The sequence below is a fragment of the Enhydra lutris genome, unplaced genomic scaffold (assembly GCF_002288905.1).
Source record: "Enhydra lutris kenyoni isolate GAN:26980312 unplaced genomic scaffold, ASM228890v2 scaffoldscaffold8, whole genome shotgun sequence".
Lineage (NCBI taxonomy): Eukaryota > Metazoa > Chordata > Mammalia > Carnivora > Mustelidae > Enhydra > Enhydra lutris.
Genome location: NW_019154092.1, coordinates 2,849,843 through 2,971,738, shown reverse-complemented (window position 1 = coordinate 2,971,738; position 121,896 = coordinate 2,849,843). Strand labels below are relative to the sequence as shown.

The 121,896-nt window shown below is 44.0% G+C and overlaps 2 protein-coding genes across 2 annotated transcripts; both read left to right on the top strand.

Annotated features, from left to right (window-relative positions):
• The first annotated feature begins 316 nt into the window (after positions 1-316).
• LOC111142671 (clathrin heavy chain like 1) lies at positions 317-114,841 on the top strand. The gene is made up of 34 exons (XM_022495975.1): positions 317-595; positions 11,383-11,590; positions 20,965-21,233; positions 30,581-30,788; positions 40,163-40,431; positions 57,308-57,469; positions 59,896-60,009; positions 62,695-62,868; positions 63,583-63,780; positions 64,956-65,156; positions 65,253-65,405; positions 66,234-66,356; positions 68,669-68,806; positions 71,762-71,926; positions 72,515-72,695; positions 74,036-74,199; positions 75,299-75,424; positions 75,953-76,095; positions 76,474-76,708; positions 78,934-79,056; positions 81,498-81,643; positions 92,663-92,846; positions 94,026-94,218; positions 94,830-94,987; positions 96,861-97,025; positions 98,859-98,966; positions 101,376-101,543; positions 101,626-101,775; positions 105,601-105,732; positions 106,536-106,646; positions 106,933-107,103; positions 110,337-110,558; positions 113,483-113,558; positions 114,323-114,841. Exons 1-34 carry the CDS (start codon positions 317-319, stop codon positions 114,439-114,441), a joined length of 5,736 nt encoding a protein of 1,911 aa, XP_022351683.1. The 3' UTR covers positions 114,442-114,841.
• Positions 114,842-115,435: 594 nt separating this feature from the next.
• LOC111142496 (solute carrier family 25 member 1) lies at positions 115,436-118,843 on the top strand. The gene is made up of 9 exons (XM_022495705.1): positions 115,436-115,613; positions 115,955-116,062; positions 116,227-116,326; positions 116,409-116,547; positions 117,062-117,146; positions 117,315-117,419; positions 117,616-117,731; positions 117,813-117,886; positions 118,112-118,843. Exons 1-9 carry the CDS (start codon positions 115,529-115,531, stop codon positions 118,224-118,226), a joined length of 927 nt encoding a protein of 308 aa, XP_022351413.1. The 5' UTR covers positions 115,436-115,528; the 3' UTR covers positions 118,227-118,843.
• Positions 118,844-121,896: the final 3,053 nt, after the last annotated feature.

Sequence of the window (121,896 nt, the reverse complement as noted above, 5' to 3'; positions counted from 1 at the left end):
CCTGCCCGGGGTATGTCCCCCGGACAGCGCAGACTGGTTCTCGCTCCCGGGTGCCGGAAGTGCGGCTACGCGCGGGACTACTTTTCGCGGACCCTCAAGCGGAGGGGCGGAGGGGCGGAGGGATCCCGCGCAGGATTGGTGCAGCGAGCGAGAACGCGTGCGGGACGCGGACTGGAGCAGTGCGCCTGCGCGGCCGCCGCCGCCGCCGCCGCCGCCGCCGCCGCTGCTGCCGCCGCCCGTCTGCCCGCGTGAGGGGAGCTGCCGCCACGGCCACCACCGCCTCCGTCTCCGCTGCCGCCTCGGCCCCGCGCCCACCATGGCGCAGATCCTCCCCATCCGTTTCCAGGAGCACTTCCAGGTGAGATCAGGGCTCCGTCGCCGAGACCCGGCCGGCTACAGGGCGGGTCGCGCGCTCCGTCCTGTCAGCCGCGCCCCCCGCCGCCCCGCCTCCCGGGGGACCGGGCGGGAGCCGCTGACTGGCCGGCCGGCCAGACCTCCGGCCCCTGGCCCTGGACCCCGACTCCAGTGGACGCGGCGGGGCGCACATACCCGGGCCGGTCGGGGTGAGCGGGCTGGTGTCTGGGCGCGCCGGCCGGTGTAGTGGGAGGGCGCGGTGGCCCGCACGTGCCGCCCCGCCAGGTGTGCTGGTCGCTGAAACCCGTTATCCGCTAGCGACGGTAAACCTTCTCGGACGGCTCAGATCTCGGTGGCATGCTAAGAGCGCCGGGTGAGGGAAACTGAAGATGTCCCGAAATGTCTTTCAGTGCTTTTGGGAGCTGGAACCAGACTGACAGCGGTGCGCTCAGATTCCACTCGCAAGCTTTACAACTCTGAAATCTGAATCTGAGCCTCATTTCCCTTTTGCGTCTCTAGATTCTTACATCTGAGTTTGTGTCTGTTGGCTACCGAAGCCACTGGAGTGGTTTCGTGGGAGGAAGGATCGTTAAATCCTTGACCAAAGAGCGAGAGGGATCATGGTGTGTTTTAATAAGACCCTTTCAATGCAGTAACACCCACCCCCAAAGTTTAGCTTTTTAATGAGGTCCCTGTTTGTTCTTTCTCCCAACTCTCCTAATAGAGTTGTGCTTCAGGGAAATAAAGATTGGCTGTTTGTGTTTGACTGGGGGTTGTGTCCTGTCACGATGTACAGTGAGTGCTTCACTCACATCACACGCATGTGTCACATCTGTGAAGGGTGATAACGATTCTCATTTTACAAGTGAGGAGGTGGGGTAGGTATATAGTTGCCATTGGCTCTGTGCTTTATGTTAAATCGTCACAGTTCTGGGGCGCCTGGGTGCCTAAGTCCGTTAAGCCTCTGACTCTTGATCTCAGCTCAGGTCTGGATCTCACAGTTTTGAGTTGGAGCTCCCCGGTGGTCACCATGCTGGGCATGGAGCCTCCTTTAAAAAAAAAATCATCACAATCCCATAAGATCCATATGATTTTCCCTGTTTTCTGGGTGATGAAACCGGGGCACAGAGACATTAAATAAGTTGTTCAGCAAGTAAGAGCAGGAATCAGACTCAGGTCATTGTGACTATACTGTGGGATTGCAAGGAATGTTGTGGATTGGAATATCTTTTTTTTTCCCCACAGCACAGAGCACTTCTAACTCTGTATCCAGATGGGAGAGGCCCTGGGAGTATAGTGACGGGTCAGATCCTCTTATTATGCAGATTGGAAACTCGATCCCTGGAGTATTCCTCTGTGGTCACTTAGTGATAGAGCTGTGGTTGGTGGAGGTAGCAGTCTCCTGAACACCCATCTCTTGACAGTAATGTGAAATAGGAAAATACTACTGCTGCTGCTAACTAGAACAATACAATAATGTGAGCCATTTTATTGAGCCCTTTTTCTTGCTAATCACTATACAATGTATTTTATAAATCTAATTTAGTCTTTATCGTAACTGAGGCACAGAGTTACAGATAACTAAGGCACAGAGAGAGTGAGCAATAAAGGTAAAATTACACAACTAGTAAGTGACAGCTTGGGTTCTAACTCTGATCACTAACTCCAAAGCCTGTGCTTTAGCCACTAAATATGTTCTCTTCAGAAGGCAAGGAAACAGTAAGACATTTTAAAAAATTCCTATGGAAGTTCATAATGTCTTGAAAAACTATATTCTATTACCTGGAAAATACTTATGACTTATTAACATATAGGCCATGTAGATGTGGTTTGTGGTCTCCAACATTAACCAGCTGTTGAGATTTCTCCGTACTCGTTTTTCTAGTCTGTACACTCTCCCTTAGCTACAGACATTTCAAAATATCCGCTTGTTTCTTAAATCCCTAATCCTGCCACTCCTCGTTGTTGGCAACAGATGATTGGAGAAACAGAAGCCATAAACTGGGATATTCCTCACCTTCATGCCTGCAGCCTTACAAACTTGTCTGCAGTTGCCCTTTTCTGCCTTCCTGTTATCTCAAAAGTAGGTTTTTGGTTTTTTTTTTCCCTTGTTTGTGTTCCGGATCCCACCTCCTTCCCTCTTTTAACAAGGCCTTCTCTTTCCTGTGTTTTCATCCATTCCCTCTTGGTGTCTTCTTCCATGTTTGTGTTTAACCATGCTCATATCTTTTCTGTCTTTACACAAACTTCTCCCTCTCCCTGTCCCCTTGAAGCTCTTATTTTACAGCTAGACATCATGAAAGAATTACCTTATCCCTCCATCACTTCTCTTATATTCTTTAATAACCTGCAGTCTGGTTTTTGCCCCCACCGTTCCTGTGCATCTATTCTTGCCAAGGTCACAAGTTGTCAAGTTGTCATACAGACTTTTTTGTAAAGACCAGTTAGTATATAGGTTAGGCCTTTGAGAGCCATGTATTGTCTCTTGAAACATAGTCTCCCACTCCCTCTTTTTTAAATTTTGTAAAAAGTATAAAACTCACTTTTAGTTGGGCTATACAGAGTCTGTAATTTGCTGGCCCCTGCTCCAAAAAAAAAAAAAAAAAAAAAAAGAAAGAAAGAAAGAAAAAGAATTCAAACTCCAAAACATCTTCTATAGTTGACACCGTACTTTACTGCCTCTTCATGACCCTTTCTCTGTTGCTTTTGGTCATACCACAGTTTCCCAGGGTTTCTCCTATCTCTCTGCTCACATCCCAGTTTCCTTTGTGGGCTCCTCTTGGGAATAAGCCTGGGGTCTGTCTTGAGCTCTTCTGTCTTTTCATTTTGTATGCTCTACTGGGTGATTTGTACGTATTCCCATGTGCTCAGTGTTCCCAGGCAGGCTGCATATTTTTGCTGAGCCTCATAGATATATGTAGGAGAGACAATAGTAGTCCCTGGTTAAGAGCACAGACTGAGTACAAATGGAAGGGTTTGACTCTGGGCTCGGGCACTTACTGGCCAAGTGAATTTGGGCAATTTTTGTAACGTTTTTGTGTGTCCATCTCTACATGTATAATACAGAGATAAAGGGTATAGTTTTTACTTCATAGAGCTATTGTGACGTTTTGAGTTAATAAATATGATAAATGTAAGATGTGGGACAGTGTCTAGTACATAACAAAATGCTCTATTCTTGTCAGTTGTTACTGCCACTAGGACAGCTGGCCCCTGCAGAAGGCCATTGGATGATCCATACGTTCTTCAAACAACACATCATGTTCCAAAATAGGGTTCTTCTTTCTTTCCAAATGTGTATCTTCTCCAGTTTCCAGCCAGGAACCTAGGAGACAGCCATGACTTCTCCCTAACCTGTTGGTTCTTTCTCCTATGTATTTTGGGCATTGTTCTGCTACTCTTAGCTTGGACATGACCCTGGACTATGACCCTGGACTATGACGACATTGCTCACCTAAATGGCTGCACTAACTTTGTCTCTGGTCATCTACCTCTAGTCTTGCCTTCCCTTCTCTAGCACATAGGCAAAGAGATTTTCTCAAAGGCTTAAAGTTCATCAGTGAATGCTTCCCTTTTGCTTCTAGGATGAAAATGCCAGACTCCCCAATGCCTTATAAAGCCCTGTCTAATCCAGCACCTGCTCAGCTTTCTTGCTTATCACCGTCTGGTCCTTTAGGACCTTCTCTGGAGCCCAACACTCTTACCTGTGGGCTTATTGCCTCTTTCCAGAACACTCTCCCCCCCCTTTTTTAAAATTTCATTTACTTTTATTTATTTGAGAGCAAGAATGAGAGGAAGAGTGCACAGAAGCAGGGGGTAGGGGCAAAGGGAGAAGCAGACTTCCCTCAGAGCAGGGAGCCCGATGTGGGACTTGATTCCAGAACCCTGGGCTCATGACCTGAGCTGAAGGCAGATGCTTAACTGACTGAGCCACCCAGGCGCCCTCTTCTTCTCACTCTTATTACCCAGCCAAGGCCTACTTAGCCTTCTGCTTAAGTGACAGGAAGCTATCCCTGACATGTCAGAATTAGGAGCCCTTCCTGTGTGCCCCCATAGTTTTAGGGCTTCTCTCATGATGGCCCTAACCATATGGTGTATAGGTGGTCACTTCCCCTACTGGACTGCAATCTCAGGATCTCCTATCTGCAGTTGTATTACCACTACCTAGTACATAACAGGCCCTGATATCTTTGAAGGAATGAAACCAGTTCCATATTGAAATGTTTGTATAATCAATGACTGACTAGTTGTAATGTAGATTGTCTAATAACAGTTTATAGGCTTTTCTAGGCCCTCCATATAGCTCACCTGTGACCAGTTTACTGTAAGTCTACTTTATTAAGAATACTCCTACTTATCTCACATTTTGTTTCTGCCACACAACCCCCGCCTGCTTTGTCTACCATATCACTTTATATTTTGTGAATCTAGTTATCTTTTTCCTGTTTTTAATTTTGGTTGGTTTCATATGAAAAATCTTGGGCCAGATTTTCCCCAGAGGTTAAAACAATCGTTTTATAATGGTCAGTGGGAAAATAGAAATCAGCATATGGGGATTGGCACCTGGGTGGTTCAGTTGGTTGGGCCTCCAACTCTTGATTTTGGGTGGGGTCATGATCTGGGGTCATGGGATTGAGCCCCATGGTTGGGGGGAGGAATTCGTGCACAGCAGGAGGTTCTGCTTGGGATCCTCCTTCTCCCCCTTCCTCTGCCCCTCCCCGAGATAAATAAATCTTTAAAAAAAAAAAAAACAAATTAGTGTATAGGAACTTTTATTCTACAATCAACTTTTCAGGAATGTACCCAGAGCAGAAGCTGTGCTCCTATATCTAATGCATTATAATAAAGCATTCTTCCACTTTAGCTTGAGATTGTATCAATTTATTTAATTTTACTTATCCTGCCACCCTCCTGTTGAGTGGAGGACTAGTTCTGCAGAAATATTTTTCTTCTGTGTACTGTTTGAACTTTATTATATTCAGATATATAAGTTTGAAGGTTGTTGCTTTTTAAGCTGAGAATGGAAAAAAGCTAAAGGGCTAAGAACCAGTGACACCTTGATTCAGAAGAGGAATAGTTTGTAAGAGTTTTGAAATGTGACACAGCTCAGAACACAGAGAACATACAAATGCATTCCCTCAAGGTTTTGATATGTAGCATATCTCTGAGGTGATGTTTTTAACAGATACAGAGTCTGCAAAGAGGATCTGTGTAAATTATAGGAGTGAGGGGGTCAGTAGTCTTAATCAGTGCTTCCCAACCTAGGCTGGGAAACACCTCTCTGGGCGCCACCTTAAACATTAAATTAGAATCTCTGAGAGATGAGGACTTTGGCCTTTCTTTCCAGATGAGTTTCACATGCAGTTGGATTGAATCAATCTTCTAGTCATTATTCATAATTAAAGAAAGCCTTTTACACATGAGTGGGTAAGGCAGGGCTCTAAGGAGTAGATTGAGCTTGAATTGAAAACAGTCATGTGGGTGTGCCTGAGTGGCTCAGTGGTTAAGCATCTGCCTTTGGCTCAGGTCATGATCCCAGAGTCCTGGGATCGAGCCTTGCATCTGGCTCCCTGCTCCGTGGGGAGCCTGCTTCTCCCTCTTCCACTCCCCCTGCTTGTCCAACCAACTGAGCCACCCAGGCGTCCCCACTCCCCCTGCTTGTGTTCCCTCTCTTGCTTTGTCTCTCTTTGTCAAATGAATGAATAAAATCTTAAAAAAAAAAAAAAAAAGAAAACAGTCATGGGCACCTGTGTCTGCTGGAGAGGCCCCAGGGAATCACTCTGAAAAGAGATGCTGTACGCGGGGCACCTGGGTGGCTCAGTGGGTTAAAGCCTCTGCCTTCGGCTCAGGTCATGATCCTGGGGTCCTGGGATCGAGCCCCGCATCGGGCTCTCTGCTCAGCCTGCCCCCTCTCTCTCTGCCAGCCTCTCTGCCTACTCGTGATCTCTGTCAAATAAATAAAGAAAATCTTTTAAAAAAAAAAAAGATGCTGTACTCACAGCCTAGAACATGTTTGGTTTATGTTACTATTACATTGCCATCGTATTTTGTGAAATGGTTTTTGGTATACTAAGACAAACAACACTAGGCTCCTTCTGCCCTGAAATTGTTGTGCACCCATGTAAAATGTTTTTAAGGTCTTGTGTAAACTATTAAATTTTACCCTGGGTGGACTTATTTTGGAAGTAGATAGTGGGCCAGCCATTTACCTTCTGCTTTTCTTATTTATGAAGTGAAGAAAGTAACCACCCAGTCACCCAGGGTGTGTGGAAGGGTCAGCCTTTGCGAGAGAATCCACAACAGTGACATGGTAATTGAGCAAATATTAAGTGAATTTGGACAGGTCCTCCTTAGAAGAATCAGTTATCACCATAGAACATATTTAAATGTCCAAAATCCCCAAACTACACAAGTACTTTTTGAGTTTATTGGGTTAAAATAGTTACCATGTGCTAGGAGGATCTTAGTCAAGGTCCCTTTCCACCAGGTTCTTGAGCAAAGTCTGTAGCTAGGGCAAAGTGTGTGTGAAACAAGCTTTGAAGTCATACATATACATGGGAAGAATAACCCCAGATAGAACATATAAATGAAAATTAAACTTTTCTGGATGCCTAGGTGGCTCAGTCAGTTAAGCGTCTGCCTTCAGCTCAGTTCATGATCCCAGGGTCCTGGGATGGAGTCCCACATCAGGCTCCTTGCTCGGTGGGGAATCTGCTTCTCCCTCAGCCTACTGCTCCACCTGCTTATGCACTTGCTCTCTCTCTTTCTCTCTGATAAATATATAAAATCTTTAAAAAAAAAGAAAAGAAAATTAAACCTTTCTGTTCAAACACTAGGTCTCTTTTCCCAGATGAAACTACTATTAAGAAAACCATTATATCTTTCAAAAAATGATTAAAAGAATTCTGTTATAAAATTCCCCTCCTTTTGGGGCGCCTGGGTGGCTCAGTGGGTTAAGCCGCTGCCTTCGGCTCGGGTCATGATCTCAGGGTCCTGGGATCGAGTCCCACATCGGGCTCTCTGCTCAGCAAGAAGCCTGCTTCCTCCTCTCTCTCTCTCTCTCTGCCTGCCTCTCCGTCTACTTGTGATCTCTCTCTGTCAAATAAATAAATAAAATCTTTAAAAAAAAATTCCCCTCCTTTTGCTTTTGTAACTTAACAGAGTTTAAAGATCTTTCTCTGAAGATTACATATAGATTGCAGCATGTATTCGACAGTGTTGCTTACTAATATCCTTCTGGGGCAGTAGTTTTTGACACCAGTCACCCCATCCTATAAATATTTCTTTGCTTTCCCTTGCTGTTTCCCCAAATCTATTCCTTTCAGTCTGTTCTATATTTTCTTCTTTTGCGTCTCTTGCCTGAGGTCTGCTGGTGGCCTCCATGCCAGGGGGAGATTACGATCTCTTTCGGCTGGCTAAAGAAGGATGCCGCAGAGCTGGGCTGGCAAAGTTCAATGACAAAATTAGAATCCAAGCAGATCTTAACAGGCTGGAATCCAACTAGTTGACATTTAACAGGTATAAATATAGGGTCTTATGCATTGGTTTTAAAATACAGAAAACGTACGTTGATGTAATTTGAGAGAAGTTCTGTAAAGCATGATAAAAATGTAATTTTTAAAGTACCCTGAACTAACCTAGTCCTAGAATTTTAGGTTAGTTCTAGAAAAGACCTTCATAGGTCCTCATTTACAGAGCTCCCTCTTTAAGCTAGGAAAAGACTTGCTGATAAGTTTAACATATAAAATCTATATTTTTAAGTTACTTTAAAGATTTTTTTTTTAATTTATTTGACAGAGATCACAAGTAGGCAGAGAGGCAGGCAGAGAGATGGGGAAGTAGGCTCCCCGCTGAGCAGAGAGCCTGATGTGGGGCTCTATCCCAAAACCCTGGGATCATGACCTGAGCTGAAGGCAGAGGCTTTAACCCACTGAGCCACCCAGGCGCCCCATGTTACTTTAAATTATTTTCTTAACTGCCTAAAACTTGTAACTTCTTTACTAATTAATTATTGAACATCCATGTGCTGGGCACAGTGATAAGGCAGTGAATGAGTCTGAGGAGACATATACAGAGGGAGAAAGGACTAGCATCTTCAAAGACAAGAGGCATGAAAACCTGGGATGTTCAGTGCAACTGGAACGTTTTGGCTCTTTGATACAGGCAATTGGTGTTTTCACCAACGGCCCTGTGTAAACACAGCTGCAACCCTCCCCATTCAGACTACTGTCCCTAAACCCCTTAAATATAGAAACCACTGGACTGTTGGATGAGTAATTTCTTTTTATGTTTTCCCCAGTGTCAGATTTGAATTTGGATTCATTTAATTGCAGGTCTTGAGAACAGAAAAGGATTATTAGATAGTGTCTTGTGTACTTTTGCTTAACTCGTGTATGGACTGTTTTAAATGTGTATCTAGGTTACCTTTCAGAGTAATTATTATAGGAATCAGGAATCCTTAGCTACAGCTTCTAACTAATGAGAAAAAATCGCTTTGAGCACACCACTTCTCTGGAATTCTGTTTCTGCATATGGAGTAAAGCTTAGCGGTATTTGATATTTTATTTCTTTACTTTTTTATTTATGACTTATTTATGTATATACAGAGAGAGAGAGAGGCATGCACGCACAGTGGGGAGAGCAAGAGGGAGAATCCAAAACAGAACCCTTCCCTTGTTGAGCGTGGAGCCCACCGCAGGGCTTGATCCCACGACCTGAGATCATGACCTGAGGTGAAATCAGGAGTTGGAGGCTCAGCTGACTGATCAGCCAGGCGCCCGGGTATTTGATATTTTGGATGTAAAAGTTATTTTGGTGGGATTGTCCTGTGTTTGGCTGGACTCAGTCACTAATATTTAAGAACGTACTGTGCTCAGGAGATTGGGTATAGGTGTTTCTTGATATTTGGAGTTGAAATCAGAATGTTGCCATATTAATTCAAAATGATCCCCAAACTAAGAATAAAGTGAAAATTTAGAAAATCTGGGCCCACTTAAGTGTATGACTCTGATATGTAAAGATTTGATAGTGTTGGGTGTTGGGTGCTTGAATGTTAGGGTGCTCTCTAAATTTACTATATGCTTATATAGTATAATGTTTACAATAATTCATAATAAAAAATAAAGGAGACCGTGTAGGTCTCTTGGGAACTTACTTCACCCTGTTTACTTCCCCCTCCTCCCCCCTCCCCACCTCTGCTCCCAATGGAACTTTTCATTGCCCTCTTATCAGCAACTTCATATAGTTTAACCTAATAGTAATGGTTAGTCTCCAAAAGTCTGTGGGCTCTGAATAGTGTGACTGTATCTTATGTATCTTACTGTTTTTGGAGTCTAGTTAGTGGCTAGTAGGTAGTATGTTTTCAGTACTTATTTATGGAATGAATGTGTGAAAATTACTTGCTATGAAAAAGTCTCAACTTTCATTCACTACATTTACTGCATTAAGCTGCTACTTCAGATGTGTGAAAATAAAACGTGAATTTCAAACAACTCAGTATTGTGGTTCAGAGCACGAGCTTTATTCACAACTGTCCCCCTCATTAATCAGCATTGTGATTCTGGGAAGATGTCTTAATCTAAAAACCGTGTGTTGCATTAGTGTAAATTGTGTGTGGCATAACTTGCCTCCTGAGTTAGCAGAAAGGTCAGATGAGGTGACCTGTTGTCCTCCAGCCTGTTCTGCTCAGCAGCTGGAATACTTAGTATGTGCTAGACAGACTCTGTATCACAAGAAACAAGTAAGATATAGTCCCTGCTTTTGAGGAGTTCATGGGGAAAAAAAAAATGATAGGATAAAAAATTATACTAGCAGCATGAACAGCCTCATTTGTGCTTCTTCCAAAGGCTGGTAGTTATTTTTAACAAGTCGTCCCTAATCTTTGTTGCTAGCATAAACTTTTATACAAATTCACACAGGGTAACAGTTACTAAAGGGTTAAGTCAGGAGCAGTAGGGTTTGAGTTGAGCAGAACAATATTTAGAAACAAAGATGCTGGGTGCCTGGGTGGCTCAGTGGGTTAAAGCCTCTGCATTCGGCTCAGGTCATGGTCCCAGGGTCCTGGGATCGAGGCCCGCATCGGGCTCTCTGCTCAGTGGGGAGCCTGCTTCCTCCTCTCTCTCTCTGACTGCCTCTCTGCCTACTTGTGATCTCTCTCTCTGTCAAATAAATAAATAAAATCTTTAAAAAAAAAAAAAAGAAACAAAGATGCTTGTAGGTAGATGGGGGCAAGAGAATTTTATAGAAATAAGTATGGTTCTTCATAGGCATGATAGAAATTTCCTGAGTGTGTGTTTTCCCAGGGTTTTTCATTGAAGCTTACCTCATTAATAGGTTTTTATTTAAACCAGGCACTATCTATAAAGTGGTCTTTGGAGAAAGGTGCCTGATTTAAGTTTTACGTAAGTTCAAGCAATCTGTCTACCTCCAAAATGTACTAGATCTTTTGGCTTTTTATTAACCTTAGACTCACCAAGAAATATTTAAACTGACTGAGAAATCAGACTTTATGATTTGTGGGGTTGCTTTAAGGAAAAACTCTTGGTAGTTCTTTTTTATTGCTTGCTTTGGAGAAACCAGTTTTTGTGTTTTCTTCCTTTCTGCTCTCTTTACCTGCCTTCACCTCTCCAAGACCCTCTTCCTGCTGAGGCTGTCCTTATTTGTGAGGTATTCTTTGTGGGCTCCTCCACCCCCTCCTAGCTGATATCTTCCTGTCTCTGGCACTGATGGCATCTTTCCCTCTTCCTGGTTTTATTCTTTTTCTTGTGTGTTCTCATCAGCCTGTGGGATTGTAGGCTCCTTGAGAGTTGATTCATGGCCTGCTGTTGATGGCATTGCCCGTACTTACTAAAGGTATAGAAAAACAAGTCAGTGTTTGCCTTGAATAATCACTTGATGTTAAGTTTTTTCTAAATTCTTATTTAACTTTTCCTCTTCCTTCTGTTAAACTTCCCTAAATAATGGGCTAGATTTTATCTGTTTCAGAGAGGAAAGACTTACTTTTAAATCAAATGTTTCTTTTCTCTTTAGCTCCAAAACCTGGGAATTAATCCAGCCAACATTGGATTCAGTACACTGACCATGGAATCTGATAAGTTTGTATGTGTCCGAGAGAAGGTTGGTGAACAGGCTCAGGTAGTGATTATTGACATGAACGATCCAATGGCGCCGATCAGGCGGCCCATCTCTGCTGAAAGTGCCATCATGAATCCAGCCTCTAAGGTGATAGCTCTGAAAGGTAAGCCTGATGGGATTTTCAGAAAGGAATTTTACCTCTCTTTACCTGCTTTGTTACCTTAAATAGCAGACAACTGTCAATAAACTCACAGGAAAATGTCATCAATAATATTAAACTTAATTCCAAAAGTTTTAGCCAAAGCTGTGTTTTACATACCTTATTTAATGAGAAGTTCCTGAGCACCTGAGTTTTTTGTGACGTCATGCGTATAGGCAAATACAGGAGGGAGCAAATGCCCAGGGCCTCATCCTTATGACTGCTACATCTGGAAGGGCCAACACCACACTGCACATGTTCACCAGGAGGACTGTGTGGTGCCCTGGACCTCATGATGGGCTGCTTTACACTGGTGCTCCAGACATCCTAGAGTATGAGCCAAGGTACTACTTCTCTTGTGAAACACATCGATAACAGTATAGCTGTTGTTTAATAGAATTTTGCTTCCTTGAACTCAGGGGATATTGGGTACTTGAAATCTTGTAGTTATTTGAGAATATAGAATCTTTTCATATTGCCATGATTTGGGAAACTGAAAGGATTATGTATATACTGGACTTGTTAATATTTTATGCAAGGTGTATTATCACTTACCTTGAAAAGTGAAAGTTCTTCCTGGAGCTAAAATTAGTAAATGCCAAATATTAGCTTTGCCTGTGCTCCTGTTTTGTTACAGAAATAGGGTCTACTTTGTCCTTTCAGTAGATAAATGGACATCTGGAAGTTATGACCTTTCTATTTAAGAGAAAGTTGATTTTTTAAAAAGTTTTAAATGATCTTTTCTTCTATCAACTCTATTTCTTGTCAGAATTTTTTTGGGGGCGCCTGGGTGGCTTAGTGGATTAAGCCTCTGCCTTTGTCTTGGGTCATGATCTCCGGGTCCTGGGATTGAGCCCCACATCCGGCTCTCTGCGGCTGCCTCTCTGCCTACTTGTGATCTCTCTCTCTCTCTGTGAAATAAATAAATAAATATTTTTTAAAAATATTTTTTTGAACATGTAGTGTAAATGGTATAAACTAATTTTAGTTGAAAAAATTGCTAACCTTTATGGATTCTTCATGATTCTTTTGGCTTTTCTGTATTTTCTATTTTGCAATATTTTTGAGAGACCTTATCTATCATGTTGTTTGGTGTTTGGTATATTCTCTGTGGGTCTCAGAGATGGCCAGCATTTTAGTCTTCCTGGTCCTCTGATACAGTTCTCTTTACCGGTGTGCACCGTGCATCTCCTGGAGGTGGTTTTTGAAGTGTGGTAGGGGAATGGAGAGAACTCACGATTTAATACTGCCAGTCCCCCCCACCAAAGGCTACTGGCCACACATCTGAAGTTGAACAAGTTGGGTTTATTACTTGTTTCAGAAAGGGCGAAACCACACCATGGGGAGCTTGGACATATCACACTATTATTAGAAGGTGTTAGAAGGAAACTTTTGTAGGATTTGGGATTTCATTGGGTGTTTGGGGATGGTCTAAGGAAACACGAGTTTGCTGTAGATTGGGTACTGTTAGAAAGTGGGACTAATTTTATAATTAGGTTATCTCAGTGAATCTTAGCTATAAGGAAGGGCATAGAGTGAAGATAAAGTTGGCATTGGTTAAAGAAGTAGCAGCCATGAGAGGGGCTGTTTGGTATTTTGTGCATTGCACATTTACCTTGTTTTTGTCTGTACTTAGTAAAATTCTGAAGCGACATTTACCTTGTTTTTGTCTGTAGTTAGTAAAATTGTTTTGTCTCACTTTATCATGGTCTTAGAGGGACTTGTCTGAAGTTGGTGTTCTCTGAGATGGTTATGTCCACTAGGAGAGCAACATGGCCTGGATGTGAGGACCAGGGGCTGCTCCTTTTTTTTTTTTTTTTTTTTTCCCATTCTCGGTGTTCATATGAATTTTTTTCAGCTATAGTAATTGAGTGCTGTTTTCTTTTGCATGAGGGAGTGTGAGCTGTGGAACCAAATTGATAAAATTTTAAGTATCCTATTTTTACTGCAATCTTGTGGCCATTAGGATGATCTTGGACCCTTATAGTACAAATTGTGAGCAAGGGTAGCACTGTGTTTCAAAGACCCTAGACCAAAATGAGGAAAACTGTTTTTTTTTTTAAAGGTATTTGTACAGTGGCTGAATTACAGAGGTAATTTAATTATACTTTTATTGTTTCATATGACTTAGCTGCTGCATAGGTCCCAGTGTGAAAGCATGACAGTGAAGTCAAGGGTACTGGTCTTGAATCTCACAGACCTCATTTTGACTGGTGATGTCTTGTGATTGGAAAGGGGCTCGTGATGAGAAGGACCTCTTTTTTAAAAAGGTCTGCCTTCACAGTTTGTCCTTTTATTTGGCTGAGAGCTCCTGAGATGCTCAGCCCCTATCACTGCCCATCCTTCTGGAGATACTTAGAGCAGATTCACTCACCCCAGTCTCTCTTCAGACTGTCTCTACTGGTGCTTTTGTGGTGAACATTTTAAAACCAGAGATACAATTTTACCCTTGACTAAAGATCAGGAGGCAGTAAGGGGTGGGGGTTAGAATTCGTCAGCAGTTGCTCATCATCCTAATGGAACATTAATACTCTAAGTGAGGGACCAGTAAACTGTTCGGTTTTGTACAGTCCCAAATAAGAATGGTTTTTATATTTTTATTTGTTTATTTTTAGAAGATTTTATATATTTATTTGCTTGACAGAGAGAGACAGTGGGAGAGGGAACACAAGCAGGGGGTGTGGGAGAGGGAGAAGGAGACTCTCTGCTGAGAGCCTGATGCGGGGCTTTGTCCCAGGACCTCGGGATCATGACCCAAGCCAAAAGCAGATGCTTAATGACTGAGCCAGCCAGGCGCCCCAGGTTTTATATTTTTAAAGAGTTGTAAAAACAGATACGTGACAAAGATCCTATATATCCCTAAATAGAAAAAGTTGACTGACTACTTGCGTTACTGGTCCAAGTATATTTTTTACTTTTATCATGAATCGTAGCACTTTGAGTAGTCATACGTGTTTCTTTTGCGAACTCTACCTTTTTCCCTTAATTTTTAGCGGTAGGTTGCGTAAAGGCTTATAATAATAGTGCCAGCCTAGCACTTAGCTCTTGGCCCAGATAGGGAGGGGAGAGGTGGTGAGATGGAGCCCCCTTGTGGTAGCACATTCTTTACGCTGGCAACTGGAATCTGACAGCAGATTGATTCCCAAAGGAGATTGGTAGGGTTTTCTTGTTTTGTTTTATTCTTTGTGATGCTAAATATTTGGCACATCATGTAAAACAAGTTCTTTTTAACCAGTCTAAGGAGAACTTCACAAGTTTTCGAAGTAGAGGAAATTTCCTCTGTGATCCCAGGCTATTTGAAACTAAAAGGTACCCCCATCCTACAGTTGAACTTCTAGTCTAGTCTTTTTTCTTTCTTAACCATTTTATTCAGGTATAATTTAAATGCCATAAAATTCACTTACTCTAAGCGTAGAGTTCAGTGTTTTTAGTAAATTTATTGAGCTATGGAACCACCACCATGCTCTGGTTTTAGAACATTTCTACTACCCCCAAAAGTTCCTTTATTCCTGTTTGCAGTCATTTTCCACTTCCTCCCTCAGCCCTAGGCAGCTACTGATCTGTTTTCTGGCTTTATAGATTTGCCATTTCTGGACATTTCAAATAAATCATACAACATACAGTCTTTTATACCTGGCTTCTTTCAGTTAGCATAGTATGTTTGAGGTTCATCCACACTGTAGCTTAAATCAGTAGTTAGTTCTTTTTTATGGGTGAGTAAGATTCCAATACTCCACTATTCCATGGATATATCACATTTTGTTTCTCTGTTTACCAGTTTAATGGACATTTGGATTGGTACCAGTTTTTGGCCATTAAGGATATTGCTGCTGTCCACACTTGCCTTCAAGTCTTTGTGTAGATGTATATTTCCATTTTTCTTGGGTAAATGCCTAGGAGTGGAATTGTTGGATCATATGATAATTTTTTTTTTTAGCTTTTTTAAGATACCACCAAACTGTTTTCCAGAATGACTACCATTTTACATTCTTGCCAACAAGGTATGAGCATTCTAGTTTTTGTAACATATATGCAAACTTGATACTGATATTATCTTTTTTTATTATAGCAGTTCCATTTGTATATCTTTTTTACTTTGCTTTTTTAACCACTAATGTATCTTGTTAGAGAAATGTCTCTTTAAATCTTTTGTCCATTTCTTAGCTGGCTTATTTGTCTTATTGAATGTTGAGGGTTCTTTATATATTCTGGGTATAAACACTTACCAACTATGTGAGCTACATATTTTCTCCCAATTTGTAGCTTATTTTTTTATTTTCCTAGTGTATCTTTTAAAGAAAAAAGTTTAAATTTGATAAACTGCAGTTTACCAGTTTTTTTTCTTTAATGGATCATGATTTTGGAGTCCTACCTGTGAGTGTTTAGCCTAACCCAAGATCATGATTTTCTATTTTTTCTTCTAATGGTTTTTTAGTTTTAATTCTTGCATTTAGGTCCATAGTCTGTTTTGAGTTCATTTTTGTGTATGGTGTGTGGTAAGCTGCTGCTGCTACTGCTGCTTCTTCCTCTTCTTCCTCTTCTCCTTCCTCTTTGACTTCTTCTTCCTTGTCACCTCTGCCGCTGCCTCCTCCCTTTTCCCCTCCTCCTCCCTTCTTTTTTGGTGGAATAAGGGCATTCAGTTGTCCCACCCAGAACCATTTGTTGAAAACACTGTTCTTCCCAAATGAATTATCTAGACACCTTTGGTAGAAGTCAATTGACCATGAATAGAAAGATCTATTTCTGGGCTCTCATTTCTATTTCATTGATCCATATGCCCAGCCTTGTGCCAATTACTTGATGACCGTGGCTTTATGGTAAGTTTGAAACCAGATAGTATTGGTAATTCAACTTCGTATTTTTCAAAATAGTTTTTTTTTAAAAGATTTTATTTATTTATTTATTTTAAAAGATTTTATTTATTCATTTGACAGAGAGAGAGATCACAACTAGGCAGAGAGGCAGGCAAAGAGAGAGGGAGAAGCAGGCTTCCTGCTGAGCAGAGAGCCCAACGGCTCTATTCCAGGACCCTGAGATTGTGACCTGAGCCGAAAGCAGAGGCTTAACCCACTGAGCCACCCAGGCTTCCCTATTTATTTATTTTTAGAGAGTGCACAAGGAGAGGGGCAAGCAGTGGGGGAGGGAGAGGAAGAAGGAGAGAATCGCCAGCGGACTCTGCACTGAGCTCAGAGCCCTACACGGGGCTCAGCTGGATTTCACAACCTTGAGATCATGACCTGAGCCGAAACCCAGAGTCACAGGCTTAACCGACTGAGCTATCCAGGTGTGCCCCATGATTGTTTTTGTTTGTAGCTGGATTTGGTTTATTCATATTTTAAGGGCTTTTCTGTGCATTTTTGTGATGATTAGTCTGTGGTTTCTTTTCTTGTAATGTTTCTGACTTTGGAATTAGGTTAGTATTGGCCTTACAGGATGAGGTAGGAAGGGGTCCCTTTTCTGCTTTCTGAGTTTGTGAAAGACTTGTTTCTTCTATCATCTTTGAGTATTTGAATTCAATAGTGAAAGCCTTCTGAGGTTGGGTTTTTCTTTTAGATGGTTTTAAACTAAGAATTCTTTTACTTGCTGTAAATCTGTTCAGATTTTCTTTCTTGTGTCAGTTTTGGTAATTGATCTTTCTAGGAATATATATCTGGGTCCTCTAAGTCCTCTAATGTGTTGACATAAAATTGTTTATACCATTCACTCATAATCCTCTTAATTTCTTCAAGATCATCTATGAGGTCCTATCTTTTTTTTAATGTATTTTTTTAATTTTAGAATTATTTATTTATTTGACAGAGAAATCACAAGTAGGCAGAGAGGCAGGAAGAGAGAGATGGGGAAGCAGGCTCCCTGTTGACCAGAGAGCCCGATCAGGACCTTGAGACCGTGACCTGAGCTGAACGCAGAAGCTTAACCCACTGAGCCACCCAGGCACCCAGAGGTCCTCTCTTTATTTCTGATTTTGGTAATTTGGGTCTTATCTGTTTTCTTGATCAGTCTAAGGCTTGTCAGTTTTCTTTTTCTTTTTTTTTTTTTTTAAGATTTTATTTGTTTATTTGACAGAGAGATCACAAGTAGGCTGAGCAGCAGGCAGAGAGAGAGGGGGAAGCAGGTTCCCCACTGAGCAGAGAGCCCAATGTGGGACTCTATCCCAGGACCCTGAGATCATGACCTGAGCTGAAGGCAGAGGCTTTAACCCACTGAGCCACCCAGACACCCTTTTATTTATTTTTTTTAAGATTTTATTTATTTGTCAGAGAGAGCACAAGCAGGGGAAGCAGTAGGCAGAGGGAGAAGCAGGCTCCCCACTGAGTAAGGAGACCAGGGCAGGACTCAATCCCAGGGTGCTGGGATCATGACCTGACCTAAAGGCAGACACTTAACTGAGCCTCCCAGGCATCCCATTTTCTTGATTGTTGTGAAAAGCCAACTTTTTGTTTTATTGATTTTCTTTTATTATTTTTCTGTTTTCTTTCCTTGATTTTTGTTCCAAATTTTTATTTTTTGTTGCTTTGGGTTTAGTTTGTTCTTTTTGTAGTTTATTAAGGTGGAAACTTACTTTATTGATTTGAGATACTATTTTCTGATCTTGACGTTTAAGATTATGTATTTTTCTTTATGTACTGCCTTAGCTGCAACCCCAAAATTTATATGTTGTGCTTTTTATTTCATTCATTTCAACATATTTTCTAATTTTCTTTGTAATTTATTCTTTGACCCTTGGGTTATTTAGAAGTGTGTTGTTGATGGGGCGCCCAGGTGGCTCAGTGGGTTAAAGCCTCTGCCTTGGGCTCAGGTCATGATCTCAGGGTCTTGGGATGGAGCCCTGCATTGGGCTCTCTGCTCAGCAGGGAGCCTGCTTTCTCCTCTCTCTCTGCCTGCCTCTCTGCCTGCTTGTGATCTCTCGCTCTCTGTCAAATAAATAAATAAAATCTTAAAAAAAGAAGTTGTGGCTAAATATAATGAAATTTATTATCTTAACGATTTTTTAGTGTATAGTTCAGTGTTATTAAATACATTCATATTGTTGTACACCCATTAAGGTCAGAACTATTTTCCTTTTGCAAAACTGAAACACTGTACTCATTAAACAGTATCTGCTCATTCCTTCCTCTCCCAGTCCCTAGAACCACCATTCTGCTTTCTGTCTCTATGATTTTGGCTAGTCTACCTACATAATATATGTAGAATCATACAGTATTGGTTTTTTATGATTGGATTATTTCACTTAGCATGATGTATTTCTTTGTTGCTTGCAATCTTCTTTGATTCAAAGTTTATTTTGTCTGAAATTAACCATCCCTGCTCTCTTTTGATTACAATTTACATGGAATATCTTTTTTCATCCTTTCATTTTGACCTCTTTGTGTCTTTAGATCTAAAGTGAGTCTTCGTAGACAGCATATAGTTGGATCATGTTTTTATATCTGTTCTGCCAGTCTGTGTCTTTTGATCCATTTACAGTTAATGTATTAATGATGAGGAAGGACTTCTATCATTTCACTATTTGTTTTTCATATACTTTATGCTTTTTTGTCCTTCATTTCCTGTATTACTATCTTTGCTTATGTTTAGTTGATTTTTTTCAGTGAAAACATTTAAATTTCTTCTTTTTTTTTGTGTACATTCTATAGCTGTTTTTTGTTTGTTTGTTTGTTTGTTTGCTGTGGGGACTGTGTTTAACATCCTGAAGTTGTAACAGTTTAATTTGAAATTTTGCCAGTTTAACATCAATAACATACAAAAAGTCTGGCTTTTACATCTCCATTCCCACCTCTTTTATTGTTACTGTCACAGAATTACATCTTTATACATAATTTGTCCAAAAGCATAAATTTATTCTTTCTAATGCATTCATTTCTTGAGTTATATAGAAAACAAAAAGTGTAGTTACAAACCAGTTATAATACTAGATTTTAGACTACTCATTGATTTTTGTAATGTTTTAGTCTATTAAATCATGTTGAAAACAAAAAGTAGAGTTGTAAGCCAAAGTTACAAAAGTACAAGCTTTTATAATCACCCACGTATTTACCTTTATTGGGATCTTTATTTCTTCATATGGCTTTAAATTATTTTATAATGTCCTTTCATTTCAATCTGCAGGACTTCCTTTAGTGCTGTGGTAACAAACTCCCTTAGCTTCTGTTTATCTTAGAATGTCTTGATTTCTCCCTCATATTTGAAAGACAGATTTGCTGGATATAGGATTCTTGGTTGGCAGGGACTTTGTTTTCCTTTTAATGATATTACAGTTCTTTTAAAAATTTTATTTCCAAAGTGTTTGCTACTGGCATCTGGGAATTCAATTGATATTTTTGTATATTGACCTCATACCCTGCAGTATTGTTAATAGTTGCCTATTCTGATAATGGCTTTATAGATTTGTAAATTCCTTAGGATTTTCTTTGTAAAAGTTGTTTGTGAATAAAGGCAGTTTTATTTCCTCCTTCATCTTTATGCCTTTCATTTTTCTCATGTTATTACAGTAGCTAGGATATCCAACACAGTGCCAGGTAGAAGTGGCCAGAGAAATAATCCTTGTGTTGGTCCTGATTTGGGAGGAAGCAGTATTTCATGCTAGCTCTGAGTTTTGCATAGATACAAAGATCAGAACTTAGCTTTTTATCAGAGGTGGAAACGACAGGAGTCTCTTGCCAGAGGATGGATGCTAAAGTCTTTTTCTAGAACCTAGCTATCCCATTGGATGCTAGCCATGTGAAGCTGTTTCAATTTAAATTAATTAAACTTAAAGTAAAAGTTCAGTTTCCTTAAATGTGTCTTAGCAGACACGTTTCAAGTACCTAATAGCCATATGTAGCTAGGGTCTTCCATACTGGAAGTGCAAGTACAAAACATTTCCAACGTTGTAGAAAATTCTGTTTGACATCACTAGTCTAAAATTTAAGATAAAACGACCCTGTTTTCTGGAGAAGTTGTTTAATTTGAAGGGATGATGGTATTCTTTCCTGAAAGTTGGAGGCACCAGACAAAGAAAGAATGTCTTGTTTTTGCTAACTTACCCAGGAAAGTATTTTAAAACTAGAAGATACCAATTTAAAATTGATTCTCTTGATAGTTGCTTCAAAAAGAACTAATTTCTGATTGTTATTCATACACTTTTACATTCCTCTGAGGAAGAAGGCTTTTCTCAATATTAAGACATCAAAGTGTGGTTAATTGCACTCAGGCAGCTCTTTTCCCTTCTTAATCAGATTACTTGTAAGTAGTACAACTTAAAGTAATATTAAAAGGATTCAGAATTAAGAGTGTAAGAATTTGTCTTTCAGATTTTTAATTTATCTTTCTCTAATCTTCATCACATCAAATACTAGCTGGGAAGACACTTCAAATCTTTAATATTGAAATGAAGAGTAAAATGAAGTCTCATACAATGGCAGAAGAGGTGATATTCTGGAAATGGGTCTCTGTAAACACTGTTGCCTTGGTGACTGAGACCACAGTCTACCACTGGAGCATGGAAGGCGACTCTCAACCTGTGAAGATGTTTGATAGACATGCCAGTCTGGCAGGGTGCCAGATGATCCACTACCGGACTGATGAGTACCAGAAGTGGCTGCTCCTCATTGGCATCTCAGCTCAGGTAAGGTTTTGGCTACCTTCAAGAAGGTCTGATACAATGTAGAGGTGTAATACTGAAGTTGGTACAGGTGTGAGGCAGAAGAAATAGGCCCAGGCCTAAAAGAAATAGAGGTAACAAGAAATCCAAACTTTGGATCACATAAAAATTTTAGGTTAACTTTGGCCCATTGACTACACTGCATTCCATCAGATTACTGATATTCATCCTGAAAACTTTCTGGCACAGTTTTGAGAAGTGAATTGCTGAGGAATTTTGTAGAGCGACTTGGAACCTATAGGTTTATGGGAGGTAGTTTTAGGGCTCTATTTTAAGGGCTTTAATGGAATATTACTAATTCATACACTTTTTTTTAAAGATTTATTGAAGAGAAAGCAAGTGATCACAGGAGGGAGAGGCAGCGGGAGGAGAGGGAGAGAAAGTCTTAAGCAGACTCCTCGCTGAGCACAGAGCCTGATGTGGGGCTTGATCTCACATCCTTGAGATCATGACCTGAGCCAAAACCAAGAGTTAGACACTTAAAACTGACTGTACCACCCAGGGGTTCCTACTAATTCATAAACTTTTATGATGAAAGGGGTAACTTTCTGCTGTGCTTCCTTTTTTCGTTCTTGGTGGCTAATCTAGTCACCAGATACTTCACTACAGGATGTATGACTTTAGATCTTTATTAGCTAATGCTGGCCATTAAATCATCTTCCATAGCCTAGTGGGAAAAGTATAAATGTGGGATTCTAGCACCTAGAAAACTGTCAGACATTTGAAGAGAGTGCTGTGTGAGAATACCTTAAGTTAGAGAGGCCCCATGACAGAGGGGGCCTCTAAGCTGTGTTTTGCCACCTTTAAGAGTGCACTTGGAAAGGAAACTGTGTGAATGGCTCTTTCTGGGAGTCTGGGGTCATCACTTTGGCTAATACCTATCAGATGCTTAAGAGGCAGCTAGAGGGGCAAGGGTAAGAGATGGGTGGAGACAAGACTGAGGTGCATGCTGCTGGCAGTTGGAATTCTGCAGTAGATTTTAAAGTGAGAGTGATAGGATTTATTTTCCTTCTCCGCAGCATAATGGGGTCAAAATAATGCTATCAGTGATGTTGAAGAGGGCCCACCATGAAGACTGGAGGCTGGGAAGCTAGTTGACAGGCAGATACAGGAAGAAAGCCATATAGTGTGTTCTGAAGTAAAGACATATATGAGAAAGATGAAGAGTGAGCGAAGATGGAACAGATACCTCTCTCCACTTTGGGAGTCTCCTCTACTCTGTAACTCCCAGGAGAAGTGAGCCATGAGTGATTGATTGATTGATTGATTGATTGATTGATTGATTTTTTAGAGATTTTATTTATTCATTTGACAGAGATCACAAGTAGACAGAGAGGCAGGCAGAGAGAGAGAGAGAGGGAAGCAGGCTCCCCGCTGAGCAGAGAGCCGGACGCGGGACTCGATCCCAGGACCCTGAGATCATGACCCGAGCCGAAGGCAGCGGCCCAACCCACCGAGCCACCCAGGCGCCCCGAGCCATGAGTGATTTAGATGGAAGCACTGGCATTGGAGATGAACAGGAGAGGCAAGGCTTGAGATTTTATATCTCAACACTCAATGTGGGGCTCAGACTCACAACCCTAAGATCAAGAGTCACATGCTCGGGGTGCCTGGGTGGCTCAGTGGGTTAAAGCCTCTGCCTTCAGCTCAGGTCATGATGCCAGGGTCCTGGGATTGAGTCCCATGTCGGGCTCCCTGCTTGGCGGGAAGCCTGCTTCTCCCTCTCCCACTCCCCCTGCTTGTGTTCCCTCTCTCTTGTTGTGTCTTCCTCTGTCAAATAAATAAATAAAATCTTAAAAAAAAAAAAAAGAGTCATATGCTATACCGACTCAGCCAGCCAAGTGCCACAAGGCAAGGCTTGAGATTTTAGAGGTGAAGTGACTAGAACTTGGTGATGCATGGGATGCCTCTCGGGGAGAGGAGAGTTCGAAGATGGCCTAACATTTGTCTCAGAATTCTGAGGCATAGATGAGGTCAGAGTTGAAGTACCTCTGCTCTAACCCTTCATCTTTATATTACACTGACGAGTTTGTCTCCTCAGGTGACCTAGTAGTTGTTTGGTGTAACTTAAGGGACTTGCTTAATCACAGAGCCTTTTAGTGATAGACCCATGGCTTCCTTTCAGCCCCAGTTACTTCTTATTGTCAGGTTAAGCTGGAATGAGAATATATTTGTAGGAAACCTCATATCATATCTGGAATAATGGGCATTCCCATTGCTCCTGCACATGATAATAACATTATAATGATTCACCCACGACAGCTTGTTTGGGCCTGATTGCCCAGGCTTTCATAAAAGGAATAATTTTACACCTAGGACATTTTCTGTGATGTAGCATTTGTTATCTGGAATAATTTCCTCTTGGGGAGTTACTAACCCTAGATAGATGCTGTGTATGGAGTGTTTCTCATGTGGAAACTCGACCTTTGGTTTTCTATTGAAAGGAATTAGATGTTGCTGGCTCTTACGGTAGGCAGAGATTGCACCCAGTTCTGGTGTTGCTAATGGAAATGACGTTAGTGAAGTGTTTGTGATGTGAGGGGTGAGGAGTGTACCTTACATGGAGCCTGCAGATGCTGGGATGAATCACGAGAGAGTCACAAACAGGTAAAATCTGTATGACATATGCTGTCATGGTGAATTTTCAAGGTGGTATGGGTACGAAAAGAAAAATTGATTCACTCTACCTTTGAGAAGCCAGGAGGGGAGCTGGAAGATCCCTCTTCCCTAGCCCTTCATGCTATTCAAGAGTCAACGAGAAAGCTGTGCTTTTTGAGCCATTATGTTGCTTTCAGAAAGAAGGCCCTCGATATATAGGACCCTCAACCAAGGAACAAAATTAGTCACAGTTTAGCGTTTATCACTCTTCCCAAATACTTGCCCAAAATACTTTTTGTTTTTGAATTTCCTCTTTACTTCATGAAGCTCAGTCTTTGTACTGAATCTGGTCTGGAAATAAATTTGTTCCCCCAGAAATGATGAGGTCTGAGGGGTTGGAATGAAGCTTTAAGCTGATACTTAACAAAACTAGATCATAGTTAATTCATTCCACTTTTTAACTGCCTCTAATACTTTCTCAAAAGCCCTTTGCTCCAGTTTGACCTGAGTACTTCAAGTATATTATTCTTCTTAGCCAGAGGTCAGCATATTTTTTCTATAAAGGCTTAGATAGTAAATGTTTTTTGCTTTGTGGGCCAAAAATATTTGGTCTCTGTCACAACTACTCAGCTGTGAAGTTTTAATACAGGCAGACTTAGACAATATGTAAGTGAATAGCCATGGCTTCATGCCAGTACAACTTTATTTACCGAAACAGTTGGGACAAACCATATTGAAATAAAAAGGATTAGTAGAGACTACAAGAATATTGTATACCAGTAAATTAAATAACTTAGATGAAAGGACTAATTCCCGGAAAGACATAGATTACTGAAAATAGCTCAAGAAGAAGTAGAAATTCTGAATAGGCCTATACAATAAATTAAGACACTCAATTAGTAATGGAAAAACTACCCACAAAGAAAAACTCTGACCCAGATGGTTTCACTGGTTAATTCTACCAAATATTCAAAGAAAAATTAGTACTAATCCTTCACAAACTTTTCCAAAACATAGAAGAGAAGGGATTACCTCTCAGTTCATTCTATGAGGCCCATCAGTACCCAGATACCAAAAACAAAGACATCACAAGAAAATTGCAGGCCACTCTCTCCTCTGATTGTAGATGCAGAAATCTTCAACAATATACTAGTGAGCTGTATCCAGCAACATATAAAAAGAATTGTGTATCATGACCAAGTGGGACTTATCTGGGAATACCAGGTAGGTTTAATATCCAAAAAACAATTCAAATAATGAACAATATTAATAGAATAAAAGACAAAAACCTTTTGGTCATCTCAGCAGATGCAGAAAAAAGCATATGATAAAACCCAACACATTTCATGATAAAAATGCTCAACAAACTAGGAATAGAACGGAACTTCCTTAACATGATAAAGGGCTTCAGAGAAAAACAACTAGCATCTTACTTAATAGTGAAAGACTGAAATTTTTCCCAAGATCAGAACAAGACAGAGATACCTACTTTTGCCACTTCTGTTCAACATCAGACTAGAGATCTAGTTAGAGCAATCAGAAAAGAATACAAGGCATCCTGGTTTGAAAGGAAGAATTATAGCTATCTCTGTTTGCAGATGACATGATTTTATATATTGAAAATATTAAGGTATCTAATAAAAAATTCTAGAACTAACAAGTACTAGGTTGTAGAGTACAGGATCAGTATACAGAAATCAGTTGTGTTCCTACACACTTGCAATGAACAATTCAGAAATGAAATTTCATTCACAGTAGCATCAAAAAGAATAAAATACTTAGGGATAAATTTAATGAAAGAAGTATTTAACTTATATCCTTAAAACTATGAAACACTGTTGAAAGTAATTAAAGAAGATCTAAATAGATGGGAAAACATCTCGTGCTCATGGATCATAATAGTTAATATTTTTAAGATGTTAGTACTCCCCAGCCTGATCTGCAAATTCACTGTAATCCCTATCAGAATATCAGCTAAGTTCTTCTTAGAAATTGATAAGCTAACCCTAAAATCATGTGGAATTGCAGGAAACTCAAAATAGCCAAAATAGTCTTGATGAAAACAACAAAATAAGAGTACTCATACTTCCCAATTTCAAAGCTTGCTACAAACCTACAATGATCAAGACAGTTGGGGCACCTGGGTAGCTCAGTGGGTTGGGCCTCTGCCTTCGGTGGAGGTCGTGGTCTCAGGGTTCTGGGATTGAGCCCCACATTGGGCTCTCTGCTCAGTGGGGAGCCTGCTTCCCCCTCTCCCTCTGCCTGCCTCTCTGCCTACTTGTGATCTCTCTCTCTCTGTCAAATAAATAAATAAAATATTTTAAAAAATCAAGACATTATGGTACTAAAATAGAAATAGACACATAGATCAATAAGGTAGAATTGAGAGTCCATAGATAATACTCTTACATTTATGGTCTGTTGGGTTTTTTAATAAGGATGCCAAGACAGTTCAACAGAGGAAAGAATAGTCTGTTCAACAAATGGTTTGGGATTACTGGCTATCCATATATACAAAAGCATAAAGCTAAACCCCTACCTCTCATCATACTAAAAATTAACTCAAAATGGATCAGACTCAAATGTAAAAGCTGAAGCTGTAAACCTCTTAGAAGATAACATAGGAGCAAATCTTAGTGACCTTGAGTTAAGCAGAACCTTTGTAAATGCAGCATCAAAAGCATGAGCAACAAAAGAAAAACATATAAAAGCACAAGAAGCCTGCTTCCTCCTCTCTCTCTCTCTCTCTGCCTGCCTCTCCGTCTACTTGTGATCTCTCTCTGTCAAATAAATAAATAAAATCTTTAAAAAAAAATTCCCCTCCTTTTGCTTTTGTAACTTAACAGAGTTTAAAGATCTTTCTCTGAAGATTACATATAGATTGCAGCATGTATTCGACAGTGTTGCTTACTAATATCCTTCTGGGGCAGTAGTTTTTGACACCAGTCACCCCATCCTATAAATATTTCTTTGCTTTCCCTTGCTGTTTCCCCAAATCTATTCCTTTCAGTCTGTTCTATATTTTCTTCTTTTGCGTCTCTTGCCTGAGGTCTGCTGGTGGCCTCCATGCCAGGGGGAGATTACGATCTCTTTCGGCTGGCTAAAGAAGGATGCCGCAGAGCTGGGCTGGCAAAGTTCAATGACAAAATTAGAATCCAAGCAGATCTTAACAGGCTGGAATCCAACTAGTTGACATTTAACAGGTATAAATATAGGGTCTTATGCATTGGTTTTAAAATACAGAAAACGTACGTTGATGTAATTTGAGAGAAGTTCTGTAAAGCATGATAAAAATGTAATTTTTAAAGTACCCTGAACTAACCTAGTCCTAGAATTTTAGGTTAGTTCTAGAAAAGACCTTCATAGGTCCTCATTTACAGAGCTCCCTCTTTAAGCTAGGAAAAGACTTGCTGATAAGTTTAACATATAAAATCTATATTTTTAAGTTACTTTAAAGATTTTTTTTTTAATTTATTTGACAGAGATCACAAGTAGGCAGAGAGGCAGGCAGAGAGATGGGGAAGTAGGCTCCCCGCTGAGCAGAGAGCCTGATGTGGGGCTCTATCCCAAAACCCTGGGATCATGACCTGAGCTGAAGGCAGAGGCTTTAACCCACTGAGCCACCCAGGCGCCCCATGTTACTTTAAATTATTTTCTTAACTGCCTAAAACTTGTAACTTCTTTACTAATTAATTATTGAACATCCATGTGCTGGGCACAGTGATAAGGCAGTGAATGAGTCTGAGGAGACATATACAGAGGGAGAAAGGACTAGCATCTTCAAAGACAAGAGGCATGAAAACCTGGGATGTTCAGTGCAACTGGAACGTTTTGGCTCTTTGATACAGGCAATTGGTGTTTTCACCAACGGCCCTGTGTAAACACAGCTGCAACCCTCCCCATTCAGACTACTGTCCCTAAACCCCTTAAATATAGAAACCACTGGACTGTTGGATGAGTAATTTCTTTTTATGTTTTCCCCAGTGTCAGATTTGAATTTGGATTCATTTAATTGCAGGTCTTGAGAACAGAAAAGGATTATTAGATAGTGTCTTGTGTACTTTTGCTTAACTCGTGTATGGACTGTTTTAAATGTGTATCTAGGTTACCTTTCAGAGTAATTATTATAGGAATCAGGAATCCTTAGCTACAGCTTCTAACTAATGAGAAAAAATCGCTTTGAGCACACCACTTCTCTGGAATTCTGTTTCTGCATATGGAGTAAAGCTTAGCGGTATTTGATATTTTATTTCTTTACTTTTTTATTTATGACTTATTTATGTATATACAGAGAGAGAGAGAGGCATGCACGCACAGTGGGGAGAGCAAGAGGGAGAATCCAAAACAGAACCCTTCCCTTGTTGAGCGTGGAGCCCACCGCAGGGCTTGATCCCACGACCTGAGATCATGACCTGAGGTGAAATCAGGAGTTGGAGGCTCAGCTGACTGATCAGCCAGGCGCCCGGGTATTTGATATTTTGGATGTAAAAGTTATTTTGGTGGGATTGTCCTGTGTTTGGCTGGACTCAGTCACTAATATTTAAGAACGTACTGTGCTCAGGAGATTGGGTATAGGTGTTTCTTGATATTTGGAGTTGAAATCAGAATGTTGCCATATTAATTCAAAATGATCCCCAAACTAAGAATAAAGTGAAAATTTAGAAAATCTGGGCCCACTTAAGTGTATGACTCTGATATGTAAAGATTTGATAGTGTTGGGTGTTGGGTGCTTGAATGTTAGGGTGCTCTCTAAATTTACTATATGCTTATATAGTATAATGTTTACAATAATTCATAATAAAAAATAAAGGAGACCGTGTAGGTCTCTTGGGAACTTACTTCACCCTGTTTACTTCCCCCTCCTCCCCCCTCCCCACCTCTGCTCCCAATGGAACTTTTCATTGCCCTCTTATCAGCAACTTCATATAGTTTAACCTAATAGTAATGGTTAGTCTCCAAAAGTCTGTGGGCTCTGAATAGTGTGACTGTATCTTATGTATCTTACTGTTTTTGGAGTCTAGTTAGTGGCTAGTAGGTAGTATGTTTTCAGTACTTATTTATGGAATGAATGTGTGAAAATTACTTGCTATGAAAAAGTCTCAACTTTCATTCACTACATTTACTGCATTAAGCTGCTACTTCAGATGTGTGAAAATAAAACGTGAATTTCAAACAACTCAGTATTGTGGTTCAGAGCACGAGCTTTATTCACAACTGTCCCCCTCATTAATCAGCATTGTGATTCTGGGAAGATGTCTTAATCTAAAAACCGTGTGTTGCATTAGTGTAAATTGTGTGTGGCATAACTTGCCTCCTGAGTTAGCAGAAAGGTCAGATGAGGTGACCTGTTGTCCTCCAGCCTGTTCTGCTCAGCAGCTGGAATACTTAGTATGTGCTAGACAGACTCTGTATCACAAGAAACAAGTAAGATATAGTCCCTGCTTTTGAGGAGTTCATGGGGAAAAAAAAAATGATAGGATAAAAAATTATACTAGCAGCATGAACAGCCTCATTTGTGCTTCTTCCAAAGGCTGGTAGTTATTTTTAACAAGTCGTCCCTAATCTTTGTTGCTAGCATAAACTTTTATACAAATTCACACAGGGTAACAGTTACTAAAGGGTTAAGTCAGGAGCAGTAGGGTTTGAGTTGAGCAGAACAATATTTAGAAACAAAGATGCTGGGTGCCTGGGTGGCTCAGTGGGTTAAAGCCTCTGCATTCGGCTCAGGTCATGGTCCCAGGGTCCTGGGATCGAGGCCCGCATCGGGCTCTCTGCTCAGTGGGGAGCCTGCTTCCTCCTCTCTCTCTCTGACTGCCTCTCTGCCTACTTGTGATCTCTCTCTCTGTCAAATAAATAAATAAAATCTTTAAAAAAAAAAAAAAGAAACAAAGATGCTTGTAGGTAGATGGGGGCAAGAGAATTTTATAGAAATAAGTATGGTTCTTCATAGGCATGATAGAAATTTCCTGAGTGTGTGTTTTCCCAGGGTTTTTCATTGAAGCTTACCTCATTAATAGGTTTTTATTTAAACCAGGCACTATCTATAAAGTGGTCTTTGGAGAAAGGTGCCTGATTTAAGTTTTACGTAAGTTCAAGCAATCTGTCTACCTCCAAAATGTACTAGATCTTTTGGCTTTTTATTAACCTTAGACTCACCAAGAAATATTTAAACTGACTGAGAAATCAGACTTTATGATTTGTGGGGTTGCTTTAAGGAAAAACTCTTGGTAGTTCTTTTTTATTGCTTGCTTTGGAGAAACCAGTTTTTGTGTTTTCTTCCTTTCTGCTCTCTTTACCTGCCTTCACCTCTCCAAGACCCTCTTCCTGCTGAGGCTGTCCTTATTTGTGAGGTATTCTTTGTGGGCTCCTCCACCCCCTCCTAGCTGATATCTTCCTGTCTCTGGCACTGATGGCATCTTTCCCTCTTCCTGGTTTTATTCTTTTTCTTGTGTGTTCTCATCAGCCTGTGGGATTGTAGGCTCCTTGAGAGTTGATTCATGGCCTGCTGTTGATGGCATTGCCCGTACTTACTAAAGGTATAGAAAAACAAGTCAGTGTTTGCCTTGAATAATCACTTGATGTTAAGTTTTTTCTAAATTCTTATTTAACTTTTCCTCTTCCTTCTGTTAAACTTCCCTAAATAATGGGCTAGATTTTATCTGTTTCAGAGAGGAAAGACTTACTTTTAAATCAAATGTTTCTTTTCTCTTTAGCTCCAAAACCTGGGAATTAATCCAGCCAACATTGGATTCAGTACACTGACCATGGAATCTGATAAGTTTGTATGTGTCCGAGAGAAGGTTGGTGAACAGGCTCAGGTAGTGATTATTGACATGAACGATCCAATGGCGCCGATCAGGCGGCCCATCTCTGCTGAAAGTGCCATCATGAATCCAGCCTCTAAGGTGATAGCTCTGAAAGGTAAGCCTGATGGGATTTTCAGAAAGGAATTTTACCTCTCTTTACCTGCTTTGTTACCTTAAATAGCAGACAACTGTCAATAAACTCACAGGAAAATGTCATCAATAATATTAAACTTAATTCCAAAAGTTTTAGCCAAAGCTGTGTTTTACATACCTTATTTAATGAGAAGTTCCTGAGCACCTGAGTTTTTTGTGACGTCATGCGTATAGGCAAATACAGGAGGGAGCAAATGCCCAGGGCCTCATCCTTATGACTGCTACATCTGGAAGGGCCAACACCACACTGCACATGTTCACCAGGAGGACTGTGTGGTGCCCTGGACCTCATGATGGGCTGCTTTACACTGGTGCTCCAGACATCCTAGAGTATGAGCCAAGGTACTACTTCTCTTGTGAAACACATCGATAACAGTATAGCTGTTGTTTAATAGAATTTTGCTTCCTTGAACTCAGGGGATATTGGGTACTTGAAATCTTGTAGTTATTTGAGAATATAGAATCTTTTCATATTGCCATGATTTGGGAAACTGAAAGGATTATGTATATACTGGACTTGTTAATATTTTATGCAAGGTGTATTATCACTTACCTTGAAAAGTGAAAGTTCTTCCTGGAGCTAAAATTAGTAAATGCCAAATATTAGCTTTGCCTGTGCTCCTGTTTTGTTACAGAAATAGGGTCTACTTTGTCCTTTCAGTAGATAAATGGACATCTGGAAGTTATGACCTTTCTATTTAAGAGAAAGTTGATTTTTTAAAAAGTTTTAAATGATCTTTTCTTCTATCAACTCTATTTCTTGTCAGAATTTTTTTGGGGGCGCCTGGGTGGCTTAGTGGATTAAGCCTCTGCCTTTGTCTTGGGTCATGATCTCCGGGTCCTGGGATTGAGCCCCACATCCGGCTCTCTGCGGCTGCCTCTCTGCCTACTTGTGATCTCTCTCTCTCTCTGTGAAATAAATAAATAAATATTTTTTAAAAATATTTTTTTGAACATGTAGTGTAAATGGTATAAACTAATTTTAGTTGAAAAAATTGCTAACCTTTATGGATTCTTCATGATTCTTTTGGCTTTTCTGTATTTTCTATTTTGCAATATTTTTGAGAGACCTTATCTATCATGTTGTTTGGTGTTTGGTATATTCTCTGTGGGTCTCAGAGATGGCCAGCATTTTAGTCTTCCTGGTCCTCTGATACAGTTCTCTTTACCGGTGTGCACCGTGCATCTCCTGGAGGTGGTTTTTGAAGTGTGGTAGGGGAATGGAGAGAACTCACGATTTAATACTGCCAGTCCCCCCCACCAAAGGCTACTGGCCACACATCTGAAGTTGAACAAGTTGGGTTTATTACTTGTTTCAGAAAGGGCGAAACCACACCATGGGGAGCTTGGACATATCACACTATTATTAGAAGGTGTTAGAAGGAAACTTTTGTAGGATTTGGGATTTCATTGGGTGTTTGGGGATGGTCTAAGGAAACACGAGTTTGCTGTAGATTGGGTACTGTTAGAAAGTGGGACTAATTTTATAATTAGGTTATCTCAGTGAATCTTAGCTATAAGGAAGGGCATAGAGTGAAGATAAAGTTGGCATTGGTTAAAGAAGTAGCAGCCATGAGAGGGGCTGTTTGGTATTTTGTGCATTGCACATTTACCTTGTTTTTGTCTGTACTTAGTAAAATTCTGAAGCGACATTTACCTTGTTTTTGTCTGTAGTTAGTAAAATTGTTTTGTCTCACTTTATCATGGTCTTAGAGGGACTTGTCTGAAGTTGGTGTTCTCTGAGATGGTTATGTCCACTAGGAGAGCAACATGGCCTGGATGTGAGGACCAGGGGCTGCTCCTTTTTTTTTTTTTTTTTTTTTCCCATTCTCGGTGTTCATATGAATTTTTTTCAGCTATAGTAATTGAGTGCTGTTTTCTTTTGCATGAGGGAGTGTGAGCTGTGGAACCAAATTGATAAAATTTTAAGTATCCTATTTTTACTGCAATCTTGTGGCCATTAGGATGATCTTGGACCCTTATAGTACAAATTGTGAGCAAGGGTAGCACTGTGTTTCAAAGACCCTAGACCAAAATGAGGAAAACTGTTTTTTTTTTTAAAGGTATTTGTACAGTGGCTGAATTACAGAGGTAATTTAATTATACTTTTATTGTTTCATATGACTTAGCTGCTGCATAGGTCCCAGTGTGAAAGCATGACAGTGAAGTCAAGGGTACTGGTCTTGAATCTCACAGACCTCATTTTGACTGGTGATGTCTTGTGATTGGAAAGGGGCTCGTGATGAGAAGGACCTCTTTTTTAAAAAGGTCTGCCTTCACAGTTTGTCCTTTTATTTGGCTGAGAGCTCCTGAGATGCTCAGCCCCTATCACTGCCCATCCTTCTGGAGATACTTAGAGCAGATTCACTCACCCCAGTCTCTCTTCAGACTGTCTCTACTGGTGCTTTTGTGGTGAACATTTTAAAACCAGAGATACAATTTTACCCTTGACTAAAGATCAGGAGGCAGTAAGGGGTGGGGGTTAGAATTCGTCAGCAGTTGCTCATCATCCTAATGGAACATTAATACTCTAAGTGAGGGACCAGTAAACTGTTCGGTTTTGTACAGTCCCAAATAAGAATGGTTTTTATATTTTTATTTGTTTATTTTTAGAAGATTTTATATATTTATTTGCTTGACAGAGAGAGACAGTGGGAGAGGGAACACAAGCAGGGGGTGTGGGAGAGGGAGAAGGAGACTCTCTGCTGAGAGCCTGATGCGGGGCTTTGTCCCAGGACCTCGGGATCATGACCCAAGCCAAAAGCAGATGCTTAATGACTGAGCCAGCCAGGCGCCCCAGGTTTTATATTTTTAAAGAGTTGTAAAAACAGATACGTGACAAAGATCCTATATATCCCTAAATAGAAAAAGTTGACTGACTACTTGCGTTACTGGTCCAAGTATATTTTTTACTTTTATCATGAATCGTAGCACTTTGAGTAGTCATACGTGTTTCTTTTGCGAACTCTACCTTTTTCCCTTAATTTTTAGCGGTAGGTTGCGTAAAGGCTTATAATAATAGTGCCAGCCTAGCACTTAGCTCTTGGCCCAGATAGGGAGGGGAGAGGTGGTGAGATGGAGCCCCCTTGTGGTAGCACATTCTTTACGCTGGCAACTGGAATCTGACAGCAGATTGATTCCCAAAGGAGATTGGTAGGGTTTTCTTGTTTTGTTTTATTCTTTGTGATGCTAAATATTTGGCACATCATGTAAAACAAGTTCTTTTTAACCAGTCTAAGGAGAACTTCACAAGTTTTCGAAGTAGAGGAAATTTCCTCTGTGATCCCAGGCTATTTGAAACTAAAAGGTACCCCCATCCTACAGTTGAACTTCTAGTCTAGTCTTTTTTCTTTCTTAACCATTTTATTCAGGTATAATTTAAATGCCATAAAATTCACTTACTCTAAGCGTAGAGTTCAGTGTTTTTAGTAAATTTATTGAGCTATGGAACCACCACCATGCTCTGGTTTTAGAACATTTCTACTACCCCCAAAAGTTCCTTTATTCCTGTTTGCAGTCATTTTCCACTTCCTCCCTCAGCCCTAGGCAGCTACTGATCTGTTTTCTGGCTTTATAGATTTGCCATTTCTGGACATTTCAAATAAATCATACAACATACAGTCTTTTATACCTGGCTTCTTTCAGTTAGCATAGTATGTTTGAGGTTCATCCACACTGTAGCTTAAATCAGTAGTTAGTTCTTTTTTATGGGTGAGTAAGATTCCAATACTCCACTATTCCATGGATATATCACATTTTGTTTCTCTGTTTACCAGTTTAATGGACATTTGGATTGGTACCAGTTTTTGGCCATTAAGGATATTGCTGCTGTCCACACTTGCCTTCAAGTCTTTGTGTAGATGTATATTTCCATTTTTCTTGGGTAAATGCCTAGGAGTGGAATTGTTGGATCATATGATAATTTTTTTTTTTAGCTTTTTTAAGATACCACCAAACTGTTTTCCAGAATGACTACCATTTTACATTCTTGCCAACAAGGTATGAGCATTCTAGTTTTTGTAACATATATGCAAACTTGATACTGATATTATCTTTTTTTATTATAGCAGTTCCATTTGTATATCTTTTTTACTTTGCTTTTTTAACCACTAATGTATCTTGTTAGAGAAATGTCTCTTTAAATCTTTTGTCCATTTCTTAGCTGGCTTATTTGTCTTATTGAATGTTGAGGGTTCTTTATATATTCTGGGTATAAACACTTACCAACTATGTGAGCTACATATTTTCTCCCAATTTGTAGCTTATTTTTTTATTTTCCTAGTGTATCTTTTAAAGAAAAAAGTTTAAATTTGATAAACTGCAGTTTACCAGTTTTTTTTCTTTAATGGATCATGATTTTGGAGTCCTACCTGTGAGTGTTTAGCCTAACCCAAGATCATGATTTTCTATTTTTTCTTCTAATGGTTTTTTAGTTTTAATTCTTGCATTTAGGTCCATAGTCTGTTTTGAGTTCATTTTTGTGTATGGTGTGTGGTAAGCTGCTGCTGCTACTGCTGCTTCTTCCTCTTCTTCCTCTTCTCCTTCCTCTTTGACTTCTTCTTCCTTGTCACCTCTGCCGCTGCCTCCTCCCTTTTCCCCTCCTCCTCCCTTCTTTTTTGGTGGAATAAGGGCATTCAGTTGTCCCACCCAGAACCATTTGTTGAAAACACTGTTCTTCCCAAATGAATTATCTAGACACCTTTGGTAGAAGTCAATTGACCATGAATAGAAAGATCTATTTCTGGGCTCTCATTTCTATTTCATTGATCCATATGCCCAGCCTTGTGCCAATTACTTGATGACCGTGGCTTTATGGTAAGTTTGAAACCAGATAGTATTGGTAATTCAACTTCGTATTTTTCAAAATAGTTTTTTTTTAAAAGATTTTATTTATTTATTTATTTTAAAAGATTTTATTTATTCATTTGACAGAGAGAGAGATCACAACTAGGCAGAGAGGCAGGCAAAGAGAGAGGGAGAAGCAGGCTTCCTGCTGAGCAGAGAGCCCAACGGCTCTATTCCAGGACCCTGAGATTGTGACCTGAGCCGAAAGCAGAGGCTTAACCCACTGAGCCACCCAGGCTTCCCTATTTATTTATTTTTAGAGAGTGCACAAGGAGAGGGGCAAGCAGTGGGGGAGGGAGAGGAAGAAGGAGAGAATCGCCAGCGGACTCTGCACTGAGCTCAGAGCCCTACACGGGGCTCAGCTGGATTTCACAACCTTGAGATCATGACCTGAGCCGAAACCCAGAGTCACAGGCTTAACCGACTGAGCTATCCAGGTGTGCCCCATGATTGTTTTTGTTTGTAGCTGGATTTGGTTTATTCATATTTTAAGGGCTTTTCTGTGCATTTTTGTGATGATTAGTCTGTGGTTTCTTTTCTTGTAATGTTTCTGACTTTGGAATTAGGTTAGTATTGGCCTTACAGGATGAGGTAGGAAGGGGTCCCTTTTCTGCTTTCTGAGTTTGTGAAAGACTTGTTTCTTCTATCATCTTTGAGTATTTGAATTCAATAGTGAAAGCCTTCTGAGGTTGGGTTTTTCTTTTAGATGGTTTTAAACTAAGAATTCTTTTACTTGCTGTAAATCTGTTCAGATTTTCTTTCTTGTGTCAGTTTTGGTAATTGATCTTTCTAGGAATATATATCTGGGTCCTCTAAGTCCTCTAATGTGTTGACATAAAATTGTTTATACCATTCACTCATAATCCTCTTAATTTCTTCAAGATCATCTATGAGGTCCTATCTTTTTTTTAATGTATTTTTTTAATTTTAGAATTATTTATTTATTTGACAGAGAAATCACAAGTAGGCAGAGAGGCAGGAAGAGAGAGATGGGGAAGCAGGCTCCCTGTTGACCAGAGAGCCCGATCAGGACCTTGAGACCGTGACCTGAGCTGAACGCAGAAGCTTAACCCACTGAGCCACCCAGGCACCCAGAGGTCCTCTCTTTATTTCTGATTTTGGTAATTTGGGTCTTATCTGTTTTCTTGATCAGTCTAAGGCTTGTCAGTTTTCTTTTTCTTTTTTTTTTTTTTTAAGATTTTATTTGTTTATTTGACAGAGAGATCACAAGTAGGCTGAGCAGCAGGCAGAGAGAGAGGGGGAAGCAGGTTCCCCACTGAGCAGAGAGCCCAATGTGGGACTCTATCCCAGGACCCTGAGATCATGACCTGAGCTGAAGGCAGAGGCTTTAACCCACTGAGCCACCCAGACACCCTTTTATTTATTTTTTTTAAGATTTTATTTATTTGTCAGAGAGAGCACAAGCAGGGGAAGCAGTAGGCAGAGGGAGAAGCAGGCTCCCCACTGAGTAAGGAGACCAGGGCAGGACTCAATCCCAGGGTGCTGGGATCATGACCTGACCTAAAGGCAGACACTTAACTGAGCCTCCCAGGCATCCCATTTTCTTGATTGTTGTGAAAAGCCAACTTTTTGTTTTATTGATTTTCTTTTATTATTTTTCTGTTTTCTTTCCTTGATTTTTGTTCCAAATTTTTATTTTTTGTTGCTTTGGGTTTAGTTTGTTCTTTTTGTAGTTTATTAAGGTGGAAACTTACTTTATTGATTTGAGATACTATTTTCTGATCTTGACGTTTAAGATTATGTATTTTTCTTTATGTACTGCCTTAGCTGCAACCCCAAAATTTATATGTTGTGCTTTTTATTTCATTCATTTCAACATATTTTCTAATTTTCTTTGTAATTTATTCTTTGACCCTTGGGTTATTTAGAAGTGTGTTGTTGATGGGGCGCCCAGGTGGCTCAGTGGGTTAAAGCCTCTGCCTTGGGCTCAGGTCATGATCTCAGGGTCTTGGGATGGAGCCCTGCATTGGGCTCTCTGCTCAGCAGGGAGCCTGCTTTCTCCTCTCTCTCTGCCTGCCTCTCTGCCTGCTTGTGATCTCTCGCTCTCTGTCAAATAAATAAATAAAATCTTAAAAAAAGAAGTTGTGGCTAAATATAATGAAATTTATTATCTTAACGATTTTTTAGTGTATAGTTCAGTGTTATTAAATACATTCATATTGTTGTACACCCATTAAGGTCAGAACTATTTTCCTTTTGCAAAACTGAAACACTGTACTCATTAAACAGTATCTGCTCATTCCTTCCTCTCCCAGTCCCTAGAACCACCATTCTGCTTTCTGTCTCTATGATTTTGGCTAGTCTACCTACATAATATATGTAGAATCATACAGTATTGGTTTTTTATGATTGGATTATTTCACTTAGCATGATGTATTTCTTTGTTGCTTGCAATCTTCTTTGATTCAAAGTTTATTTTGTCTGAAATTAACCATCCCTGCTCTCTTTTGATTACAATTTACATGGAATATCTTTTTTCATCCTTTCATTTTGACCTCTTTGTGTCTTTAGATCTAAAGTGAGTCTTCGTAGACAGCATATAGTTGGATCATGTTTTTATATCTGTTCTGCCAGTCTGTGTCTTTTGATCCATTTACAGTTAATGTATTAATGATGAGGAAGGACTTCTATCATTTCACTATTTGTTTTTCATATACTTTATGCTTTTTTGTCCTTCATTTCCTGTATTACTATCTTTGCTTATGTTTAGTTGATTTTTTTCAGTGAAAACATTTAAATTTCTTCTTTTTTTTTGTGTACATTCTATAGCTGTTTTTTGTTTGTTTGTTTGTTTGTTTGCTGTGGGGACTGTGTTTAACATCCTGAAGTTGTAACAGTTTAATTTGAAATTTTGCCAGTTTAACATCAATAACATACAAAAAGTCTGGCTTTTACATCTCCATTCCCACCTCTTTTATTGTTACTGTCACAGAATTACATCTTTATACATAATTTGTCCAAAAGCATAAATTTATTCTTTCTAATGCATTCATTTCTTGAGTTATATAGAAAACAAAAAGTGTAGTTACAAACCAGTTATAATACTAGATTTTAGACTACTCATTGATTTTTGTAATGTTTTAGTCTATTAAATCATGTTGAAAACAAAAAGTAGAGTTGTAAGCCAAAGTTACAAAAGTACAAGCTTTTATAATCACCCACGTATTTACCTTTATTGGGATCTTTATTTCTTCATATGGCTTTAAATTATTTTATAATGTCCTTTCATTTCAATCTGCAGGACTTCCTTTAGTGCTGTGGTAACAAACTCCCTTAGCTTCTGTTTATCTTAGAATGTCTTGATTTCTCCCTCATATTTGAAAGACAGATTTGCTGGATATAGGATTCTTGGTTGGCAGGGACTTTGTTTTCCTTTTAATGATATTACAGTTCTTTTAAAAATTTTATTTCCAAAGTGTTTGCTACTGGCATCTGGGAATTCAATTGATATTTTTGTATATTGACCTCATACCCTGCAGTATTGTTAATAGTTGCCTATTCTGATAATGGCTTTATAGATTTGTAAATTCCTTAGGATTTTCTTTGTAAAAGTTGTTTGTGAATAAAGGCAGTTTTATTTCCTCCTTCATCTTTATGCCTTTCATTTTTCTCATGTTATTACAGTAGCTAGGATATCCAACACAGTGCCAGGTAGAAGTGGCCAGAGAAATAATCCTTGTGTTGGTCCTGATTTGGGAGGAAGCAGTATTTCATGCTAGCTCTGAGTTTTGCATAGATACAAAGATCAGAACTTAGCTTTTTATCAGAGGTGGAAACGACAGGAGTCTCTTGCCAGAGGATGGATGCTAAAGTCTTTTTCTAGAACCTAGCTATCCCATTGGATGCTAGCCATGTGAAGCTGTTTCAATTTAAATTAATTAAACTTAAAGTAAAAGTTCAGTTTCCTTAAATGTGTCTTAGCAGACACGTTTCAAGTACCTAATAGCCATATGTAGCTAGGGTCTTCCATACTGGAAGTGCAAGTACAAAACATTTCCAACGTTGTAGAAAATTCTGTTTGACATCACTAGTCTAAAATTTAAGATAAAACGACCCTGTTTTCTGGAGAAGTTGTTTAATTTGAAGGGATGATGGTATTCTTTCCTGAAAGTTGGAGGCACCAGACAAAGAAAGAATGTCTTGTTTTTGCTAACTTACCCAGGAAAGTATTTTAAAACTAGAAGATACCAATTTAAAATTGATTCTCTTGATAGTTGCTTCAAAAAGAACTAATTTCTGATTGTTATTCATACACTTTTACATTCCTCTGAGGAAGAAGGCTTTTCTCAATATTAAGACATCAAAGTGTGGTTAATTGCACTCAGGCAGCTCTTTTCCCTTCTTAATCAGATTACTTGTAAGTAGTACAACTTAAAGTAATATTAAAAGGATTCAGAATTAAGAGTGTAAGAATTTGTCTTTCAGATTTTTAATTTATCTTTCTCTAATCTTCATCACATCAAATACTAGCTGGGAAGACACTTCAAATCTTTAATATTGAAATGAAGAGTAAAATGAAGTCTCATACAATGGCAGAAGAGGTGATATTCTGGAAATGGGTCTCTGTAAACACTGTTGCCTTGGTGACTGAGACCACAGTCTACCACTGGAGCATGGAAGGCGACTCTCAACCTGTGAAGATGTTTGATAGACATGCCAGTCTGGCAGGGTGCCAGATGATCCACTACCGGACTGATGAGTACCAGAAGTGGCTGCTCCTCATTGGCATCTCAGCTCAGGTAAGGTTTTGGCTACCTTCAAGAAGGTCTGATACAATGTAGAGGTGTAATACTGAAGTTGGTACAGGTGTGAGGCAGAAGAAATAGGCCCAGGCCTAAAAGAAATAGAGGTAACAAGAAATCCAAACTTTGGATCACATAAAAATTTTAGGTTAACTTTGGCCCATTGACTACACTGCATTCCATCAGATTACTGATATTCATCCTGAAAACTTTCTGGCACAGTTTTGAGAAGTGAATTGCTGAGGAATTTTGTAGAGCGACTTGGAACCTATAGGTTTATGGGAGGTAGTTTTAGGGCTCTATTTTAAGGGCTTTAATGGAATATTACTAATTCATACACTTTTTTTTAAAGATTTATTGAAGAGAAAGCAAGTGATCACAGGAGGGAGAGGCAGCGGGAGGAGAGGGAGAGAAAGTCTTAAGCAGACTCCTCGCTGAGCACAGAGCCTGATGTGGGGCTTGATCTCACATCCTTGAGATCATGACCTGAGCCAAAACCAAGAGTTAGACACTTAAAACTGACTGTACCACCCAGGGGTTCCTACTAATTCATAAACTTTTATGATGAAAGGGGTAACTTTCTGCTGTGCTTCCTTTTTTCGTTCTTGGTGGCTAATCTAGTCACCAGATACTTCACTACAGGATGTATGACTTTAGATCTTTATTAGCTAATGCTGGCCATTAAATCATCTTCCATAGCCTAGTGGGAAAAGTATAAATGTGGGATTCTAGCACCTAGAAAACTGTCAGACATTTGAAGAGAGTGCTGTGTGAGAATACCTTAAGTTAGAGAGGCCCCATGACAGAGGGGGCCTCTAAGCTGTGTTTTGCCACCTTTAAGAGTGCACTTGGAAAGGAAACTGTGTGAATGGCTCTTTCTGGGAGTCTGGGGTCATCACTTTGGCTAATACCTATCAGATGCTTAAGAGGCAGCTAGAGGGGCAAGGGTAAGAGATGGGTGGAGACAAGACTGAGGTGCATGCTGCTGGCAGTTGGAATTCTGCAGTAGATTTTAAAGTGAGAGTGATAGGATTTATTTTCCTTCTCCGCAGCATAATGGGGTCAAAATAATGCTATCAGTGATGTTGAAGAGGGCCCACCATGAAGACTGGAGGCTGGGAAGCTAGTTGACAGGCAGATACAGGAAGAAAGCCATATAGTGTGTTCTGAAGTAAAGACATATATGAGAAAGATGAAGAGTGAGCGAAGATGGAACAGATACCTCTCTCCACTTTGGGAGTCTCCTCTACTCTGTAACTCCCAGGAGAAGTGAGCCATGAGTGATTGATTGATTGATTGATTGATTGATTGATTTTTTAGAGATTTTATTTATTCATTTGACAGAGATCACAAGTAGACAGAGAGGCAGGCAGAGAGAGAGAGAGAGGGAAGCAGGCTCCCCGCTGAGCAGAGAGCCGGACGCGGGACTCGATCCCAGGACCCTGAGATCATGACCCGAGCCGAAGGCAGCGGCCCAACCCACCGAGCCACCCAGGCGCCCCGAGCCATGAGTGATTTAGATGGAAGCACTGGCATTGGAGATGAACAGGAGAGGCAAGGCTTGAGATTTTATATCTCAACACTCAATGTGGGGCTCAGACTCACAACCCTAAGATCAAGAGTCACATGCTCGGGGTGCCTGGGTGGCTCAGTGGGTTAAAGCCTCTGCCTTCAGCTCAGGTCATGATGCCAGGGTCCTGGGATTGAGTCCCATGTCGGGCTCCCTGCTTGGCGGGAAGCCTGCTTCTCCCTCTCCCACTCCCCCTGCTTGTGTTCCCTCTCTCTTGTTGTGTCTTCCTCTGTCAAATAAATAAATAAAATCTTAAAAAAAAAAAAAAGAGTCATATGCTATACCGACTCAGCCAGCCAAGTGCCACAAGGCAAGGCTTGAGATTTTAGAGGTGAAGTGACTAGAACTTGGTGATGCATGGGATGCCTCTCGGGGAGAGGAGAGTTCGAAGATGGCCTAACATTTGTCTCAGAATTCTGAGGCATAGATGAGGTCAGAGTTGAAGTACCTCTGCTCTAACCCTTCATCTTTATATTACACTGACGAGTTTGTCTCCTCAGGTGACCTAGTAGTTGTTTGGTGTAACTTAAGGGACTTGCTTAATCACAGAGCCTTTTAGTGATAGACCCATGGCTTCCTTTCAGCCCCAGTTACTTCTTATTGTCAGGTTAAGCTGGAATGAGAATATATTTGTAGGAAACCTCATATCATATCTGGAATAATGGGCATTCCCATTGCTCCTGCACATGATAATAACATTATAATGATTCACCCACGACAGCTTGTTTGGGCCTGATTGCCCAGGCTTTCATAAAAGGAATAATTTTACACCTAGGACATTTTCTGTGATGTAGCATTTGTTATCTGGAATAATTTCCTCTTGGGGAGTTACTAACCCTAGATAGATGCTGTGTATGGAGTGTTTCTCATGTGGAAACTCGACCTTTGGTTTTCTATTGAAAGGAATTAGATGTTGCTGGCTCTTACGGTAGGCAGAGATTGCACCCAGTTCTGGTGTTGCTAATGGAAATGACGTTAGTGAAGTGTTTGTGATGTGAGGGGTGAGGAGTGTACCTTACATGGAGCCTGCAGATGCTGGGATGAATCACGAGAGAGTCACAAACAGGTAAAATCTGTATGACATATGCTGTCATGGTGAATTTTCAAGGTGGTATGGGTACGAAAAGAAAAATTGATTCACTCTACCTTTGAGAAGCCAGGAGGGGAGCTGGAAGATCCCTCTTCCCTAGCCCTTCATGCTATTCAAGAGTCAACGAGAAAGCTGTGCTTTTTGAGCCATTATGTTGCTTTCAGAAAGAAGGCCCTCGATATATAGGACCCTCAACCAAGGAACAAAATTAGTCACAGTTTAGCGTTTATCACTCTTCCCAAATACTTGCCCAAAATACTTTTTGTTTTTGAATTTCCTCTTTACTTCATGAAGCTCAGTCTTTGTACTGAATCTGGTCTGGAAATAAATTTGTTCCCCCAGAAATGATGAGGTCTGAGGGGTTGGAATGAAGCTTTAAGCTGATACTTAACAAAACTAGATCATAGTTAATTCATTCCACTTTTTAACTGCCTCTAATACTTTCTCAAAAGCCCTTTGCTCCAGTTTGACCTGAGTACTTCAAGTATATTATTCTTCTTAGCCAGAGGTCAGCATATTTTTTCTATAAAGGCTTAGATAGTAAATGTTTTTTGCTTTGTGGGCCAAAAATATTTGGTCTCTGTCACAACTACTCAGCTGTGAAGTTTTAATACAGGCAGACTTAGACAATATGTAAGTGAATAGCCATGGCTTCATGCCAGTACAACTTTATTTACCGAAACAGTTGGGACAAACCATATTGAAATAAAAAGGATTAGTAGAGACTACAAGAATATTGTATACCAGTAAATTAAATAACTTAGATGAAAGGACTAATTCCCGGAAAGACATAGATTACTGAAAATAGCTCAAGAAGAAGTAGAAATTCTGAATAGGCCTATACAATAAATTAAGACACTCAATTAGTAATGGAAAAACTACCCACAAAGAAAAACTCTGACCCAGATGGTTTCACTGGTTAATTCTACCAAATATTCAAAGAAAAATTAGTACTAATCCTTCACAAACTTTTCCAAAACATAGAAGAGAAGGGATTACCTCTCAGTTCATTCTATGAGGCCCATCAGTACCCAGATACCAAAAACAAAGACATCACAAGAAAATTGCAGGCCACTCTCTCCTCTGATTGTAGATGCAGAAATCTTCAACAATATACTAGTGAGCTGTATCCAGCAACATATAAAAAGAATTGTGTATCATGACCAAGTGGGACTTATCTGGGAATACCAGGTAGGTTTAATATCCAAAAAACAATTCAAATAATGAACAATATTAATAGAATAAAAGACAAAAACCTTTTGGTCATCTCAGCAGATGCAGAAAAAAGCATATGATAAAACCCAACACATTTCATGATAAAAATGCTCAACAAACTAGGAATAGAACGGAACTTCCTTAACATGATAAAGGGCTTCAGAGAAAAACAACTAGCATCTTACTTAATAGTGAAAGACTGAAATTTTTCCCAAGATCAGAACAAGACAGAGATACCTACTTTTGCCACTTCTGTTCAACATCAGACTAGAGATCTAGTTAGAGCAATCAGAAAAGAATACAAGGCATCCTGGTTTGAAAGGAAGAATTATAGCTATCTCTGTTTGCAGATGACATGATTTTATATATTGAAAATATTAAGGTATCTAATAAAAAATTCTAGAACTAACAAGTACTAGGTTGTAGAGTACAGGATCAGTATACAGAAATCAGTTGTGTTCCTACACACTTGCAATGAACAATTCAGAAATGAAATTTCATTCACAGTAGCATCAAAAAGAATAAAATACTTAGGGATAAATTTAATGAAAGAAGTATTTAACTTATATCCTTAAAACTATGAAACACTGTTGAAAGTAATTAAAGAAGATCTAAATAGATGGGAAAACATCTCGTGCTCATGGATCATAATAGTTAATATTTTTAAGATGTTAGTACTCCCCAGCCTGATCTGCAAATTCACTGTAATCCCTATCAGAATATCAGCTAAGTTCTTCTTAGAAATTGATAAGCTAACCCTAAAATCATGTGGAATTGCAGGAAACTCAAAATAGCCAAAATAGTCTTGATGAAAACAACAAAATAAGAGTACTCATACTTCCCAATTTCAAAGCTTGCTACAAACCTACAATGATCAAGACAGTTGGGGCACCTGGGTAGCTCAGTGGGTTGGGCCTCTGCCTTCGGTGGAGGTCGTGGTCTCAGGGTTCTGGGATTGAGCCCCACATTGGGCTCTCTGCTCAGTGGGGAGCCTGCTTCCCCCTCTCCCTCTGCCTGCCTCTCTGCCTACTTGTGATCTCTCTCTCTCTGTCAAATAAATAAATAAAATATTTTAAAAAATCAAGACATTATGGTACTAAAATAGAAATAGACACATAGATCAATAAGGTAGAATTGAGAGTCCATAGATAATACTCTTACATTTATGGTCTGTTGGGTTTTTTAATAAGGATGCCAAGACAGTTCAACAGAGGAAAGAATAGTCTGTTCAACAAATGGTTTGGGATTACTGGCTATCCATATATACAAAAGCATAAAGCTAAACCCCTACCTCTCATCATACTAAAAATTAACTCAAAATGGATCAGACTCAAATGTAAAAGCTGAAGCTGTAAACCTCTTAGAAGATAACATAGGAGCAAATCTTAGTGACCTTGAGTTAAGCAGAACCTTTGTAAATGCAGCATCAAAAGCATGAGCAACAAAAGAAAAACATATAAAAGCAAAATTAAAATCTTTTGTGCTACAAATGATACCATCAAGAAAGTGAAAAAAATAACCTGCCATTTGGAGAAAATATTTCAAGATCATATATCTGATAAGGGACTTGTATCCAGAATATTTAAAGAATCTTACAACTCAGTAATTAAAAAGGCAAAATAAAATACACAAATTTTTTTGTAAAATATGATTTGAGGAGCTCCTGGGTGGCTCAGTGGGTTAAGCCTCTGCCTTCGGCTCAGGTCATGATCTTGGTGTCCTGGGATCAAGCCCCTCATCGGGCTCTCTGCTCAGCAGGGAGCCTGCTTCCACCTCTCTCTCTGCCTGCCTCTCTGGCTACTTGTGATCTCTCTCTGTCAAATAAATAAATAAAATCTTTAAAAATATATATAAATTAAAATCTTTTGTGCTACAAATGATACCATCAAGAAAGTGAAAAAATAACCTGCCATTTGGAAAAAATATTTCAAGATCGTGTATCTGATAAGGGACTTGTACCCAGAATATTTAAAGAATCTTACAACTTAGTAATAAAAAAGGCAAAATAAAATATACACTTTTTTTTTAAATAAAATATGATTTGAGGGGTGCCTGGGTGGCTCAGTGTGTTAAAGACTCTGCCTTCGGCTCAGGGATCGAGCCCTGCATCAGGCTCTCTGCTCAGCAGGGAGCCTGCTTCCCTTCCTCTCTCTGCTTGCCTCTCTGCCTACTTGTAATCTGTCTGTCAAATAAATAAATAAAATCTTTAAAAATAAAAGATTTGAACAGATATTTCTCCAAAAAGGTATCTACATGCCCAATAACACATGAAAAGATGTTCAACATCATTAGTCCTTGTGGAAATATAAATTGAAAACATAGTGTGAGGGGCGGCTGGCTGCCTCAGTCAGTAGAGCATGCCACTCTTGATCTCAGATCATGAGTTCAAATCCCATTGTGGGTGAAGAGCTTACTTAACAAAACAGAAACCCTCCCACAAAATATGGTGTCACTTCACTGAACCTACTAGGATGGCTATAATCAAAAGGATCAGCAGTTACAAATGTTGCCAAGGGTGTAGAGAAATTGGAACCCTCATACATTGCTGGTGGGAATGTAAAACACATAGCTATGAGGGAAAATAGTTTAGCAGTTCCTCCAAAAGTTAAATGTAGAGTTACCATGTGATCTAGAAATTCCACTTATATACCCTAGAGAAATGTAAAATATGTAAAACATAAAATATTACACACAGGGTATCAGCAGGAATGGTGAGTAAGGACCTTTGAAAATCTCCATAAAAGTAGTCCTGGCAAAAATTCTCAAAATCAGCTTTCTCAGGGGCATCCAGGTGGCCCAGTCAGTTAAGCAGCTGCCTTCGGCTCTGGTCATGATCCCAGGGTCCTGGGATTGAGCCCCACATTGGGCTCCCTGCTCAGTGGAGAGCCTGCTTCTCCCTTTCCTTCTGTCTACTACTCTGCCTACTTGTGCTCTCTCTCTCTCTGTCAAATAAGTAAATAAAATTTTTTTTTAAGAAAAAAACAGTTTTTTCAGATGTCTGGAAATTAATCATAGGTTTACAAAAATCCAAAGACTTTTATTTAAGAAAATTTGCTACATCTCAGAATAACAAGCTTGGTGACATTTTAACTTGTGCTGTTCCCATCCCTCTTTGTATAGTTTTCTGATGGCCTTGATAGCCAACAGTTCCACTGTTGTTGGATTGTTGTATTGTAAAATACAGCAACCTTACAGCCTCTGAAGGAGGCTAGGAATGTTTAGAGCTCCCCCAAAAGCACCTTTCCTAGAGAAATGTCGTCATTTGAACTACCTAGTAGTTCCTTGGAAATCTCCATTCACAAACCTTGCCTTTTTTTTTTTTTTAAGATTTTATTTATTTATTTGACAGAGAGAGATCACAAGTAGATGGAGAGGCAGGCAGAGAGAGAGAGAGGGAGGGAGGGAGGGAAGCAGGCTCCCTGCTGAGCAGAGAGCCCGATGCAGAACTCGATCCCAGGACCCTGAGATCATGACCTGAGCCTAAGGCAGCAGCTTAACCCACTGAGCCACCCAGGCGCCCACAAACCTTGCCTTTTATTTGACTTGACTCACTCTTGCTTGTTGCAAATGGCCTTATCTCTTGGGACACTTGTGATACACCATCAGCAGCAATTGTTTAACATCACAGCTGCCTGTGGGGATCTTAGTAGTTGAGAAAAATAAGCCGGCTTTAAAAAAAAATTTTTTTAAAGATTTTATTTATTTATTTGACAGAGATCACAAGTAGGCAGAGAGGCAGGTGGAGTGGGGGGGCGGGGGGAGCAGGCTCCCTGCTGAGCAGAGAGCCCGATGCGGGCTCCATCCCAGGACCCTGGGATCATGACCTGAGCTGAAGGAAGAGACTTTAACCCACTGAGCCACCCAGGCACCCCCGGCTTTAAAAATTTTAAAATGAAAAGCTGTGGAATGAGATATTCACAGGGGCTTTCAAAAGTTTCAGCATATTCTTGGGAAACTAGATGACTATGTACATGCACAGAGCTCTACCCTGCCCAAGAAAAAATTGACAGGGCCTTAAGCCCTGACTGATCTTGAGGCTCTGTATAAGCAGGATGTGACGGCCGAAGGCCAATGCAGTATTGTAAGCTGCCTGCCAGAGTACTGAAGGCATGTCTCAACATACATACACTCTCTCAGCAAAGGCTGTGATTCAAGGCATTTAAGGAATCTCTTTCAAATTATTAACTGACCACTAGCTCAGAAGAGACCTCAGTGAACAAATATGACAAATAATACAGACTTTACAGAATTAGTTCAGGAAATTTGTTAAACAACTACAATAAACAAACTATAATAAACCCAGTATCTGATTTCCAGAGTTGTCACTTTATGTTATTTAAAGTTTCCAGCTTTCAACAATAGCAGCAAAAATTAATCATAGCCCGTACTCAAAGGGGGAAAAAGTAGTCAGTAGGGACTGTTGTTTTTTTTTTTTTTTAATTTATATGATAGAGACCACAAGTAGACAGAGAGGCAGACAGAGAGAGTGGAAGGGAAGCAGGCTCCCTGCTGAGCAGAGAGCCCGATGTGGGGCTCCATCCCAGGGCCCTGGGATCATGACCTGAGCCGAAGGCAGAGGCTTTAACCCACTGAGCCACCCAGGCACCCCAGTAGGGACTGTTTTGAGGAAGCCCAGACATTGGAGTAGCTTTCAAAAAGACTGTAAGTCAGCTATTTTAAATATTTTCAAAGAACTGATGGAAAGCATGCCCAAAAAACTCAAGAAAGTATAAGAACACTGTCTTTCCATATAAACCATAACAGTAAAGAACTAGGAGGTATTTAAAACAACAACAACCACCTATGGGATGCCTGGCTGGCTCAGTTGGTTGTGCCTTGGCCTCAGGGTTGAGCCTAGGCCCCATGCTGGGCACAGAGCCTACTTTAAAAAAACAAAAAAAACCCCTCATAGATTTGTAGAATACCATTCAAGTGGGCCAGTACACATACTGAAAGTCACACAAGAAGGAGAGAAAGAAAGGGGAAGAAAGAATATTTGAAGAAATAATGGCCCTGAACATAGCAAATTTGATGAAAACCATTAATCTGCATAACCAGGAACCTCAAAGAGATCCACACCCAGATATATCATAATTAAACCATCAAAAGACAAAGAATCTTGACAACAGTAAGAGAGAAGCAAACTAATCTTGTACAGTGGACTCTCAATAAGATTAACAACTGATTTCTTATGAGAAACCAGGCCAGAAGGCAGTGGTATGATATAATCAAAGTGCTTTAAAAAAATTAGAAGATTGTCAATAAGAATTCTATATCCCGCAAAATTCTTCAACTAATGAAGGGGAGATTAAGGCATTACCAGGTAACAAAAGCTGAGAGAATTTGTCTCTAATAGATCTGCCCTATAAGAAATACTGAAGAAAGGATGAATACCCAACATTTGCTTCAACATGGATGGGACTGGAGGAGATTATGCTAAGTGAAATAAGTCAAACAGAGAAAGACGATTATCATATGGTCTCACATATTTGTGGAACATAAGGAATAGCATGGAGGACATTAGGAGAAGGAAGGGAAAATGAAGGGAGGGAAGTCAGAGGGGAAACCAACCATGAGTGACTATGGACTCTGGGAATCAAACTGAGGGTTTTAGAGGGGAGGGAGGTGATGGGGGGTGGTGAGCCTGGTGATGGGTATTAAGGAGGGCACATATTGCATGGAAACCTGGGTGTTACACGCAAACAATGAGTCATGGAATACTACGTCAAAAACTAATGATGCACTGTATGGTGACTAGCATAATAAAATTAATTAGTTAATTTAGAAAAAATAAGATATACTCAAGAGAATCTTTCAGGTGGAAATGAAGGGACCCAAGTCAGTAACCCAAACCCACATGAAGAAATAAAGAACACTGGTATGAGCAACTGTATAGGTAAATATAAAAGACTATATAAAGGTAGTTTTGTTTATGACTCTTTTCTTGTGAGTTAAAAGATGACTATTGAAGCAATAATTATAAATCTGTGTTAATAGGTATATTAAATAGATAAATATGCACTTTTATGACAATAGAACAAAGGCAAGGAAGGAATGGAGCTACAAAGGAGCAAAGTTTTTGTATAGTATAGAAATTATATTGATATAAATCCAAATTAGATTGTTAAAAGTGAGGACATTAATTGTAATCCTGAGGCAACCACAAAGATAATGACTTTTTTAAAAAATCACAAAAGGAATAACAAGATAATCAAAATGACACACTAGAAAATATCTAACACAAAACAAGGTGGTAAGGAAATAATAGAGGAGCAAAGAAGACATAAGACATATAGGGAAAAAATAGTTAACTGGCAGAAGTAAATCTTACCCTATCGTAGTTGTATCAAGTGGATTGAACACTTAAAAGGCAGAGATTGGCAGAATATTTAAAAAAAAAAAACCCATAATCCAACTATATATGCTGTCTACTGGAGAGACACTTTAAATTCAAAGATAGAGTGGGTTGAAAAAAGGATGGGAAAGATATACCAGGCAAATTGTATCCAAAAGAGAGCCGGATTGGCTATCTTAATATCAAATAAAATGGACTTTAAGATAAAAATTGTTACTGAGGTGGCTAGGTGGCTCAGTTATGTGTTTGCCTTCTTCAGTTCAGGTCATGGTCTCAGGATCCTGGGATTGAGCCTTGCATCAGGCTCTCTGCTCAGCAGTGAGTCTGCTTCTCCCTCTCCCTCTATGATTCATCTGGCTCTCATTCTCTCTCAAATAAATAAAATCTTTAAAAAATATATAAAAAAACGTTACTGAAAACTTAAATAAAATGTTCGTAGCAGTATTATGTATATATTTTTTTAAACATTTTATTTATTTATTTGAGAGAGAGAGAGAGAGAGTGAGAGAGAGCATGAGCGAGGAAAAGGTCAGAGGGAGAAGCAGACTCCCCGTGGAGCTGGGAGCCCGATTCGGGACTCAATCCCGGGACTCCAGGATCATGACCTGAGCTGAAGGCAGTCGCTTAACCAACTGAGCCACCCAGGCGCCCTTATGTATATTTTTTTAAGTTTTATTTTTTTTTTAGAGAAGGAGTGGGGAGGAGCAAAGGGAGAGAGAGAATGTTAAGTAGACTCCATGCCCAGTGCAGAGCCCAGTGCTGGTCTAGATCTGGCAACCCTGAGATCATGACCTGAGCCAAAATCAAGAGTTGGATGCTTAACCGACTGAGCCATCTAATGATCCCTTAAGTTTTTAATTTTTTTAAGATTTATTTATTTATATTAGAGCACGAGTGGGAGAGGGGCAGAAGGAGAGGGAAACAATCTTAAGCAGTTCTGCACTGAGCCCAACACAGTCCTTGGTCCCACGACCCTGAGATAATGATGTGAGCCAAAATCAAGAGTGGAACATGTAACTGAAACTGAGGTACACCCAGGTACACCACCCCCCCTTGAGTTTTTATTTAAATTACAGTTAGTTAACATACAGTGTAATATTGGTTTCAGGTGTACAATATAGTGATTCAGCACTTTCAGTAAAACACCTGGTGCTCATCACAAGTGTGCTCCTTAATTTGCACCACTTATTTAACCCCCGTCCCCCTGCCCATCTCCTCTCTGGTAACCATCAGTTACAACGTTATTTATTGCATCCAAAAGGTAGGAAACATTCCAAATGTCCATCAGCTGATAAATGCATAAATAAAATGTATATCCATACAGTGGAATATTTATTTGACAATAAGAAGTGGTACAGTTGACCCTTGAACAATGTGGGTTTGAACTGCATGGGTTTACTTAGACACAAGTTTTTTTTCAGTAAATACAGTATAGTACTGTAAATCTATTTTCTCAACATTTCCTTTTCTATAGCTTTATTGTTAAGAATGCAGTATATAATACATATAAGATATAAAATACATGTTATTTGACTGTATGTTATTGGTAAGGTTTCTGGTCAACAGTAAGCTATTAGTAGTTAAGTTTTTGGAGAATCAGAAGTTATACATGGATTTGCCCATGTCAGGGGTCCATGACCCTAAATTCTGCATTGCTCAAGAGTCATCTGTACTGATATATGCTATATACCATGACCATTCTTAATCTTGGAAATATTAAGTAAGTGAAACATGTAAGCACAAAAACCCACATATTGCATGATTCCATTTTTATGAGACATTCAGAATAGTTATCCACAGAGATAGAAAATGGGTAAGTAGTTGTTTGACTGGGGGTGGAATGTGGGAGGTGGGAATGGGGATTGGCTGCTAATGAGGTTTCTCTTAAGGGATGAAAGTGTTTTAAAAAGTACATTGTGATGGTTGTACAATCCTGTGAATAAACTAAAAAACATTGGATTGTATATTTCAAATGAATTATATGGTAAATGAATTATAGATCAATAAAGTTGTTAAAAATACCTTTAAGAATCATGCTCATTTATAAGGAAATCATCATGTTTGAAAAATAATTTAAAAGAAAACATTATAAATCACAGTGTTACTTATTTGTGGTTTACTGACAAAAAGAAAACCAACAAAAAAAAAAATCCAAGCTAAAAGCTTTTTACTCACTATACTTTTGACACCAAAGCTGTTGGCTTTTCTACACCAAACAGTTCTCTGATTCTCTGTGGACACTAACTGGATGTCCAAGAATTAGTGTAGACTCCACAAGTTAAGGGTTCAATCCCACGAGACTGCCCCCATGCCTTCAGATGCCAGTCTCAAGTCCCAGGCTCCTAGCAGCTCTGACCAACAAGCTATAAAATAGGGGTTCCCATGACCCCCTTCTCTGGTTTGATAATTTGCTAGAGTGGTTCCTATAACCCAGGAAGGCACTTTACTTACTGTTACTGGTTCATTAAAAAGGATACAACTTAGGAACAGCTAAATGGAAGAGATGCATAAGGCAAGGCATGGAGGAAGGGGGTATGCATGGAGCTTCCATGCCCTGTACAGGCCTTCCACCCTCCCAGCAACTTGATGCTAGGAGCTGTCTGAATTCTGTAATTCAGGGGTTTCTATATATATTTTCTTTTCTTTTTTTTTTTCCTATATATATTTTCATTGTCATTGGTGATTAACTCTGTCTCCAGTCCCTGTTCCCTTCCCTAGAGGCCAGGATGTGGTGGGACTTAAAGTTCCAAACCAGAAGCTATCTAAGGCCCCCCATAAGCTTTTGTGTCATGAAGATGCACCTCTCACTCATATCACTTAGGAAATTGCAAGGGTTTTAGGAGTTCTATGCCAGGAACAAGGGACAAAGACTGGATATGTATTTCTTATTTTTATCATACTATCACACAAGTATTTAGCAACAACAAAAACCCATGGGCATAAGGATAGACATGTAGACCAATGGAATAGAACTGAAAGTTCAGGAATAAAGCATACATCTGTGGCCAATTGATTTTTTTTTTAATTTCATTTATTTATTTAGAAAGAGAGAGACAGCATGAGGGAGAGGGACAGAGAGAGAGAACCTAAAGCAGACTCCTCACCAGTGTGGGGCTCAGTTCCAGGACTCTGAGATCACGACCTGAACTAAAACCGAGAGTCAAACACGTAACCAGCTGCACCACACAGCTGATCTTGGCCAGTAGATTTTTGACAATGGTGGTAAGACCAATCAATGGGAAAAGACTGTTCTCTTCAATAGGTAGTGCTGGCACACCACGGTTATCAAACGCAGAATAATGGAGTGGATTCCTACCTTGTACCATCTATAAAAATTAACTCAGGGCTCTTGGGTAGTTCAGTTGGTTGAGCGTCCCACTCTTGATTTCGGCTCAGGTCATTATCTCAGGGTTGTTAGGTTGAGCTGGGCCTGGATCCTGCTTAAGATTCTCTCCTTCTCTCCCCCTCTGCCCCTCCTCCAGCTGACACTCACTCTCTCTTTCTCAAAATAAATAAATCTTTAAAAATTAACTCAAAATGGATCAAATACCTAAATATAAGAGGCAAAACTGATGACATGAAGAATATTCATGACTTTGTATTTGGCTATGGATTTTTAGACATAATACCCAAAGCATGAGCAACAAAAGAAAAAATAGGTAAATTGGACTTCATCAAAATTAAAAACATTTGTGAATCAAAAGACATGGTCAAGAAAGTGAAAAGACAACCTAAAGAATGGAAGTGTGTACATCATTTATCTGAGAAGAGTCTAGTATCTAGAATATTTAGAGAACACTTACAACTCAACAACAAAAAGATATCTCAACTAGAAAATGGGCCAAAAAACTTGAACAGACATTTGTCCAGAGATATACAAATAGCCAACAAGCACATTAAAAGGTGTTCAACATCCTTAGTAACTGGGGAATTGCAAATCAAAACCACAATACCACCCATTGGGATGGTTGTAATTTTTAAAAAATTTTTTAAAAGATTTTATTTATTTATTTGACAGAGATCACAAGTAGGCAGAGAGAGGAAGAGAAGCAGGCTCCCCGCTGAGTAGAGAGCCCGAAGCAGGGCTTGATCCCAGGACCCTGGGATCATGACCTGAGCCGGAGGCAGAGGCTTTAACCCACTGAGTCACCCAGGCACCCCTAATTTTTTAATTGAGCTGTAAATCGAGCTCAATTTTAAATTAAGCTGTAATTTTTTGGCAAGGATGCAGAGTTACTGGAATCCTTATATGTCAGTAGTGGGAATGTTAAATGGTTCAGCTCCAGTGGAAAACAGATTGATGATTCCTCAAAAAATTTAACATAAAGTTCCTATTTGACCTAGCAATTCCACTCCTAGGTAGCTATCCAAGAAAAATGAGGAAAACACTCCCTTACAAAAACTGTACACAAATATTCATAGCAGCATTATTTATAATAGCTAAAAGATGAAGACAACCCAAATGTTTACCGCTGGATGAATGGATAAACAAAATGTGATTTATACATAAAATGGAGTATCACTTAGCCCTAAAAAGGAATAAAGTACTGATACAGGCTACAACATAGATAAACCTAGAAAACCTCACTGAGTGAAACAAGTCAGACACAAAAGGGCACATATTTTGATTCCATTTATATGAAATCTTTAGGTAAATCTGTAGAGACAAAAATTTGTGGTTTCCAGGGGTTGGGGAGCAGGGAGATGGGGACTTTTAATAGGCACAAGGATTTTTTTAGATGATGAAAATGTTTTGGAATTACACAGAGGTGATAGAGACACAACATTGTGAATGTTCTAAATGCCACCGAATTGAATCCTTTAAAATGGGTAGTTATAGGTTATTTAGTGAATGTCATCTCAACAAAAAGGAGGCAGGAGGAGAATGTGGAGGGTAGATTTTGGCCTTCAGGCCGCAGTTTGCAACCTCCTGTCTAAGCATTTGCAAACGTTTCCCCTTTGTTAGAAACAGCTTTTGCTTTTCACCTTGTGACCTCTTACTCCAGCTTACTTGTCACCAAGGAATCCTTTCCTGACCCACCAGACTGAGTGAGCGGAGTCACAGCATCTCACTCTATCCTGGGCCATAGCAGTTAGCACCCTGTGTTGCTGTTGCTTGCTTCCTTGCCAGAAACCCTTATCATGTGTCCTTAAGGGAAGGGTCTGGGTTACATTCACTTTCCTTATCCTTAGCTCCTTGCATGGTGCCTGGCGCAAAAGGAAGCATTTTTGCATTGAATCTTTGTCAGCTGCAGTCCTCAATATGCACTTTCCCGGAGCGCACAACACGCAACACCCCTGCAAGGTGGACTTTACTAAGCAGGAGACTTAAGGCTCACAAGCAGGTCATTGGCTCAGGGCCACATGTGTAGCCTCTGGGTGGGTCCATGAAGACAGCCAGTGCAGGAGTCCAGGTCTCAGTCTTGATCTCAGGTATTCTCTCTGCTCCACCTCTTTTTGGCTTTAGACTTTTCTAGCATTGGGGCCTCAAAAATACTGTCTCCATATTGTCTCCAATTTTCCCATCCTCACTTGGGAGGGTGAGTCTTGTCCTGTCCTTACTGTTACTTCAGAATTCTCTTGCTCATTCTTCTGCTAGAGCGCACACACTAGTTTACCAGTTGCTCCCCTGTTCTTCCCTCCTTCCAGCCCTTGGCAGCCATTCGTCTGCTCTATCTCTCTGGATTTCCCTATTTTGGATGTTTCATATGGGGTCTCTGTGAATGGCTTCTTTCACTTTGCCTGTTTTCAAGGTTCATCATGTAGCATGAATTGGTACTTTGCATAGTACTTCAGCATAAGTGTCTTCAGTAGAAAAGTACAAAGGAAAGGTTCTTTAAAAAGAAAAATGTTGAAGCCTTTGCCTTTTTATGGAGTGAGGGTAGGTGGCAGATACACTGGGGATCTGAATTTATGCACAGACTGCAGAGGGGCTCATTGGACTGTGATAGCTATTCGAATGTTGGATTCTAGGGGCTTGAGCTGTGATGCTGTCATGTCTCATTTACTTACATCTCTTTACTTTGCTTCTTGAGCATTTGACATTGGATATAAATATATAGAAATTCTTTTCTAGAAAATGGAAGTTCTAAGTTTTATAAAAGATATTAGCCTAATTAATTTTTTAAAAAGATATTAGCCTTATTGGGGTTTACTAAATACAGTTTTTGCTATTTATAAATTTCAGAAAACCCAATTTTCAAAATTAGCCCATAATCTCCTCCTCCTGATTAAACTACTCTTTAAACATTTTAGTTTTTCTTCCCAAGACTTACGTTATATGAGTATTTATGTGTATGCATAGAATGTACGTATATATAGATTTACATGTACAAACATTGAATGTACACTTACACACATCCACAAACATGTATAAATGCATACCTACGTGTATACACACATTTTACGTTTAACAAATTGGGACCACTGTCTTACTGTTTTGTAGTCTTACTTTCTCCCTGGTGTTTGTGGCCATCTTTCCACATCAAATGTAGAGTTGTATCATGTCTTTAATATCTAATAGGCTTGATTTTTATTAGAGAAACTATTATCAACATATGAGACTTTCATTTTAGGAACATTTGTTTTAACAATTTATATCCTCTCTTTTCTCTCCCTTTCATTGCAAAATGTCTTGTCTTAGCAAAACCGTGTCGTTGGGGCAATGCAGCTCTACTCTGTGGATAGGAAGGTTTCACAACCCATAGAAGGCCATGCTGCTGCTTTTGCAGAGTTCAAGAGTGAGGGGAATGCCAAGCCTGCCACCCTTTTCTGCTTTGCTGTACGGAGTCCTGCAGGGGGCAAGGTAAGCTCTCCACTTTGTCTTCACCCTCAGAAAGGTGTCCTGAGTGAGTGTTGGGAGTCTCTGTCCAAGTGTAAACATTTAGCCAACGTTTCAAAACCAGTTTATAGTTGGGAGTGGGGAACAGCCTGCAGGTGCTTCATGGAAATGAAAGTTCTTAGAGTATTTAGAGCAACTCCCTGTTGTATGTGTTGATGGTTTCACAGCCAGTCTTTGTAAAGTCAGTAATGTGAGGTCAGCTCTACCAATTAATTGGTCCCTTTGCCCTAAAAAAGTCCTCTTTGACAGAGTCTCTTGAGCATGGGCTATGCACATGTGGTTTCTGTTCTCACACAGCAGGCTCGTGGAGGTAACAGCTGTGAAAGAACCAATGCACACTATCCCAACGTAAGGCATGGGTCCTGTGTGCTTCTGGCCAGGTGGTGGGAGCTGCAGAGTGGAGGCCATGCTCTGGGAGCAGGTTGAGTTTTATTAGGCTCAAGCACATGGCTAGCATCTGTTCACCGGAGTTGCTGTGGGCAGAGATAGGAGGTATAAGAATTTAGGATGTTGGATAGACCTGTGGTTCCATAGTTGTGTGGTTCCATAGTTGCGTCACTCACCTCGAGAGTGGCCTTAAAACAGTGTCCTTATCTCAGTATACTCTTGTCAGAAATACTCCCTGAAGTCATTATTTTGAGTTGGTCACTAGCCCTCAAGTGTTCCCCAAAGAAGACTGCTAAATCAGTATGTGGTCCCAAACTTCATCATCTTAAATATTCTTCATTGGATACTTTGGTCTCCTGTGTAATATACATTATGCCCTCCTTAGCTGAGAACCAGTAGAAAAATAGGAGTCAGGCAAAAATGTCTTATACTGAGGCTTTCCACCTTGCCACAGACAGAGCTAGGCAGCCACAGGCACCCTTGCAAAGGCAGAACTTGTCCCGCCAAGCTCCCGGTGAAGAAGAACACACCAGAACAAGCCCCCTGTAAGACAGGTGTGCCCATTTATCTCCTGGACTCAGCTGTGAAGCAGGCAGTTCCCCTCAGGACAAAGCTGCGGCTAGGAACAGTCTTCCATGGTGGGGACCCCCCCACAGCAGCCATCCCCAGAACCACCTCATTTTGTGGTTGAATCTCACTTCCCCTACCACAGTGGCAAGTGTGGGTCCCTTCAGAGACCTCTCAGCCTTTGCCCCCTGTGCACACCCCTTCTAGTCCAGCCCAGCTGCACTTATGGGAATGGCTCGGTGGTCTACTCATATGGATCTGAGTTTTGTCTGGACTCCAGTTCCTTGTTCCTTTCTTTTTTTAATTTTTTTTATTTATTTCCTTGTTCCTTTCTTATAGGACAGTACCACTTGCCGATAATTGTGCCCTTCTCCTGCCACCTCCCAAAGAAGCCTGGCTTTCTTAGTCATGCCCCTGCTTCTGTTGACAGTGTCCCCATCCTTCCCAACTCCCAAGCAAGAAACACGGCCCTCGAGCTACATTCTATTCCTGTTACCACTGTCCATCCTCTAGCAAGTCTCACTTCTTTGGCAGATGAAGCCCTTGTTACCCATATTTGGGTTAGAGAATAGTGATTTATTAGGTCCCCAGACCCATCCCACCCCTCAAAAAGAATTTTCCCAAGCTACCATTTCTTTTAAGTGCCTGTATGCTAAGAGTTTAGTCTCCCTGCATCTTAACTTGCAGTGGCCCCTGCTCAACTTGCTACATTAGCCCTCCCCTTCTAGCCCATCTCGCTGCTTACCTCAAGCCTCTTTGGTGTTTCCCCCTCCTCTCTGCCAGGCCAAATCCACACTATTTACATTCATCAGTTTGTTCTGCTGGGCACCCCCTCCAACCCCTGTCGCTTTGTCTTTGACCACCCTTACTTGTGATTTTTTCCAGACTTGTTTTAGCTTTGGTACCTTTCCATTAGATGAGAGGAACTTGAAGCTGTTCTGATAAAAGCAGGGATGGAGCCCCTTATCCACTCTCATTCTTCCTGATTCTCCAAAGATTCTTATGAACCCCCCTCCCCAAGCAAAACCTTGAGAAGCTCTCAGGCCTTTGGCACAATCGACTGTATTGTGAGTTTGGCATTCAGTTACAAGATCTTGTCTACTAACTGATTTGTCTTAGTCTAAGCCATGTCCAGCAGAGCCCCTTGTTTCATGGGCTTCTACACTAAAGCCCAGAGAGGGGAGAAGCAATTCGGCCAACATGCTGGAACTAAATGTTGCTCAGGTTTCCAGTGTTGTTTTTTCCTGTATCCTTGATGATGGGCAGCAGGTTAGTGAATAGCATGAGCACTCCAACCGAGAGACTGTCATTTTCTTTGTAAGTTTTATCATTAGCCCTACAAAGTGTGGGCTGTGGCTCTACTTACCAGTGGGCATTGGTTAGCATCAGTCTGCCACCAATATGTTTACTTGGATTGACTTAAATTTCTTCTCTAGTTGCACATAATTGAAGTCGGACAGCCTGCAGCAGGAAACCAGCCTTTCGTAAAGAAAGCTGTGGATGTGTTTTTTCCTCCAGAGGCTCAGACTGATTTCCCAGTGGCTATGCAGGTATGAATGTGCTGCCCACTACATGAGTTAGAACAAATATGGATCTGGGGGGGGGGGGGGGAACAGCAGGTAGCAGGTTCCTGTGCTTCAGAAGATGCCTGAATAGATATATTAGAACATGAAGAGGATAACGTTGATGCCCATGTTCTAGCTCATGCTGTGTTAACATTCTCCGGAAAGGAGCACTCTTTTTCTGCATACAGGGACTTTGTCCAACTCACATACCAAAGTCCCAGGCCTTTTCCTTTTTACTACAAAAGATTAGATGTTCTCTGTAATACAGAAATATAAAGAAGAAAACAATCTTTATAGCTGAACCAATTGGATGTTTACCACTGGATGAATGATCAGAGATCTCACTATTTGTCATATTTAAAAAGTTAGATACACTATCTCAACAAAATTGGGATCATATTTATATACGTAAGATCGTACAATCTACTCTCCCTTTTTATTTTTTTGCTCACTACATCATAGGCATTTGGTATGACATTCTTTGTTAATATTTTGAGAAGTAAACATTTATTTTTAGGCACGTACCATAATTGTAGGATGGTTTAGCTGTTGGCTTTTTTTCTGTTCTCACATATTTGACAATACTTAATGATGATTTCTTTTTAAAATTTTTTTAAATGATAATTTTTTAAGCTTGATTTCTGGAAATAGATATGTAATCAAATACATTTTTTTCCCCACAAAGAGAAATTGACCTTTTTTCTGTTTTAGAGAAACATATATTGTCCATTAATATCCAACAGTATCAATAAACATAACATAGAATTAAATAGCAATTGAAATCCTACCCCACTGCTAACTGTGACTGCCCCTTTGGAAATTTTTTCATATGCATGCATTTGTGAAGATATTTACAAATAGAGTCTTTTTTTTTTTTTAAGATTTTATTTATTTGTCGGAGAGAAAGAGAAAAAGCAGGGGAAGCAGCTGGCAGAGGGAGGAACAGGCTCCCTGCTAAGCAGGAGCCCGATGTAGGACTCAATCCCAGGACCCTAGAACCATGATCTGAGCCAAAAGCAGACTCTTAACCAACTGAGCCACCGACATGTCCCTGCAAATAGAGTCTTGTGAAAAATGGCTTGGCACTGGCCTTCAGCTTTATGACCTTCTCTGTGTCATAGACCATCCCACACCAACTAAATATATATAATATTTTAATGTCTGTATCTTCTGTTCTGTGGATATCTCTAACTCATTTAGACAGTCCCCCATTGGGTATTTATGTTTACAGTAAACACTTCTAGCAGTATTATTAATCCAATGCTCAGTCCTAGGATAAACTACAGATGAAACTACTGGGTTAGAGACATGTGCACGACCATGCTGGACAAAGTCTAGTGATGTTCACGCCCTCCCTGTGATTATTGTCAAGATGGGGTGGGTTTACCACTCATATGCATCTTGTTAATTGTCACTTCCTGATCTTGGCACTTTTTCTCTTGGGGTCTTTATCTTGTAAGAACTCTGTGTAGTTTTCGGATACTAAGTGCCTGGTGTGTTTCAAATAAATATTTCTCTCTAGTCATAGCAAAAGTTTATTTGTGGTGTGTTCCAGCTTGTGGAAGATTTGCATTTTTGTGTGGCTTGGGTATCATGTTTTGAAAAGAATTCTACACCCCAAAGTGATGAAAGTATTCACCCATATTTGCTTCTTTTACTTTCTTAGTTTTATTTACTTTTTATGTAAAAATCTTTGACCCACCTGGAATTTATTTTGATCTAAAAAATAAGATGAAGAGCCAGTTCTTTTTTTTTTTTTTAAGATGTTATTTATTTATTTGACAGAGAGTGAGCACAGCAGGGGGAGCAGTATGCAGAGAGAGAGGGAGAAGCAGGTTTCCCTGCTGAGCAGGGAGCCCAATGAGGGGCTTGATCCCAGGACTCTGGGATCATGATCTGTGCCGAAAGCAGACGCTTAATGACTGAGCCACCCAGGCGCCCAGAGAACCAGTTCTTTACACTCATCTCCCATCCCCATATAGCCAGTTGGTTATATCAGTATTGTATACTGGTTAAAGTCTGTTTTCTACTATTATGAAATACTACTCATTCATGTTAAATTCTTATATATGTTTGATTCTATTTCAGGGTTCTCAGTTAAGTTTTGTTTGTTTTTGTTTCTTCCTATTCTGGTACTCTGTTTTTTGCTACCATACTTTCAAAATTACGATAGGTTTGGGGTGCCTGGCTAAGTTGGAGGAGTATGTGACTCTTGATCTTGGGGTCATGAGTTTGAGCCCCACTTGGGGTGTTGAGATGATGTAAATAAATAAACTTGTTAAAAAATAAATAAAGTGCTGTAGGTTTTATAATTTTTTTAAGTTTATCCAGAACTTTCTCCTCATTTTATGAACTCACAGCTTTTTCTGAAGGGATTTGGTAAGAAAGTCAGGGAGAGGATAGTTAGATCTAAAAGACAAATGGAATAGCCTGACTTACTGGACCTTTATTAGAGAGGAGTCAGGGAAAGTATTGGCTTTAAAACTAGTTCTCAAGTGGGCATGACTAGAATCAACTTGGGATCCATGTCTCAGTAGCACACTGCTCCTGCCAGTGATAAATGACCTATTGGGCTAAGGAACTCAAGATACTCTTTCATCATTTGTGAACCCTTTTGCCCTATTTGGCTTCTCCTTACTTTTCTACTTGTTGTTCTCTGTCTTTCTATAGATTGGAGCTAAACATGGTGTTATTTACTTGATCACAAAGTATGGCTATCTTCATCTGTATGATCTAGAGTCTGGAGTGTGCATCTACATGAACCGTATTAGTGCTGACACGATCTTTGTCACTGCTCCACATGAACCTACTTCTGGAATTATCGGTGTCAACAAAAAGGGACAAGTATGGAACTTTGAGGGTTCATCTCCCATCTTTTCCATTCACTGGGGACTGCAGCTTAACTTTTCCTTCTCCTTCAGGAAAGTGATCAAATATAGTTAGCTCCTGTTATTGAACTTACACCCGTGTCTCCCTTTTCCTTCCTACCGTTGCTTTGCCTCTCAGATAGCACCATTCTTAACATAGGATTGATTCTGAGAAGAGTAGCTCCCTGCACAAAGCTTCTGCCAATGGAGCAGTGGTTCTGATACATACCACTAACATGTTCAGGCCAGGCACATGTTAATTGGGGAGGGCTGAAAAGCAGGTACTATTCTACCTAAATTACCTTTCTCAACTAAAGTTAAAAAGACAGTTAAAAGAAGGAAATCTGTGCTATAAAAAAAAAAAAGAACATTGAGATGAAAAACTGTCACTTCCACCTACCCAAATAGGTCATTTTGCAGAGTCATCTTGGATGCATCAATAGTCAATGTCCATGCAACTTGATGTTTTTCTCATTTGACCGTGCTGTTGCCCTACCATGGTATTCTTTGCTTCCATTAGGTGTTTGCCTCCTGTGCATCTTGTCACTATTGGAGCCAATGTTCTAGACATACCCAGCCTGAGCCTTAGAACTTTGCTGATACTGCAGTGCCTGCGAGTGGGATGTTGGCAGTGTGTGTATATGGAGCACTGTCCTGGGTTAGGCCAGTTTCACTTGTTGGTTCTTTACAGGTGCTGTCCATTTGTGTTGAGGAAGATAACATTGTGAATTATGCAACCAATGTGCTTCAGAATCCAGACCTTGGTCTGCGTTTGGCCATTCGTAGCAACCTGGCTGGGGCGGAGGAGTTATTTGTGAGAAAATTCAGTACTCTCTTTGCACAGGGGAGCTATGCTGAAGCCGCCAAAGTAGCAGCATCTGCACCAAAGGTAATGGCCCTCGAATGCTGTGTGCCAGCCTGAGAGTAAAATAAATTATAAAAACATTCACTACTGATGTTGGAATTTCTTAACTGTATTTTTAGTTGTTTTAGCTTTAAAATTTTGCACCAGTGGCCTGACGACAACGAGACAAATCAATGAAAAGCATATTCCTGCTGCAACATTTTTTAAAAAATTCTTCCAGTTCTTATTTATGTGCATACGTATTTCACACCCAGGTTCTTAGCATAGAAAATGCAGAGCTATATTATACATCAAGTGGTTGTACCACATTTTATTTACTCACATTCTACTCTTGACTTTCTTCACTCATCGTTAGTGTAACAGTACTGCCTAGGGCATTTTCTTTTATTTATTTCATTAGGATAAATTGTCCTGGCCCTAGTTCTGCTTCTGAGCAGATAAAAGGTTTTGAGTTGCTTCTCCTTGAAAGGGATTTTTCTGTCTTTCAAGTGATGCTTATGAACAAACCATTTCTAATCTTCACCCAGGACTTTGAGTATTTTGAATTAGAATGTAATGGTGGTAGTACTTCGCTACTGCAAGGCTGATTTAGAAGCCTAATTCTCACCCTTGTTAGAAGTCACTTGTGGGACTGACATCCATTGTGTTTCTGGTCTTTTTTTTTTTTTAAGATTTTATTTATTTATTTGTCAGAATGAGAGAAAGAGCGCACAAGCAAGGGGAGCTGCAAACAGAGGGAGAAGCAGGCTCCTCACTGAGCAGAGAGCCCAATGTGGGACTCGATCCCAGGACCCTGGGATCATGACCTGAGCCAAAGGCAGATGCTCAACTGACTGAGCCACTCAAGCATCCCTATGTTTGTGATTTTTGCTGAAAGTGGAAGCCATTGCTGTGGTACAGGACTTCCTGTCCCTGACAATTAATTCAGGGTAGAATTTCCATTGGCAGATATTTTATTTATTTGAGAAAGAGAAATAGTGAGAGAGAGCACAAGCAGGGAGTTGAGAGAGAAACGGGTTCACTGTGAACAGGGAGCCCAATGTGGGGCTCAATCCTAGATCATCATCTCACCTGAAGGCAGACACTTAATGGCCTGAGCCACCCAGGTGTCCCGGATTTTTTTTTTAAATACAGGCCAGTTAAGTAAAAGGACAGCTTGTGATTATAACGTAACAATGTACATTTCCATTTGTCGTCAGGGAGTCCTACGTACCAGTGACACTGTTCGAAAGTTCCAGAGTATTCCTGCCCAGCCTGGGCAGGCTTCTCCTTTGCTCCAGTACTTTGGAATCCTGCTTGATCAGGGTCAGCTCAATAAACTTGAATCCTTAGAACTTTGCCGTCCAGTGCTTCAGCAGGGACGCAAGCAACTCTTAGAAAAGTGGCTGAAAGAAGATAAGGTACAAACACGAAATCACAACCCTCAGCACCATTTGAAAATGAAGTCACAGGTTCCTCTGGTCCTAATCTTGCCCTGTCTCTTTGGCACAACACAGCTGGAGTGTTCAGAAGAACTTGGAGATTTGGTCAAAACTGCTGACCCTACACTTGCTCTGAGTGTGTATCTTCGAGCGAATGTGCCGAGCAAAGTTATCCAGTGTTTTGCAGAAACAGGCCAATTCCAAAAAATTGTCCTTTATGCCAAAAAGGTAATGCATGCCTAACCAGTAGCATTTCACAGATACTTAATTTGTGGTGGGTGATTGCTGATTCTTGGGTTTACAAAATACCCTTCCTTCTATGGCAGTGCTCTAGTGTGAGTTGTCGGTGTTGCTGCTAGCATCGGTCACTCAGTGATAATGATCCTATTTTATTCTCTTCAGTTTTTTGTTTTCCTGTCTTGTGCTTATAGTCCTTCCAGTTCCCTTCCAGTTGGGGATTTTCTGATAATTTTTTAAGGTTTTATTTATTTATTTGAGAATGAGAGAGAGAGAAAGAGCAGAGCAGGAGCAGCAGACAGAGGGAAAAGCAGACTCTCCACTGAGCAGGGAGCCCAAAGTGGGGCTCGATCCTGGGACCCTGGGATCATGACCTGAACCGAAGGCAGACGCTTAACCTACTTAGCCACCCAGGTGCCCCTTCTGTAATTTTATCTTGTTCTTTTTCTCCCTTTTCCCTCATACCCCTCAGCACCAACTGTGTGTTAAACCCATGTTTCAGTGGGGGTCCACTGCAGCTTGTCCATGAGGCAAACTGGCCTGTGTGCTGGGTGTTGGTCAGAGCTGGCACACTTGTCAGGGTGACTTCTTTGTGGTCCAGGCTGTTTGTGTAGTTGATTGATTGTACCTCCACATACATGGCATCATCACATAAGTGGGTGTTGTGTTTGGCACAGGTGCAGCATGTACACATGCTAATATCATTTCTCATTTCTTTGTAAACACAAGTTCCAAAAAAAGGATGGGAGCTTTTTTTTTTTTTCCTTAACCACTCAGAGTATTTTGTTTATTTTTCTGAGGGTGTCCCCTTGCCTCTAGGTTGGCTATGTCCCAGACTGGATCTTTTTGCTGAGGAGTGTGATGAGGATCAGTCCAGACCAGGGCCTGCAATTTTCTCAAATGCTAGTGCGAGAGGAAGAGCCGTTGGCCAACATTGACCAGGTGAGCATCAGTGGTTGTTTGAGACAGCTTTTTGTGGCTTGTATAACTGTCAAGAAGATCTCTTTTGTTTTTCTCTTACCAGTGTCTTGATTCTTTTCTTTGTCTGCTATTCATCTTCCAGTTTTAAAAATCTGATGTACCAGGGAAGCTTGTCTTCTAGTCTTTTATTGTTTGAATGCCTGTCATTTACTTTTGTTTTGAAGTGTTTTAGAGGATTTAGGTGTCCAGTTGTGAGAATCTTATTTCTTTGTGTGGTGGTTGGGGGTGGGGAGTGAGGATGTTATTTGACAGCAGTAGCCCCACCCGAGCCCCACCTCATTATCCTCTGCTGACTGAGGCCACCTGAATTCTGCCTGGGTACCTGGTTATGGTGAGTGCTTTCTAGTCTGCAGACTTTCATCTTGTGGGTGTCTGGCTAACCTGGAGTTAGGTGAACGTGAGACTATTATTTTAGCATAACGTAGTTAGTGTTTAGATATAAACACATGTCTAGTTGCCTTCAGTAAGCTGTGTGCAAAGGGCTCTGGGTAATACAGAGATATGAAACAAAGCTTGAAACCAGCAACCTGTATAAATATAATTATAAGTACAGTTATACTGGGTTTATACATTGTGGAATTTGCAGGATTTTGGAGATCATGATTAAGAGGTTTGAGCCAAATTTATATAGACCTCAAAGGGAAAGAAAACTCCAGATTACATCTGGATTGTATTTCATAGTTCTAAAGTATTTTTTTTTTTATTTATTTGAAAGAGAGTGAGAGAGAGGGAAAGAGCAAGCACAAGCAGAGGGAGCAGCTGGCAGAGGGAGGGAGAAGCAGACTCACCACCGAGCAGAGAGCTTGATGCAGTTCCTCTAACCCAGGACCCTGGGATCATGTCCCACGCTAAAAGCAGACACTTAACCAACTGAGCCACCCAGGTGCCCTCTAGAGTATTTTTTTTATTTTTTTTTAAAGATTTTATTTATTTATTTGACAGAGAGAAATCACAAGTAGGCAGAGAGGCAGGCAGAGAGAGAGGAGGAAGCAGGCTCCCTGCTGAGCAGAAAGCCCGATGTGGGGCTTGAACCAGGACCCTGGGATCATGACCTGAGCCCAAGGCAGATGCTTAACAATTGAGCCACCCAGGCGCCCCCACATTTTGCTCTTAACCCATACTCTGTTGTCTTATCAAGAGGATGCATACTCCATTTGCAAATAAGATTATGAAGTCTTTGAGGACAGGGGCTAAGTATGTAAGTTTTCTGAAATCCCCTTTTTTTTAAAGATTTTATTTATTTATTTGACAGAGAGAAATCACAAGTAGGCAGAGAGGCAGGCAGAGAGAGAGGAGGAAGCAGGCTCCCTGCTGAGCAGAAAGCCCGATGTGGGGCTTGAACCCAGGACCTGGGATCATGACCTGAGCCGAAGGCAGCGGCTTAACCCACTGAGCCACCCAGGCGCCCCTAGAGTATTTTTAATATAAACTTTTTCTTGTACTTAAATATGGAAACACTTACACAATCAGTAAGCTCATTATCTATATTTCACTTCATATTAAGGCTTATTCTTTGATATCTGTTTAACTCTGATGATTGGTATCTAAGTCAATGTTTGCGTTTTCCTAACTTGCCTGAATAATTAGAGTGTAAGGGCTAGACAGCAGGTGTTGACTGCCTCTAGAATTTGATTAAGTAATGGATTGTTAAGATTACTTGAATCAGGGACGCCTGGGTGGCTCAGTTGGTTAAGCAGCTGCCTTCGGCTCAGGTCATGATCCCAGCATCCTGGGATCGAGTCCCACATCGGACTCCTTGTTCTGTGGGGAGCCTGCTTCTCCCTCTGCCTCTGCTTGCCACTCTGTCTGCCTGTGCTCTCTCTCTCTCTCTTTCTGACAAATAAATAAAAATCTTTAAAAAAAAAAAAAAAGATTACTTGAATCACTTCAGAGAATTTGGGGGATTCACACTGATAAAAGTACTTCCTTTGATATACTTGAGTAAAATACCCTGTTGGTGAATATGACATGGGTGATATAATTTCACAAAATTTCCTAAAAATTAAGGCCATGAATTACTTGAATTTTGTAATACAAGAAAATGCAGGGACGCCTTGCTGGCTTATTCAGAAGACCCTTAATCTCAGGGTTGTGAGTTTGAGCCCCATATTGGATGTACAGATTACTAAAAGAAATAAATAAAAACTTTTAAAAAGGCAAAGGAAGGAACTAATTATTGAATTTCTAAATGAGATTTAATTTCAGGAACTATTTGAATAGGAAAATAAAACCCATTTCCTTTGGGTAAAAATGTGGCTTGCTATCTGTTTCAGATTGTAGATGTTTTCATGGAAAACAGTTTAATTCAGCAGTGCACTTCCTTCTTGTTGGATGCCTTGAAGAATAATCGCCCAGCTGAGGGGCATCTCCAGACTCGCCTGTTGGAGATGAATCTGATTCATGCACCCCAGGCAAGTGCCATATCTAGGTTGAAACCAAGGGACAAAGGATCTGTTTCATTTCTGTGTGGGACTTGCACACCTAAACACAGTGCCTTTGGGCTGGGATGTGCTAGTGCCTCAGTGGACATTTTCTAGGACCTTCCTACAAGAGATTTCCAGAATCCGTGGTACAAAACTTTCATAGAAACAGTTACAACTTTCACAGAAACAATTACAAAAACAAAATCTTTTCTTTTCTTTTTTTCTTCTTTTCTTTTCTTTGCTGTGGTAAAGTATCCATAACAGAATTTACTATTTGAACCATTTTTTTAAAATATTTTATTTATTTATTTGACAGAGAGAGACACAGCAAGAGAGGGAACACAGCAGGGGGAGTGGGAGAGGGGGAAGCAGGCTTCCCACCAAGCAGGGAGCCCAATGCATGGCTCCATGCAGGGCTTGATCCCAGGACCCTGGGATCATGATCTGAGCTGAAGGCAAACGCTTAACAACTGAGCCACCCAGGCGCCCCTATTTGAACGATTTTTAAGTGCACATTTAAGTGGCATTAAGTACATTCACATTGTTGTGCAACCGTTAACCACTATATATTTCCAGAACTTCTGTCATCATCACAAATAGAAAATCCATATCCATTAACTCCCCTTTTCCTTCCCCAGCCCATGGTAACACCCTATTCTACTTACCTTTTCAGTGAATTTACTTGTTCTAAATATTTCATGTAAGTAGATTCATATGATATTTGTCCTTTAGTTTGGCTTGTTTCATTTAACATTATTTTCAGGATTCGTCTGTGTTGTAGCATGAATTAGAATTTCATTCCTTTTTGTGTCTGAATAATATTCCATTGTATGTGTATACCACATTTTGTTTATCCATTTATTTGTTGATGGACATTGGGTTGCTCTCACCTTATAGCTGTTGCAAATAGTGCTGCTGTGGATATTGGTATGCAGGTACAAGTTTCAGTTCCTGTTTTCAGCTCTCTGGGGCACACATCAGAAGGGGACTTGCCAGATCGTGTGGTAATTCTGCACGTCACTTGTTAAGGTGCCACCAAACTGTATTCCAAGCAGTTACACGATTTTCTGTTCTTGCCACAATATATGAGGGTTCCAATTTCTTCATATGTTTGCCAGTGCTTGTTATTTTCTGGGTGTGTTTTTAAAAAATAGGGGTGCCTGGGTGGCTCAGTGGGTTAAAGCCTCTCTGCCTTCAGCTCGGGTCATGATCTCGAGGTACTGGGATCGAGCCCCGCATCAGGCTCTGTGCTCAGTGGGGAGCCTGCTTCCTCTTCTCTCTCTGCCTGCCTCTCTGCCTACTTGTGATCTCTGTCTGTCAAATAAATAAATAAAATCTTAAAAAAATAAAAATAATAATAGCTATCCTAAATGGGTGTGAAGTGGTAGCTCATTGTGGTGGAGCATTTCTTGAACTGAAAGTTGGGGGGATGTTAAAATCACATGTATATGCTTTTTTAAATTAATTTTACATATGTATGCATGAAAGGAGTTTGGAGAAATTTACATCAAGCTTTTAGCTTGATGGTTGTCTGAGTGGACAGGATCATAGTTCACTTTGCTCTTTACTTATTTGTCTTCTAGGTTCTTTTTCTTTATAGTCATGTATTATTGTTGTGATTAGGAAACACTGTGTTAATTATACTGTTCTGTGATTTCAGGTTATTGCAATCCACAAGTTAGCTGCTCTTATGTGGGTCATGTCTCACCTCTAGAAAACAAAAGTGCTATTAATTTGGTGTTTGGTGTTCTGTTGAACTCTTATGAGTTGGTGATCATATATGACAGCTTTTGTTAAATGAACTTTGAAGCAGAAACTAGACACCACTCAGGAATTGAGCAGATAGACCCTAAGAAGAGCCCAAACCCGAAACAGGTGCAGCCTGGATGGGTGCACAGCTGGATACAACACCCAGAACATTGGGGCAGTCTTCTCTGGATGTCAGAGGCTGGATGCTATTTTCCTTCTTGGCTCATCTTATATTTTCTGAGTTCTTTAAATGATACTATTGCTATAATAAGGAGGAAACTTTTTTTTCTAAAGAAGATAGTAAGGATAGGTCTGAAGAAAACAAAGGGTGGGGAGCATCAGATAAGTTCCAGATATTACAAAACTGTGCTCTCAGCACTTGGTTGGTATTGTTAGGGAGCCCAGAGTGTGCATTACCCTGGAGCAGCATGATGTTAACTAGGTCTGTGGTCACTGTATGGTTGGTACTCCATACCCAGGAAGGAACAGGAAAGAGTGTGCTGGGTGACACCCAGGAGCATGTCTCATCAAGATTCACTTGTAGTTAGATACTGAGGGTCAGATCACGTAACAAGGCAGCGAGGTTGCTCGTTGACTCATTCTTAGTCCAGAGGTTGCTTATTTAAAGATGGTATTAAGCTTCATCAAAATTCTTTCCAGGACTGTTAGTTGTTTTTCAAACGTAACCCCCTGCACATGCACGTGCTCACACACACCCCTCCTCTCCCCAATTCTGCCTTCAACCAAATTGAGAAGCTTAATGAATACCTGTAGGATTTGTTACTTCCAGGTCTAATTGTAACTGTTGCTAGTCCAAGGATTGAGCTCATTAAAGACTCATGCTCTCATATTGACCTTGACTTGCCATAGAAAACTGTACAAATACGTTGGCTGAAAAGCCGGAACAGTAGCCTGGCCTGATCCCAGTAATATGCTTTAGGGCAGAGCCTCAGCCTTTTATACACACCTGGCCCTGCACCCTAGGAGGACAGCGCCTTGTTCAAAGAGCCTCGGGTCACTTGCAAAGCTGGCTAGGGCTCTGCTTGGAGGTGGGGAAAAACCTGGACCTGGTAAAGCCTCTCTCTCCTATGATTACTTTCTGGAGCTATGCCCTGGGAGGCATGGTTTGAGCAGCTACTGTTAAAAAGTTATTGCCACAATTCAGGCTTTCTTCCTGACCTCACCATTTCATAGGTTGCAGATGCCATTCTTGGAAATCAGATGTTTACTCATTATGATCGGGCCCACATTGCACAGCTCTGTGAGAAGGCGGGCCTCCTGCAGCGTGCACTGGAGCACTACACGGACCTCTACGACATCAAGAGGGCTATGGTCCACACTCACCTCCTCAATCCCGAGGTATTGGTGCACCGTTGGGGCACTTCTGTTGTGGATGACACCCACCTGTCATTAGGGTCACATGCTCCCAAAATTTCCCTATGTCTGTGGTTGTGGGAGTGTGGCATGTGTCTTCCTTGTGCGTGAGCCTTGTCACTGCTATACACAATTCTCATTCAGCCAACACACAAATTCCCCTTGCTCACCCACGCAACTGGGTTCTCATTACCTCTTTCTTCCCATAGTCCACCTCTGACTTAACCCAAAAGAGGAGAACCTATTAACATTGACAGCTCTAGCAGGGTTGTGTAAAACCATTAGCAGAAGCTAATTGGTATTGCATTCCATTTACAGAATAGGTTTTTGTATCAATTGTGGGGCGTTGCAGGTTCTGGACAGCTGGATGAATAGTTGAGGTTAGTGTCTCATCTGAAGTTAACTCCTGGCTTCCACTTTTTGCCACAAGGGATAGTTGCTTTTCAGTCCTTTTAAGTGAAGATTCTTTATATTTTTCACACTCAGTGGGAAAAACTGATCCAGTGATGTTGCCAGTGTTGGCAACATCGAGGATGGTACTTAGCTGTGGACAAACTCTTCCTTGCTTCCCAGTGGCTCGTCAGCTTCTTTGGCTCCTTGTCAGTGGAAGATTCTTTGGCGTGTCTTCATGCTCTGCTGTCTGCCAGCATCAGACAGAACCTTCAGCTGTGTGTGCAGGTGGCCTCCAAGTACCACGAGCAGCTGGGCACACAGTCCTTGGTGGAGCTCTTTGAATCCTTCAAGAGTTACGAAGGTAAATTCCACAGCCTCTAGCCACCTGCACCTCCTTATCAGGTGTCGGTGTCTGCCTGCCCAACCTGAGTCTTCCTTCAGGCCAGGCTGATGTGTTGGTCAGTGGCAGAAGATTTCTGCTGTCTGGTGTGTGTTACCCAGCGTAGGTCGCTTTTTTGGCATTTGCAAATGAAGCAATTGGTTGGCGTTGGGGTGGGGACGCTTAGAATCCCCCTTGTGTTCCTGGAGCCTCTATGGAACTGAGCATCTTTGTGTCACACACTCTGCTGAGTGTTCACCAGAAAACTTGGGCCAGTAGTGCTGGAGTGCATGGCTCTGAGGGGGCGGCCCCTTTGGCTTCCTCTGAGTAAGAGCCCCATGGAGGCTCAGCCCGGTGTGGTTTTTGGGCTGGCAGGCTTGACTGTGGTTGGCTTCCTCTGCCCTGTTGTGGGCATCACACCGAGAATGTGCTGGTTGGGGGATGGCTTTCCCAGGTGAGTGTCTGCTGGGGACAGGCTGAGGCAGGGATAGAAACTGAGCATTTGTCCAGCGAGGTGTTAAGCCACCGTTCTTGGCCTAGAATGTTGCAGGAGTGAAGGCAAGACCTCCCTTTAGGGGGCTGCCCCTCTTGTCAAAAGACGCCATTGCAGGAAAGGCTGCAGCAGCAATTATGTTACATGGGTGGGGAGATGGCAGTAGAGTAGGGTTGGTGGGAGCTGTCTGCCTTCAGGGTTCTGGTTCTTTCCCCCAGGTTACAGCCGAAGACCTCCTCAGGGAAGGTGGTTTTCTCTGAGTATTCTGTCCTGTTCTTGTCACCAGTACCTCCTGGCTGGCTCCTGTGAGAGTCAGGAGGTGGTCAGCCTCTAAGGAGTAACAGTGCTCTGTGACTCACCTTGCACCCCCTTCCTCAGTGGCTCCATGTGTGCCAACAGCTCAGTGTCACAGAACAGACTCTGGAGGCTCCCAGTGAAAGCCTCTGCTTTCCTCTTCCTGGTTTATCTTTTTAGAGTAGCAGCCACACAGCCCTCTTAGGCTACCTCAGTTTGAATTATTCTTGAAGATGACCAACCGTAGGATGTGCCTGAGTCCCCAGAAGGATTCCACATACACACATGAGGTATTTCACATCAGAACATCTCAGGTGTACCTCCCAAGTTTCACGGAAATCTGACTAGCTCCTTGAGGGAGATACCAAAGCAGAATAACTTCACATAGATTTTGTAAGTTGTGAGTGGGCTGTGTGATCTGGGAGAGTGGAGCATTGTTGTTGTGGGCTGGGCCATCAAGGGCAGGCGGACTACGACTGTGGAAAAGGCAGGTAGATAGTATGAGGGCATAAGATGGAACAGTCTCTCTTTATAGGCCTCTTCTACTTCCTGGGCTCAATTGTAAACTTCAGCCAAGATCCAGATGTGCACTTGAAATATATTCAGGCTGCCTGTAAGACGGGGCAGATCAAGGAGGTGGAGAGGATATGCCGGGAGAGTAATTGCTACAACCCAGAGCGGGTGAAGAACTTCCTGAAGGTAAGTGTGACCAGGTTATCACCTCCTTCCTTGAGCAAACCATCAGGCAGAGTTAGAAAGCTGGCTTTTTCCTCCATCAGTGTCCCCTGGGTCCTTAGTGCAGAGCTCTACCTTGTGGCCTAAAGTTCTTGGAGGAGGCTACTGCTCATTTTATAATCCTTGAGGCTGGATTCTTAATTATCTTATGTGTGAGTAGAGGGAGTTAGTTTATTGCTGCATTATGTTTCAGCAACATCCCAGCTGTTCCTCTGTTAATTAGTTTGGGAAAGTCTATGGAGCAAATAAGCTACTCAGTGCTACGGGCAAAAAAGCAAGTGTCTTTCTTCCTCATGCACAGACAGGGGTGGATGTGGAGCTAAGTGGGGTAGCCTTTCCAACCATCTTTCAAGGACCAGGCTGTGTTGCTTTGCCATCTTCAGCATACCACCTCGAATGTTGCCTTCCTGGTCAACTGGAAGAAGGAAAGAGAGGAGGAGCCGCTCCAGTGGGTTTTGTGGGTGAAGTTGCAGGTCTCATGTGGCATTTTGGTTCTCATTCCATTAGAGGAGACTAGGTCACATGGCCACACCCAGAACTGCAAGGGTGCAAGGGCACCTGAGAAGTGTCGTGTAGGTATGTCCAAATGAGGGGAGGGGGAGACATTATTGTGGTGGACTGCAGAGTTGGGGCAGCCCTCTGCACTGATGGCTGATGTTCCATGGAGTATGGTTGCATGTCCAGAAAGGCAGCCCTTATTGGCAGGTGTTCTCGAAAGTAGTCTATACTCTCTGCTGCTGGGTCTCGGTCAGATTTATACATAATGATCTGTTTGTCTTAACCCAGGAGTTACTTGCTTTTAGACCAATTTGCAGTGTTATTGCCAGATTTAGCAGAGTTCTTTTCTTCTTTAACCAAATAGTATTATCTTTCCCAAGGCAAACACTGTATCCCCAAAAGCAAATGCCTTAAACAACAGCATATCTAGAACAGTTTCATCTTGAGTCTCCTTGGAGCCACTCTACAGAAGCAGTACCATCTCTGTATTGATTCATGGTCCCTGCAGTCTGGCTCTTTGGGGTCTTCACTGCCTGCATTGTTTCTGTGCTTTCCCAATACACAGGAGGCCAAGCTCACAGACCAGCTTCCCCTCATCATCGTGTGTGATCGGTTTGACTTTGTCCATGACCTTGTCCTATACTTGTACCGCAACAACCTGCAGAAGTACATCGAGATCTACGTTCAGAAGGTACTACTGGGAGCATCACTGGGACCATCACTCCCAGGTCACACCCAGCTGCTTTTGTGCCTTGCTTGGTGGTAATAGCCTACACCTGAGAGATTACCTCTGATCCTGAATGTGTCTGAGACTGGTGGTATTATAGCTTGGGCTGCCATAGCAGAATACCACAGGCTGCATGACTTAAGCAGTTGACATTTTCTAGAGGCTAGAAGTCCAAGATCAAGGCACTGACCCCACCACCTTGGGTTGGTTCTTTCTGAGGCCACTCTCCTTGGCTTACAGATGGCCACCTTCTCACTGTGCCTTTATATGGCTTTTTCTCTGATTAGTGCCCCATCCTTATGCCCTCAAGGAACCATAATTATGTCCTTCAAGGCCCATCTTCAAATACAGTCACATTAGGGGTTGGAGCTTCAAGTATGCATTCTGTCCACCACAGGAGCCCTTTCAGACAGCCACACTGTTCAGGCCGTGGGGGACTTGTAGCAGTGACCTGTGCCTGCAGCACTGAAGTCACCACCTTGACCATTCTAGGTCAACCCTAGCCGGATCCCTGCTGTGGTTGGAGGGCTGCTTGATGTGGATTGTTCTGAGGAAGTAATTAAAAACTTAATCATGGTGGTGAGAGGACAGTTCTCTACTGATGAGCTGGTGGCTGAAGTAGAAAAAAGAAACAGGTAAGGGGTTCTAGCTTGGTATCTTCTCTTGCCCCTGGGTTCTAGTGTTTGTTGTTAGGTCTATGACTAATTCTCCAAAGTCTCTTTTCAGTCAGCCTCTAGGCCCCAGGACCAACTGTCTCTGTGGCTGGTCTTTAATGCAACAAATCTTAGATCTAATAGTGAGTTGTTTGCTATTGGTAGTATAGATCTTTGGGAAAAACTTAGCAATTGAAATCAGTTTGGAACTCAAGTCTGTTTTGGTCTCTAAAACAACCTGAGGTTAACTGAGTGAGATTTTTGTTTGTTTCTAGAAGCAAGCTTCAGAGTTCAGGGTCTGCCCTAGAGGTTTCGGTTGTTAGTTTTGAGACTTTTACGGTGCTCTTCCTTCTTTCAAAGGCTAAAGCTGCTGCTTCCCTGGCTGGAGTCCCGGAGTCACGAAGGCTGTGAAGAGCCTGCCACTCACAATGCACTTGCTAAGATCTACATCGACAGCAACAATAGCCCCGAGCGCTTCCTGAGAGAGAACATTTACTACGACAGCCGTGTGGTGGGCCGCTACTGTGAGAAGCGGGACCCACATCTGGCCTGTGTTGCCTATGAGCGGGGGCAGTGTGACCTTGAGCTCATCAAGGTGGGCAGCAAATACACTAGGCTGCCAGCTATTGCTCTGGCTTCCTGGGGCAGGGCTTCCTTGGTGGGGGCTCAGGAGGGCTTCCTCTGAGCCCCACAATTGTAGATCATGTGGTTACGTTGTCACCAACTTGGTTTCCTCTTGATTCAGACTCCTTGTTTCCTACCTGCTTATGCCCTGTTTGTATATATTGTACCTATAACCCTGGCTGGCCCAAGTCTGACCTTTCAGCCTTCTGCCTACAGTCGTCAGTGTTACTTCGGGTCCTGAGAGCAAAATTAAACTCCTTGGCCTGACTCAGGAGGTTTTCTGTGAACAACAGCCCTGTCCTCACCAGCCTGACCGCCTCCCCTCTTGCCTCTCTACCCTGGATACTTCTGTCCTGTGTGTGCTTGCACTTCCTGCTCTTTTTTTTTTTTTTTTTTAAGATTATTTATTTATTTATTTGACAGACAGAGATCACAAGTAGGCAGAGAGGCAGGGAAAGAGAGAGAGGGGGAAGCAGACTCCCCGCTGAGCAGAGAGCCCGACACGGGGCTCGATCCCAGGACCCCGGGATCATGACCTGAGCTGAAGACAGAGGCTTTAACCCACTGAGCCCCCCAGGTGCCCCACACTTCCTGCTTTTCTGAGGGCAGCTTCTTTTTTTTTTTTTTTTTTTTAAGATTTTATTTATTTATTTGTTAGAGCAAGAGAGAGAGAGCACACACGCGCACAAGCAGGCAAGAGTGGCAGGCAGAGGCAGAGAGAGAAGCAGGCCCCCTGCCGAGCAAGGAGCCCAATGCAGGACTCGATCCCAGGACCCTGGGATCATGACCTGAGCTGAAGGCAGCAGCTTAACTGACTGAGCCACCTAGGTGTCCCCTGAGGGCAGCTTCTTACGCGTGCCCTATGCCAGCTGTTGCCGACCACAGAGTTCTTACTGGCCCCTTCTTGGGACATCCCCCCTAGGTCTGCTTACTGCTACCCTGGCTTGGATCTACATGTTTTATTACTTAAGTATCAAATAGTTTGAAACTTAATCTTGTGACTTAAAACTTCAGAAATCTCATGTGGGTGCACTTGATGTTTGACTATAGGCAATTGGTCTGTTTGCCCTGGGTGCCTCAGAGTGTCTGACAATATGGTAGAAACTCAGCAGCCAGGGAAGAATCTGTTAGGGTATCAAACGTACAGAGCCAAAGCTCAAGAGCCGGGCACCAGTTTCTCATCCTCCTTTAGCTTTGTACACTGACCATGCATGTGACAGGCCGGGTCTACATAGCACCTTGCCTTGCAGTCTCTAGTGAGCCAGTTTTTGTGAAGTTGGGACTTAAGTTATTTTCATACCATAAGCCACCTTTTGGCTGAACTTACTACTTTTTTATTAAAACTCAGTTCAGTGACCGATTAGGGATCTTTGCACCCATCTGTCCTACCGGGTGATGTATGATTGACATTCCCTTTTAGTGAAGCAGTATTGAGACGAGAAAAAAAAAGAGCTTGTTACAATCGGCTGTGTCAGAAGTTTCGAAGCTACAGTGAGGTTTCAGAGCAGGCCAGACCAAGCCTGCTCCTGGCTTCATGCCATGCACACATGAGCAGCCGTTGGACACATACGCAGCATTTAGTCTTGTACCCGGCATCTGGTACCCAGCCAGTCTGATTCCCACTAGGCCTTCGTGAGTGCCTCACATATTGGAATGTTGCAGTGGACCGTTGGTTTCTTGGAAATGTATTAAAACACTCAAAAAAGGATCTCAAGTTCAATCAATGAAAGCATATTTGAAATGTTGCAGCATATATGTTGTTTTATACTAGTCCTGGGCTATTCTGATAACACTTTAGAGATGGTGACTATTTAAATAAAATTTAAAAATTAGTTCCTCCTACATATACCATATTCCATAGCACAGGTCTAGAACATTTTCTTTGTTTTGAAAATTCTGGGTAGTGCCACTTTAGAAGGCAACAGTTAGGTTCATGTGGAGAGGAGCTACCACACAGCCATACCCATTCGGAGTTGTTATAAACTACGAAACTTGTGTTTTGAGGTAATCTGTCACTCTGAGAAGTACGTTGTCACCCCTTTGGGATGCTGCTCCTCCCATGTCAAAGTACTGTTTCTCATTTGGGCTCTGGCTGAACTAAACAAGTTCAGGGGTCAGAGGGAACTGACTGGGGTGGGTCCCCCAAATAGTTTTCACTGATTGGCTCTGTTATACACACTAGTGTACTCATTTCAGGTTTGCAATGAGAATTCTTTGTTCAAAAGTGAGGCCCGCCACCTAGTGCGCAGGAAGGATCCAGAGCTCTGGGCTCACGTCCTTGAGGAGACCAACCCATCCAGGAGACAGCTGATCGACCAGGTGAGGAATGGAAATGGGAGTATGTGTATGCATGCCTGCTTTTTGCCCACTCACCATCTTGTGCCAGAATGACTAGTTGAATTGTTATGTTTAACATAACATCTTCAGATGCATGATCAGACTATCTTGTGAATTTCTCTGGAGTTGTTTATTGGTTAAAGGCACAGAGTTGGCCCTGATCTCCAAAGCTGGGATGTGCTACCCCAGTAAAAGGAGTGTCTGACGGCCTGCTTGCTTGCTGGATCCATAGTGGTTTTTTTTCAGCTCAGCCCTCAGTGATGCAAGGTAAGTAGCTCTTAAGGTTGTGTCAGCTGAACCTGCCTTTGTTGAGGAACCCCTTGTACCCTTGTGACTATCCAGTGCCTACTCAGAGCTGGGGCACAGTGCCAAGGCCAGGATTCCTCCTATGTGCTGCCTGGCAGATGGTTGTTGACCTCAGCCACTCACTGGGCTTTCTGTACCCTTAGGCAGCAGATGGTACTTTACCATCCCCACTGTCCCCTAGGCTTCTGGGGATACTGTTCAGGGATGGGCTGAGATCCAGGTGGGAGCAAGACCCTGGCCCAACAAGTGGCCTTCAGGCCTGAGCAGATCAACTAAAGTGCCCTCCCCCCACTCCTTTGTGTGCATTAGCAACCACTAGGTGGGCTTGTTGGGTTTTCACCTCTATCTCTTCTGAATTTCACCTTCTTGTTTGCTGTCCACTGTTCCTCACGTCTGTGCCATTATCTTTTTCTTAATAAACTTTACTTTGGAACACTTTTAGATGGCTAGAAGCCTGAGTTATTTTGGACCTCGTTATATCAGCTTTGGAGTTACCCATCTGTAAGATTTGTCCGAAGATTGATCTGAACTTGACAAAGACATTGAGCAACAAAGGGCTTGGGACAGAGTAGATTTAGATTCCGCTAGAGATCTCTCTCCAAATTTGCAGACAACAGATACTTCTCCAGGTGTGGTCCAGCTGCCTGGCACATCTTACGGGTCTCGTTGCATTGGCACTGGGATGAGCAGCTCTAATGCCGCACTGAGCTGAAGCCAGCAGGTGCCGCTTAGTCTTCCTGTGTCTATGTGAAGCTCCTGATCCTGTCATTATGTCTGCTGGGACTGAATATTCATAGCCGCCTCCTGAGGGGCATTCACCTCCCGTGCCTCTCTAATTAGAGGGACTGCATGACGGCAACAGACTGCTTTTAGGTCTGCAGGAGAAGCTCATCATGGAAAGTTTACTTAGAGGAAGCAGCTTCCTGAGGTAACCTTAGATTAGGCATCCTGTTGACTCAAATAGATGGTGGAAATTTATTTTTGCCCTTAAAATAACCAGTGTGTATTTTAAGTGCTCTAAGGTTTTCCAAAAATGGACAGATGTCATGATGGTAGGAAATATACCTCCTACTTTGGATGGATTCTGTGTGCTGTCACAGTTCTCCTTTCCCTTAAGTACACCCTTTTTGTTACTATCTTCTGTGATAGCCCCTTGCCTTACATGCCTTTGTATAACCTTTAGGGTTGTTATAAATGCCTCAGAAGAACTTTTGTATCCCATGGTGCCACTGAGTATACAGTGGCCACTTGCGAGGTGGACTGGGTTGACTTTGATTCCAGGTCCTTTGCAGCCCCTCCTGTTCATAGGGTGAAAGTTCATGGCCAGAGCTCTATATTATCTATGATATACCTCCTCTGAGCTATCTGTTCTTTCTCATTAATGCATTGCCATTGCCCACCCCTGATGAAACTTGGCAAAACTGATAGATCCTGAAGTCACCGAAGGTCTCTGGCAGAAAGTGCAAAGAGAACAATCCTGGTCTTCCAGCCTGATGTTATCTGGGAAGTGTACTCTTTGGAAAAATGTCTTTTTCCCCACTTGTGAGTTCTTTTGTAGTTGAGACACCTGTAACTGAATGAGAGGTGGTGTGGCCAGTTTTTCGTCAGTCTTGCCCTTGCCATGGGTCTGAGACTGTGGAGCTCAGGGTGTATACTCAGTTGCATCCCTGGAAGTGGGTTGGGCCAGAGCAGCTGTGATGCTCTAGGCTAGCAAGAGCTTCCCTGGAGTGGTGTCTTCATTAGAGAAAGGGAGGCCCTATTTGCTATGAACAGTGACATAAAAAAACAAAAGATAAAAGCAAACATGCATTTCAGCCGCCTATTTAAGTGCACTGTGTTACTGGCTTTGGAGTAAATTTGTAGTATGGTTACTGGGGCAGAGATGAGTCTGCAGCCCTTTTGATGTGAGAGAGAAACTAATTGTCAAATAGAGCAGGCTGAAATCTCTGAAATTGACTTCTTTAGACAACCTTCCCTTTTTGCCTTGAGAAATCTTCTGTTTTCTCTGTGTCTATTTCAGACTGCCATAGGGTAATCCTTCCTTTCTGTTTAGCGTCAACGATAGTCTTGAATTGACTTTATCTAACCAAATTCTTTCAAATGATACTTCAAACCAGGTGGTACAGACGGCATTGTCAGAAACACAGGATCCTGAAGAGGTCTCAGTCACTGTCAAGGCCTTCATGACAGCTGATCTGCCTAATGAACTGATTGAACTGTTGGAGAAGATTGTTCTGGATAACTCCGTCTTCAGTGAGCACAGGTGAGAGTATGCTGAGGGTAGCTGCTAAATCAGTCAGATTCAAGCCACCCGCCTCATGCTCACTTTCTGTCAGTTTTGTCTTATCTCACCAGCCCAGCCTCACTGGTTGCTCTCCAGTGTCTTCTCACTGCGTTCTGTATCTTCAGTCCTACCTATCTCTTCTAGCCCAACCTAAATTCTACTTTTTCCAGGAATCTGTCCTTCTTCTTGCTCCTCTGGTCTGCACTGTTCTTCTTTAACCACAGTGTTCAGAAAGGGAGCTAATATTCATTAGTACCTACTATGTCCCAAGCATGTTAAACTCTTGAAATCATGGTGAACAAAGCTTGGAAACAGATGGCAAGAAAACTAAATCTGGGCATATATCAGGCATGACTTGCTGGAGATGTAATGTAGAACCATGATGAGTAGGAGCTTGGATAGGAAGAACATTCTAGGCAGAAACAACAGCATGAGCAGACTCTTTGGAAATAATAATAGAGCATGCTTCAGTGTGGTTGCACCCAGCATTTATTTCCACTTTAAAATTCATTATCAGAAAAAAAAAATTCATTATCAGAGATTCTGCATCAAACAGACCAGTGTATTTGCATCCTGCTATAAAGACTTAATTATAAGGTATATTTTGTAGGTTGTACTATTTTATAGGTTTTTTTTTTCAAAATTAACTGTTTCATAAGGCTTTTTGATCTTCAACTTTGTATTGTTTATTTTGAAATCCAGAAGGGTTTTCAAGGTCTGTGGCATTGTGTTAAAGAGACTTGTGAGGATATGTTTGGACTTTGTTTATTTGTTGTTTTTTAAGTGCTCCATGATTCATTACTTATGAACAACACCCAATGCTCATTATAACACGTGCCCTCCTTAATACCCATCACCAGGCTACTCTATCTCCCCACTCCCTTCTGAAGCCCTCAGATTGTTTCCCAAAGTCCATAGTCTCTCATGATTCGTCTGCCCTTCTGATTTCCCCCCCCTCAGTTTTCCCTCCCTTCCCCTATGGGTCCTCCCTGCTATTCCTTCTGTTCTACATACGAGTGAAACCATATGATAATTGTCTTTCTCTGCTTGACTTATTTCACTCAGCATAATCTCCTCCAGTCCCTCCAACTTTTGTTGATACAAAAGTTGGGTATTCATCCTTTCTGATGGCTGAGTAATATTCCATTGTATATATGAACCTTATCTTCTTTATTCATTCGTTTTTTGAAGGGCATCTTGGCTCCTTTCATAGTTTGGCTATTGTGGACTTTGCTGCTATGAATGTTGGGATAGATGTTCCCCTTCCTTTCACTACATCTGTATCTTTGGGGTAAATACCCAGTAGTGCAATTGCTGGGTCATAAGGTAGCTCATTTTTAACTTTTTGAGGACCCTCCATACTGTTTTCCAAAGTGGTTGTACCAACTTGCATTCCCACCAACACTGTAAGAGGGTTCCCCTTTCTCCACATTCTCTTCAACATTTGTTTCCAGCCTTGTTAATTTTTGCCATTCTCACTGGTATAAGGAGGTATCTCAATGTGGTTTTGATTTGAACTGATGGCTAATGATGTTGAACATTTTTTCATGTGTCTGTCAGCCATTTGTATGTCCTCTTTGAAGAATTGTCTGTTCATGTCTTCTGCCCATTTTTTTGGCTTGATTATTTGTTTTTTGAGTGTTGAGTTTGAGAAGTTCTTTATAGATCTTGGATACCAACCCTTTATCTGTCATGTCATTTGCAAATATCTTCTCCCATTCCATGGGTTGCCTCTTCATTTTGCTGACTGTTTCCTTTGCTGTGCAGAAGCTTTTTATCTTGATGAAGTCCCAAAAGTTCATTTTTGCTTTTGTTTCCTTTACCTTTGGAGACATGTCCTGAAAGAAGTTGCTGTGGCTGATGTCAAACATATTGCCTATGTTCTCCTCTAGAATTTTAATAGATTCTTGTCCCACATTGCGGTCTTTCATCCATTTAGAGTTTATCTTTGTGTATGGCATAAGAGAATGGTCGAATGTCATTATTCTGTATATAGCTGTCCAACTTTCCCAGCAACATTTTTTGAAGAGACTGTCTTTTTTCATTGGATATTTTTTCCTTATTTGTCGAAGATTAGTTGACCGTAGAGTTGAGGGTCTATTTCTGGAAACACTATTCTGTTCCACTGATCTATGTGTTTGTTTTTGTGCCAGTACCATGCTGTCTTGGTGATCACAGCTTTGTAATATAGCATGAAATGAGGCAACATAATGCCCCCAGCTTTGTTCTTCTCTTTCAACATTTCCTTGCCAATTCAGGGTCTTTTCTGGCTCCATACAAATTTTAGGATTGTTTGTTCTAACTCTTTGAAAAATGCCAATGGGATTTTTTTTAAGTAACATATAATGTATTATTTGCTTCAGGGGTACAGGTCTGTGAATCATCAGTCTTATACAGTTCACAACACTCACTATAGCACATACGCTCCCCAATGTCCATCACCCAGCTACGCCATCCCTCCCACCCTGCTCCCCTCCAGCAACCCTCAGTTTATTTCCTGTGGTTAAGAGTCTCTTATGGGGCGCCTGGGTGGCTCAGCGGGTTAAGCCGCTGCCTTCGGCTCAGGTCATGATCTCAGGGTCCTGGGATCGAGCCCCGCATCGGGCTCTCTGCTCAGCAGGGAGCCTGCTTCCTCCTCTCTCTCTGCCTGCCTCTCAGCCTGCTTGTGATCTCTGTCTGTCAAATAAATAAATAAATAAAATCTTTGAAGAAAAAAAAAAAAAGAGTCTCTTATGGTTTGTCTCCCTCCCTGGTCCCACCATGTTTCTTTTTTCCTTCCCTTCCCCCCACGACCCCCTGCCCTGCCTCTCAAATTATTCATATCAGAGAAATCATATGATAATTGTCTTTCTCTGATTGACTTACTTCGCTTAGCATAATACCCTCTAGTTCCATCCATGTCATTGCAAATGGCAAGATTTCGGGGTTTTTGATGGCTGCATAGTATTCCACCAATGGGATTTTGATAGGGTTGGCATGGAAAGTATAGATTGCTCTAGGCAGCATAGTCATTTTAACAATGTTTATTCTTCCAGTATGTGAGTATGGAATGTTTTTCCATCTTTTTGTGTCTTCTTCAGTTTCTTTCATAAGTGTTCTGTAGTTTCTAGAGTACAGATCTTTACCTCTTTGGTTAGGTTTATTCCTAGGTAGCTTATGGTTTTTGATGCTATTGTAAATGGATTCGGTTCCCTAATTTCTCTTTCTCCAGTGACAATTTTAGTGTATAGAAAAGCAACTGATTTCTTTTTTTTTTAAGATTTTATTTATTTATTTGACAGAGAGAGATCACAAGTAGGCAGAGAGGCAGTCAGAGAGAGAGAAAGGGAAGCAGGTTCCCTGCTGAGCAGAGAGCCCGACTCGGGGCTCAATCCCAGGACCCTGAGACCATGTCCTGAGCCGAAGGCAGAGGCTTAACCCACTGAGCCACCCAGGCACCCCGAAAAGCAACTGATTTCTGTGCGTTGATTTTGTATCTTGCCGCATTGCTGAATTACTGTATGAGTTCTAGTAATTTGGAGGTGGAATCTTCTGGGTTTTCCACATAAAGTATCATGTCATCTGCAAAGAGAGAAAGTCTGACTACTTCTTTGCCAATCTGAGTACCTTTTATTTCTTTTTGGTGTCTGATTCCTGATGTTAGGACTTCTAGTACTATGTTGAACGATAGTGGCGAGAGTAGGCGTTCCTGTTGTGTTCCTGATCTTAAGGGAAAAGCTCTCAGCTTTTCCCCATTGAGAATGATACTCACTGTGGGCTTTTCATAGATGGTTTTTACGAAATTGAGGAATGTGCCCTCTATCCCTGCACTCTGAAGAGTTTTAATCAGGATGCTGTATTTTGTCCAACACTTTTTCTGCATCAATTAAGAGATCATATGGTTCTTGTCTTTTCTTTTATTAATGTGTTCTATCACATTGATTTGTGAATGTTGAACCACTCTTTCATCCCAGGATTAAATCCAACCTGGTCATGATGGATAAGCCTTTTAATGTACTGTGGGATCCTATTAGCTAGGATCTTGTTGAGAATCTTGGCATCCATATTCATCAGGGATATTGGTGTGTAATTCTCCTTTTTGATGGGTCTTTGCCTGGTTTGGGGATCAAGGTAATGCTGGCCTCATAGAACGAGTTTGGAAGTTTTCTTTCTGTTTCGATTTTTTGAAACAGCTTCAGAAGAATAGGTATTGTTTCTTCTTTAAATGTTTGGTAGAATTCCCCTGTGAAGCCATCTGGCCCTGGACTCTTGTTTTTTGGGAGGTTGGAGTACTGCTTCAATTTTGTTACTGGTTATTGTTTGTTTTTAAACTGAGAAATGCTAAATGATAAATTATGGAATGTGAAATTGTACAGGCTCCCTGCTGAGCAGAGAGCCCGATGCGGGGCTCGATCCCAGGACCCTGGGATCCCGACCTGAGCCGAAGGCAGTGGCTCTAACCCACTGAGCCACCCAGGCGCCCCGTGAAATTGTATTTTAATGGAATCCTATGCCCTTATTGATTACAGGATTCTAGAGATAAGGTACCTGAGGTGGCTAGGGTATTCTGTCTTGTTGTCAGGCCAACTTCCTTTGCTAGATCTTAGTCTGTTAGTACTTCCCACAGAAAAACACTTAAAGGTGGTTCTGACTCTGTGTGCTGGCTCCTTGGACACTGTTTTCTTCTCTCACATGCAATGGGACCTTCAAGTTCTTGCCCTTCTTTCTGTGACTTGAGTGCCTCACCAGACGTAGTTTTCCATGCAAGTGAAAGTAGCCTGAGTTAGCAGTGTGGCAGACTAGATACTATATACTTACACAGATCCTGTGTAAGTAGAAAAACTGAAGATGTAGGATGAAATACACAAATGATCCTTTAAAATGAGTCCATGAGCTAGTGACTTCTGCCAAACTCTGTTAAATGTGGGCTGTGTGTCCCTATAGGACACAGAGGACAGGAGATAAGACGCAAGGGCCTACAAAAGGTGTGAAGTGTGCAGTGAAGCCCCTCCTCAGTGCAAGGATCAACCACCAGTATCAGCCAGCCCGCTGCTGAGAGACCAGCCAAAACAAAATATAAAAGAGCTCTTTGAAACCGTGGTACTAGACTGTGAGGACAAAACTGGCCCCGAGAAGCTGGCCTTCTAACAGGTTTTAGTACAAATTCTGTAAACTGGCATGGGATTAAAAATCCTCAAGTGAGGAATTTAATTTTAAAACGATTGCCATCAGGTAGTGCCTTCAGATCGCTGCCAAAGACAAACACAAATCCTTTTAAGAGGAGCCTACCCTCTAACAAGGCTTCAGAGAATTCTGATACAACATTCCAAGAAATAATGAGCTTATAGTAAAAATATGGACAAAATGCACGAGGAAACAAGGCTCCATTAGTAAGAGCCAGCAGTAAAACAGAGTAGACTCAGATCTGCTAGAGGGACTGTGGCTATTGGAATTATCAGGCATGGAATGTAAAATTACGTGTAATGTGTTTAAATATCCCAAAAAAGGATCAAGCAGATTATTTTTTAGAGGTTTTAGTTATTTGAGAGAGAGAGAGAGAGACCCAAGAAAGCACAAGCAGGAGTAGAAGGGGAGAGACAAGCAGACTCCCTGTTGAGTGGGGGGGCCCGACATGGGAGTTGATCCCAGGACCCTGAGATCACAACCTGAGCCAAAGTCAGATGCTTAACCAACTGAGTCATCCAGGAGCCCCTCAAGCAGATTTTTAAAAATACCAAATACCTGATAAATAAAAAATGAAGTTCTATAATTGGATTTGAAGTAAACTCCAAATGGGTTTAGGGGCATTAGAGAATAAGAATTGAAAGATGCATGTGAAGAAATTGCAAGAATGTAGCCAAGACAGGTGAAAACTGTGAAAGAGTTTAAGATCTCTACAGGTTGAAGGTAGACTTAATCAGAGCCTCAGAGAGAGCAGGGAATGAGACCTTATTTGGAGGGGAAATGATGGAGATTTTAGCAGAACTGATGGTATTCTAGTTCTGAAATCTAGGAAACCCAGCAAATCCCAAGTAGGATGAATTTTTTAAAACCACCTTTATCCACATTATAGCAAAACTATGGAACATCAAAAAAAGTTTTTTAAATACTCAGAAGATAGATTACTTATAATGAATATAAATTAGACTGACAGCAGACTTTTCAGCAGCCTCAGTAGAAGCCAAAGGATATGGGATGATATGACTTCAGAGTACATTAATGAGAAGTTGGAAATAAAAGAATTTTTAAAAATTAGGTAAATGTAAACCTAAAGATGCTGGTATTATATTGATATTATATGTTAATATAGTATGACATTTTATGTTTTTATATATTTTTTCTGTATTTAAAGCATGCAAAATAGACTTTGATATAAAAACCATTATTGAGGGATACCTAGTTGTCTTAGTCAGTTAAGCTTCTGCCTTCTGCTCAGGTCATGTTTCAAGGGTCTTGGAATTGGGTCCCGCATCGAGCTCCTTGCTCAGTGGGGAGTCTGCTTCTCCATCTGCCTGCCACTCCCCCTGCTTGTGCATGCACACGCTCACACTCTCTCTGACAAATAAGTAAATAAAATCTTAAAAAAAAAATTATTGAAGTAGAAAGGGCCAGTAAGTAATCCCCACTAAAATATAACCACAAATATGTAAAATATTTATTTATGACAGAGTGGCTATGCAGATGGAAATAATAGACCTGAGTAAAATGATGTTGGGACAAATGATTATATGGGTAAAAATTAAAATTGGATCTCTATGACACACAATGTGAAGATTTAAATATAAAGTAAAAACCATCATGTTTTTAGAGTTTATGTTTAAAAGAAAAATATAGGGGCACCTGGGTGGCTCAGTGGGTTAAGCCTCTGCCTTCAGCTCAGGTCATGATCTCAGGGTCCTGGGATCAAGCTCTGCTCAGGCTCCCTGCTTAGCAGGGAGCCTGCTTCCCCCTCTCTCTCTCTGCCTGCTGCTCTGCCTACTTGTAATCTCTCTCTGTCAAATAAATAAAAATCTTTTTAAAAAAATAAAAGAAAAATATATTTGTGGTCTAATAAATACATAAGCCAGTTGCAAAAATATATAACCATTTGAAAAACTAGTAAATAGGACTATGTTAAACTTAAGAACTTTATCATAATAAGATGAGAAAAGGTGAGAAAAAGATGAGAAGCTACAAACAGATGTTTGCAACATACATAAGCAAAAAAAACTAGCATGGAGAACATATAATGAAAGAAGAACTCAAACAACCTGATAGAAAACTCAGCAAAGCACTTTAGCAGTCCTTCAGCAAGAGGAGAGACGGCTGCAAGTCTAAGGCAAGCATGCATCCTCATCCGCCATCAAGGAAGCACAGTCTGGCCATTGTGTACCATCCCTTTCCTCCTGCAGAGCCGAGGCCATCTAGCTCTCCTAATCAGCCTTGATGAGTGTAGAGCAGCTGGGCCTCTTACGTGCCCTGTTGGGAATGTGTGTTCCTCTTGGGAAGCAGTACCTGTTAGAAAGTGTTTCCACTCTTGATTCTGAACCTTGAAGAAACTCGTCTCACGTGTATCAAGAGACACGTGCAAGAATGCACAAAGAGGCACTATTTCCAATAGCAAAGATCTGAGAGCAATGTAGATACCCATCCGTAAAAGGGCTGTGGTACAGTCATCCAGCAGAGTACCATGTCACGGTGGGAGGGAATGCTATACAACAACATGGGTGAATCTTGGACCTAATTTTTTAATACTTTTTTCCCATTCTTTTTAATTCTACAGTTAAATTGGTCTTTTGTGGGGGATGTACAATACTAGGAATTTCAACACATACCTAGATTCATGTACATAACCACCACAGTCTGCGTATAGAACAATTGCCTGACTATGAAACTCCCTCGTGTGAGCTACCCTTTACAGTTACATCCCCTGTACCCCTGACAATCACCCATCTCTGATTCATCACCATCAATCCAGTTATGCCTTTTCAAGAATGTCATGTAAGGGGAATCACATAGTATGCAGTCTTTTGAGGCTTGGCTTCTTTCACACAGTGTAATTCCTTTGAGATCCATCTAAGCTGGGTGCATCAATAATTCTCTTTTATTGCTGTATAGTGTTCTGTGGTATGAATGTACAACGGTTTGTTTATCCACTTGCTCACTGAAGGACAGTTGGATTGCTTTCACTTTGGGGTTCTGTGAATACAGCTGCTGTAAATGTATGTGTCCATATTTTTGTTTGAACACACCTAGCAGTTGCTGAGCCATATGGTATATGTATGTTTAACTGTTTAAGAAACTGCCAACCTATTGTTTTCCAGAGTGACTGTACTATTTTGCATTCCCACCAACAATGTGTGAGAATTCCAGTTTCTCTACATCTTCACCAGCACTTGGTATTATCGGTATTTTTTATTTTAGCCGTTCTAATAAGCGTATAGTGGCCCATCATTGTAGTTTTAATTTGCACTTCCCTAATGGCTAATGATGTTAAACAACTTTTCCTGTGCTCACTTGCCCTTCGTATATCCTCTTGGATGAAGAGTCTCTCAGATCTTTTGCCCTTTTTTTTTAATTGGCTTATTTGGTTTTTCACTGTTGAGTTTTGAGAGTTCTTTATACATTCTGGATATAAGACTTTGTGTTTTTTTTTAAGATGTTATTTATGGGGGCGCCTGGGTGGCTCAGTGGGTTAAAGCCTCTGCCTTCGGCTCGGGTCATGATCTCAGGGTCCTGGGATCGAGCCCCATATCGGGCTCTCTGCTCCACAGGGAGCCTGCTTCCTCCTCCCTCTCTCTCTGCCTGCCTCTCTGCCTACTTGTGATCTTTGTCTGTCAAATAAATAATAAAAAAAAAAAAAGATGTTATTTATGTATTTGAGAGAGAGAGAGCATGAGAAGTGGGAGGGTCAGAGGGAATAGCAGACTCCCTGCAGAGTAGAGAGCCCAGTGCGGGACTCCAGGATCATGACCTGAGCCGAAGGCAGTTGCTTCACCAACTGAGACACCTAGGTGCCCCACAAGTCTTTTGTTTTATATGGGATTTGCAAATATTTTTTTTCCCAGTGTGGAGTTTGTCTTTTTATTCTCCTAGTGGTATCATTTGCTTATCAAAAGTTTTCTTTTGGATCAACTCCAAGTCAAATGTCTCTCGTGGATTGTGTTTTGGTGGTAAGAACTCTGTGCCTAATCCCAGGTCAAAGATTCTCACTGAATTCCTTCTAAGAGTCTTGCAGTTTTACATTTTACATTTAGATATGTGGCCCAGTGTCCAACAACATGTGAAGTTTAGGTTCATTTTTTTGATGTGGTTGTACAGTCATTCCAGTGTTATTTGTTGGATCCATTCTGCATTGGATTCCTTTTGCATCTTTGCCAAAAATCACTTGGCCAGGTAGTATGATTCCTCCAACTCTATTCTTATTCAAGATTTAGAATCAGCTTTGTCTGTATCAACTGGGAAACCTTCTGGAATTTTGATTGGAATTGCATGAGATCTGTAGACCAGTTTGGGGACAGTTGGTATCTACTGTGTTGAGTATATACAATATGTCTCTCCATTTATTTAGATCTTTAATTTTTCTCATGAGCTTTTTTATATTTTTCAGCATATAGATTATGCACATGTCTTATTAGGTTTATACCTAAATATTTCATGTTTTGGGAGCTATTGTAAATAGGTAGAAGGGGGGTTTTTTGTTTGTTTATAATTGTACGTTGCTAGTATACAGAACTATGACAGTGGTTTACCTTGTATCTTGATATCTTGCTAAGTTTACTTATTTATCCTAGGATTTTTTTTTTTTCAAAGATTCCTTGGAAGTTTCTGTCAGTCATTTTGCCTGCAAATAGTGACAGTTTTATTTTTTCCTTTCTAATCTAGATGCTTTTTATTTATTTTTCTTGCCTAACTGCCTTGACTAGAGCCTCCAGTAGAATGTTGAATAAAAGTGGGGAAGAAAAAACATTATCTTGTTCCTGATCCTGAGGGGAAGCATTCGGTCTCTCACCATTGAGACCTATGGATATTTTGTAGATAGCCTTCATCAGATTGAAGAAGTTGCCTTCTATTTCTAGTTTGCTCAGAGTCTTTAACATTAATGGGTGTTGGATTTTGTCAGATGCTTTTTCTGAATCAACAGTATGATCATGTTGTTTTTCTTTTTTAAATTCTTAATATGGTACATTAAATCGATTTTCCCCCCAGATCTTTAAATGAGACAAAAGAAAACAAATTTTGTAAGATGTATCTGGTATGATTAAAGGAAAGTTCAGAAATATGCAAAACTATCTAGGGACGCCTGGGTGGCTCAGTTGGTTAAGCAGCTGCCTTCGGCTCAGGTCATGATCCCAGCGTCCTGGGATCGAGTCCCACATCGGGCTCCTTGCTTGGAGGGGAGCCTGCTTCTCCCTCTGCCTCTGCCTGCCATTCTGTCTGCCTGTGCTTGCTCTCTCTCCCTCTCTCTCTCTGACAAATAAATAAATAAACTCTTTAAAAAAAAAAAAAAGAAATATGCAAAACTATCTATATTGCTTAAATATAGTTTTTTAAAAGACTATTGTTTTGACAGAGAGCACAAGAAGGGGGAGCAGGAGAGGGAGAAGCAGACTCCCCACTGAGCAAGGAGCCCAGTGTCGGACTGGATCCCAGGATCCAAAAACAGACCTCAACTGACTGAGTCACCCAGGCACCCCTAGATACACAATTTATATGGTCGAGCTATAAAGAACCACAAAGAGCTAATAGAGGTACAGTTCAGGAAAAATAGATATCTGTGAATTGGGAGCGAAGGCAGCTCCTGGAGAAGCTGCAGCAGCCCTCCAGGGATTGGTCGTTTTCTGATTTCTCCTACTTGTTGCTTTCTCAAGACTTTGGACCGTATATACTTCATAAATACTCTTGTATCTATTCATCAGTCATATGTGTGTGTGTTTTAAATACTTTTAAATCGGGGACCTTGGGCTGGTCAACCTCCTGAAGAGTGTTATGTACAGCTTTCATTCCTGTGACACTGTGCTGACCACCACCTCTCCTAAGGAATCTCCAGAATCTGCTGATCCTGACTGCCATCAAGGCGGACCGCACGCGGGTCATGGAATACATCAGCCGCCTGGACAACTATGATGCCCCAGACATTGCAAATATCGCCGTCAGCAGTGCACTGTATGAGGAGGCCTTCGCCATCTTCCGCAAGTTTGACGTGAATGCCTCAGCAATCCAGGTGAGCTTCTGGGTGCTGTCATGGTAGACCTAGGGACCTCTGCCACACTGTGTCCTCATCATCACCAAGGGTGTCACACCCTCTGGTTGTTCTATGTGTCTCTCTGATCCTTGTGCTCTTTTCTGTTCATCAGTAACCCATCTTTCCAGGCTGTTGCTCCTACTCTGCTGGTGCTCCTGCTGTGTGGCAGTCACCCTCACTTGCTGGTCATTCCTCTAGACTTGGGTACCTGAATCAAGGTCATGTGATGAGCCCTGGTGACTGAGGTGTCTGATTCTCAGAGGCCCTCACACATGACGACTGTTTCAGCCCTTCACCCCCTGCTGCCTCAGTTTCCCAGAGCAGTCCCACCAGCCCTCCTGCCTACCTTCAATCCCACCAAGAGCCCTTCCCTTAGACCTCCTCCCTTTCCTACCAGCCTGTTGACTTTTTCTGGTTTTATTTCCAAAAATTATAAACCATGGGACATAACACAATAAAAAAAATTATAAATGAAAGTAAGAAATTTTAGGGTTAAGTATAAAAAAAAGTTTCCCAATTTTTACATAATGTGCTTATATTACTTTACAATGAAAACCATAAATACAGTAAACAGTTAAGATGAAGTAAAATAAACCATGGGACAGATCACTTTAACTGCTGTCTTTCTAGATTCTTTATGTCCTTGCCTCTTTCCCTTACCATTTTTACCATTTTTCTGTACCTGCCCATGAAATCTCACATCTCCTCTTTTTGCTTCATACCTGGTCTATGGCCTTGCTCTGAGATCAAACTGTATTAGGGGCAGCTGCTGCACCTGAGCCCTTCAGACTCCTTCAAGCCTGCTTTCTGTCTGCTGAGCTATCGTATTCCCCACAGTAGCTCCTTTTTACACCCTCTATGCCCCCAGGCAACTCCTATGTCATTCTCCTGGCCCAAAAAGCTAAGCTTGACTGTCTCTCATTTCTTAATGCCCTGTGTTGGGAGTGTCTCTTCTTCACTTGGCATCTTCCACCTTTACAGTAATAGGTCTCATCCTTTTACTCCATTCATCATCTGAGAAATATTTAATGTCCAGTTGCTTTGGACTGAATTGAAATGGTCATGCAACTTTAGGCAAAATGAACTGAACAAAAATCTGTCTGCTCCTTGGAGCTGACTCGGTGCTGTGGAGAATGAGAGCCCTCTTGTAACTCCTAGGTCCTGATCGAGCACATTGGAAACCTAGACCGAGCATACGAGTTTGCAGAGAGATGCAATGAGCCTGCTGTGTGGAGTCAGCTGGCCCGCGCCCAGCTCCAGAAAGACTTGGTGAAAGAAGCCATCGACTCCTACATTAGAGCTGATGACCCTTCCTCTTACCTCGAGGTCGTTCAGGCAGCCAGCAGGAGCAGTAAGCTAACCTCCTCTCCCCAGGGCTCTGCTTCTCACTGGTGTGAAGCCTGGCTGGAGAAGGGTGTGGCCTCCCAGGCATCTGCCCGTGTTACCCATCCAGAGATACTGGGGACACCGCTAAGTGAAAGTTTTCCAAAAGAATCTATTACTCTCATTCTGTTAATGACACTAACTCTTCAGCTGACTGTTAACTAGACACTAGCTCTTTGGTTGACAAGATAGCACGATGGATAAGCACTATCATGATAATTTTAAGGTCAGAAACTTAGAGACAGAGCTTCTTCTGGCCTTTCCAGTTAACTGTGGTACTCCCTTTTCCTGGGGCTACAATAATCATCCTGTCTCCTGGTGAGGTCTTTACTTGGTGACATGGAACTTTCCATCCCCGGGATCAGCCTCCATGTGGTTCTGCCCCTTCCATCTCTCCCACCTAGGATATGGCTCTGCGTAGCAGCCACACAAGTCCTTCTAGACTTTATCTGGAATCTAAGCCCTCACTGAAGTAGAGTGGGAGATTAAACATCTTAACTAGGGACAAAATGGGAGGAGCTGCACCTCCTGTTTAAACTTAGCAGTTCTGAATTAACCTGTTTTTGTTTTCTGTTTTAGACAATTGGGAGGATCTAGTTAAATTTCTACAGATGGCCAGGAAAAAAGGCCGTGAATCCTATACAGAGACTGAACTTATTTTCGCCCTGGCTAAAACCGGCCGTCTGTCTGAGCTAGAAGATTGTATTAATGGACCCAACAATGCTCACATCCAGCAGGTAGGCCATGCCCTGGGAAGCACAGACTGCTCCAGGCAGCTTCAGGGATCAGTCCCTAGAGTGGTGCAGATCTTTGACACTGAGAAACAAGCCACACCGTGACTTAAGTCCTGTGTTAGTGTCACTGATATGGAAATTAAGGCCCCTGGCTGTGCACACCAGAGTGAGTCTTCTAGAAAAAGGTGTCAGGACCATGTGCCAGTGTTCTGGCTGTTATCACTGAAGAGTAAAGTGAACTGAGTAACTGGCCGTAGAAGAGGTATGTTGGAAATCAATAGCTTTTCCATATGTCAGGAATTACCAGATAACATAATGGGAAGAATATTTTTTAAAGTAGGAATAACACCAAAATGTTTAAGCAGACCTCAAGGAAAAATGTTAAATAAAACTTTAAAGTCTCCTGTTTCCTGGGGTAAAGTGTTAACCCCTAGAAAAAGTGATGGAGATGAAAGGATAATGGACTATATTCTAACCCCACTTGAAAGAATATACACATTTTACTGAAATAAATAACACAAAAGTGGACTTTGGATTCTTTATTTCAAAGTAAGACCCAGTGAACTGTTGGAAATTGATTGGAGTTTTGAAAGGGCTTGAAAGTTCATCAGGAGAATTCTGTTATGAATTCAGAGGGAGATTTTAGACAAGGTTTCATTTTCTAACACCTTTATTAGTTTTCTGATTATAAAGGCAATTTTTAAAAGTTATGGTCACTGATTAAAACAAGACTTGGTAAATACAGGCAAGTGAAAGGAAAAGGAATAGTACTGCCCAATCCTTATCTCTGAGTCCTTAACCACGTAGGAGTGATTTAGTACAGAGAACAAAATCACTGCTAGGCTTGCTGGGCCGCTGACATGGACTAGGGGAGGCTAAATGAGGCTAAGTGAGGCCACAGATGGAGCAAGGGGGCAGACTCAGTCCCAGTGCTTATGGAAGGACTCTTCTGGTTGTGTCTGTCTCCTCAGGTTTTGGGAAGCCAGGCACTCAGCTTGAGCTGCTGGAGATTTGGGGAGAGAAGACAGGAAATGAATGATGGACAAGGATCGAGTACCTGGGCTGGGGGAGTAGTGTTGCTAGTGTTGCGAGTTCTTCTAGGGTGACCATCATGAAGTTCAAGAGAGCCCAGGCGGCACTTTGGGTTTCAGCTATCTGAATTTAGCTCTGCAGTCTTGGGTGTAGAGTTGGCAGAGAACATCTCTGGGCAGGACTGGGATTTGGCCGAGTGAGTACAGCCAAGTACAACCAAGAGAGTGAGTGTAGAGCCCCATGGCTTGCCAACACCAGCAAGCCAGGAGGAGAGTTAGCTGGGCACAGATGGGGATGGTGGGCAGGAGTTGGGGGTGCCTGGAGGTCAGTGAGCTGGAAAGGAGGGGAGGCAGAAGGCAGAGAGTAGGTTCTCATGCCAGGTTTCCCAGGGTTGGCAGCTGACAGTGACTAGCTGTTGTCATGAGAGACACCAGGTCCTCAGAGCTAAAGCTGTCAGGGAATGAGGGAGATCTGTGGATGGCAGCAAGAACCAGGGCTGGCGTGTGGTCTGCAGGCTGTCCTCTGGTGGGTAGTTGTGAGTGGGGAGGAAGGGACTGGCCTGGAAGCAGCAAGGAGCACACCTCTGAGGCCAGGCCCATTGGGGAGCAGATCTGGGAGATGACAGACAGCAGACATAGGAGCAGGCGATGGAGAATGGGTCCAGGGCCTGAGGGGCACACTTCATCCTTCAGTAGCTCTGTGGTGGCCCAGGCTGCTGTGTGATCAGAAAGATACTCACCTTCTTTGAAAACAGAAACACCCCTGCCACTTAGGAACTTTAGACCATCTCTAAGGAACCTTCCCATTTAAGAAGCTCTCAGCAAAGCTATCCGGTTGTTCATAGGTTGGAGACCGCTGTTACGAGGAGGGAATGTATGAGGCCGCCAAGCTGCTGTACAGCAGTGTTTCTAACTTTGCCCGCCTGGCTTCCACCCTCGTACACCTCGGGGAGTATCAGGCAGCGGTGGACAGCAGCCGCAAGGCCAACAGCACACGGACGTGGAAGGAGGTAAGCATAGAAAGTCTCCAGGTGACCATTGGTCTCTCAATCCTTTCCTCCTTATCCTTCTTTCCTCCACATCCTTGTGTCAGGTGGGATGCATCTGGATGCCTGCCTTGTCTAGGCAGGGTTCCGAGTCTTCTGGGAAGGCTCAGAGAACCTTGTAAGCTAGCATTGTGGTTGAAGCAAAGGCCCTGGAGAGTTCTGTGTTGGACCAGTCAGTTCCCAGAAGCTGTCTTAATAGCATGGAATTAATTAGCATGAGAAGTACTGTCCTAATTTAAGATATTTTTAAAAACCACCTTATTAGTGGTATTATCAGTGTAAATTGGCACTTTAGTCTTTTGTAGCAAACTGGAAGGGCACGTCTTTTTTTTTTTTTTTTAAGATTTTATTTATTTATTTGAAAGAGATCACAAGTAGTCAGAGAGGCAGGCAGAGAGAGAGAGGAGGAAGCAGGCTCCCTGTTGAGCAGAGAACCTGATAAGGGGCTCAATCCCAGGACCCTAAGATCATGAGCTGAGTCGAAGGTAGAGGCTTTAACCCACTGAGCCACCCAGGGGCCCTTGGAAGGGCACGTCTTATAGCTCTCCGATAATATCGGAATTATCTGCAAGTAGAAAAAATATTGTAAAGAGAGGTGCAAAACATTTGGCTTCAGTGAATCTCTGAAGTACTGTTTGATAAAAGATTAAAATCAACATAAATGTCCAAAATCAAGGGCAGGGTTAAATAGTGTACATATTGCAACTCTACCAAAATGAGTAGGCAGGGTTTTGGGAAGGGAGGTTTCAATATTCCATGAGAAAAGTAAGTAGAATGTCCAGGGTAATTCTATTCTGGGTGTGAGTATAGGAGAGAGAGATTTCACAAGAAAAACGGCAGGTAACAATTGTGTCCTGAAGTAGTGACCAGTTATCTCTGGGTTGTGGGGTTATTTTTGTTTATTTCAGTTTTCTGCCTTGTCTACCAGGAAAACACATGCATGTATATATAGAAGATGGGGAGGTAGGGAAACTTCAAGAGAAGCCAACTTTGCCTGTGGGTATGAGGTCCATCTTCAGCCATTAAAAGAAGAGCAACTTAGTGATGCTTGGGTGGCATCTGACTTTGGCTCAGGTCATGATCTCAGGGTCCTGGGATTGAGCCCCAAGTGGGGCTCCCTGCTGAGCGGGGAATCTGTTTTTCCTCTGCCCCTTCCTCTGCTCGTGTGTTTTTCTCTGTCTCTGTCTCTCTCTCTCTCTCTCAATAAATAAATAAATAATAAATAAAATCAAAGGGAGGGAGGGATGAAGGGAAGGAAGGAAAGAAAGAGCAACTCAGGGGCCCCTTATGAGTCTTTTTGAGCAGAAGCCCAGGAGGCTTCTTTTACTTCCTAGAACTTGTTATCATTAAGTGTACATACCACAGAGTGCCTAAAACAAATGCTCAGTTTAAAAAATATTTATTAAAGTAAGCTCCTCCCACATAAACAGCACTCAGATGATCTGTGCTCCCTTTACCATTATTCTTGAACTTCGTTAAACCATTTTCAAACCCTGAACCTGCAACTCCAGCATTGCTTTTGTATCACCTAAAGAGACCGCCACACCTCAGGGCTTAGAAGTAATGCATGAGCCCTTTTCTCTCCATGGTCTCAAATGCCCCCATGGCCTGCACATTAAAAATGTCATTATTTTTTCTCCCAGTCTCACACAGCTCACCTTCCAATTACTTACTTATTCAGAATCTAACTTTAAAAACCCTGTGTGCTGGTATTTCTGCATTTATAGTTGCATACCTGGCTTGTGGCACTGTGCCTGTCTGGGGGACACTCACACTGTCTGGCCTTCCCTCCCATAGGTGTGCTTTGCCTGCGTGGATGGGCAGGAGTTCCGCCTTGCACAGCTGTGTGGTCTTCACATTGTCATTCACGCAGATGAGCTGGAGGAGCTAATACGCTATTACCAGGTAACTAGTCTTTGGCCAGAGATGATCTCTGCTGGCAGTGGAGATGACAAGTGACCCCTAAACACTCCACATAAAGGGACCCTCATCCCCTCAGTTTGTGTCACGTCCACAGGTAGGCATATGAAGCACTGTCTCTATGGGAAAGTCTTTCCATGTGCTAGACAGCCCATCCACATATCAGATTGGTTGTTAGATATCCTGGACCTCACTGCTGGCTGGTATTTGTGTTTTTAAGAGTACTCCCCCCTCTTCTTGTGTCCTTGGGCCTTCAGAAGCCTAGCCAGTGTCTTACATGTGTGAATAACCCTTAGGTAACTTTCTGGGAACACTGGACTAGTCATAGTCGAGACACAGCCCATACCCCAGAGTGTGTGGCCCATAGAGGGTGTGGCCCACAGAGGGTGTGATTATCAGGTACCATAGAGACAGAGGACATGCACCAGCCTGGGGTAGGGAACACCAGGGGCCCTTTGAAGAGTGGGAGCTATCTGTGTTGGTGTCATAATTCCTCTCTGCTGTCAAGTGTTTGATAGACATCAGTGTGTTCGGGCCCTGGACCTCTGTCTGTGGGAGTCCTAGAACTGCCTGTGTGAATGTGTGGGATCTGCAGGGCAGACTGCAAATTGGATTTTGCTCAGCAGTGTTACTGTTCCCATAGAATTCAATCCCCAGCCCCCCCATCACTGAGAGGATAGTAAGGGCTATGGGGGTACTTAGTGAGTCGCAGGGTTCAAGGGCCTGTGAGCTTCTGAAAGTGAGGGACTGGAGTCTAAAATGTCAAGCTAGGCTGGATGACTTCTCAGTGATATATGCTTTCCTATTCCACAGAAGTTCAAGAAATAGAACTGTAAAGTAAACAGGGAAAGTAGTAAAGCAGTCTGGTGGCTGACAATATTTCATTTGTTCAACAAGTGTTGGAGTACCTGCTGTACATTGGGTGTTATTCTAGATAATGCTATCAGTAAACAAAACAGAAAAACCCTCATTTGGTTGAATTTATATTCAGTGAGGTTGACAGACAGGCAACAAACATCACGTTTAGAAGTGATGAGTTACAGGGGCAGTGAAGCCTGTTTGGAGACCAGGAGTGCCTGGGTGAAACTTCACGAAGGGACCATCAAGGTCACACTAATTGAGAAGGGGACCCTGAACAGAGACCTGGAGAAACTGAGGGGCCTGGTCATGGGGATGTTTGAAGGAAGGGTCAGCAGACACGGCAGGTCCGGAGGCGAAACATGCCAAATAATTGGGGAAGGACCCCGGAAGGAATGTGAGGGAACATAGGTCATCATGAAGGACTCACAGCAGGACATGGGACCTGAAGGTAAAGGGCCATTCTGGCTTACATGTTGAGAACAGCCTCTTCTAGGAACAGGCCAATAGGTGGCAACCAGGAGAGCCCTGGGGCGAGTGATCTGGGGTAAGAAGTGATCAGGCAGTCAGGTTTGAGGGGATTTGAGTGTGCAGCTGAGTCAGTATGCAAGTGGATTATGTGTGGGTGAGAGAAAAAAGTCAAGGATGATTCCATTTATTTTGGGCCTGAACAACTAGAGATAGAGTTTTCACTAGTGGACATGGGGAAGACTAAAGGCAGAGACTGGTGGAAGGGAAGGATGGGGATTAAGTTTTGGACATACCAAGTTTGAACTGCCAGTTGGATGTTCACATAGAGGTGTCAGGAGAGGCAGAGGGAAACAGGGCCTGGAGCTCAGAGAAGAAACTCAGCTAGAGAAATGAAATAGGAGTCATTGGTTGACACACAGATGGGGCATAAAGACTCACAACTTGAGTGAGGTCGTGGGGTGTTGGGGGGAGCAGATAAAGAATAGCAGGAAGTGAGCCTAGGGCTCTCCAGTGTGGGTTGGGGTAGAGTAAGAAGAAAGTCCAGAAAACAAGGTGTCTGTGCCCAGCGGGGAGGGACAGTCAGCCAGGCAGGGTGCTGCTGAGGGGTTTTGCTGCAAAGAGTAGGAAAATAGGATGGCTATGGTAGAGGCCATGAGTCAAGAAAGAGAATTTCAGGATGGGAGGATAAGCAGGATGTTTGCTAAAGGCAAGCTGTGGAGGGAGAAGCTGATGCCCAGGGAGAGAGGGACAGTTACTGGCCCAGCAGCCTCAGTAGGTAACAGATGCTGGCAGGGTCAACACAGGCATTTGCTTCTAATGGCTTCCTTTTCTCAGTGAAGCAGGAGTAAAGTTATCCACACCGTGCAGACAGGGAGTGAGGAGGGTGTGAAATTGTCCTCTGGGGGTGAACCCTGAGGTTTTCGGGCAATAATGTGATGGCAACCAGTCAGACTCAGCGCCGACATGTCAGGCAGGCTGGAACCAAAGTGAGTAACTGAGAGGGAGCAGGGCTGGCCACCCCAATCAGGTTTACCCCTACATCAAGCATGTCTGTCGGTCTGTCAGGATCGGGGGTACTTTGAGGAACTGATCTCTCTGCTGGAGGCGGCCCTGGGCCTGGAGCGGGCCCACATGGGCATGTTCACAGAGCTGGCCATCCTCTACTCCAAATTCAAGCCTCAGAAGATGCCAGAGCACCTGGAGCTCTTCTGGTCCCGAGTCAACATCCCAAAGGTAATCTCTCCCTCTTTGAGGTTCTAGCTGCTATTTGCATGTGTGGCACAAGCCCAGCCCTTGGCCATGGCTGTCCCCACAGGTGCTGAGAGCTGCAGAGCAGGCGCACCTCTGGGCAGAGCTGGTGTTCCTCTATGACAAGTACGAAGAGTACGACAATGCCGTCCTTACCATGATCAATCACCCTACTGACGCCTGGAGGGAAGGGCAGTTCAAGGATGTCATTGCCAAGGTAAGAGGGTGCCTGAGCACCAGCTCCTATCTGCTTCTGGCTAGCCTGTCCTAGGGGCAGGCAGAATGAAGGCCAACGTGTGCTCCCTACGGTGTATTTGTATCTGCCTTCATCTTGTGAGTCTCACTGCCCTCTGTGCAGGTGGTGGTGATTCCATAAACACAGAGGGAACAGATGCTTAGGAAGGGTAGTGACTGGCCTAGGCCCCAAAGCTAAGCTACAGGCAGGGCAGGGTCTAGGACCACTCTCCCTACCTCACTCCCACACAGGGTCCTGAACAGCCAGACCCTGGTGTTTGCTCTTCCTTCTTTGTCAGATTGGGACCCACCTCCACACCCTGTCTATACCATTTCCTGTTGTATTGTTTCATATTTTCTCTCTCCTGGCATATTTTTTCTGCATGTCTCTCCCCTAACTGCTAGCCCCAGAGCAGCAGGTGCACCTGTGGAGGTAGTCATGAGCCCGGATCTGCTGGCCTCTGGGTCCCTGCTCTTCCTTGGAGCCTCCACCCTCCAGTAGTCTAGTTGGGCTGAACCAGGGTGCTAAACTGTTCCACCAGCTGCCAAATACTGTAGGAAGGTGTCAGGTCTGGGTGCAAGCACTGAGCAGGGCTCTGCTGTTTTGTTTCCAGGCTCAGAGTGGGCCCAGCTTCCAATTTTCTCCTTCTCTGTGAGATCTGTGTATTTGAAGGAAGGGATTGGAGCTTTCTGTCATCAGTCTCAGACCTTTTGCCTTAAGTGTCCTTGTTTTATCCCAGTGGCCTTACATGAATAACTTGCCCACAGGTCTCTCCCATTTGCTGTCTGTCAGTGAAAGACAGCATTTTGACTGTGTGTCAGTCCTGTTTCTCCTGGTAGGGTTTGGGGGGTCAGGCATGGGCTCCTCACCATCTGGGTCAGGAACTTGTCTGCCTTTGTTCCACATATGGCTGCTGAGGGCAGGTGTGGGTGACGGGTGGGGTACCTAGCCAGGTCTCAGCCCTGGAGGTCACACACAGCAGTGCTATTCAGTGTGGTGGTATGTGAAATCAGTGGCCTTCTGCACATGTCCCACTCTCTACAGGTCTGCAGGTTGCTGATGGAAGGGTAGGCAGATTTCACATTCCTGTGACCCCAACACACATGAAAAACATGCTGGAAAACCTATACCTGATCAATTCTAGGCGTGCTTTTTTCACATGGAACTCAAATGATATTAGGGTACATTTTTAAAAAATATTTTATTTATTTGACAAAGAGAGACACGGCGAGAGAGGGAACACAAGCAGTGGGAGAGGGAGAGGGAGAAGCAGGCTTCCTTATGAGCAAGGAGCCCAATGCGGGGCTTGATCCCAGGACCCTGGGATCACGACCTGAGCTGAAGGCAGACACCTAATGACTGAGCCACTCAGGCACCCCTCAGGGTGCATTTTAAAGCTGATGACGTGCCATGGTTGAGGCGGCGGTGCTTTTTGTTTCTTAGCAGTGTCTGGAGTGCTATAAGCTGTCCAGGCAGCTGCTGTGGCCCATGACCCGAGTGCAGTCTACCTTGATGGTTGTCAGGATCAGAAGATTCTTGAGGAAAGATGGAAGTCAGCATGACATCTTGGGTCTGAGGTCACATGCTTGCAGACAAGAACATATTTTTTTTTAAGATTTTATTTATTTGAGAGAGAGCGTGTATAGGAGAGCACAAGCCAGGGAGGAGAAAGGACAGAGAGCAGACTCAACGCTGAGCAGGAAGCCCGACGTGGAGCTCAATCCCAGGACCCTGGGATCATGACCTGAGCTGAAGGCAGATACTTCACTGACTGAGCCACCCAGGTGCCCTGACAAGACCATATCTTGTGACAAAACAGTGTTCACGCAACTGACAGCTGAGTTCTGTTCTTGGTGCAACACATCGATGCCTCTGCCTCTCTGCTATGTGAGAGACTTGTCAGTTCGCGTGTGGAGGAGAGAGGGGGGTAGAGGACACCAGCTGGTGTGGTGGCCTGGCAGGGAGGACGTTGTAGGCACATAACAGGAGAGCTTCAGAATCACTTGGTCATAGGACTGAGTGGTGGAGGGCCAGACAGGGGTGACACAGACCTGGTTGCATCTCAGCCATTTGCCTTCTCTGTCACTTAGAGCTAGTGTCATCACTATGAACTCACTGACCCCATCCATAAAATGACATGTTTCCTGCGTGCCAAGTGATCAGCAGCAAGTGCCTGGCCCACAGTAGGTGCTTCTCACAGGTAGCACAGTAAGTGTCAGGACCAGAGCACCCTCACTGGTCACCCTTGAGCTCATGACAGAATCTTTGAGCCTGATTTTCTTCTTCAAAACAGGAATAATGCCCTTTCCCTAGTCCTGGGGCAGCGGGGGCTGTCCTTATGAACTGCACAAATGGGTATGACCTTGTTGGTGCTCCCCTCCGGTGCATGGCTCCAGAAGAGGGTGCCACACAGATGCTAGTGTCCTAGATGGGAGCAGTGGATGCTTCAGAGTGCCACATGTCACCGGACTGGTGGCTCAGCCCAATACAACACCCACCCAGAGTGGCTGGGCCAGGTCTTGTCCAGCTTCTCAGTCACTGCAGTGGGGGAATGGAGCATGGCCAGTTGTGCTCTGCCTTCCACTGTTTAAGCAGAGGGATGTGGAGCACTCTGACTATGCTTTAGTGAAGGCTGCAATGACTTGTTCAGAAGGCAGGGACAGTGTGCCCTTTCCCTTCCAACCCACCTTACGTCCCCACTCCCTTTCTGATTGTTAGACATCTAGTCTGGCTGGAGACCTTTGATTGGATCCAGATACCATTGAGTAAAAGGGCCTGGCTAGAAGATTAGCAGGTTCCAGGGCTCTGATGCAAGTGGATCACTGACGGGCAGCACCAGGGACCCGGGGCCAGTGTAGGTCAGAATCTGTGGTGACAGTGAGTGCTCTGCTCTGAGAGGGGCACGTCCAAGTCAGGGGGTGGAGAGGAAGATAAAGACAGTAACCATCCAGCATACCAGTAATGACCAGGGCTGTAGATAGTCCTCTTCCATGTGGTCTGCACATGTCACTGGGCCCACATTGTTGCTGGCTCACCTGGACCTAGTGTTGCTAGAAAGCTCCCACTGTGCCTACCCCCTCCGCCCAGCATGACTAATGTTTCTACACTACACTTTGTGTGCACCCTTGGACTGCTGCATGTTCCCTTGGACATGCTGTTCACCACAGACCTGGCACACGTCCTTTTGGAGGCAAGAGGCACCTTGCTGTCCTCTGAGCACCAGGCCCCACTTTCAGCAGGCTTGGGAGGGTGGCCTTCCTAGGGGCACAGGGTCACCCTGAAGCGACTCAACCCTCTGCATAACAGGGTGCCCAGTCTGAACACCATGGTGTCTTGTCTGAGAGCAGTGACACATAATACTATGCATTACAAATTTGCTTACAGCTCAGGCTGAGCTTTGCAGGGAGGCTTGGGGGAATCTTGCTTGGATAAAACCGTGTTTTAGTGTTTGGGTTTATCCTGGCCTGTTACCCCTCATTCATTCACTCGACATATATGAGCTGAGCATCAGCCCTGCAACAAACAGATAGTAGGGCGAGGCAGGAAACAAAGGTCTACCTCTTAGGTCATTGAGGGGCAGTGCTGAGGAGAAAAATGTCAGAGGTGGGAAAGAGGGCATGTTGGGAGGGAGAGGGAGTGTTTGGTCTTAAAGGGGGCAGTCACAACAACACTCACGGATAAAGTGCATTTGGCCACAAACCGGAAGGAGTTACGGTGGAGTGTGCTGCATCTGAGACATGTGGGCGGCAGCCTGGGGATTGACAGGGGCCAACCCTGTCTCCACTGTGTCTCTGTCTCCACCCACAGGTTGCCAATGTGGAGCTCTACTATAAAGCCCTGCAGTTCTATTTGGATTACAAACCTCTGCTCATCAATGACCTGTTGCTTGTGCTGGCACCCCGGCTAGACCACACCCGGACTGTTGGCTTCTTTTCAAAGGTGAGTGACCCAGCATCCCAGAGCCAGAGAAGGCTATGTAGGGCCAAGGTTATCTAGGTCATCTGAATGGTAGTTCCTTAGTAAATAGTTTATTTTTATTTTTGTTAAAAGATTTTATGCGTTTTTTGGGGCACCTGAGTGGCTTAGTGGGTTAAAGCCTCTGCCTTCGGCTCAGGTCATGATCCCAGGGTCCTGGATCGAGTCCCACATTGGGCTCTCTGCCCAGCGGTGAGCCTGCTTCCCCCTTTCTCACTCTGCCTGCCTCTCTGCCTACTTGTGATCTCTGCCTGTCAAATAAATAAATAAAATCTTTAAAACAAAGATTTTATTCATTTTCTTAAAGATTTCATTTATTGGAGAGAGCAAGAGAACACAAACAGGAGGAGCGGGAGAGGGAGAAGCAGACTCCCCGCTGAGCAGAGAACCCAATGCGGGGCTCGAGCCCAGGACCCCAGGATCATGACCTGAGCCAAAGGCAGACACTTAATCCATTGAGCCACCCAGGAGCCCTGTTCCTTAATAAGTAGTTTTTTTTTAATTTATCCCTAGAAAATGTAAAGATTAAATGTATCAAACTGCTTCAGGTTTCGGATATAGCTTTGTATTTCAGCCAAAATATCCACAGATGAAACTGGCATTTACTCAGTAACCCAGGCAGCCCTTCACATGCTCATATGTGTAGGGCATATCAGTTGTGGGTGTCCAGAAGGAGACGTGGCTGGCCCATCAGTGTGTCACAGGGACCCCAACTTAGTGCCCTGATGACTTGCCTGAGTGCCCTAACCATTCTCTTGACTTGTCAGGCAGGCCAGTTGCCCCTAGTGAAGCCTTACCTACGGTCAGTCCAGAGCCACAACAACAAGAGTGTGAATGAAGCCCTCAACCACCTACTGACAGAAGAGGAGGATTACCAGGTGGGTGTGGGGAAAGGAGCCCTTTTGGAGGGCAGTGGCTTCCCTTTGCCACAGGGACCCCTGCAGCCAATGTTGGGCAACCCAGGGACTGCAGAGCCCCTTCTCACCCCAGCCCTCTTCTCCAAGGGCTGACCTGGCACAGGAGGGGTTGTAGGCCCCACAGGGCGCCAGAGGTGGGTTGGGAGAAGCCTTGCTGAGGCCATGGTGGCAGCAACTGGCAATGAGTAATTCTTGGTTGTCCACTCTACTGTGTCCCTCACCCACGGAACGGCCCGGATCTTCCTAGGGTTTGAGGGCATCTATTGATGCCTATGACAACTTTGACAACATCGCCCTGGCACAGCAGTTGGAGAAGCACCAGCTGATTGAGTTTAGGCGCATTGCAGCTTATCTATACAAGGGCAACAACCGGTGGGCCCAGAGTGTGGAGCTCTGCAAGAAGGACCGTCTCTACAAGGTTGGTTCCCAATGCCCCACCTGCTCATGTGTGCCTCCTGGTGTTTGGGGGGGGGACGGGTGGTGAGAAGGCCACAATCCCTTATCAGGAGATGCTTGTGGTGGGGACACAGAGGATAAAGTTAAGGGGGACATGTTTGTAGAATGCAGGGTGAAGATTATTATCTGTCATTAACATAGAGCCTCTTCACAGTTATTTAGATCGGAAGACTAGCTTCTGCGGAGCTAAATCTTTCCCAGCAGGCATTTGTGAGTCTCACTCTATCCACACCGAGTGTGGCAGCATTCACTTGGCACTGACTTTGCTTTCTGTTGATCAAGATAGGGGAACAAAAACACCCAACGTGAAAATTACATTCATAATACTTGTTTCTGCCTTTGAGCAGTGGCTCAGTACCACCTTCAGGTCTGGATCTGGATCCGGGCTTCTGACAGCCACGGTGGGCTGCTTGGAGAGATCCCAGGCCCTTGAAGGCATTGCCTTCGCTCCACCTGGCCTCAGCATCGCCCCAGTGCGGTAAACTGTACTTGAATGAGAGGGCCATTGTTGCCCTGTGCTGTGTAGCTAAGCTGATTTCCAAGGGTTCCTCATGCCACGAGCCTCTGGGGAGCCTTTTCTCAGGCCATGAGCTTGACCTAAACGTGTTACTTCGAGAACTGTCCTTGGCATTCCGGAGTTCCTTTCTAGGATGAAGACAGGCATCTCTCACAGCACATGGACCAACGCCACAGAACCCTGGACATCAGGGACACGTCAAGCTTCATCCCAACTGTTACCTCCAGTTTGGGATTGTTATGTGACTTGTCCTCCCTTTTAGTGACAGTGCTCATGGTCCTTCCTCGGGTGCTGACAGAGGAACTCTGAGACAATCCGTCAGGGTACTCAGGCACTGGCACCAGAGGGAGGCAGTGGGGCTGCATGCAACACACCAGCGGGAAACTGCTCCTGACTAGGAGTTCCCAGCTGTCCCCTCCTGCCAGTGTACACACCAGGGTCTTGAGTGCATGGCCCCTCATCACTCGCGCAGTGAGTGAGTGAGCGAGCAGTGCTGTGGGAGCTGCCAGCAGGGCATCTGGCCCCTTCCAACCAGCAATCCCACTCGGAGCAACGTGTGCCAGGAGGAGAACCCACAAGGACAAAGCCACAGGCAGAAAGTTGTGGGCATATTTTCCAGTGCCCTGGTTTTCAGTGAGGGTCACTGACCCCCAGGGAATGTTTGGTTTTCACACCTGGAGAGTGGTGCTACATCTAGTAGGTGGAGGCCAGGGTGGTGGTAGAGAGCCCACGATGCACGGGCTACCCCCCCACCACACACACACAAGTGTCAGCCAGGCCTTGGCAGCAGAACCCGCCATGCGTGGAAGTCCTGGGAGAGTGGGTACGGTGTGCCACCTGGAGGTCTTGGTGAGTAGCCACTGCGGGCTTCTAGGACAGTCATAAAGCAATAAGAAGCATGTTTCCAAATTGCAGAGGTTGGTTGTAAAAGCACAGTCGGTGCTTGGCTGTCGGGTAAGCACTTTAAGGAGCCAGTGGAGTTGGGGGAAGGGTGGTAACTGCACGTGGGAAGCTGGGATTGTTACAACCAGCGGGACAGGTGGAGCATGAGGGGATGTGTTAGCACATGGGGAAGTCCAGCTAGGGGCCCACACACAGGCGTGTGGGTTCACGGACCCCCTCGTGCCCATGACTGAAGGACAGGAGCTTGCAGAGGTGTAGTCACAGACTGGGGACAGTGAAGGACAGGGTGAGAGCTTGGAGCAGGGCCTTGGCAAGTGCTGGCAGTGGTTTGGGAGGGAGGTTGAGGAATGGGGGACAAGGTAGAGAGGTGTGCCAGTAGTGACATGGGTCAGGTGTGGCGATAAGAAGTGGGAAGGTGTGGGAAAATCTGAGATTCAAGCTTAGCTTCAGGATGCAGGGAGAGGGCACAGACTGAGAGATGATCTGTGGGGCTCATTGCCCCTGAATCCTCTAGGAAACTGCCATTGGACAGTTGGAGCACAAGGGTTCCGGAAATGTCCACTTTCTGATGATGGCGGTTGATGCTATGAGAGTTCGTGAGACAGTCCCTGGGCCTGTGGAGGAAGAGAAGTGCCCACTTTTGGGTGCACATTAAAGATGAGCCAACCACGGGTGGGCCCTGCTGGACTGGAGGACACGTGGGTAGAGTGCCGAGCAATGATGGTATTGGTGTCAGAGGCTCAGGGAGACCTGAAGGTATCCTGGAGCTGTCACTTGAGCTGCCCCTGACTTTGCTCCCCATCATAAAAAGGCCAGGTGACTTTGTAGGAACAGTGTGGGGATGAGGCAGAACTCAGCAGAGGCAACAAGCAGGTGGGAGAGTTTCCTTTCAGGAGCAGGGACAAGAGGGCCCTCCACTGAGCTGGCTTAGAGGACTTTGGGTCCCATGTAGGAGTCTCATGTCGGAAGACTGAGCAGGCAGGGAGCTGGGACTGCCACAGCAGGCAGCGGTTGGTGGGCAAGCAGAATGCCTTTGAGACCCATTGTGGCTCCCAACTGAGAGGCCTCCCCTGCGGCCTTCAGTCTCATGTCTGGAAGGGCACTGTGGGAACACCTGCTGCAGAGGCCTGGTGGAGGGTCCAGAAGAGTTCAGGCCGTTCGGTTCTCACTGTTGTGGCTAGAAAATCGAAATCACTAATTTACTGATGACTACTCACTGGGTGGGTATGATTCTTTATGTTTTAGACAAATATGAAAGTAGCGATTAGGGATTTTTGAGAGGACTTTTTTGTCAGGAAGAACGGGCAGATTGCTGTTTCTTGAGTACTGGCTGGCCCTTGCAGCTGCTGCAAGGATACTGCTGGTTGTTGAGCCAAGCACAGCGACTCTGACCTTTACATCTGGCCCTGCTAGTGCTGTTACCATCCCTCTTCAGCCCTACCCCCGAGCAGCCCCATGCACTCCTTTGCATGCCAGTCCAGCTACAAGACCAGAGCCCGTCTCCCAGGGTGGCTGCACCCATGCATGTCACCTCCCTCTGGCGTCTCAGCAGGTCTGTGAGAGCCTGCTGCCAGGAGCACACTTGGTGCCCTCCACGGCCCTCCTGGAATTGATACTCCTTCCTACCGGAGGGCATCCAAGGCACAGAGACCCCTCTGCAGGCGAGGATGGCCTTCACAGAGCCTGGCACTGTTCCATATCCTTCCAACCCAGAAAGGGACTCAAGGCAGCGCCAGGCAGGACAGACCTGAGGTGTGCATCTGCCTTGGTTGCAGGACGCTATGCAGCATGCTGCAGAGTCCAGAGATGCCGAGCTGGCTGAGAAGCTGCTGCAGTGGTTCCTGGATGAGGGCAAGCGGGAGTGCTTCGCGGCTTCTCTCTTCACCTGCTATGACCTGCTTCCCCCGGATGTGGTGCTGGAGCTGGCCTGGAGACACAACCTGGTGGACCTGGCCATGCCCTACTTCATCCAGGTGATGAGGGAGTACCTTAGCAAAGTAAGTACAGCCTCTGCACTGGCTTCCTGGCTGCTACATTGCACAGCTGTGACTCTAGCCCAGGTCTGTGGAGGCCCTGAGGTGGCTGGTGGCCTGTGGGAGTCAGCCCAGGTGGCCCAGCCAGCCCTGCCCACCTTGGAGAGTGGCTTAATGCCTTCACAGTTGAGTGGTTTTCTGCCCAGCATTAACCCATTCTAGAAAATCACTTCGGGGAGCTCTGCATAGAACTGAGCACTTCCCCTTGCATCAGCTCTCCCGCACACTGCTAGGGAACATGACGGGTGAGCTTCCCCGCAGCCAAGGTCTTTTGTGGTGAGAGGACAGCGAGGCACCAGGTGGCACAGCTCCAGCGCACAGCCCGTGGGCTCCATCCCCATATGGTCAGTTCACCTCTCAGTGTGCCTCCGGTGGAGTTCGGGTGCATTTGTCGTGGTAACCCCCTTTTGCTGAGCACTTAGTAGGAATGGTAACGCCTTGGTAGGTAGGTAGTCATCTCCTCTATAGCTGTAGGCACAGGTTTGGGTCCAAAGCTGATGTGGGCTCAGATGCATATCTCCCTGCCCTTCCAGGCCATACTCATTCTCAGTAAGTTGCTTCTACCACTTGGTGGCCCTAGCCTCCTACTCTGGCTTTCTTTGCCAGTTGATGAGCTGTTTAACAAGGTAGGAGTATCTGATTTTAACTCTCCCTGTGTGGAAGCCCTAGACATTCCAGTCTGGGGCCTAGTTGAGGCACCATCCAGAGACCCTTGTCACCTAGTCTGGTTTATTTCTAAGGCTGCATAAAAGCTACCACAGTAGCACCGACTGGCCCATCCAGCCATACACCTCACGTTCTTCCAGCCACATGGAGGCCCCACAATGCTAAGAGACCACTAGGCTGAGGTCTTTTTCAGTGGTGTGAGGGAAGGGAGGGGGCTTTCAGGGGGGTTAGTGCGGGGTTAGGGAAGAAACAAGAAGTGCAGGGGCAGAGGGTATCTGGCACTGCCAACTTCGACCTGAGAGGGCTTGCTCTTTCTGCCACCTGCAGAGCCTCCTGGGAGCTGCCCAGCCTCTGGAAAGGACTGTCCCATGGGTCATTCAAGATCATCTCCCTGCTACAGGAGGAGAGACTGCCAGAGTGTGTCCTAGTCCCATTTGCACAGCACATCTGAGCAGGAGGGCTCCCAAGACTCTTCAGGGAATAGGAGGGGGCAGTCCTGGTGATGTGGGCTGATCTCCAGGCTACTAAGTACACAGACTGGTAGGATTTACAAGAGTCCCAATTCCTCCACCACAGTGGATGGCAGCTCCCTAAAGGAACTTTCTGTGCTGTGTGGAGCTTGTCTTCAGAAACTATTCCACAGTTTCTGCTTTTCCCATCTCTAAATTGTCTTAGCCACAGTCTGTCTGCTCTGCCCCTACATAAATAAGGGTATGTACAGCTTGAATCTCTTCCCAGAGTCAAGGCCCATGGGTTAACATAAGAGGAACTCACATCACTTGGACCTTCATTGCCTCAGGGGTTGGGCCCTCTAAGGGGCCTCAAGGGGTAGGCAGGAGCAGACTCCCTCTCTGTGATGGATGATGGAGTTCATCCTGGTGGCCATGTCACCTTGGTCGACACTGCAGCTGCATGGCTACTTCAGAGTGGAGCAGTGTGCTTGGGCTACAGCTGCTTTCCTACTGGAAGGACCTGCTCTCTCGCCCTGGGTCCCCAGACACCTCCCGTAGCCTGGGAGGAAGGCAGGCTGCTGTCCCACATTCCTTCACCAGCACCACACCTGATGCTTGTCATGTTGGGGATAGGGTGGGCTCAATAAAGGTTTCTTAGGCAGTGGTGGGATGTGGGCTGGGGCCTAACAGACTAGACTGCTATGAGGTGGAAAGGCCCAGACAAGAAAGCCCCAGGCCCTTCCTGCCTAGAGAACCAGGCCCAGGGCCTCTTGATTCATTTGGGAAGCTTGAGGACCATCCCTCTGAGAAAAACCCACATCCCTGAACCCCCTGGCTCTCGCAGTGGAGGATACAGGCCTCGCTTAGACCTCAGCCTGGGTGGGAGCCAGCTGAAGGAAGAGAGTATGGATTGCAAGTCCTCTGCATTGTCTTGCTCCTTCCTCACCTCAGCTCTGGTCCCAAGGAGGGAAGGGGAGGGGTGCACCGGACCAATAACAAGGCTGCTTCTGCTAGGGTTCTGGTGCCTGGCCGCCTCTCTCCCAGGCCCGAGTACACACAGGGCACATAATTTTTTCTTCTTTCTGATTCAAGTGCTTATTTTGGTGGGGGCGGGGGGGGTCCCAGAAACACAGTTGCTATCGCCTGCGCTAGCTAGCACAGTGCTATCTGCCCCTCAGGCCTCTGGTACCACCTTGCTCTGTTCCCTCCCCCTCTGTGTGTCTACTCCAGCCCATGGGTACTGCATGGGGTAGCCCGTGGTAAAGGCTTGAGGAAGAGCAAGGAGGCAGCCTGTCCTCAGATGGCTGTCACTGCCCCCATTTCTGAAGTGGCTCATCCGCCTTGCCAGGTGGGATGTCCCAGATGTCAAGTGACTGGTCTCCTCAGGAGGGGTGGGCAGCCTGGACTAGCTAGATTTAGGAAGTGTTGTGTCGTCCTGGAGGTGCCCCTGTATGCAGAGGAGAGCCCAGCCCTGTGAGCTATGATGCACGTGCACCATGTGGTCAGCGGCCACTGCTGTGGTGGAGCAGCGGCGGGGGGGGGGTGTCATTAGGGCCCCCCTGGGCACTCCATGTCCCCCCAGTTATAGAAGCTTCACCTTCCTGCAGAGCAGGGCAGTAGTCACTGTGGGTACAGCGTCTGCCCTCCAGCCATCCCCACTTGACTTTTCTGGAGGCTGTGCTTGCTGCCTTCTGGCCCCACACTCACCTCCTGGCCCAGACTGAACACAGCCTGTCAGGTGGGTACTTGAGTGCTCGCACCTCTTTGCAGGTAGACAGACTGGACGCTTCGGAGAGCCTGCGCAAGCGAGAGGAGCATGTGGCGGAGCCCGCCCCTCTCCTGTTCGGTAGGTGGCACCCCACTGCCCCTAGCGAGGGGAGTCCTTCCTTGGCTGGGCTTCAGATCAGAGAGGGAATGGGCAGGGTGGGGGACAGAAGGGCCACAATGGCTGCCGGGTGTGGAGAAGGTCAGTATCTAAGAATGTTGAGGTGCGGCCATTGTCCTCCCTTTCCTGAGGGTCCCTGCCTTCTGTGAGGGCGCCCCTGCCTGCTCCGTGTGCCTAGCCGCTGCCCAACTCTGAGCTGCTGCTGTTTGCTGCTCTGCCTGCTCTTAGGCAGCGAGGCTGCTGCTGACTTGGACTTGAGAGCCTGCCTGAATGGCCTGGCGGTTGAACAGATTAGCTGGTGTCCTCTGCACCGAAAGGCTGTGGGTTCTGGAGTGTGTTGCGGTACTAACAAAGGCCTGAGGGTGTGGTGTGAGCACGCAGCACGTCTCCCACCACTGTGTCCTCTTCAGGGTCATTGTGTCCTTCCTACCACCACCATTAATGTCAATCTGGTTTTTTTAGATTTTGATGGGCATGATTGAGACCCAGCCAGTTGAGCTAATAAGTAAGTGTCCCATTTTGGGACTAGCTTACCCCCTAGCCTGGCCAGCCTCTGTAGCTGGCCCCACAGCAGCAACTCCCACTGTCCTTGTCCCCAGGCCCCTCTTCTCCAGTGCCTGAGCTTTGGGCGGTCAGGGCTGGCCTTCGACCCTGCTCCTTGGGCCCCTGGCCACTCGGGGGCCGCAGGAACTCTGCTCACCCTCCTTCTGCTTCTCCCTTTGCAGGCCAGCAGCTGATGCTGACAGCAGGCCCTGGGGCAGGCCCTGCCCCTGCTGGCTTCCCCTATGGATATGCTGCTGCACCTGCCTTCGCCCAGCCTCCTGTGTACGGCTTCAGTGTGTAGTGGGCGCTCAGTGGCAACACACCTCTATGGGGATAACCTCAAGGAGCGTGTCACCCCGAAAGCACAGAGGACCCTGATGGGAGGCAGGGACACCTGGACATTATTTATTTTGGTTGAGGCCCGGTGATCGCAGCCTCTAAGCCATCCCCAAACCAGGGGAGGCCAGGGTGGCCACTGACTGCCCAAGAAGAACAGCTCTGGTGGACTTCTGCCTCCTAGCTCTCTTCCTGGGAAGTTCTCTGCAGGGATTCCCCGCCCTTAGTGGGAGGGGCGACCAGCTTTCCCTCTGCACGGGCGGAGCTGCCCCCTCCAGGCCGCTTTGCAGACGCAACTGAAAGGACCTTCTAACCCGGCCCTGAGCCTCCTACCGATCATGAATATTAAAGTCGGTTTATCAAGGCAATGCTTCCCTGCTTGATGCTGGTGTGGGTAGCAGGGGACAAAAGATTTGCTGGGGCCTCTTTGGGATGTGGGTCCAGGGAGGAAGCTGCCTAGAGGGAGATAGCCAGGGTGTATTGCGGATCTTTTCCTGCGTGCTCAGCATGGAGCTCTAAATACCTAAGTGGGAATGGTAGCCGCACAACCCGTTGGTTTGGGAATGCCAAACCCTCAAATATCAGGGATGGGACTAGCCCACATGGGACATGTGCCCCATGGGGGAGGGAGTGATCTGCACATCTCTCCAATCCCGATCTTCGGGGCTCCGGTCGCTCAGGCAGACGCCACGACCATGAGACCTGCTCCTTCCCGTGCCGGATTCTGCCAGATGCCGGGGCGGGTTTTAGAAACTGCACCTTGACCCACAGATCCAGGCCCGCGCACAGCGCCGCCTCCCAAGGACCCTGGGCTCGGCCATTGGCTGGGCTATCGGCCCCGCCCCGGCCTCAGTTTCCCGGCCGGCGCGGGGCGGGCCGGGGGCGGGGCCCGCCTCGGACCACGCGGGGCGGAGCCCGGGAGCTGACGCGACCGCCCCGCCCCCCGGGCCATAACCGGCCGCCGCCGCCGCCGCCGTCGCCGCGGACCGAGCGCGGAGAGCAGGAGGCTCGGACCCGAGGTCGACGCCGGGCGCCCCGCCTCCTCGCCTGCCATGGCCGCTCCCCGCGCTCTGGCGGCTGCAGCGCCCGCGTCCGGAAAGGCCAAGCTGACGCACCCGGGGAAGGCGATCCTGGCAGGTGGGCCCCTCCGGGACATGAACCCCCAGTCTGCCCCCTCTGCTGGCCCCACCGCGCTTCCGGGTGGGCTCGGGACGCCGAGGCCCCGCCCCACTTCCGGGTCGGACCCAGGGGCGCGGCCCCGGTCCCTAGCCAGCGCGTGGGGGATCGCACGGCTCGTTGCCCCTCCGCGCCTAGCCAGGACTACGTGGGCGGGGCAGGGGACGCTGCCCGGCCTCCCCTACACCAATGGAGTGGGACAAAGTCCGGGGCGGGGGAGGGGCCGGTGTGCCGGCGGTGGCCGGCGGGACGACCCGGCCGCGGGGCGGTGGTCTCAGAGTCCCGGTCCCTGGTCCCCTCAGGCGGCCTGGCGGGCGGCATCGAAATTTGCATCACCTTCCCCACCGAGTACGTGAAGACACAGTTGCAGCTGGACGAGCGCTCACACCCTCCGCGGTACCGGGGCATTGGTGAGTAGGGGGCTGCCCTTGGCGGGGCGGCACGCCACAGAGGGCCGGCACCCAGAGGACACGGCCGGACCCTGCGCTCGGGGAGCAGCCTTGGTGGGCTGCGGGGAACTGCGGGGGGGCGGGTCTCTAGGGCGGCTGGGGTCGCTGAACGCCCCCTCATCCAGGGGACTGCGTGCGGCAGACGGTCCGCAGCCATGGCGTCCTGGGCCTGTACCGAGGCCTCAGCTCCCTGCTCTACGGTTCCATCCCTAAAGCGGCGGTCAGGTGAGGTGGGCTTGGGTGGGTGGCCGCGGGAGGGCATCCGCGGGGGCTGCAGCCCCTCTCACCCCACTGCCTGGCGTTCCAGGTTCGGGATGTTTGAGTTCCTCAGCAACCACATGCGAGATCCCCAGGGACGCCTGGACAGCACTCGGGGACTGCTGTGTGGCCTGGGTGCCGGTGTGGCAGAAGCCGTGGTTGTCGTGTGCCCCATGGAGACCATAAAGGTGGGGAGGGTCCAGTTGGGGGAGGCTGTGCAGAGGGGTGCTAGGGTGGCTGGGGTCATCCTGCTTTTGTGCTCCATGGAGACCAGGGAGGTGGAGAGGGTCCTGCTGGAACAGGACAGGGTGTGCAGGGGGAACTGCCTGGGGGGCTGGGTACAGGAAGTGTGCAGAAAGGACCTCCTCTGGAGACTGGACTCTGTCCTAAAGGCATGGGACAACTGACTGTTGGGGTTTTTTTAAAAAATGCTTTTATAAACAGAAAACATAACATGTTTCTTGCCTAAGCTGTGGGAAATAACCAGCAAACATAACTGCAGCAACTCTTTGGTAAGGCCAGCCCTCCTGCTTGCTGGGGCCTTGTGTCTCATGGTGGCCTCCGGTAGCCCTGTTTCCAGGTGAAGAGCTGCATCTCCAACCCTGATCTGATCTTTATGAGCCCTGGGACTGGGAGCCAAAGGGCCAAGTGTGCCCTTCCAGGGGCATCCTGGGAGCTAGGGCCTTTGCTTTCCTTTCACAGGTGAAGTTCATCCATGACCAGACCTCCCCCAACCCCAAGTATAGAGGATTCTTCCACGGGGTCAGAGAGATTGTGCGAGAACAAGGTAAGCCATAATACCTTCCTTCTCAGGTAGGGCCAGGGACTTAGGCCAGGCTGGCCTGAACTTCCGCTTCCTGCTTTGGTGCTCTGGTGTGCCACTCGCCCTGCTCCCCATTCCCCAGCTGAGGCCTGGAAGGCACCAGTATGACTCCCATGCCTGCTGACTCCCCAGGGCTGAAGGGGACCTACCAGGGCCTCACAGCCACTGTACTGAAGCAGGGATCTAACCAGGCCATCCGCTTCTTCGTCATGACCTCCCTGAGGAACTGGTACAGAGGTATGTATTGTTGGGTCTGCAGCCCCAAGACCCTACCTCCAACCACTCTGGGTTACCCTCCTCCTCTTCAATCTTCCCTGCCAGGACCTGGCCTCCTGGGGCCCCTAGGCTCTGGTCCATGCTCCTCCCCAGCCCTGAAGAGCCCTCCCCTTTGCCTTCCCATCATTTTCTGATTGCAACTCCCACCCACATCCAGGGGACAACCCCAACAAGCCCATGAACCCACTGATCACCGGAGTGTTTGGAGCTGTCGCTGGTGCAGCCAGTGTCTTCGGGAACACTCCTCTGGATGTGATCAAGACTCGGATGCAGGTGGGGCTGGGGCCAGGAAGGGGGTAGGGAGTCTGTGACAGGGCTAGCTGCTGAACCCTGTGGCATGATGCTATCCTGCAGGGCTTGGAGGCGCACAAATACCGGAATACGTGGGACTGTGGCTTGCAGATCCTGAGGAATGAGGGGCTCAAGGCGTGAGTGGGGGAGGGGCAGGGCTGTGGTCCCCACCCTAGGCCCTCCCTAACCTTCTACCTGGGCCTCACCCCATACCTGCTGGCAGCCCCAGGCTATCCCTCAGGGAGTCCTTACCTTTAGGTTCCTGTCCTCTGTCCCTCCGATCCCTGGACCCACTCTCACTGTCCAGGGACACTGTTCTTCATCTGCCTTCTCTCCTCCTACCTCTCCCCCCACAACCCCAGATTCTACAAGGGCACCATCCCCCGCCTGGGCCGGGTCTGCCTGGACGTGGCCATCGTATTTGTCATCTACGATGAAGTGGTGAAGCTACTCAACAAAGTGTGGAAGACAGACTGAGTCCCCGAGGGGTTCTGCATGGGGGTTGCCCCCAGGTGCCTCCAGACCAGTCCCCACTGCCCTCTTCTCACGATTCTAGTGCAGTCGTGCCAAAAGGCCCCTTTTCCCTGTCCTTGCACTCCATGGCCTGGGTCTGTCCCCTGTAGCCATTGAGTCCACATGTCCATTAGTGCCGTGTGTCCCGTGGTGTGTATGACACCACCATTGTGTCCATGTGTCCGGCCAAGGCTGGGTATCCCTCTGGGGCCTGTGAATCTGTGCCCAGTTGTCCATGTGCTTACTCATGAGCCGTGTGCCTGTGTTTCATGTTCCGTGTCATGTGACCTTGTGCCCCACTTCCCGGGGTGCCCATGTGGCTTGGGTCCACGGCCCTATAGCCATGGCCCGGTCCCAGCCCGGTGCCTTCCACCCTGGGCAGCAGGGGCACTGGCCCCGGCCTACCACAGCTGCCTCCGGGCCTCAGCCTGGCCTCACCGCATTCCAGGGGCTACGTGCCCCCTGCTTCTCCCGCCACTGGCCTTAACTGGCCCTTGGGCCCTCCCTCCGCCCGGGACAGGGTGGCACCCACCACTCTCAGGACCACCCTCCCATGGCAGAATAAACCGGATCCTGTTGCAGCCTCCTGTCCCTGTGTGGGCCCATCTGTGAGTGGATAATGAGTGTCCATGCCTCTGCAAAGAGCAGGCCCACCCCCTCACCAGAGGATACTGGCAGGGGAATGAGGAAGCAGAGCACTAGGCAGGCTGGTGGGTGAGCCAGCTGTAACCACAGCATCAGCCCCCAAGAGGCCTGGCACCATTACACCAAGGAACATTTGGACTGTGTCCAGGCCGTGCTCATAGCCTGTGAGCAAGGTTCTGCAGGGTCAGCTAGTGGACATGCCTTCAGGGTCACCTGGCAGGCAGCACTGAGTGGACAAAGTGCAGAACTGCCCCATCCCAGGGGTTGGGCCTGGGAGACAGTGCTCCAGAGCCTTGACTGACCCTCTGTCTGTGGCCAGCTTAACTTCTTTTTATTTTTTTATTTTTTTTTTTATTTATTTGACAGACAGAGATCACAAGTAGGTAGAGAGGCAGTCAGAGAGAGGAGGAAGCAGGCTCCCTGCCGAGCAGAGAGCCCGATGTGGGGCTTGATCCCAGGACCCTGAGATCATGACCTGAGCCGAAGGCAGAGGCTTAACCCACTGAGCCACCCAGGCACCCCCCAGCTTAACTTCTTATTCCTCACAGTTTCTCTGTGGTCTAATGTGGGGAAGCGCTGTGGGGCATCCAATTTCTGAGGCTCTGAGCAGGGGCCTTTTGCTCCCTCCTTTACCCTGGTCAAGAGGCAGCTTTCCTGCTAGGGTAGAAGTACCTGTCCGGGGCCCCAGGGCCCATCCCCCCCAGATCAGGAGCTGGGAACCATAACCTGGGGCCAAAGTGGAAGAGTCCTGAGAGCAGGATGGGATAAACCAGGCTCCTGGCTGAGCAGGGGCAGAAGGCACTTTGCTGTCCAAGTGATCCATAGGTAAGAGTCATGCAAGGGTTTGGCTCAGATTGGGAAATAACTTGCCAACAGAAGCGTTCCAGTAAGCAGGCTTGGTCCCTAAAAGCTGGTCCTTTTAGGGGAGATTGCCCTACCCATGCAAGCTCCCACAACGTCCAGATCTGGGGCATTTAGGGATCAGGGGCAGATCTGAGTGACAATTGTGAGCTTAGGGGTACAAGGAAAATGCTCTTGAAGGACTGGGCAGTGCACACTCACTGCTCTTGGGAGGTAACCAGTCTTAGTCACAACTGAGGAGAGAGGGCCCCACAGCAAAGCTTGCGTGCCCGCAGGAACCAGGGGCTGTCTCCCACACACACATTCCAGGGCTTGCAGGCCCAGACCCAGGCCACTGGCTCTGGGCCTCACGAGCTTCACTGTGGTGACAGGCATTGTTGGCCTATGGCACAGGCCACTGAGGCTAGGGAAGAAGATAGCATTTGTGGTCAGTGGTGGGGAACAGAACCCTGGCTTCTCATTTGTTCACTGTGTGACCTTGAACCAGTCACCTAACATCAATTTCTTAATCTGTGAAATGGTGACAGAAGAACCCAGCCCATCCATATAAAGTGCTTAGAACAGTGCCTAACACAGGAAGCCTTTGTACACATAGCTTTTTTCTTTGGGTTGCAGGAGGTTATTTACAGTCTGCCAGAGTTCCAGGTAGTTCCTAGAGCAGGCAAAGCCCCACAGCTGACCCCTGAGGGGACTCAATGCCCCCCGCATTGGTATGGTACCAGGAATGGTAACCATTCACTGACTACACACCAGCATCCCAGAAGCCTGTCCCCTTCACCCTTCACTGGGAGGATGGGGCTGAGGCTGCACTGGTCTGAGAGTAGGACATGGGGATTCCCCCACCCAGGAGCAACCTATCCCCCATTCTATCTCCAGGAGGGTCTGGAGCCCTACCATAGCCCAGGTCCCCTTTCCTGTGCCTCACAGCAGGATGTGGACAGCAATTAGCCCAGCCACAAAAGACAGCTGGATTGAGTCCTCAGGGGCTATGGTTACAGCAGAGCCACCCACTCTGGTGGCGGTAAACCCACCCCCTTCACACATTACCTGAATTATCAGGCAGCTCAGATCTTGGATCTGAGACCTGAGGGAAGGGGGCCAGGAGGGGAGTGGTATCCTGTGTGCCGTAAAGGGCTTGTGGTGTCCAGGCTGAGGGAAGGTTAACCAAGAACCCAAAGGCTGCAGAGAGGAGGACGATGGCAGGTGACCCTTGCCATTGTGGCAGTGGAGGCATAGTGGAAGAGGTGTGTGCAGATCTTCAAGGACTTGGGCGGTAGAACAGACTCAACTTCCAGCCTGGTCCACCACAAACCTGGACACGACCAGTGGCTGAATCTGCATATCAGAGGAGGGTGGAGATTCCACATCACCATATCTAGAACCTCTGTGCTGGGCTGGAAGCCACAGCTAGCCTGCACTCAGCCTCAGGCAGCCTTCACCATCTAGCATGGCCTTGAGCCTGGAATCCTAACGTAATATAGCCAGAAGGGACAATGGCCTCAGAGACAGGGCAAGGAAGCAGAGGGTGAGGTGGTGGCTACTCCCGGGGCAGGGCTTGGCCAGCTTCCAGCCCTTTCATCACTGCTCTGGGGCTGATGATGGGGGTCCTACTCCCCCTTAGGCAGAAGCCCTCAAGCAGCTCCAGCTTCCTTGACCCCCCCCCCCCCCGCCCCTGCCACTACTGCACGGTCAACCCCTGGATTTTTCCATGTCCTTGTGTAGGTGATGAATGCCAGTCAGAGCTTAGTACACCAAAAAAACCCAGTCATTCCTGACAAATGGGTCTGTCTCCTTTTACCCAACAAAGAGAATTCTGTTTTTCGGGTTGTGCCCTTAGCCTTTATAGCAAACAGAATCTCAGTTGAGGATGCCAGAGTATTTTCCTTTCTTTTTACTTCCTGCAAGTTTTCAGATTCCCTGGAGAAGGGTCTTTACTAAGGGGCACAGAATCACAGGGTCTAGAGGAGTTCCTGCCACATCAAAATCTGGGAAGACTGGACACCCCAGGGACAAGGACAGAGATGCACGCACAGTGAAGAGCTGGCCTGAAAGGACAACTGGAGGGCCACAGACAACACTCAGGATCATGGGTGAACTGGACCTAGGCCAACGATGTGGGGTGAATCAT

Excerpts from the sequence above, each read along its gene's own strand:
- LOC111142671 (XM_022495975.1), top strand. The coding sequence starts at position 317 with ATGGCGCAGATCCTCCCCATCCGTTTCCAGGAGCACTTCCAGGTGAGA. Across the intron at positions 62,869-63,582 it reads GTGTCAACAAAAAGGGACAA|GTGCTGTCCATTTGTGTTGA; the intron begins GTATGGAACTTT and ends GGTTCTTTACAG. Across the intron at positions 71,927-72,514 it reads CTCACCTCCTCAATCCCGAG|TGGCTCGTCAGCTTCTTTGG; the intron begins GTATTGGTGCAC and ends CTTGCTTCCCAG.
- LOC111142496 (XM_022495705.1), top strand. The coding sequence starts at position 115,529 with ATGGCCGCTCCCCGCGCTCTGGCGGCTGCAGCGCCCGCGTCCGGAAAG. Across the intron at positions 117,420-117,615 it reads CCTGAGGAACTGGTACAGAG|GGGACAACCCCAACAAGCCC; the intron begins GTATGTATTGTT and ends ACCCACATCCAG. Across the intron at positions 117,732-117,812 it reads TGATCAAGACTCGGATGCAG|GGCTTGGAGGCGCACAAATA; the intron begins GTGGGGCTGGGG and ends GCTATCCTGCAG.